We start from the raw sequence: 144,179 nt of genomic DNA, 5'->3' as shown, positions 1-144,179 counted from the left end.
CCCAGGGGTACACCGAAAGTCCATCGATTTTCAACCAGATACTGAAAAAGTGCCTTGAAACCCTAGTATTGCCAAGAGAGTCTGTTTTGGTGCAGTACATAGATGACCTGTTGGTGGCATCCAAAACCCAGACTGACTGTGTCACTGACACAATTGCCTTGCTGAATCACCTAGGAAAGGGAGGACATAAAGTGTCACCTGACAAGTTACAATTTTGTAAAAACTCAGTGAAGTATCTGGGGCACCAGATAGAAAAGGGAATCAGGAAAGTTACTACCGAAAGAATCAAAATAATTAAAGCAATGGAACTGCCCAGAACTCAGAAAGAGGTGAGAATGTTCTTGGGAGTTGTGGGTTACTGCAGACAATGGATTGTAGGATTTGCAGCTCTAGCCAGACCCTTAATAAAAATGACAAAGAAAGGAGTAGAAGACCCCGTCAGGTGGGACAGTGAAAGCATGAACGCTTGGGTAACTTTGAGAAACTGTCTATGTTCTGCTCCTGCATTGGGTATGCCTGACTACACCAAGCCCTTTGAACTGTTCTGTGACACAAGAGAGAATTGTGCTCTTTCAGTCCTGACCCAGGAGCACGGACTAATTAGAAGACCAGTGGCCTATTTTTCGGCCACCCTAGATCCGGTGGCTGCTGGATTACCTGGATGCTTGAAAGCAGTTGCTGCTACTTGCGTCAGTCTGGAACAGAGTGAGAACATTGTCATGGGACATCACGTCACTGTATATGTTCCTCATTCTGTTGTCATCCTACTGACTAGAACTAAGACCCAGTACCTCACACCTAGGGCCCGATGTAGGTAAATCCCATTTACCGATTTTGAAATACCGAATTTTACCGATTCGGTATTTCAAAATCGGTAAATGGGATGTAGGTCCCAACATCTGGATTCTTTTCCGAATCCTTAAAATTCGGTATTTACCGATTCGGTAAATACCGAATCGGTATTTGCTATTGAATCCTATGGGCCTTTGAAGCCCATAGGATTCAATTCAAATACCGAATCGGTATTCAACGATTCGGTAAATACCGATTTTGTCAAGGGTGCAGGGGGTGTCACTTTGACACCCTCTAGCACCCCCAAAACGGGCATGTGTGCAATGTGGCACACAGACATGCCCTAAGGGCACGTCTGTCTGTCACATGGCACATGTGTACATGCACAGATGTGCATGTACACAGGAATCGGTATTTTACCATGGATTTGTATTCCATGGTAAAATACCGATTCTGTAAGCCATTTGCCAATGTAAAATTGGCTACCCACATAGCATAATCGGTAATTTTACCGAATCGGTAAATATTACCGAATCGGTAATAATTATACCGATTCGTTAAATATTACCGAATCGGTAAATTTACCGATTCGGTAATATTAACGATTCGGTAAAATTACCGAATATGTGCACCTACATCTCCCTAGCCCTTTACCGATCGGAAACGGCCGAAAATCGGTATTTTCGGCCGTTTCCGATCGGTAAAGGGCTACCTTCATCTGGCCCCTAGTCGGCTGACTAAGTATGAGAGAATTTTGATTGGTGCTGAAAATTTAACTATTTCCCGGTGCAACGTCCTAAACCCTGCGACACTGTTACCTATCCCTCTGGATGTAGAAGTTGAAGAGGAAGGGGAACATAATTGCATCGATCTAACTGAGTTCAGTACTAAGCCCCGTCCTGACATCCGCGAAATAGCGTTGCTTGATGGGGATAGGACAATGTTCGTGGATGGCTCGTGTTTGAGACATGAAAGTGGGAGTCTGAGTGCTGCCTATGCTGTGGTTACGTTGACAGAAACCATAGAAGCATCTTACCTGAGCAAGGTGAAATCTGCACAAGTGGCAGAGCTCATCGCGTTAACCAGAGCATGTAAGAGGGGTAAGAACAAGAGAATAACTGTTTACACAGACAGCCAGTACTGTTTTGGGGTCGTTCATGACTTCGGCCAGTTGTGGCTGCAAAGAGAATTCATGACTTCCTCAGGCACACCTATCAGAAATGGAAAGGTGGTGCATAACTTACTGGAAGCTATCCAATTGCCCAAAGAATTGGCTGTGGTCAAGTGTGCGGCTCACAAATATGGAAATGATGATGTGACTGCCGGTAATAGGTACGCTGACCAAATTGCACAGTTTTGTGCCCGATACCATATGTCACTCCAAATTGCGTTGTGGGATGGAACCAGCTGCCAACTTATGTTGTTTGAGAATGTGTCAACGTGGGAAGAATTAAAGGATTTGCAACAGGCAACAGACAGGCAAGAAAAAGGAAGGTGGGCAGCAAATGGATGCAAACTGAGAGATGATGGTGTGGTGGTAAACTCGACTGGGGTGCCTGTACTGCCTGATAGCTTGGTCGACCCCATGATCAGAATGATACATGAACCAACACATATGGGAAGAGACGCAATGTGTCGGGTGTTTGACAAGGTGTTCTGTAATTCAAAATTCAGGAACCAGGCGGAAAGGCTTTGCCAGAGGTGCCTAGTGTGTCAGCAATTCAATGCAGGGAAAAAGACTGTAGTAGAACAGAGTACGGTTGGAAAGGCAATAGGTCCCTTTGTCAGGATGCAGGCAGACTTTATAACAATGCCTAGGTGTCAGGGGTATAGATACATCTTAGTCATAGTTTGCCTATTCTCCCGGTGGGTGGAAGCATATCCCGCAAAGAAAAATGATGCCCTCACCACAGCCAAGTTATTGCTCAGGGAGTTGATACCTAGGTACGGAATTCCCGAGACAATCGAAACGGACCAAGGTGGGCATTTTGCCAACGATGTCCTAGAAGAACTCTGTAAAGCATTCAAAATGAAGCAAAGACTGCACTGTGCCTACCATCCAGAGGCTTCTGGGGTAGTGGAACAAATAAATGGCACCCTGAAATCCAGATTGGCCAAAATGTGTGATTCCACAAAGATGAACTGGATAGAGGCTTTACCCCTTGTGCTGATGAGTTTGAGAAGTATCCCGAACAGAAAAACTGGCCTAAGTCCCCATGAAGTGTTGATGGGAAGAGTGATGCGACAGGCGTGGGTACCCGGACACAAACTGCTAAGCATTTCTGATGATATGGTATTAGAATACTGCAAGCAGCTGGGTGACCAAGTGCGTTCTCTCTCTCAGCAGATTGGAGAGACTGAAGACGAGTGGCCAAAGACTCCAGCACATAAACTGCAACCAGGAGATTGGGTGGCGTTAAAGAAACACACCCGGAGCAGTTGCCTGAAACCAAGGTGGGGAAAGCCACGACAAGTGATCCTCGTCACTACAACTGCTGTAAAGTGTGCTGGTGTACCGAAGTGGATCCACGCCAGCCACACAAAGCGGGTAACTGGAGAAAACGCGACTGGAGCTGAAGGCAGCTCAGCTGAAGAGGCTTCCGAGGAGGAAAGTCCGGAGCTAGCTGACATCGAACTGCCGAGCACAAGTCGAGACGTTGAATGGTTCCCCGCCGACGACCAGGTTCATGATCCAATACGAACCAGGAAATATTCCTACTTAGACAGTGAGTGGGATAGTCCAGGTGAGTTAGAAATAGAGGAAGAAGGTCAGGTCAACGAAAATCACAACACACCTGATCAGGAAGTAGGCCAAGTAGGGTCAGATCAAGACATCGAAACTCCTCCTGAAACTCCAGAAATTGGTGAGGGACAGTTAGAAATTAGAGCTGACGTTCATGCAGAAGAAAACGAAGAGATCGAAGAGCATGAACAGGAACAGATAGAATTAGATCAAAGTGCTCAGACAACGGAAACAACAGTAACCAGAAATAAAAAGCAAGTACGATTTGAACCTGAGCAGGGACAGATTAGGGACCAGGCAGAAGAAATAGATGAAAGACCTGGAACAAGTCAGACAGGCAGGGAAACAGAAGTGCCACATCAAAAAGTAAAAAGAGTGCACGAAGAAGGCCAAGTTTCATCTACTACTGGGAGGCACGGAGGCAGAAGTGCACCCCGATACGTCAAGAGACTAAGGCTCAGACTAAAGACAGTCGAAGAAAAACTGAAAGACAGAAAAAGGGCTGAAAGTGAAAGAAAGGCAGCCCAAGGCAAATCGCTAAGAAAGAGCGACAGATTAAAGAAACAGAACCGACTGTATCGGAGCCCTGAGTGGACTTACTTTGTGTTGGAGGAAATAGACGAACCACGCAACAGTGGCAACAGTGACAAAGAGTCCATCGCTGATCGGAGTTCTGACGAAGACCCTCCTTGAGAGAGCCCCGAAGTGAGCCTTTTGTGCAAAGAAACAAAGAGGGGTAGCCAAAGCCACCTGTAAGCTAAAAAAATGTCTGATCCGAATGTCTCTGGGAGATCCCGGTGTGGGTGTCTTAAAACCTGTTGTAAAATATGCTTGTGTAGTATAGCAATGCTAATAGTAATGTGGATAGGACTAACAGTTTTTCTACCTTTTATGATAAGTAAAGATCCCAACTTGTCCCCTACTGAACCCGAAGCAGTAGACGTAGGGGTTGTACAGACTGCAGAGACACCACGAAGCTTAGAAAGACGCGACAAACAAGTGAGACTGACACACACACGACCTAATTTAGAAGCATCAGATGAGGATGGACTACACTTTCACAAAATGAGAAATAAGACGCATCTAAATGTTTTTGATAACTTGTTAGTGCATTACGTAGAAGCAATGGAAATAGAGGACTGTTATGTCTGCATGAAGCTACCAACCTCAGTGGCTGAAGGCGTGACATACCACCATCTACCTTTAACCTATGGAATCTCCTGTAGTATATTAGCTAGCTTGTTTTATAGAAGCACTTTACAGTACTATTATTCAAATGCTGACGTAGTATTTTCTGAACTTCCTATTAGAGGACACTTGAACCTTGTACATACAAAAAGTGACGTGACCCGTTATATGGGAGAATACTTTCTGACTATAGGCAACATAGATTTAGATGAAGCAAGACAAGCTAATCTGACCTGTTCTCTGCATGAGCAGGAAAAGATGTTCATAAAGATGGCAGACAGAAGGAGAGATAAGTTTCAGAAGAAAGCAAATGACGAAAAGGATAGAGTCCCTAGGTGGGCTGAGCACATGGATAACACCTCGCAAGGCGAAGCTAATCCTGCCTTGTTGTTGGATTTTGAACGAAAGGGGAAACTTTGTCTCCATAGGGAAAAGACAGAGTACTATAACAATGTATTCATCGGTTCCAGCGAGTGTGAACATAATTACAAGGTAATTGGAGGTTGGGGTTTCAAAAATGGGTCAGAACCTGTGTTTCCCGGAATATATTATATATGTGGGAACAAGGCTTATTTCAAATTGCCGGATCACTGGTATGGAAGCTGCTACTTTGGCATTGTTTTCCCGAAAATATACCATGTGAACAATGCAGCTGGAAGCGATGAAGAAACTAATGGCTTAGTGCGTAGTAGACGTGAAAGTGTAGGTGAAATTATAGGTGATATTTTTAGTGCACTGATACCTGGAATGGGGGTAGTTCTGAACACCCATAGAATCTGCAAATTGTCTACAGTAGTGGACCGGTTATCAACGGACACTGCTGCTGGATTCCTGATGGTCAATACTGAAAGGGTTGCGATCAGATCAATGGTTTTGCAAAACCGTCTTGCCCTTGACACCCTATTAGCGAAAGAGGGCGGAGTCTGTAGAATGCTGAAAGCGCAACATTGTTGCACTTACATTCCTGATAAAAGTATCGAACTAAAACAATATGTGAAAAACATAACTAATTTGGAAAAAGAACTCAAACCATTGGAGGTTGACAGTGCCTGGACGAGACTGACTGGAGGTCTCTCCTCTATAGGTAGTTGGTTTACTAACCTAGGTAGAAATCTTTTGTGGAAAATACTGATGCCAATAGTTATAATAGGTGTAGTTGTATTGATCATTTTTATCTGCTGCAAATGCCAGAAGTGCAAAAAGAAATATGCTGTAAATAAGAGGGGGGGTGAAAAGAAATATTGATGATTTAGAATTAGAGGAGTTAAAGAGTGAAATTTACAAAAAGGTGAAAAATCACCACTCTCATAGAGAAGCTGCAAGAAAACTCAACGATAAATTTGTTGAAATTCAAATGAGTGATGTGGATGAATGAGAAAAGTTGGCATCTGTTTCCTTCTATGTAGTGATGATAGTAAATATCATCAAAGAGGGGATTGATGGAGCTGGGATTCGCATGTAAGCGCCCTGCTCTCATACAAAACCCTTGCCTAAACCGTATAATCATATTAACACCATTGTTCGTCAGTTATTAAGTGTTTTCCCAAACACGCGGGTGTCCCCAGGATGCTTGCTTGTATGTCTTCTCTCATACTAACGAAGCTTGCACTAAACACGGCTGCTTCGCTGAAATTCAGTCTGCGCATGCGTCGGTCATACCCATGTGATGTGACGCACTCGTATTCTGGAGGGAATTTGTGCTCATGCGCACTGTTGCAAACATGGCCGCTTGTCTCTCACCACGCTTTCTGCTTGCTACTGCTGCTTCAGCCTATCTGTCTTTTCGCACTAAACAATAATGCTATAGTCATTATGAAGTAAGGGTTGGTTAGAATTTCATCATGGTATACAGTGTGATCAATTTTTTTGTGATTTTAATTTGTTCTCGCTTACTTTTCATGTACCGCGTCTCTGGGGCTGGGAAATCGGGAGCGGAGCCATACTTGAAGCTCTGCTGGGCACCGTCACATGACCGGAGAGAAAACTCCATTGCGCAGAAGCTGAAACAAGTCAGCTGGCTCCTGAAGCACAATGCGCCTGAGAATTCCTCTGGGAAAGCAAAATCTTACCTTGGACGATGCAACTCTGTTGCTACCTATTGTGAACTTTATTACGCTGTTGTATTCTATGCATGGGAACGTGAACCCAAGGGGCGGGTAGGAAATTTTAATATTTGGGATGAGAAAGTTGAATTCTAGGAGGTGGTAATGACCGCACCACCTCTCCTGACCAATCATAATGTGGGAAACTGTCACTTGCAACATTAGAGGGTGGTCTAAGGGCCCCCAAAACAGTATAATTGCCCTAGTTTAGCTTAGGAAAATTGTCCGACTTGTCCGAGTAGCAGACCTGTCACTGACCCTACGAACTCTATAGGTGCTCAATCTGAAGTGCTGCGGAGCACTCTGTCCATACTTTCCACAAACTCCTAAGGGGTGGAAATAATCCTAAGTGCTGGCGAAGCACTTTGCTGGGAAATTCGAAAAACCCAATCGGGGTTACTGGCGGATTATTTGCAGTGAGGGGTAACGCTGGCGTTGCTTCTGAAGCTGTGGGTGTTGGTCGTACCTTGGTGAACCCAGTCCTGATCCCAAATCCTGAGGGGTATCCTGTCCTTACTGTCCGTGAGCTGTACCTGCTCGCATTCTGGCATTCCTTCCTGAGGGTCCTTGTCCCCGTCCTTCCAACTGACCCGTGGCCAGGGTTAGTCTTCTTTCAGAACTAGGTAAATATCAACCTGTGGGTTTGCGTCTCTCTCTCTCTCTCTCTCTCTCTCTCTTTTTCGTTTTCTCTCTCTATTTCTTAATAAAGCACTCTTGCCTGTGATATTGCTCTATCACCTTGAAAGCAAGTTATATGCAATTGTTTTTAGAATTGTTCCACTTCTCTCCCCTCCCTTAGAAAATTGCCAAACTGTTATATTTTATTAGTATGTTCCAATTTTTCCCTTTCCTTTAGTATGGTTGCGGTGAACTTAGTAAAATAGTTTAAAGCACTTAGGTTAAGTACATGTTCTAGGTCCCATCCACATCCTATGTCCTAGTATAAAGTTGCAGTGACTAGCTCTGTTCTAAAAGTCCTACATTTAGTCTTCCCATATACTCAATGGTCTTAGCTCTAATCTATAGCTACTTTATGGTTTTGATTTTAATGATTGACGTATTGCTCTGCCTATCACTTATTGCCTTGTCATACTCTCTTTGAACCTTATATAAACGTTTAAACATCCTCAGGTGTCTGTGGTCATTTTACAGAAATTGTGGATAATTATTGTACGAATTATAATGAGCATTTGATCTTAGGCCTGTCTACTGTTTCCCTAATAGCTCCAGATCTGTCATAAGAATTGTGCCTGTGGTAAGTCAGGTGCATGGTAAGCAGAGGTGAAACCAAACCTTAATTACTCATAGCAGCGTGCAGGAGGAGAGACCAAGAAAATCCTCACCCGGTTCACCCAAATTGGTAGTGTGGTATTGAAAATTTGCATGCCAGGGCCCAGTGCGTGTAAAGAAGTGGTAACCTCGGTGACCCGGGTGAACTGCGCGCTCTATCCCCTCATAAAAAAACCAGGGGCAGACTCCAGCAACCCTGCTAACTACCGCCCTATTTCCCTTCTCCCCTTTCTGGCAAAAAGCTTGGAGGCCCACGTAGCCAGCTGCGTATTTAACTTCATCGAATGCTCGGACTACTTAGAGCCAAACCAAGCCGGTTTCCGTCCGGCGCATTCTACTGAGACTGTGATCTTGGCAGTTCTGGACACTCTCAGAGCTAACACAGACAGGGCGGACCATCACGCTCTTGTGCTCCTGGATTTGTCTGCTGCATTCGACACGGTCGACCATACCATCTTACTGAACTGTGTCGAGCAAGCAGGCCTGCGAGGCCCCGCACTGGAATGGATCAAATCCTTCCTCGCCGACCGCACTCAGGCTGTCAGGCTTGGAAACTTTACTGCCCCCAAACTCACCTCCACCTGTGGGGTCCCACAGGGCTCCTCTTTGTCCCCGTTGCTCTTCAATCTCTACATGAGACCACTGATTCGCTTACTAAAAAATAGAAACATCGCTGTCTTCAATTATGCTGATGATCTTTAGATCATTTTCCCTCTCGGCTCCTCCAACGCCGTGAGTGAGTTTCAATCCACCATGCTTCACATCCAGTGTTGGATGGACGTGAACCATCTGAAACTCAACCCAGGCAAGACAGAGCTGGACCTGCCTGGGAACAGAAAGAATAGCTGGGGCACGCAATTCTGGCCGCCAGAACTTGGGCCCCCTCCCACCCCCTCTCCCTCCGTGAAAAGCCTAGTGGTCACCATCAACGCCGACCTCTTGCTTCGCAGGCCGGTGGGAGCCGTGATCTCTTCTAGTGTCCACCAACTACGGAAAACCAGGAAAATCGCACACTTGCTGACTCATTCTGCTTTACTTCAGGTGGTGATAGCACTAATATTCTCACGGCTCGATTTCTCAAATTCTATCTATCTCGGCCTACCTGTCAGTCTGCAAAAAAGGCTTCAAATGGTCCAGAATCAAGCAGCCAGACTGATTCATAAACAACCTAAGTGGTTGTCAGCCAGACCTTGCTTAGCACAACTTCACTGGCTCCTGATAGCTCATCGAGTATCCTTCAAGACTGGCTGCTTAGCCTTTGAGGCTCTACACGGCAAAAGCCCCAGATTCATCAGCTGCATGATCACCAAATATACCCCGCGGCGCAGTCTCCGTTCAGCCCACCACTTCCTGCTCACCACCTCGTCTTTTAGACGGAAACGTCAGGGAGGCTGCCGCTTCTCCCACCTGGCCCCCAGATTCTGGAACTCGCTCCCTCTGGCACTCAGAAGCTGTGACATCCTCCTCATCTTCAGAAGGTCTCTGAAGACAGGGCTATTCGAGCAAGCCTATGCCTAGTAACTCGGCTGCAATAGCCTTCAGTATTCAGCGCCATGAAACCTAAGGGTGTACGCGCGCTTTAGAAGTGCTTACTAACATAACATAACATAACAAGGCTTGGCTTTTTCATTCTTCATAATGGGTCTCATTTACCTTCCCGTCTACCTGCTGCAATGGGGCTAGCGCCAAGACACCCTGTGGGTATTCAAGCGCTCATTAAAACAATGTAACAGCTGCTATGGTGCCCTCGATCCCTCTTGTGGTGTCAGATGTACTTGTGGTCGTGAATGCACCAGTGTGGTTTCCTGCCAGCACACACCGTCCTCGCTCCAGCTGCAGTGACAAGGTCTGAGCAAGGGACCGAAGCCAGAGGCTCCAGGGCTGTCTGTCCCTCCCCTCAGAGATTCAAGAACCGAGCGCCGAGCTCCTCAGATGGCCCTACGGGAAACCTGACTTGTGCAACACCTCTCCCATGTGTGACCTCTGCCCCCTGATCCCATAACTGCATTCACACAACATTCTCACCCCTCAGCCGGACTCAAAGTCTTGTCTCTCACTTTTATCACTACCTGAAAACACTACACGTGATCCCTACCACAGTTCCTGCACTGGTGCCCTGCTGCTGACCCCTCTCTCCCCCCCCTTTCATCCCTAGCTCAAACGGAAATCCAGGATTCCATGCATGGGGTAGGCTATTCAGTATGCCACGTGCCTCGCTGTAATGACGGATCCCCCTTAATATCATGGTGACATCATCAACTCCCAGGGCAGACATTGCGCCATCCCTGGTCCAGGAATCTGCCGCCCGCCTTCGCCTCTCTTCCTCCTAATGCTTTTGGTGGGAGAGCGTACATAGCCCAATCTCTGACAGCCCTGTCTGTCCGGGGCCCCCACCTGAACCCCAAACCCTCATAGTGCTGACCAGATGCACTGGCAGACTGCGGGGTGCGCTCTCCTCTCAGATAAACCTGATTCCCTGAGTTGGCGCTTTATTTAGTTTTACCGCAAACCGAATCTTTCGATGGTTGATATGAAAACGGCCTCAGTCTCGAGAAGATTGTTCCCCTGTTCCTCAGTCATCATTCCAACCAACCCTATAAAACAAGGAATATTGCCCTGTGCGCTGCAATCTGATCGGGTTATGCACCTGTCTGCTGCAAATCTGAGCCGTGACCTGGGATGCGGCCCTGGGTAAGTACCAGCGGCGGAGGTTCATTCAAGCATTTCACCATCACTGCTCGGTATGCCCCGTTGTAAAAAAGGCCTCTAGGGTGAGAAAACTCTGCCACCCGCCATGATGAGCAATCTTGCGCCACTTTTGCGTCATTTTTAACAAGGAAAAATGACGCAAAAGTGGCTTGTAAATTTGCCCCGTAGCGCCTTAACAGAAGGTGTACATCCACCGATGCGCTGTGTTTGAAAATCCTCCGACAGAAAAAACAAATCCCCCCAAATCCGGCTGTGCGTGGCCCGGACCGACCGTGATTTGTGTGCTCGGTCTCAGCCGCAGCCCTCGGCCGGGCCGGTTCCAGGCGCCGGGCCCAGGCGCCCTGCCAGGGGTGCTATGGAGATGCTGTGTTTGCCTCCCAGGCCTGGGGCCGAGGTGTCCATTGTCCGCCTGACAAACACCCCGTGGACGCACAGAAACTGAAGACGGCTCAATAGACAGGGCGTTTTCCTGCCTCTGTCTCTGCACAATGGCCGCATTCTGTGCACCGTCAAAGGAGGGCACTGTGGCAGGGGGCGGGGGCGTCTTACCTGGGCAGCAGCACCGGGGCGCGGAGGCCTGAGGCTCGGGGGCCAGGGCGCAGCCGTGGACGTCAGGGCACCCCTCAGTCAGAAGCCTCACTGCACCCCAGAGGTGGGACTTCACCTGTGACAGCGTCGTGGCACGAATTTCATCATTGCCACCACCAGGAGCCATGGAGCGGGTGTGACAGCGGAGCACAAGGCGCGGATGACTGCAGGTTTGATGACAGAATTTCAACCTCTTAAACCTGTTCTTTTCACCGTGTGCAGCTTGACGCGCTAATAATGCTTTGCGTCTAGGGCCTTAACTCATAAATGCCTCTAAGGTCAAATGTCGTGAAGTCTTGTATTTTAATGAGTTAATATAGCCTTATTTTTAATCTTGTTCAGCGGCTTGACCCTGTCGTTTAGTCATTCTTAGCGCTGTAAAGGAAATGTGTTTTAGCTCGTCTTAAATCCTCACCTTTTCAAACTTAGCAGTAGGAGAAAATGCTGAGACAGCCCACAAAGATTCCTATCGGTGACCTCACCTGCCCGCTAACTCACAGATCTTTGCAAACAGCGTGTTAACCCACTCAGCTATCCTACAAACTGACAAACAGGAAGTGTTTCAAATAATTATTATTACAGTCAAGAGTATACCATTGTGGCGGTGTACCGCGCATCAAAGGGCACCGTGTGCATTTATCAGATGTTTCCAATGGCCTGTGACTATATTTAGTTATACACGCAGGGGTTTGCTCTGCACGTGTCTTGTAACTACCACAGCGAGCTGGTCCATAGGCTCGAAAGTTGGTACTTTGTACAGAGTTGTACCAGGTGCCAACTTTATGGCTCTACATTTCTGCTTCAGTTCACCTGGGAATCTTTCTGACTGTACAAAAAGCCATTCAGGCAGGACTCGGTTCGGGGTACCCCGCGGGTGGACGGCATCCGCCCACTTATTTTACCGGTAGGACGCCGTCCCCTCACCAAACAGCTGGACTTTACTCTTTGGCCTCTCTGGGACGAGATCGGAGCCACCTTTCGTGACGTCACTTCCGGTGACTGCATCCTTCCACTTCTTTTTTTAGGACGTGTGCCCTGCATTCAGGCATTTAATATTTTACTCCATTTAGGAGACTGCAAGGCAGATTAAAACGCACTGATTGCACTTTCCTAGTGAAAAATAGTACAACTAACGAATTTATCCCCCCATCATTACCAGAAATAAAAGACCTCATTAAAACTACTATGTCAGGATCCCCTCTTGATCCATGTCCACCAACCATTATCAAACTAACATCTGATGTAGTAGCACCAATCCTGGAGAACATCTGCAGTACCATCTGTGAAACAGGAAAATATCCCCAAAATTGGAAAACTGCTATAATAAAGCCACTTTTAAAGAAACCAACCCTTAACACCTTGGAATTAAAAAATTACCGCCCTATAGCAGCCCTTCTTTATCCATCAAAAATTCTTGAAAAAGCCATAAACAAACAGCTGGCCAACTACATTGATCAAAACAACCTGTTAGACAACACCCAGTTCGGGTTCAGAAGAGGACATGGAACGGAGACAGCGCTCATCAAAGCCTCTGAAGAGATCAGACAGATCATGGACCAGGGCGGTTCGGCTGTTCTGATCCTGCTAGATCTATCGGCGGCCTTTGACACGGTCGATCATAACATCCTGATCAACCGTGTCAAAGCCATGGGCATAAAAGGCAGGGCTGCGGAACTTCTGACCTCTTTCCTAGCCAATAGAGAACAGTCAGTGAAGATGGGGAACTTCTACTCACCAACGTTCGTACTGCCATGCGGAGTCCCCCAGGGATCCTCGCTGAGTCCGACACTTTTTAACATCTATATGTCGGACTTGGCGAGGGTCATTAAAACCTATGGAATGGGAGTGACTTCGTACGCCGACGATACCCAGTTGGTGTTGGCAGTACATAAGAACGGGATCGAAGTGGCAACCAACTTTCAGACTGGCATGAGAGCCATCAGTCGTTGGATGGACAATAATTGTCTAAAACTAAACACCGATAAGACCGAGGTAATGGTGTTTGGAGACCTAAAACCATCTTGGTCTCCGATCTGGTGGCCACCGGAAATGGGCAATCCACCTATCCCAGTCTCAAAGGTTAGAAACCTAGGAGTGTTGTTCGACAACAAACTAGGTTTCACTAATCACGCTAACGCAGTAGTCTCCTCTTCCTTCTTCACGCTACGGAAAGTGAAAAAGCTACTACCCTACCTTCCACTGTCTGCAGGGAAAACCCTGATGTCCTCCTTGGTGTTATCCAAGGTGGACTACTGTAATGGGCTTCTGCTGAATGCTCAGGAGCAGGTCTTCAAAAAGCTACAAATGGTTCAGAACGCCGCAGCGCGAATCCTGACCAGAACTCCCAAGTTTGCACCGATCTCATCAGTCGTTTACCAACTACACTGGCTCCCAGTAAAAAAGAGAACAACATTCAAGGCTCTGTGTATTATATACAGGGCACTGAACAACCAAGGACCCGACTTTTTTAGGGAATCACTGCAGCTGTACGTTCCCAAAAGAGCGCTAAGATCAGCCTCATCCGCATCACTAAGCATTCAACGAGTGAGAACAGTCACCTGGGGAGACAGACGCTTCTTGGTGGCCGCCTCGAGGCTCTGGAACTCCTTGCCCCATCACATAAAAACCAGCGCCTCACTGTTGCTCTTCAGAAGACAAGTGAAGACTTGGTTATTCACTCAATAATGCACAGGATGTGCCTCTCTGTCTGCCCAGCGCCGAGACACCACTTGTGGTATTTGTTCGCGCTTTAGAAATTTAGAAAATAAATAAAATAAAATAAATAAACACAAGCCCCACCCACTTGTGTGCAACCAAATCTCCGGCGTCAGAGACTTGCTCAGTTTTTAAGGCCCTAAAGGTGGTTAAAAGTGAACACACCCATCTCTGTGTGTGAAAACGGCTCAGAAGACGCATCACGTTCAAATGTAATCTTCTGTTGGTGACACACCGTTCAAGTGCACCAGGTTTTGTTTCTACGTGTGTAGAAAAAACACAACTTTCTCACACACTAACATATCATTGTGTATTCACAATTTACACCAGACACAATCAACATGTCGGCTCACAACTTATGAAAAAGGGTCCAGTGACACTGTCTGTCTGAGGTTACGGCGCCCTTGAAAACAGGCCGGTGAGAGGTGTCACTCACCGCGGACCCAGCACACGAAGAAACGGAGCACTTTTAAATCACTACAAGACACACCAGGGTTTTGTCACTCGAAACGTGGCTTGTCAAGCTTTTGGCGCCAACAGCCCTGTGCGGGGCGCCTACTGGATTCAACGTCTGCCAGACGCTTTATCGATGGGTGCGGCACCCACATTCTTAGCTCAGAGTTTGGACAGCGCAGCTGTCGAACTGACCCATTGCAGGGACACTAGAATTATGCGGCTGTGCGGCCGCAGCGTTTTTCGCATAATTATAGATTTGTCACACTTGCCACACAATTCACAAACTACTGCATAAGCTACAGATTTTAATAAAGAGAATTGTTTGTAGCTCAAACGGTTCAAAAGTTACCAAAAGCACAGAAACAGGTGATGCCGGGCAGTGAAAGCCCTTGTGCAAAGCTTGAGTGGTCACCTTTCTGTTACTTGTTGTTATATCCGAGTGTTAGACTGGAAGTAATAAGGTGCAACAAATGCCCAGACAGTGTTAACAAGTGTGAAACAGGGAAAAATCACGACGTAACAACACTATCATAAAATGTGGCACAATACCCCGCATAATTCACACTTTCTTGCCACATAATTTTTCACAACCCTGCCACATAATTTGGCCCTCCCCAGTTCTATAATTCCTATTGCTAATAGTGACCATTGAGAGGGATTTGGGGCAGTAATCCCCAACCTTTGGCTTTTTGACCAGCTGTTTTCAGGCATTGGCTTGAGACCTTGTCAATCATGTCTTGGCTCAGCCCAGTGGAGTATTTCCGTCTCCTCTGCTGCTATATGTTCGCCTCCACTGCTTTGGTGTGAGCACTGCTTTATAGCTAGATGCATACTCAGCTGCTCCTGCTGCCCCCCTCCCTGTGTCTCACTCTGTGCTTCCTCGCCGCCCCCACAGCCCGCCCCTCCCTCTTGACCCTCCCTTCTGACCCTCCCTCCTTTCTCATCCTTGCTGTTCGTTCACCCTTTTGGGCACATTTATTTCTCCCATCAATTTGTGCTCATGAGGAAGCAGGCTTAAACGGTAGAAGCTCAAATAGGGCCTTTTTTCATTAAATATGGGCGTCTCCCACATACACCAGGAGTGTTGGCAACCTGGTGCTGGCAAACTGTGCACTGAATGGTAGGAAAGAGGAGTTTACAAGATGCCCAAGGGTCTGAAGGCCAGTACAAGCGCCCCCTGCTGCTTGCAGGGAGGGTGTGCATCACCCTCCATCACACTAGATTGTTTATAATGAGGGGTAAAGAAGGGGTTACCTCTGAGTGGGCCCCTCCCACAGCATTGTGATGGACTGCGGGCACCTACTTGGAAAAGCATAGGGCCGACTGGAGAAGTAACACGAGCAGAATGATAGAATTTACTTAAGTGTGAGGCTGACTATTCTTGAATCGTGTTCCTGGGATGAAAGGAACACGAGATCCATTTAATTGGAGGACTGTGGGGTAGATATACAAACATGGGGGCCATCTGTAATTAACGGGGAAGCCTATTAAGATGGTGTCAAATAGATACCTGTCATTATTGGTGCTCCCTATCTGTTGTGCCTCCTTAGAGCTGACTTTGTTGGTGCTCCCTGTCATTCATGGCTCCTTGGAGCTGTCGTCATCAGTACTTCCTGTCTATCATGGCTCCTTGGAGCTGTCATCATTGGTGCTTCCTGTCTATCATGGCTCCTTGGTGCTGTCATCATTAGTGCTTCCTGTCTAACATGGCTCCTTGGTGCTGTCGTCATTGGTGCTTCCTGTCTATCATGGCTCCTTGGAGTTGTCGTCATCGGTGCTTCCTGTCTATCATGGCTCCTTGGTGCTGTCGTCATTGGTGCTTCCTGTCTATCATGGCTCTTTGGAGCTGTCATCATTGGTGCTTCCTGTCTATCATGGCTCCTTGGAGCTGTCATCATTAGTGCTTCCTGTCTATCATGGCTCATCGGAGCTGTCATCATTAGTGCTTCCTGTCTATCCTGGCTCTGTGGAGCTGTCGTCATTGGTGCTTCCTGTCTATCATGGCTCCTTGGAGCTGTCATCATTAGTGCTTCCTGTCTATCATGGTTCCTTGGAGCTGTCGTCATTGGTGCTTCCTGTCTATCATGGCTCCTTGGTGCTGTCGTCATCTGTCGTTCCTCTCTATCATGGCTCCTTGGAGCTGTCATCATCGGTAATTCCTGTCTATCATGGCTCCTTGGAGCTGTCGTCATTAGTGCTTCCTGTCTATCATGGCTCATTGGAGCTGTCATCATTGGTGCTTCCTGTCTATCATGGCTCCTTGGAGCTGTCATCATCGGTCCTTCCTGTCTATCATGGCACCTTGGAGTTGTCGTCATCGGTGCTTCCTGTCTATCATGGCTCCTTGGAGCTGTTGTCATTGGTACTTCCTGTCTATCATGGCGCCTTGGAGCTGTTGTCATTGGTGCTTCCTGTCTATCATGGCTCCTTGGAGCTATCGTCATTGGTGCTTCCTGTCTATCATGGCTCCTTGGAGCTGTCATCATCGGTCCTTCCTGTCTATCATGGCTCCTTGGAGCTGTCATCATTGGTGCTTCCTGTCTATCATGGCTCCTTGGAGCTGTCATCATCGGTAATTCCTGTCTATCATGGCTCCTTGGAGCTGTCATCATCGGTAATTCCTGTCTATCATGGCTCCTTGGAGTTGTCGTCATCGGTGCTTCCTGTCTATCATGGCTCCTTGGTGCTGTCGTCATTGGTGCTTCCTGTCTATCATGGCTCATTGGAGCTGTCATCATTAGTGCTTCCTGTCTATCATGGCTCATTGGAGCTGTCATCATTAGTGCTTCCTGTCTATCATGGCGCCTTGGAGCTGTTGTCATTGGTGCTTCCTGTCTATCATGGCTCCTTGGAGCTATCGTCATTGGTGCTTCCTGTCTATCATGGCTCCTTGGAGCTGTCATCATCGGTCCTTCCTGTCTATCATGGCTCCTTGGAGCTGTCATCATTGGTGCTTCCTGTCTATCATGGCTCCTTGGAGCTGTCATCATCGGTCCTTCCTGTCTATCAAGGCACCTTGGAGTTGTCGTCATCGGTGCTTCCTGTCTATCATGGCTCTGTGGAGCTGTCATCATCGGTCCTTCCTGTCTATCATGGCTCCTTGGAGCTGTCATCATTAGTGCTTCCTGTCTATCATGGCTCTGTGGAGCTGTCGTCATTGGTGCTTCCTGTCTATCATGGTTCCTTGGAGCTGTCGTCATTGGTGCTTCCTGTCTATCATGGCTCCTTGGTGCTGTCGTCATCTGTCGTTCCTCTCTATCATGGCTCCTTGGAGCTGTCATCATCGGTAATTCCTGTCTATCATGGCTCCTTGGAGCTGCCGTCATTGGTGCTTCCTGTCTATCATGGCTCCTTGGAGCTGTCATCATCGGTAATTCCTGTCTATCATGGCTCCTTGGAGCTGTCGTCATTAGTGCTTCCTGTCTATCATGGCTCCTTGGAGCTGCCATCATTAGTGCTTCCTGTCTATCATGGCTCATTGGAGCTGTCATCATTAGTGCTTCCTGTCTATCATGGCGCCTTGGAGCTGTTGTCATTGGTGCTTCCTGTCTATCATGGCTCCTTGGAGCTATCGTCATTGGTGCTTCCTGTCTATCATGGCTCCTTGGAGCTGTCATCATCGGTCCTTCCTGTCTATCATGGCTCCTTGGAGCTGTCATCATTGGTGCTTCCTGTCTATCATGGCTCCTTGGAGCTGTCATCATCGGTCCTTCCTGTCTATCATGGCACCTTGGAGTTGTCGTCATCGGTGCTTCCTGTCTATCATGGCTCCTTGGTGCTGTCGTCATTGGTGCTTCCTGTCTATCGTGGCTCCTTGGAGCTCTTGTCATCGGTGCTTCCTGTCTATCATGGCTCATTGGAGCTGTCATCATTAGTGCTTCCTGTCTATCCTGGCTCTGTGGAGCTGTCGTCATTGGTGCTTCCTGTCTATCATGGTTCCTTGGAGCTGTCGTCATTGGTGCTTCCTGTCTATCATGGCTCCTTGGTGCTGTCGTCATCTGTCGTTCCTCTCTATCATGGCTCCTTGGAGCTGCCGTCATTGGTGCTTCCTGTCTATCATGGCTCCTTGGAGCTGTCATCATCGGTAATTCCTGTCTATCATGGCTCCTTGGAGCTGTCGTCATTAGTGCTTCCTGTCTATCATGGCTCCTTGGAGCTGTCATCATTGGTGCTTCCTGTCTATCATGAATATGTGATCCCATTCCGCAAACAAAAATCCGGCATACCATCACTCCGCATTTTTTAGGACGCAAATACCATCACTCCGCAAGCCATAATTCCTCAAATTTTGATACCGCATATAACTTCACTCCGCATGCAATTACTTCACAAATGCATGTGTGGTGAAGTCATAGCTTTGTAAAGTACTTTTATTTTTAAAAATATATATATAAATATTTATATATATATATATATATATATATATATATATATATATATATATATATATATATATATATATATATATATATATATATACAAATATGCACATATATATATTTTTAATTAAAATGAAACATTATTTCTTTTAAATTACATTATATTTAGAACTATTTTAATATTACAAATATATATATACATATATATATATATATAAATATATACATATATATATATATATATATATATATATATATATATATAAATATAGATATATTTAATTTTTTAAAATTAATAATTACCCTATACACCCTAAACACTAATCCCACCCTAGTTCCTTTAAATACCCCTGCACCCTTAAACACTAACCCATCCTGACCCTAAAAATAACCCTGTACCTCAAAACCCAAACCTACCCCGGAACTCTAAAAATACCCCTGTACCCCAAAACCCAAACCTACCCCTGAACCCTAAAAATACCCCTGTACCCCAAAACGCAAACCTACCCCTGAACCCTAAAAATACCCCTGTACCCCAAAACCCAAAACAACCCATGAACACTAAAAATACCCCTGTACCCCAAAACCCAAACCTACCCCTGAACCCTAAAAATACCCCTGTACCCCAAAACAACCCCTGGACCCTAAAAAAAAACCCTGTACCCCAAAACCCAAACCTACCCCTGAACCCTAAAAATACCCCTGTACCCTAAAACCCAAACCTACCCCTGAACCCAAAAAATACCCCTGTACCCCAAAACCCAAACATACCCCTGAACCCTAAAAATACCCCTGTACCCCAAAACCCAAACCTAGCCCTGAACCCTAAAAATACCCCTGTACCCCAAAACCCAAACCTATCCCTGAACCCTAAAAATACCCCTGTACCCCATAACCCAAACCTAGCCCTGAACCCTAAAAATACCCCTGTACCCCAAAACCCAAACCTAGCTCTGAACCCTAAAAATACCCCAGTACCCCATAACCCAAACTAGCCCTGAACCCTAAAAATACCCCTGTACACTAAAACCCAAACCTAGCCCTGAACCCTAAAAATACCCCTGTACCCCAAAACGGAAACCTACCCCTGAACCCTAAAAATACCCCTGTACCCCAAAACGCAAACCTACCCCTGTACCCCAAAACGCAAACCTACCCCTGAACCCTAAAAATACCCCTGTACCCCTTAACCCTTAAATACCCCTGCACCCCATAACTTAAACCCATATACTTACCTTACAACTTACCTTAAAACATATACTTTTACCAATCATGCTTTTAAAATGATTTTCGTCATAAAAGCATGCAAGATAAAAGCATATAATATATGAAGGCATGCGGAATGAAAAAATGCGGAGTAAAGGTACCTGCGGACTAATGGTATGAGGAGTGAAAGTATGCAGAGTAAAAAACTGCGGAGTGATGGTATTTTACCGTCTATCATGGCTCCTTGGAGCTGTCATCATCGGTCCTTCCTGTCTATCATGGCACCTTGGAGTTGTCGTCATCGGTGCTTCCTGTCTATCATGGCTCCTTGGAGCTGTTGTCATTGGTGCTTCCTGTCTATCATGGCTCCTTGGAGCTGTCATCATTGGTGCTTCCTGTCTATCATGGCTCCTTGGAGCTGTCATCATTAGTGCTTCCTGTCTATCATGGCTCATTGGAGCTGTCATCATTAGTGCTTCCTGTCTATCCTGGCTCTGTGGAGCTGTCGTCATTGGTGCTTCCTGTCTTTCATGGCTCCTTGGAGCTGTCATCATTAGTGCTTCCTGTCTATCATGGTTCCTTGGAGCTGTCGTCATTGGTGCTTCCTGTCTATCATGGCTCCTTGGTGCTGTCGTCATCTGTCGTTCCTCTCTATCATGGCTCCTTGGAGCTGTCATCATCGGTAATTCCTGTCTATCATGGCTCCTTGGAGCTGCCGTCATTGGTGCTTCCTGTCTATCATGGCTCCTTGGAGCTGTCATCATCGGTAATTCCTGTCTATCATGGCTCCTTGGGGCTGTCGTCATTGGTGCTTCCTGTCTATCATGGCTCCTTGGAGCTGTCATCATCGGTCCTTCCTGTCTATCATGGCTCCTTGGAGCTATCATCATTGGTGCTTCCTGTCTATCATGGCTCCTTGGAGCTGTCGTCATTGGTGCTTCCTGTCTATCATGGCTCCTTGGAGCTGTCGTCATTGGTGCTTCCTGTCTATCATGGCTCCTTGGAGCTGTCGTCATTGGTGCTTCCTGTCTATCATGGCTCCTTGGAGCTGTCATCATCAGTACTTCCTGTCTATCATGGCTCCCTGGAGCTGTCATCATCAGTACTTCCTGTCTATTATGGCTCCGTGGAGCTGCTGTCATTGGTGCTCCTTGTCTGGAGTGGCTCCTTGGAGCTGTCGTCATCAGTGCTTCCTGGCTATCATGGCTCCAAGAGCTGTCATCATCAGTACTTCCTGTCTATCATGGCTCTGTGGAGCTGTCATCATCGGTGCTTCCTGTCTATCATGGCTCCTTGGAGCTGTCGTCATCGGTGCTTCCTGCTATCATGGCTCCTTTGAGGTGTCGTCATTGGTGCTTCCTGTCTATCATGGCTCCTTGGAGCTATCGTCATTGGTGCTTACTGTCCATCATGGCTCCTTGGAGCTGTCGTCATTGGTGCTTCCTGTCTGTCATGGCTCCTTGGAGCTGTCGTCATTGGTGCTTCCTGTCTATCATGGCTCCTTGGAGCTGTCATCATTAGTGCTTCCTGTCTATCATAGCTCATTGGAGCTGTCATCATTAGGTCTTCCTGTCTATCATGGCTCCTTGAAGCTGTTGTCATTGGTGCTTCCTGTCTATCATGGCTCCTTGGAGCTGTTGTCTATCATGGCTCCTTGGTGCTGTCGTCATCGGTGCTTCCTGTCTATCATGGCTCCTTGGAGCTGTCATCAACGGTACTTCCTGTCTATCATGGCTCGGTACTTCCTGTCTATCATGGCTCCTTGGAGCTGTCATCATCAGTACTTCCTGTCTATCATGGCTCCTTGGAGCTGTCATCATCAGTACTTCCTGTCTATTATGGCTCCTTGGAGCTATCGTCATTGGTGCTTCCTGTCTATCATGCCTCCTTAAAGCTGTTGTCATTGGTACTTTCTGTCTATCATGGCGCCTTGAAGCTGTTGTCATTGTTGCTTCTGGTCTATCATGGCTCCTTGGAGCTGTCGTCATTGGTGCTTCCTGTCTATCATGGCTCCTTGGAGCTATCGTCATTGGTGCTTCCTGTCTATCATGGCTCCTTGGAGCTGTCATTATTGGTGCTTCCTGTCTATCATGGCTCCTTGGAGCTGTCATCATTAGTGCTACCTGTCTATCATGGCTCCTTGAAGCTCTCATCATTAGTGCTTCCTGTCTATCATGGCTCCTTGGAGCTGTCGTCATTGGTACTTCCTGCTATCATGGCTCCATGGAGCTGTCGTCATTGGTGCTTCCTGTCTATCATGGCTCCTTGGAGCTATCGTCATTGGTGCTTCCTGTCTATCATGGCTCCTTGGAGCTATCGTCATTGGTGCTTCCTGTCTATAATGGCTCCTTGGAGCTGTCGTCATTGGTGCTTCCTGTCTATCATGGCTCCTTGGAGCTGTCATCATTAGTGCTTCCTGTCTATCACAGCTCCTTGGAGCTGTCATCATTAGTGCTTCCTGTCTATCATGGCTCCTTGAAGCTGTTGTCATTGGTACTTCCTTTCTATCATGGCATCTTTGGACCTGTTGTCATTGGTTCTTCCTGCTATCATGGATCCTTGGAGCTGTCGTCATTGGTGCTTCCTGTCTATCATGGCTCCTTGGAGCTGTCGTCATCGGTACTTCCTGTTTATTATGGCTCCTTGGAGCTGTCATCATTAGTGCTTCCTGTCTATCATGGCTCATTGGAGCTGGTGTAATTGGTGCTTCCTGTCTATCATGGCTCCTTGGAGCTGTCATCATTGGTGCTTCCTGTCTATCATGGCTCCTTGGAGCTGTTGTCATTGGTACTTCCTGCTATCATGGCTCCTTGGAGCTGTCATCATCAGTACTTCCTGTCTATCATGGCTCCTTGGAGCTGTCATCATTATTGCTTCCTGTCTATCATGTCTCCTTGAAGCTGTTGTCATTGGTACTTCCTGTCTATCATGACTCATTGGAGCTGTCGTAATTTGTGCTTCCTGTCTATCATGACTCCTTGGAGCTGTCGTCATTGGTGCTTCCTGTCTTTCATGGCTCCTTGGAGCTGTCATCATTAGTGCTTCCTGTCTATCATGGTTCCTTGGAGCTGCCGTCATTGGTGCTTCCTGTCTATCATGGCTCCTTGGTGCTGTCGTCATCTGTCGTTCCTCTCTATCATGGCTCCTTGGAGCTGTCATCATCGGTAATTCCTGTCTATCATGGCTCCTTGGAGCTGCCGTCATTGGTGCTTCCTGTCTATCATGGCTCCTTGGAGCTGTCATCATCGGTAATTCCTGTCTATCATGGCTCCTTGGGGCTGTCGTCATTGGTGCTTCCTGTCTATCATGGCTCCTTGGAGCTGTCATCATCGGTCCTTCCTGTCTATCATGGCTCCTTGGAGCTATCATCATTGGTGCTTCCTGTCTATCATGGCTCCTTGGAGCTGTCGTCATTGGTGCTTCCTGTCTATCATGGCTCCTTGGAGCTGTCGTCATTGGTGCTTCCTGTCTATCATGGCTCCTTGGAGCTGTCGTCATTGGTGCTTCCTGTCTATCATGGCTCCTTGGAGCTGTCATCATCAGTACTTCCTGTCTATCATGGCTCCCTGGAGCTGTCATCATCAGTACTTCCTATCTATTATGGCTCCGTGGAGCTGCTGTCATTGGTGCTCCTTGTCTGGAGTGGCTCCTTGGAGCTGTCGTCATCAGTGCTTCCTGGCTATCATGGCTCCAAGAGCTGTCATCATCAGTACTTCCTGTCTATCATGGCTCTGTGGAGCTGTCATCATCGGTGCTTCCTGTCTATCATGGCTCCTTGGAGCTGTCGTCATCGGTGCTTCCTGCTATCATGGCTCCTTTGAGGTGTCGTCATTGGTGCTTCCTGTCTATCATGGCTCCTTGGAGCTATCGTCATTGGTGCTTACTGTCCATCATGGCTCCTTGGAGCTGTCGTCATTGGTGCTTCCTGTCTGTCATGGCTCCTTGGAGCTGTCGTCATTGGTGCTTCCTGTCTATCATGGCTCCTTGGAGCTGTCATCATTAGTGCTTCCTGTCTATCATAGCTCATTGGAGCTGTCATCATTAGGTCTTCCTGTCTATCATGGCTCCTTGAAGCTGTTGTCATTGGTGCTTCCTGTCTATCATGGCTCCTTGGAGCTGTTGTCTATCATGGCTCCTTGGTGCTGTCGTCATCGGTGCTTCCTGTCTATCATGGCTCCTTGGAGCTGTCATCAACGGTACTTCCTGTCTATCATGGCTCGGTACTTCCTGTCTATCATGGCTCCTTGGAGCTGTCATCATCAGTACTTCCTGTCTATCATGGCTCCTTGGAGCTGTCATCATCAGTACTTCCTGTCTATTATGGCTCCTTGGAGCTATCGTCATTGGTGCTTCCTGTCTATCATGCCTCCTTAAAGCTGTTGTCATTGGTACTTTCTGTCTATCATGGCGCCTTGAAGCTGTTGTCATTGTTGCTTCCGGTCTATCATGGCTCCTTGGAGCTGTCGTCATTGGTGCTTCCTGTCTATCATGGCTCCTTGGAGCTATCGTCATTGGTGCTTCCTGTCTATCATGGCTCCTTGGAGCTGTCATTATTGGTGCTTCCTGTCTATCATGGCTCCTTGGAGCTGTCATCATTAGTGCTACCTGTCTATCATGGCTCCTTGAAGCTCTCATCATTAGTGCTTCCTGTCTATCATGGCTCCTTGGAGCTGTCGTCATTGGTACTTCCTGCTATCATGGCTCCATGGAGCTGTCGTCATTGGTGCTTCCTGTCTATCATGGCTCCTTGGAGCTATCGTCATTGGTGCTTCCTGTCTATCATGGCTCCTTGGAGCTATCGTCATTGGTGCTTCCTGTCTATCATGGCTCCTTGGAGCTGTCGTCATTGGTGCTTCCTGTCTATCATGGCTCCTTGGAGCTGTCATCATTAGTGCTTCCTGTCTATCACAGCTCCTTGGAGCTGTCATCATTAGTGCTTCCTGTCTATCATGGCTCCTTGAAGCTGTTGTCATTGGTACTTCCTTTCTATCATGGCATCTTTGGACCTGTTGTCATTGGTTCTTCCTGCTATCATGGCTCCTTGGAGCTGTCGTCATTGGTGCTTCCTGTCTATCATGGCTCCTTGGAGCTGTCGTCATCGGTACTTCCTGTTTATTATGGCTCCTTGGAGCTGTCATCATTAGTGCTTCCTGTCTATCATGGCTCATTGGAGCTGGTGTAATTGGTGCTTCCTGTCTATCATGGCTCCTTGGAGCTGTCATCATTGGTGCTTCCTGTCTATCATGGCTCCTTGGAGCTGTCATCATTAGTGCTTCCTGTCTATCACAGCTCCTTGGAGCTGTCATCATTAGTGCTTCCTGTCTATCATGGCTCCTTGGAGCTGTCATCATTAGTGCTTCCTGTCTATCACAGCTCCTTGGAGCTGTCATCATTAGTGCTTCCTGTCTATCATGGCTCCTTGAAGCTGTTGTCATTGGTACTTCCTTTCTATCATGGCATCTTTGGACCTGTTGTCATTGGTTCTTCCTGCTATCATGGCTCCTTGGAGCTGTCGTCATTGGTGCTTCCTGTCTATCATGGCTCCTTGGAGCTGTCGTCATCGGTACTTCCTGTTTATTATGGCTCCTTGGAGCTGTCATCATTAGTGCTTCCTGTCTATCATGGCTCATTGGAGCTGGTGTAATTGGTGCTTCCTGTCTATCATGGCTCCTTGGAGCTGTCATCATTGGTGCTTCCTGTCTATCATGGCTCCTTGGAGCTGTTGTCATTGGTACTTCCTGCTATCATGGCTCCTTGGAGCTGTCATCATCAGTACTTCCTGTCTATCATGGCTCCTTGGAGCTGTCATCATTATTGCTTCCTGTCTATCATGTCTCCTTGAAGCTGTTGTCATTGGTACTTCCTGTCTATCATGACTCATTGGAGCTGTCGTAATTTGTGCTTCCTGTCTATCATGACTCCTTGGAGCTGTCGTCATTCAATCAATCAATCACAGAACTTGTAAAGCGCACTACATACCTGTAAGGGTCTCAAGGCCCTGGGGGGCGAGGCTGCTGCTACTGCTCGAAGAGCCAGGTCTTGAGGAGCTTCCTGAAGGTGAGCAGGTCCTGGGTCTGCCGCAGGTGGGTGGGGAGGTTGTTCCAGGTCTTGGCAGCGAGGAAGGAGAAGGATCTGCCTCCGGAGGTGGTACACTGTATTCGTGGGACGGCAGAGAGGGCGAGGTTGGCGGAGCGGAGCTGGCGGGCGGGGGTGTAGAAGTTGGGTCTGTTGTTCAGGTAGGCTGGTCCGGAGTTGTGAAGTGCTTTGTGTACCTGGGTGAGGAGCTTGAAGGTGATCCTCTTGTTGATAGGGAGCCAGTGAAGGTCTCTGAGGTGGGGGGTGATGTGGCTGCGTCGGGGGAGGTTGAGGATCAGGTGGGTCTAGGCGTTCTGAATGCGTTGTAGTCGCTGTAGGTGTTTGATCAGGATTCCTGCGTAGAGTGCGTTGCCGTAGTCCAGCCGGCTGCTGACGAGGGCTTGGGTCACCGTTCTTCTGGTTTAGATCAGGATCCACTTGTAGATCCGGGAAAGCATGCAGAGGGTGTTGCAGCAGGAGGAGGAGACAGCGCTGACCTGCTTGGACATGGAGAGGGAGGAGTCGAGGATGAATCCCAAGTTGCGCGCGTGGTCCGCGGACGTTGGTGCTGTTCCTAGTGTTGTCGGCCACCAGGAGTCATCCCAGGCGGACGGGGTAGGGCCGAGGATGAGGACTTCTGTCTTGTCCGAGTTCAGGTTCAGGCGGCTGCTCCTCATCCACTCGGCGACGGCCTTCATACCCTCATGGAGGTTGGTTTTGGCAGTATGGGGGTCCTTGGTAAGGAGGATGAGCTGGGTGTCGGCGTAGGAGATGATGTTCAGGTCATGTTGGCAGGCCACTTGTGCGAGGGGGGCCATGTAGATGTTGGGCTGAGGGATGAGCCCTGTAGTACGCCACAGATGAGGTTGGTTGCTTCGGATCAGTAGGGTGGGAGGCAGACTCTCTGGGTTCTGCCAGAGAGGAAGGAAGTGGTCCAGTTCAGGGCTTTCTCCCGAATTCCAGCTTCTTGGAGGCATGTTCATAGTGTGTGGTGGCAGACCGTGTCGAAGGCGGCTGACAGGTCCAGGAGGATGAGGGCTGAAGTTTCGCCGTTGTCTAGTTGGCATCGGATGTTGTCTGTGGCGGCCATGAGGGCTGTCTCGGTGCTCTGGTTCCGTCTGAATCCGGATTGCGACGGGTCTAGGATGTTGTTGTCCTCGAGGTGGGGGGTCAGCTGTATGTTGGCAATTTTCTCAATGACCTTCGCCTGGAAGGAGAGCTGGGAGATGGGGGGGGGAAGTTCTTGAGGTCCTTGGGGTCCGCCTTAAGCTTCTTGAGGAGGGCGTTGATTTCGGCGTGCTTCCAGCTTTCCGGGAATGTCGCAGAGTCGAAGGAGATGTTGGTGACCTTTCGTAGTTGGGGTGCAGTGGTGGCGTTTGCTTTGTTGTACATGTGGTGTGGGCAGGGGTCTGCTGGCGACCCTAAGTGGATGGAGTTCATGATCTTTCGTGTCTCGTCGTCCTTGACGTGGGCCCAGGAGGTCAGCTGGTTGGTGCAGGAGGCGTTTGGTGCTTCCTGTCTATCATGGCTCCTTGGAGCTGTTATCATCAGTACTTCCTGTCTATCATGGCTACTTGGATCTGCTGTTATTGGTCCTTCCCGTCTATCATGGTGAAGAACCGGGTTTTAGAACCCAGCGGCGCCAGGGGAAACGCCTGTCTTATAATACAGAGACACGGGATACTTCTCAGTGACGTCAAAGACCAAGTTTATTGGCTGCAACCAGGAACAGAGGTCTACGAAGCACAACACTGGTGGTTCGCTAGAGACTGCACAAATTCATAGAGCGGAGCATCGTCTTTTATGGTAAAATTCACATTCCTGGCTAGCATCGATTACATACAAACTGACCAATCGGAGGATGACATTTCAAACATATTGCATGACGACAATCCCACTTTCCGTTGTCCAGCCCACCAGAAATGACAAGGCAAAATCCAACATTCTTGCTCGAACAGGCCGGATGGACCCATCATAAAAGACCTCAACCCATATCAGTAATTAAGCCATAAAGGAAGGAACAGAAGCAGATGAGAAGAAAGATAGAAGGGTGTGTGCATGTACCATAAACTCAGCAATGTCCTGCACTTTGATCTCTATCTGACCAGCTGCTTTACAAGGAACTGGCTCAACGAGGTCAGCCTCGGGCAAGGGAGTCAGTTCGTTCAGGTCACACAAAAGTCAGCTAAAGGTGTACGTGTCCCAAGGACTCGTTCGGCCGTAGTCATCGGCCGTAGTCATCGGCTTATGTGAGGGCAACCACACAAAATGGCTGCCGTACACAAAATGGAACCCGAGGGTTCGAACGAAATCCCTGAATACGTAGTGTTCCCATAGATCGATTATAACGAAAACACTCATACACACCGCACTTGTCATTTGCGGTCCGCTGATACCAAAATCGTCTTTATCCGACGACCTTTATTGAACGGGCTCAGAATCACGGAACCACAGAACCACAGACCCTCCTTTTGCCCTTACATAGGCAACAAACCCAAACCCATGTCAGTCTGAATCCAGGTCTATATTCATCAGATCATCAAGATGTTGCTGTAGTATCATCCTAGTACTTAGCAACTCTCTCTGGACAGGTCTCCTTGCACACGAAGTAGCACAAAGGCCACATATAGCAGGAGCACACTGTACGCAAAGACAGAACAGGAAAAGGATAGCTAAGATCATCCCAATGACCATCAGAATCTTCCACCCCCACGTGGATAACAATCCCCAAAACCATCCCATCAAAGACCAATCCCCTTCGACTATATGTACAGACTCGGAGATCTTATGTAGTCTGGAAATGGCCTAAAAAACTGTCGGAGCGTTGTCTGGAATGAAAACGCAGCAGTTCCATTGAATCAATTTACACACCCCACCTCTATCTGCAAGTATGACATCTAGCGCAACTCTCTTCTGAAGAGTCATAAGGCGATCCGACTGGAGCTCAGCAGTCAAGTTACTAAGGGCACCAGCAGTTTCGACTATGATGGACTCAACCACTCTCGTCAACTGTCGAGTGTTCCTGCTATTAGCCATAGGTCCCCAGAACGGCAGAAAACCCTTAAAGAAATCTCCCAATTCTTGTCCTGCGGTATCTTCCTTACTGAAGACACCTCTAGCAACTCTCGTCTTATGGTAATCTGCCGCAGCTGTAAATGTGGGAGGCAACAGGAACGAAACAAAACATGTGCCCGAAAAGTCAGGGGGCAACCATGTATATGCTTTATCATAACAGATGAAATAGGTACCCTTAGCTGCTAGGAACGCTGGGGAAGTCTGAGACGCAAATACATAAGTCTCAGGGCAAACACTCTTCCCTAACTGAGCTCTCGGATTCTTGCCATTACCTTGCAGACAATACTGTCGACTATCCCTTGACTAGAGCACTAGTCTTCGGACTATCTTTCACGGAACGTTGGGGATAGACTCCATGAGCATAAATGAACATTGTTCTGTATGCCCAAATAGAACCATTATAGCTAAAAGGGAGAACCAAGTAAGGAATACCTTTATCAGTAGTATGGGGCATGAGGCCACACACCCAACAATTAGTCGTGTTCATTACTAACTGATGTTGATGCAGGAGCTGAACAAAGGAATTGTTAGCAAATTCCAGTCTTCTAACAGTTTCATGTTCGGGCAGGGGGTGAAAATAATGTGAAGAAACAGTAGGAGGAGGCATAGGTTGCATAGTGGGCATGAACGTCATTTGAAAAGAGAATGTCACATATCCAATTAAAAACATCATTAAGCTAAGCAACATAAACAAACACAATATTAAAAAACTTTTTCTGCTCATTAATTTACAGATTTTGCTCTTGAAGCTTATTCTTTCAACAGGTCTCTCCATCTCAAAAAACGCCATCCTCTCTAATTGCTGCTAGCGGCGGTAGGGTGTTCTATGCTAAGGAATGCGTCTGTCAGTCCAGGGAAACTCCCTCAGACCAACCAGAACCGTCGACCTAACGTCTTCGGCTTGCACTCCAAAGACTTGACACCTCGACCCTACAGCTGAACCCGGATGGTGGTTCGAAAAACAAAAATCAAAATAGTTCCTCGGAGGAGAGCTAACCTAAAAAATCAGTAAAGAAAGAACTTAATCTTTTTATTAGTCGAGCGACTCCCGGTCGCAATTTATAACGCTCTTTGCCAGGCAATGTCTGTTCACGGAATAGGAGCTCAGGTTCAACAGTGTTCAAACGATTCAACGGAGGCACAGCTTCTAGCAGAAGATCGTCGCTTTCTTGCTCAGTGTTCGTTCCAATCAAACGGGCATCGCTAAAAGGCAGAAAACGAGGCACTGTCTCAGTTTCAGAATCAGGAAGTCCTTTCTGGACCCACCGGTCGTACGGCAGAGGCAAAGGGGCTCTCTTACAATGTACGCCGTGGATCCAGTTCTTTTTACCGTACACTCGTACTGCAGAATGGGTGCCCAAAAGGACTAAGTAGGGGCCGTTCCAGCGGGGCTGCTCGTTCTTGGTCCGCTGGAAATTCTTCACCAACACCCAGGTGCCAGGTTCAATGGCGTGTCCTAGATCTTCAGAAGCTTGTGGCAGTGTATCATGAACCTGTTGATGCAAAACACGCAATTTAGCCGTCAATTCATACAGGTAGTCAAGCAATACAGGGTGTTCTATCTCACTAAATTTCGTCGGCCGCGGCACTCCCCAAATATTTGCCGGGCGACCAAACACTACCTCATACGGACTAAGGCCCATTCGTGAATGCACAGTCATTATAGTGGACAAAAGGGCTAATGGCAAGGCATCTGGCCATTGTAAACCAGAGCTCGCTTGAATCTTGGCTGGTTTCAGCTTAAGGGTGCCATTATAGCACTCCACTAAAGCAGCTGATTGGGGATGATTTGCAGCGTGGAACTTCTGCCGAATACCTAATCCCTCACATACTCTCTTCATCACTTGACCAACAAATTCACTCCCGATCATTCTCGGCAAACCAAACCTAGGGAAAAATTCCTTAATGAGGGCTTTCACTGTGGACAAGGCAGTGTTATCTTTCAAAGGGTAGGCTTCCACCCATCTCGAAAAAGAGCAAACAACCACTAATACATATTTCAGGTTGTTGCACCTCTCCATGTGGATGAAATCTAGCTGCAAGGCCTCAAACGGATACGTTGGAGGAGCAAAATGACCAGGTCCAGCTGGAGTTGGAGTTCCCTTACCAGGATTGTACATCAAACACACCATACAATTCTTAATCAGATTCTCTGCACACTTAGAAATACCAGCATTCTGCCATATTGGAGCTAACAACTTGCAAATCCCTTTCACGCTGATATGAGCCAATCCATGGGCCATCGTAACCACTGGAAGTACATACGCATCGGGTAACAAACATCTCTGATGCTCTGACAACTCAATCCAACAACCATTCGAATCCAATTTACCCTTACTTTCTCTCCATTCATTCAACTCTTTCTCTGTAGCTTCAGCTTGGATGGATTTCACACTCTCAATCGTATCTTCACACATACTTCTATCCGGTACCCATCTCGCCGGACCCGCAACATACATTTGACTCATCACATCTCTCGCAGTTTCTTTCGCAGCTTCATCTGCAAACGCATTACCACGCCCAACATCATCCGTAACTTTCTTTTGCGCACTGCATTTCACAATCGCAACTTGCAACAGCAAAGTCAGTGATTGAGGAGGTGGGCGCCCTCAGTCCATACCAGGCAGGCTTTAGGAAAGGGGTATCGACTGTGGACCAGGTCTTTAGACTGAATTTGATCTACTGGAGGACAGTGAGGTTCGAGGGCGGTAGTTTGTACACGATTTTCGTGGACCTAAGAGCCGCCTTCGACCTCGTGCCCAGGGGAAAACTCTGGGTCATCTTGGCAGGGATGGGCGTTCCACCAGATATTCTATTGACCCTGCAGAGGCTGCACCATAATAATTATGCCCAGGTGAGGTGTGGGAGGTCGGGGGAGCTGACTGATAGATTCCCCGTGGGCAGAGGGGTAAGACAGGGTTGTGTGCTGGCGCCGACCCTGTTTTGCCTCTTCGTCAACGGGGTAATCGCTCATCTAAACGCCACCGACTATACAGATGCCCCCAAATTGAATGGCAACAGTGTGCCCGCAATAATGTTTGCGGACGACACACTGTTGGTATCCAAAACACCCATGGGCATCCAAAGGATACTTGATGCCTTTGTGGCCTTCTGTCAGGATAGAGGGCTGGAAATCAATGCCACAAAAACCAAATATATGGTATTGAACCCAAGCCCCAAACAGCGCCCGAATCCCCTACTGGGAGCAGCGCGACTGGAAAGAGTAGCCACGTTTGAATATCTCGGCGTGACACTCAACGAAAACATGACCTGGGAGACCCATCAAACCAGGGCTAACCTTAAACTAGTACAAATTACCGGGGGTATTTCCCGGATGATGACTGGTTCGACTTATCGCCCATTGGGGGCCCTAATTCAGATATATAAGGCACAGGCAAGGGGGGCGATCTTGTACGGGGCTGAATTGTGGGGCCACATTCCATGTCGGAACTTGTCTTGCACAGAAAATAGGTTCTTAAGACAAATTACCGCACTTCCCCCTAGCACTCCGCTTCTCCCTCTGAGGCTTGATTTAGGGCTACGGCCACTGGCCGACGAGATAAGTCTAAGACCCATTGCCTTCTGGCGCAGGCTATGGAGCGGCGACGATCTCGCCGATTATAAGGCGGAACTGGTCGAACTACTAAAACATCCTAAGGCGCTCAGTATTCCCTGGGTCCAAAATATCCAGTCAGTTTGCACAGAATTGGGGCTCCCTGAATTGTGGACCGAACCAGCAAATACAGCACCAAGAATCTCTAAGAGAGCTTTGGCGAATCTGTACCACGAACACAAAAGGGTAAGGGCTTTAGCTACCCAGACAGAGGGGTTGCTTTCCTCCATATTCCTGCAAACTAAGGATCTCTATACATTTGAGAAAGCTCTTGATCCCGTATATCCCATATTCACTAGAAAGTTATTTCTCCAGTGGAGATACGGCACATTGCCTTTACGGTCCTTTTCTAGCACCTGGTCACAAGTCCCTTCTACCAAGTTCTGTCCTCTTTGCGTTGACAAAGAGGAAAATGATTTGCATGTGATCTTTTTCTGCCCAGCATACAAGGCAGCCAGAAAGTACTGGCTGCTGCCCTTGATTAAGAATTTGGGTGGCAGGGAATATGCACCGATGTACAGGATTTTAAAATGCGATGTTTCCGGCCCAACTGTTTTTGCACTTTCCAAATTCTTTACGAATGTCTGGCACACGCGTAGTCGTCTTTTAAAAAATGCTGGGTAGACTGTAGAATCGCTTACTTTTTAATAATTACTTGTATTGTCTGGTTTTGATCTTAAAATCATGCACTGATGTTTTATTGACTGTGACAGAATTTATGTGATTTTATTGTATGTGTATCTTTTATGACCAAATGGTCGAAATAAAGATTGAAAAATGAAATGATTCAAGAAGTTCATTCACCAACTGACCATGCTGAATCTTAGTTCCATGCGAAGTCATGAACCCACGCTCTTTCCACAAACGTCCAAAACTATGGGCCACACCAAACGCATACTGGCTATCGGTATACACAGTCACTCGTTTTCCTTTCGACAACACACACGCTCTCGTCAATGCAATCAACTCTGCTGCTTGCGCTGAATTATGTGGGATACGTGCAGCTTCAACAATCGTATGCAAAGTATTAACAGCATATGCCGCAGTCGTATCACCATTCGGAAGCTTGAAGCACGATAAGGTACCATCACATTCTGGAAGAGGAGTATCCCTAAGGTCTATCCTACCTTTCGTTTCTTCCTCTGTCCTAAGGAAGCAATCATGCTGTTCAGTAACATCTGTCTCAACTGAAATTGGCAACAACGTAGCTGGATTCAACGTGTTGCATCTTTTTATATGCACATGACTCGCTAACAGTGTCAATTCGTAACCCTACAACCGAGCACTAGTTAAGTGCTGTGTCTTGGTACAATTCAACAAGGTATCCACTGCATGTGGGACCATCACAATCAGTGTATTGTCCATCACCAAACCAGCAGACTGTTGAATCGAAACAGCCGCTGCTGCTGTAGCTCTCAAACAACTCGGCAAAGCTCTAGCTACCGGATCCAAAGTCGACGAAAAATAAGCACATGGACGTTGCTTATCACCAAACTGTTGAGTCAAAACTGAAAATGCACATCCCTCTCCCTCGTGGACATACAGTGTGAAAGGCTTACTGTAGTCGGGGGTACCCAACACAGGAGGCGAACACAACGCATCGCGTAATTCTGAAAAGCTCTTCTGACATTCGTCAGTCCAAGGAATAGGATTTGGAGTATCCTTAACAGTATGGGCTATCAAAGGTTTCGCGAGCAATGAAAAATTAGGGATCCACTGTCTACAGTACGACGTAATACCCAGAAAAGCACGTACTTCTCTGTGTCGTAGGCACACTCATTTTCGCAATAGCTTGAATTCTTTCTGGGGTAAGTTTCCTTCCCTCCTTCGATAAGAGGTGACCTAAGTAGGTAACTTCTTGTCGGCAATATTGCAACTTCGAAAGAGACACCTTATGATGGAAATCAGACAAGTGACGTAACAACGACAAAGTAGCCTCTCTACAAATCTCTTCATTGTCGGCAGCAACTAACAGATCGTCAACATACTGAATAAGAGCAGCACCATCAGGTAAAACAAAAAAAAACAAGTTGTGTTTTCAAAGCCTGACTATAGATCGATGGACTCTCACAGTAGCCTTGAGGAGCGCTTAAACTAAGCCAAAAATATCTCTACTCTCCACGGCAATTGGGATGCTGAAGAAAGCATTCTTCAAGTCAATCACCGAAAACCACGTGGCTGTAGCCGGAATCAAAGTCAGTAAAGCGGTGATATCAGGCACAACAGGAAATTGCGGAACAACAATCTTATTCACCTCACGAAGATCGATCACAAACCTATATACAGGAGGCTGTGAAGATTCAGTTTTTTTCAGAACAGGCAAAACCGGACTATTGCACACATTACCTCTCGTTTCCTCAATTACACCTTTCTCAATTAGATCATAGATGATCGCCAAAAGCGCTCGCTCACCATCGCTGGAAATCCGATATTGGGGAATATGAGGCAATCTAGCATTCGCTTTCAACGTCACAACATATGGCGGAATCTCCAAGAGACCCACATCGTTCGGACCAGTAGCCCAAAGAGAATCAGGGAGAGAAGACAATTCAGCTGGAAGTCGATCTTTAGACAAATACATCGGAGAGATCACTCTCTCACCTAATGTAAGCTTTACTCCTGAAGGAGAACAATATAGCGTTGCATACAATCTTTTCAACAAGTCCAATCCCAACAAGTTCTCACCACAACCTGTCATCAGAATAAGGGGTGCTTCAAATTTTCAAGGTCCAACTGAAATAGACAACGGACTAGAAATCGGATTCGTAACCGGGGCGCCAGAAAAACCTACTGAAACATTCATTAAGCCAGACAAAGGTGCGTCAGGGAGTTTAGAGTGCATAATAGAACTCTTCGCAGCACCAGTATCCAACAGGAAAGGCTCTGACACACCTGATGCAATCACTTCAACATAAGGTCCACTCTGATCTACTGGAACTGAAACAACTCCCTTTCTTTGCCTATGGCTGTCCAAGCAATCATTACCATCCACATCCAAACCTTCGACATAGTAATCGTCCGTATAGTACTGAGCCGTCCTACCAGACGCACCATTCTGCTGATCAAAGCTATTCATAGAATTCTGTGGAGGCAAAGGACGCCCAGTTTGACCACGACCTCTACCTCTAGGAGCTTGCTGAACACCTCGACCTCTCACACCGGAAGCACCATTCGTGCGCTGTAACAGAACCGGACAACTGCTCTTGAAATGACCCTCTTCTTTGCAATACGCACACTGATTAGGGCCTACAGGAAAACACTATTGAGAAGACTCGAACCTTTGCGAGTTTCTCTGATATTGCTGAGGTTGCTGATAATCGCGCTGATTATTACGAGGTGGATAAGCTTGCTGAAAAAGAACCTTAGTCTTAAGCTCTTTAGTCTTCTTATCAGCTCTATCTTTCTCGTCCTTATCTCTATTTTCGTAGTACTGGGCAGTAGCCAAAATCTGCGCTGATGACGAAACAGCCCAAGAACTCTCAGAATCCTTCACCTTATTGCACAATTCTGGAAGCAAATTATGCACAAACTTGTCAACGAACAACCGTTGACCCCCTTCCGTACTCATATCCTGACCACTGTGGTCGATAAACGTCTCTTCGAACCTAGTGAAAAAGTCAGAGACATTTTCGTCTTTCTTCTGCTTACACGCAGACAACTTGTCCCAATTAACATGCATAGCAGGCATCATAGTCTTTATATAATCAATAATCCTACCAGGGAGATCAGCAATCACATCCTCTGGTTTAGCACCGCCAACTTGTCTAAAATCAGCAGCTCTAAGATTATTCCATGTATCACCCAATTCCTGAGCATGATCAGTATGACGAATCAATCCCCATAAAGGCTGTGGAACAACATTTCCAAACAACATGTCTATATCAGCCAAATTCATAATACATGAATCTGCAGTCTGAGATAATTCCTTATAGTACCCTGCAGGATTTTTACATGGATCAGGCAAAGTCTGCTTAAGGGCTAAAACTTCAGCACACTTCCATGGAACATGAACCCAAACACACTGAAAGTGAGGCGGAATAGCTGGATTAGCTTGCGCGTCACCAGGTCTCCAAACTGGGGGAACCTCTCGCATCGGATATTGTCGCGCCTTTCTCCTAACTGAAGAATCAGGCTCAAACAGTCGCTGAGAAGGAGATTCACTCCTAAACGACAACAACGTCGCAACTGCTTTCTCAACCTCAATACCCACTAGAGTTCCCTTTTCAAACTCAGACTGTATACGGAACAACTCAGGCGGAGCTTGTCCTAAATCACCATCTTCCCATTCTTCACGAAGGAAAGAACACATCATATCAAAAACATATCTCTGTTTCAGTGCTTCCCATTGACGGAAAACATCCATAACACACTCGAGACTATAGTGCAAAGGGTACGTAACCCATTTACGCGCTAAGTGATCCAACACTGTCCGTTCATCAGGACCAGGCAATTGGCTACGCAATTGCTTACGCTCTGGAACAGGAGACATACTCAATAATCCATGAAGCGAAGAAAAGAGACCAGCAACAGTTTCGGTCATTCTCTGTCGAACAGAAGGAGAAGTTGACAAAAGAACAGGAGTCAAAGCAGAATGAGAGGAAACCAAAGTCGGAACAGTAACAGGAGGAGTAAACAGTACAGGTGTAGGAGTAGCAGACGAAGGAGGTAGCAAAGTTGGCGGCCCTTGAGAAGGCTGCGCTAAAGGAATAGGAGCCAACTGAAGAGGAGCTGGCTGTTGAGGAACAACAGGTGGCAAAGCAACCGGAGGGTGCGCAACTATAGCTTGTGGAGGTGCGGTAGCACTTTGCACATAAGGGGGTGGCGAACTCAATAAATGCGACATTAAAGGATCTTTCTCAAGATCTTTCTTCTCTTCTTGCTGTTGAGGCGGCAAAGCTGGATAGCACTTGTCTATCGCCATTTTACGTTGCCTAAGCAACCGTTCGCTTTCTTGTTCTTCTTCATTATCCCTAAACTGTATAGCAGCTTGCACCATTGACATACCTCATTCTCTCTTATTTCGCTTCGCTAACTTAATTTCTTTCTGATTGGCTTCCTTTCGCCATAAGCGGAAACAGTCAAACATTGCCGGCCGGACCTTCTTCTTGAACAGTTTAACTTCGAGATTGTCTAAAATCTCTGTTTCAAAGCTACCATAACGGGGCCACTGTAGGACACCGTCTTTCCTGGTATATTTAATCCATACTTCATTATACGCGATGGGGCCACTCCATGTTTTACGTAGAGCTCATAGGTCGGAGTTCCAATCGGAGGAACCGGACACGAATCCTCCAATCGGGAATCCCTATTACAACCACAACAAAATATCTTTCCAAGTCTGCTAAGACCAGGCATCTTCGCTCACTAGTCTAGCTTCAAACTTTAAGGGAATATCAAAAATGATAGTTTCGCGAATACACGAGTCCCTCGGCTTTGCGGCCTGCAGGTACCAAATCAAAGAATCCCAAGGGGATACCAAAACAAAACTAAGGACTGGGAGACGCTCCACTCATACTTAACTGAAATGTCGATGACGTCGCCAGAATACCCGTCTATCGTCTCACTCTACAAATCGTCTAATGGCTCCAAGACGGGGCGTCAGTCAGGGCAGCAGTCCTTCGTAGCCGTCGGAAAGCAGGGAACCTCGCAGCAAAGACTTTCGGACCACAACGACATACATGGGTTGATGAAGTGGCAGGCCTTCCTCCAGAATTTTCACACAAAGCTCCTCACGATCTTCAGGCTTGGAGCGGTACCACTGAAGTCGCCCCACATTGGGCGCCAACTGAAGAACCAGGTTTTAGAACCCAGCGGCGCCAGGGGAATTGCCCGATGTCTTCTGGTTCACCTGTCTTAGAATACAGAGACACGGGATACTTCTCGGTGACGTTAAAGACCAAGTTTATTGGCTGCAACCAGGAACAGAGGTCTACGAAGCACAACACTGGTGGTTCGCTAGAGACTGCACAAATTCATAGAGCGGAGCATCGTCTTTTATGCTAAAATTCACATTCCTGGCTAGCATCGATTACATACAAACTGACCAATCGGAGGATGACATTTCAAACATATTGCATGACGACAATCCCACTTTCCGTTGTCCAGCCCACCAGAAATGACAAGGCAAAATCCAACATTCTTGCTCGAACAGGCCGGATGGACCCATCATAAAAGACCTCAACCCATATCAGTAATTAAGCCATAAAGGAAGGAACAGAAGCATATGAGAAGAAAGATAGAAGGGTGTGTGCATGTACCATAAACTCAGCAATGTCCTGCACTTTGATCTCTATCTGACCAGCTGCTTTACAAGGAACTGGCTCAACGAGGTCAGCCTCGGGCAAGGGAGTCAGTTCGTTCAGGTCCCACAGAAGTCAGCTAAAGGTGTACGTGTCCCAAGGACTCGTTCGGCCGTAGTCATCGGCCTATGTGAGGGCAACCACACAAAATGGCTGCCGTACACAAAATGGAACTCGAGGGTACGAACGAAATCCCTGAATACGTAGTGTTCCCATAGATCGATTATAACGAAAACACTCGTACACACCGCACTCGTCATTTGCGGTCTGCTGATACCAAAATCGTCTTTATCCGACGACCTTTATTGAATGGGTTCAGAATCACGGAACTACAGAACCAAAATGGCTCCTTGGAGGTGTCATCATCAGTACTTCCAGTCTATCATGGCTCCTTGGAGCTATCGTCATTGGTACTTCCTGTCTATCATGGCTCCTTGGAGCTGTCATCATTGGTGCTTCCTGTCTATCATGGCTCCTTGGAGCTGTCGTCATCGGTGCTTCCTGTCTATCATGGCTCCTTGGAGCTGTCGTCATCGGTGCTTCCTGTCTATCATGGTTCCTGGGAGCTGTCATCATTGGTACTTCCTGTCTATCATGGCTCCTTGGAGCTGTCATCATTGGTGCTTCCTGTCTATCATGGCTCCTTGGAGCTGTTGTTATTGGTACTTCCTGTCTATCATGGCTCCTTGGAGCTGTTGTCATTGGTACTTCCTGTCTATCATGGCTCCTTGGAGCTGTCATCATCTGTAATTCCTGTCTATCATGGCTCCTTGGAGCTGTCGTCATTGGTGCTTCCTGTCTATCATGACTCCTTGGAGCTGTCATCATCGGTAATTCCTGTCTATCATGGCTCCTTGGAGCTGTCGTCATTGGTGCTTCCTGTCTATCATGGCTCCTTGGAGCTGTCGTCATCGGTACTTCCTGTCTATCATGGCTCCTTGGAGCTGTCATCATCGGTAATTCCTGTCTATCATGGCTCCTTGGAGCTGTCGTCATTGGTGCTTCCTGTCTATCATGGCTCCTTGGAGCTGTCGTCATCGGTACTTCCTGTCTATCATGGCTCCTTGGAGCTGTCATCATCGGTAATTCCTGTCTATCATGGCTCCTTGGAGCTGTCATCATCGGTAATCCCTGTCTATCATGGCTCCTTGGAGCTGTCATCATCGGTAATTCCTGTCTATCATGGCTCCTTGGAGCTGCTCTCATTGGTGCTCCTTGTCTGGAGTGGCTCTGTGTAGCTGTCTTCACTGACGCACTCTGCCTGTCTTGGCTCCTTGGACCTGTCGTCATTGGTGCTTTCTGCCTGTAGTGAGCCCCGGGGCCCTGATCACTCATGAAGCTCAAGTTTCTTGAGGAATTGTTCCTTTTACTCATACCTGTGAACCGGTTTTACAAGAGTCAAAATGCCTGTTTGAAAAACACAGCGTCTCAAAGGATCACTTGTGAAATTAAAGAAATCACTTCGACCCGGATACCAATCACGAACAAACTTACTAACCAACCAAGTGTCCAGATGCCTCAATAGGACAAACAGAAAATTGACTACCCCCTTCTGTCTTTTTGTCCACTCTTCTCTCAACAAGCCCACTCTAATCCCAAACTACCTTCTTATAACAGATTTTGCATGGATCTCAGAGCTACTAGAAAAAATAGGGCCCGATTCACAGAACTAACTTAAGACAAAATCCTAAACTTACTACTTTTGGTAGTCACAGAAATTAGGATTTTGTCTTAAGTTTGTCTTAAGACAGACTTAAGGCAGACTTAAGTTAAGGATTTTGTCTTAAATCTGTCTTAAGTTTGTCCTAAGACAAAATTAAGACACAATCCTAACTTCTGTGAATACCAAAAGTAGTAAGTTTAGGATTCTGTCTTAAGTTAGGTCTGTGAATAGGGCCCATAGCCACTAGCCAAAACCAAGGATATAATGTGCCTCTGGAAATCCTAGACACGCAGAAATCCGGGTTCAGACAGCACGGAGACGGCACTGGGGAATGCTTGGGGCGATCTGCTTAAACCTCTGGATCAATCAATCAGCATTTGTATAGCACAGCCCTGTCACCCCTAGGGTATCTGGACTCTGGGATGTCAGACTAAAGGTCAGAAATGAGCAGAAAGAGGCAAAATACAGGTTAGAAACTGATCGAAAGCAGCAGAATGCAGGTCAGAAACGAGCGGAAAGGGCAGAATAAAGGACAGAAACGAGTAGAAAAAAGCAAAATAAAGGTGAGAAATGAGCTGCATGAATCCACGTTTACTAATAGCTGTGAGTCGAAGGGTTAACAGATATCAGACGATCAGTAAACTCATAGCCGGTAAACATCGTTTACCACGAAGTTTTCACAACGCAGTACCTTTAGCATCCATCCCTTACAACGCAAGTCGTTACAACGACTTGCGCTGGAGGGCGCTAAAGGTTTAAAAATAGTTAATTTACTATCCCAACACCTTCCCTAGGGTCCACGGGGACTGGTGTTAGAATAGTAAATTATACTATTCGAAATCCGCACCCCCAACGCAAGTCGTGGTAATGACTTGCGTTGTAAGGGATGCGTGCTAAAGGGACGCGTTGTGACGGTACGCGTTGTACCGTCATACATCCCTCGTAGCCTGTGTCTTTGATGCAAGGTAGGTCAACAGATAACCAAGAATTTATTCCAGGTGCTGACATCACTAAAGCTGTCGCCTGTGAGAATGTTGGAGCGCCTAGAAGAAGGGGTACAGTGCCCGGGGAGACAAATTCTCAAAGATATTGGTAAAACTCATAACATATGCAGGTGTGTGAATTGAAAGGATTCCTTTATTAAGCAAGCATTTGCAATGCAATAGGTCTCGGATTAGGAACGTTTGAGCTATTGGTATTGTAAATGACAAATTTGTTATTAATGTGTTGGTTTTGAAAATAGCGAAATTAATAGCTTTGTCATTTACATTGCCAATAGTTTTAACTTATGCAAATGTGACACCTATAGCATTTGTAATGCAATGTGTGTTGTACTTACGTGACTTAGATGTATTGATATTACAAATAACAATGGCTTTTAATTTTTTTAAATAATTAATACTTAAATAAACGTTATTGTAATTTATAATGGCAAAAGCTTAAACTTTTGTAAATAACTTTTGTGAAGATTGTGTTCAGTGTATTTTATTGTGATGAAAATCCAGGAACAGAAGTGAAATATTAACATCTTTTTGTGACATTTGTAATAAAGCTTGAAACATTGAGAGAACATATTTGAACTAGTTGTTGTTGAATGGTTGCACAGATTGATGCTGCGGTGACTACAAATGATGCTATGGTGGCGACGAGTGATACTGTGGCGTTCAGTGATGCTGAGGTAGCGCATAGTGATGTTGTGGTGCCCCTGAGTGATGCTGTGGGGATGCGATAGATAGAGTGAGGGAGGGCAATAGAGTGAGGGCGATAGATAGATAGAGTGAGGGCGACAGGTAGATAGAGTGAGGTTGATAGATATATAGATAGATAGATAGATAGATAGATAGATAGATAGATAGATAGATAGATAGATAGAGATAGATAGATAGATAGATAGATAGATAGATAGATAGATAGATAGATAGATAGATAGATAGATAGAGTAAGGAGAGATCAGATAGTAAAAAAGCAAGACTTCTGGTGACCAAACAGGAGCTTGAATGTCATATTTCTGGCTGTAGCACTAAAATTAAAATGCAGTTCATTCAACTAAGATGACCCCTTGCTAGAAGGTGAGTGCCCTGCTGTGGCGTTTTACTGGGTTCCAAATATAATGTAAGCATGTAAAAACATTGAAGAGCCCTTCAGCGCGGCAAATACTAATTACAAAGCTTGTGGTACTCCTTCAAAAACCATATGATTAATGTGGGTTTAGGTGGCCAAAGTTCATCTTGTAAATTACTCTTCTTTTAGAATAGAGCCGTCTCTTTGGCACCAGAAGCCTTGCAGACATCCCTTTGGGGAACTGAACTATAATGTAAGAGAAGCTTAAAGTATTTCATGCATCACTGAGTGCGATCTCCTGTGTCCCTTCCACAACGTCTTGAGGTGTGCTGGAAGCGAACTCTGTGAATCCAACATGACAGTCAACGGGCGCAATGGCTTTACAATAACCAGGTTTGGTAACTCCCTGCACCCATGTGTGTCCACCTTATAGAAAAAGCAGTCTTAATTAACACCAAAGATATGTAATAACGTCAGTCAACAAAATGTTTATGTTGATTATTTATATAGCTTAACAATAAAAACCAAGATAGTGCTGTTATTTGGATGTATGACGTTAAAACGCATACTTTTACATCGCATACCATTACAATGCGATTTTTACAACGCAGGATCCTTTACAACGAATGCCTTTACAATGCATGTCATTACATAGCAGATGCTATTACAACGCATGCCATTACAATGTAAGTATAGGTAAGTATATCATTTTTAAAAAAAATTGTAAGTAATAAATATTTAATTATTTAATTTATTTAAAGTAGTTTTTTTTTAAAACTGAACCCTTAAAATACCCCTGTACCCCAAAACCCAAACCTAGCCCTGAACCCTAAAAATACCCCTGTACCCCAAAACCCAAACCTATCCCTGAACCCTAAAAATACCCCTGTACCCCATAACCCAAACCTAGCCCTGAACCCTAAAAATACCCCTGTACCCCAAAACCCAAACCTAGCTCTGAACCCTAAAAATACCCCAGTACCCCATAACCCAAACTAGCCCTGAACCCTAAAAATACCCCTGTACACCAAAACCCAAACCTAGCCCTGAACCCTAAAAATACCCCTGTACCCCAAAACCCAAACCTAGCCCTGAACCCTAAAAATACCCCTGTACCCCATAACCCAAACCTAGCCCTGAACCCTAAAAACACCCCTGTACCCCAAAACCCAAACCTAGCCCTAAACCCTAAAAATACCCCTGTACCCCAAAACCCAAACCTAGCCCTGAACCCTAAAAATACCCCTGTACCCCAAAACCCAAATTAAATAAATGTTTTAAAAAAGATAAACTTACCTATACTTACGTTGTAATGGCATGCGTTGTAATAGCATCTGCTATGTAATGTCATGCATTGTAAAGGCATTCGTTGCAAAGGATCCTGTGTTGTAGAAGTTGCGTTGTAAAAGTAGTCCGTTGTAATAGTTGCGTTGTAACTGTTGTTTCCCCTGTTATTTGATTTCTTTAATGTTATGTAGGTACCCCTGTGACACACCGAGCTATTAAGTGCTATAGTACCCCACCGGTACTCATGTATTGACGGAGTATGTCACCCTTGATAAGATGAGAGCCTCTCAACTGAGGGAACTATGCCGGCTGGTGGTGCGATCCTCTTCGAGAACCTTTGTTCGGGACACAAAGCAGTATTATTTTTGCCTTTGGACAGGGCCGGTCTGGGAACCACAACCAGCCCTGGCACAGTGCTCAGCCGGCCCCCCTTCTCCACTCGGGGGGATTTGGGGTGCCGCCGAGCTCTTTGCGGGACCGGTTTTCGTCCGATTTTGGTACAGGGCCGATTTTGTAGCTATGCTGCAAAATCGGCCCTGTAACGGAAACGACCCCCAGAGGCCCAAAAGTGGCCCCCTCCCGTGCGGTGCACCGGGGGATTGCCCGGTGCCCGCTATGGCCAGTCCTGCCCTGCCTATGGAAACCTTAAGATCAGCGGCACAAACTTGTCACCCGGTTTGGAGCTTTTATCACTCCGACGTGGGAGCAGACTGTACCACATATCTCTAGAGCTCAGCTTGTCCTGGTGAGATTCTGCAAGCTATAATTCAAGACATACCTCGCTTTCTCTGAGATGATGGGCATGCTTTCTGCCAGTGTGGAGAGCCGTAGCTCACAACATTGATTTTGAGTGGCAGAACTCGTCATAAGCTCAAATTATTGCTCATTCACACAGTCATTCATTATATGTTGGTGGACGGACGTAAGTTTTGTTCTTTTTATATTCTCAGTATTAGAATAGCTGGCGATGTTGTAAGCCTCAGGGTATATCCCTTCTTTCCTCCCCTCATCTTCCTAGTCTTCCCTCCCCTAGTTGGGACAAGGGGACACTACAATGGCTATAGAAGAAGAGAGGAGAGCTACATATCAAGAAAAACCTAAACATTTAACAAGAGCATGTTTATAAATTCCAAGACCCTAATGCACAAATGTCAGCCCTGTCTTGCCTCAGGTAGTAGATTTCTTGTCTTCAGTTCAGTGATAATGTTTAATTAAACCAGAAAGCAAGGTATTGATAGGAATATTAGGTTCAGTGAAAAAAGAAAGTTAGCATCAGTGTAGGAGTGATAAGCATAGATAAAAGTATGTATTGCTTCGCTGAACTTCCAGGACCTGAGGTGTAAAACCATAGGCCACAGAAGCGTAACTGCGATTTACGTGCACTGCAGACTGGCAATACATGCTCCACAAAATAAGAAGTGAGTCACTTGATCTTTCCACGCCAATTCAAGGATTACTTGGTTATGTGTTTTCTGTAGTTTGAACGTGAGCTCATTTCGCGGGTGCCTACGGCAACATGGGAATGACAGATTGCTGGTCAGGTATTGTTATGACATTTATCTCAAGGGACTTAGTCAAGCTGGAACATTTTATGACCCACACTGACTGCATGGGAAGGAGGGTGTAGGTATGGCAAACATGCAAGGCACACCATCCATGCATTTCAAAGGCATTACCTCAAGCACAACTCGAATGAGTGCCTATAACTCTAAATAGTTTTAATAATCCCACGAGACAGAATCCACTTGCTCCCCTCCCTGCAGCAGGCAGCGCTGTAAATAAAGGCGACCCGGGGAGTGATGAGCAGCGCGGGGAGGACGGGAAGGACCTGCAGCCACCACGGGGTGCAGTGAGCAGGCAGGGGTGGATGCAACCACCATGAGGGGTGCAATTAGCGGGCACAGGAAATGCAGCAAACTCAGTGGGGACAGCGACCAGGCGCCCGGAGGTGAAGTAGCAGCCTCAGGATCCTAGAGGCGCCAGGCCAAATTCTAAGCAGGAAAATAAGCCGCTGTTCTTTACCAAACAATACTTGAAAAATATATCTACAGGCTCGACTGTCCGGAAGAGGATTCTGAACATAGCCATGCCTTCTTCGAGGAACTGGGTGCTCGAAAGTGTTCTGTTGTGACGAGTGCGAGGAAGAGGAGAGAGATAGAGAGAGGGAGAGGTGTGGCGCCACAGCCAGGGTGACTGACTCCGGAATCTGGGGATCACGGTTCGATCCTCGGGGCCGGTGGCAGATTAGCCCAGTACCATGTGACTCTGGGCAATAGCTTGCTTAATCTTCCTGACGGCCCTCAGCGCCTAGCGACCCTAACGGGTGATGAATCGCGCTTTACAAATGTGGATTATTAATATTATTATAGGGAGAGGGAGGGGGGGGCGGGGCGGGATGTCGCGGCCCTAAAAGTGACTCGTGAAAGCGAAGGGAAAACAAGCATTGGCGAAATGAAATAATTAAAACAAGATGTGAAGTGCCTTTAAAGTCATAAATATGCTGTATACAGATTGGGCGGTTGCCGAGAAGGTAAACAAGCGATACTCGCTCTGCGCTGGGGGAGGGCCATACCAAGCTCTCGGCATTGCGTGGTGGGGGCGGGGGAGTGGCATTGGGTGGCGGGGGCAGGGGAGCGGCTTCCTTTGAAGTCTGATGCCGAGGCTCAGACAAATGGTGTGCGATGTGGCTGGCGATGTGCACCTGCCTGGCTCACATGAACTGCACCTAATCCGCAGTTTGGGTAGACTTCAGAAAGCCTTACTATAATCTTGCCAAACAAGCATTGCTAAAGCAATGCTTTCAGCGTAACCTAAAAACCGTTCCATTGGCACGTAATCTGTGTATGTGTAATTTACATTTGAGTAAGCACCCAAGGACATTTTGGTAATTCACAGTGAAAGGTAAATACAGGGTAAGATAAGTCGAACACATTCTCATTGGCACGTTATCTCTACATGCAGTAAGGAATACTTTGGTAGTCAGTAAGAAAGTTAATATACCATTATTTTTTTAATCTTACAACTTACATATGACATACATAACACGTTTCCCCCTTCTTTTTTCCATGAAGAAGTATTTCCTATATTAGCCAGCCTTTCCCATAAATACCCATTGATGCTTTAATTGGTCGGAACACTTGTCCCTCTTTGTTTATGTCAGTTATTAGTAAGGTGCCCCCAAATCCTTGTAAGTATTCCCTTTGCCCGTGTCTCCGAAGTCTAATATTAAGTAGGCATTCTTTTGACTGTAGCCTATCATCTGACACTCCTCTTTTTCATGTGCACCACTTCACACTTAGGGGCCGATTCTGATGTCGGACGGACTGGAGTCCATCCTACATTGGTCAGGAACTGGAACCGTACGACCTCTTGTCGTCGGTTCCAGACCTGCAAGTAGGATGCAATCGAGCCCTGTTCAGTCGCCATCCTATACTTAACAATGGAAGCATGCATTCTGCACGGAATCCATGCGTGCATCGTTAAGTGCAGAGGTGCAGTTCATCCCCGCATCCCAAGGTGCCTGCCACTGGGTGCACTGATCAACAGGGGGGCACTATCGGTACCCCATAGGCTTTTCCCACTGCCTTTCTGTGTCAGAAAGGCCGGCACAGAAAGGCAGTGGGAAACTGCCATCGTATTCCCTCGGCCGGAAATAGCCAGCCAGGGGAGTACTGAAGGGTTTTCAGATGGCAGACGGGCTCTCCAGTCCATCCGAAAAACTGAGTCGGGTTCCTTTCCGACCAAGCCCATCAGAATGGCTCAGTTGTTAAGGAATCCGAACAGCAGTGCACAATGTGGGAAGGAAGACTCCGACCAAGGGTTGGAGCCCTTCCTGCCTGCATCGGAATTTGGCCCTTAGTCATTGACCTGATTCAGCAACTGCATTTTGTAGCACATAAATCATAAATCAGTTCTACAGGAGTACTACTTACATAGTACAAAATGCAATTTACAACTCGGTGAGTTTAAATCTCCACCTCCATCTATCCAATCCTTTCTAAGGGAAGTTTACTACTGAGGGGCATATTCCGATGTCGGACGGACCTAAGTCCGTCCGACATCAGGCAGGAGCTGTAACCAACCGACCTGCTGTCGTCTGTTACCGCCCTGGTAGTACGATGCGACCGAACAGGGTTCGGTCGCATTCCTATACCTTACAATGCAAGCATGCTTTCCAACTGGAAAGCATGCTTGCATTGCTGGAAGTGGGGGTGCAGTTCATCCCTGCACCCTGTGGGCGGCACGCCAAGGTGTCTGCCACTGGGTGCAGGGAACAATGGAGGGGCACCATGGGTGCCCCCAGGCCGCCATCCGGCGGCCTCACACCCATGGGGGCCCTGCTGGGGGCCCCAGAGACAGCTTCCAACTGCCTTTTCATGCCGGACAGACCAGCACGAAAAGGCAATGAAAAGCTGCCATCCTACTCCCTCGGTCGCACAGAGGCGACCGGGGGAGTACTGGAGGATTTCCGGACTGCGGACAGGCTCTCCGAGCCTGTCGTCTGTAATCCGGAAATCCGAGTCGGATTCCTTCCCGACCGAGCCCATCGGAATGGCTTGGACGGGAAGGAATCCGACCGGGACTGACCGATTCGGTCGGAAGGGCTCCAAACATGGTTCGGAGCCCTTCCGGCGAAATCGGAATCAGCCCCTTAGTAGCAAATATATACGAACTCAGAACTGGAGTAAGTTCAGCACCATATCTTGACAACCACTGGTACTGCAATACTGCTCCATGGAAAATAATAACGAAAAGGGACCTAAAATAAACTCCTCTGGGAAATAATGTTAAACTAAACAATTTAAACAGGTTAAAAATATAAATAAATGAAATTTAATGTAAAAAAAATCTAAAAATAAAATGTTTATTATTTTAGAATAAAATATTTAAATTTACAATTTTGAATGTACACGTTAATGTAATATTATTCAAACTAAAATATAATTAAATTACTTTGAATTCAATCTATAAATCTCTACTAACATTTTTAATCCATAATAAAAAAAACATATTTCTTTACTATATGTGGAATTTTTTATTTAGAAAACAGAAAAATAATGGTACTTTAATCTAATATATTCAAAATAATTACATTTCAAATTGCAATTATGTTACTAGTGCTGTAGTATTTTTAATTGTAGTTCTACATTCTAAATAAATATACAGAATTAATTTACATTAACATTTAATAGATTAAAAAAAAAAGTTTACCAGAGTTCTTTTTTACTTTTCCCTATACTTTACCTTAAGGAAATCTGTGGCCCGGTGGAATTCAATTTTAAGTAAATTTAAATTTGTTAAATCAACAGTCTTTTTTAAGACTTTTTTCAAACTGTCAAAAGTAAAACGTCTGTGTCGATGTATTTTGTATTAAAGTGTACTAGAAGTTACAGAATTAATTTAAAATAATTGAATTACTGAAGAAAAATGTGTTTAAAAGGGTTATTCAAATATTTTTCCATTAAAATCATATTGAGTTCTTTGATTATGTTTACGTTTTTAATACAACAATTATTCTAAGTACATATTCAAAAAGTCAAAATAAATTAATTACATTTAACATTAATCATAATGGGGTTCTATTTTACGTTCCTGCCTCAATTATTTTCTATATGAGTTTGTTGCCGTACTAATAGTTGTCTATGTGTAGTGCTGGGCTTAATTAGTAAGTCCAGCACTCATATAGACAGCTCCTTTTTGGCAACAGTAACTTACACATGTAAATTTGGCTTCACCACGTTTTTCAGGGGTTATATAGAGACATTAAAGTCCACAGTTGTGAGTAACTTTACACTTACAAATGGTGACTAGCCAAAGTAGTAAAGTTACTCAAAGTTAAACTTACATTTGTATCTTACATGTGTAAGCTACCTTTGTGAAGAGCCCCAGGTGAATATATCTCTTTACATTGCGGATTTTTCTCCGAGATACAAACACAACGCGGTCGTTTCAGCGACCGCGTTGTCACAATGCGCTACCATTACAATGTAAGTCGTTACAATGACTTGGGCTTGATGTTGCGCTGGATTTAGGAATAGTATGATATACTATTCCAACTGCAACACTAGGAAAAGTGTTGGAATAGTAAATCATACTATTCCTTATCCTAGAGCGCAATCTTGCACAAGTTGTTGAATGACTTTCTTAGTAATGGTAGTGCGTTGTAAGAAGGTGGGGGCATATTACCAACAAGTAGCGATATTTATCGTTAAATATGCTTAGCGACGATTTTTTTATCGCTGCCCATCGCTGGATATGTTATCCGAGAAAACATGCTATTAGCAACGTTTTTCTCCATTGTGCTAAAATATCCAGCGATAGCGGCGAAATGCGTGAATATCGCTGAGAATACAGCGATATTCACGCATTAGCAACTAAATGCTCTTAGCCATGTTATCCACCGCCCATTGGATAACATGGCTAAGAACTGGTCTGGGCAGGTGTTAGTATTTGGAGATATTCGCGCTTAGTGCGAATATTTCCATCGCTACGCCTGCCTTGCTAATAGGCGTTAGCGACGTTAACAACTGCTTTCAGTCGCTAACTGGTTGGGTACACCCACTTTGCATGTCATTAGCGATAAACATTGCTGACATGCAAAACGGGCCCCAAACCGCTCGCTATCGCCTAAAAGCTGTCCCTAACATCAGTTAGCGACAGCTTGCTAATAGGGCGATAGAATTATCGCCGCTTAGCGGCCGCAAACAGTCGCTAAATTGGCGATAATTGCCTATCGTCCCCCTTGGTAATATGCCCCGTGGTTGTTGTAACAACTGCGTTATGTTTGCACACGGTGTAAAACCTGCGTTGTAAACGTTGTTTCCCGCCCAGGTATGTATACTTAACTTTACAGTTTTTATGCCGGTATCCTGGCCATGATGGTGTCATGCCAAAAGAATGTTCTGTCACTTGATAGTGTCTCATACGCCACCCAGATTATTTCACAGTGGCATTATTGTATTCTTTTATGGGGAGATAGGTTTCTTAGCCTTGACATAGGGCCAACAGGTGAACACCCAACATCCCTGTGTGTGGATTCAGCATATGCTCCAGCTCGACTTGCCCCCAACGCTTCCCTAGTAGCCACAGAAAAAGAATCTCACATAAAGGCTTGGGCAGGGTGAACGGTCCTACAGAAAAAGGTGTTTATGAAGCAGCTAGTGTCATTTCCAGACTTCTGGTTAGGTTTCCACAGGTCGACTAACTTGTCAGGAACTTTATGCCTCCTGATTGCCAATGTGTCCGTGACAGTAGCCAGGGCCAGTGGTGAAACCCCCAGGTATTGCCAATAACTGCTGATGGGGGGCCCCATTGGAGAGAGTTCTCCAAGTGGATCCTGAAGTTGCTGCGCTGCACAGCGCCAAAAAGTGGCAAATCTACCCCTCACTCTGGGTGGGAATCCTCACAGGTGCCTGGGTTCCGCTAGCGCTGCGAGGCCATACCCGTCTCACAAAGCGCGCTAGTCAAACTGACTCAAACATAAAACAGCATTAAAGTCATCAAGAGGGCTGGGTCGGATGCCCTTTGAAGGCAGGAGACACGATTTCCCCTAATGATAAAGAAACAGACCCTGCTTCTTGCCCATCCACAGCCTGCTCAGGTGAAGCCCTCCTGGGCAGAGCGGCTCACCTTACAGCGCAGGACAGATCCCAGCAGTGACGTGGGAGCTCGCCTCGTGTCGCAGCCCTGTGAGCCTCGCCAGGTCGTTCCCACAGAAACGAGCGACGCCTGGGTGGGTCATGCGCCGGTGCATTAAGTTACCTACCTTGGATTGCAATCTGCAAACAAGCAAGTTCCTTGTTGAGCTTTCTCCACACTAGAATCACCTGAGCCGTCACCAAGCTCCCTCTGCACTTCGTCCACCCTGGCCTTTCCTGAGCTCCCTCTGCACTGCAGTCACCTGAGCTCCCTCTGCAGTGCAGTCACCCCAGCTCCCTCTGCACTGCAGTCACCTGAGCATCCTCTGCACTGCAGTCACCTGAGCTCCCTCTGCACTGCAGTCACTTGAGCTCCATCTGCACTGCAGTCACTTGATCTCCCTCTGCACTGCAGTCACTTGAGCTCCCTCTGCACTGCAGTCACCTGAGCATCCTCTGCACTGCAGTCACCTGAGCTCCCTCTGCACTGCAGTTACCTGAGCTCCCTCTGCACTGCAGTCACTTGAGCTCCCTTCGCACTGCAGTCACCTGAGCTCCCTCTGCACTGCAGTCACTTGAGCTCCCTCTGCACTGCAGTCACCTGAGCTCCCTCTGCACTGCAGTCACTTGAGCTCCCTCTGCACTGTAGTCACCTGAGCTCCCTCTGCACTGCAGTCACTTGAGCTCCCTCTGCACTGCAGTCACCTGAGCTCCCTCTGCAGTGCAGTCACCCCAGCTCCCTTGCACTGCAGTCACCTGAGCATCCTCTGCACTGCAGTCACTTGATCTCCCTCTGCACTGCAGTCACCACAGCTCCCTCTGCACTGCAGTCACCCGAGCATCCTCTGCACTGCAGTCACTTGAGCTCCCTCTGCACTGCAGTCACCTGAGCATCCTCTGCACTGCAGTCACCTGAGCTCCCTCTGCACTGCAGTTTCCTGAGCTCCCTCTGCACTGCAGTCACTTGAGCTCCCTCTGCACTACAGTCACCTGAGCTCCCTCTGCACTGCAGTCACCTGAGCTCCCTCTGCACTGCAGTCACTTGAGCACCCTCTGCACTGCAGTCACCCGAGCTCCCTCTGCACTGCAGTCACCTGAGCTCCCTCTGTACTGCAGTCACCGGAGCTCCCTCTGCACTGCAGTCACTTGAGCTCCCTCTGCACTGCAGTCACCTGAGCATCCTCTGCACTGCAGTCACCCGAGCTCCCTCTGCACTGCAGTCACCTGAGCATCCCCTGCACTGCAGTCACCCGAGCTCCCTATGCACTGCAGTCTCTTGAGCTCCTTCTGCACTGCAGTCACATGAGAATCCTCTGCACTGCAGTCACCTGAGCTCCCTCTGCACTGCAGTCACTTGAGCTCCCTCTGCACTGCAGTCACATGAGCTCCATCTGTACTGCAGTCACCTAAGCTCCCTCTGCACTGCAGTCACCTGAGCATCATCTGCACTGCAGTCACCCGAGCTCCCTCTGCACTGCAGTCACTTGAACTCCCTCTGCACTGCAGTCATCTGAGCATCCTCTGCACTGCAGTCACCTGAGCATCCTCTACACTGCAGTCACTTGAGCTCCCTCTGCACTGCAGCCACCTGAGCTCCCTCTGCACTGCAGTCACCCGAGCATCATCTGCACTACAGTCACTTGAGCTCCCTCTGCACTGCAGTCACCTGAGTTCCCTCTGCACTGCAGTCACTTGAGCTACCTCTGCACTGCAGTCACCTGAGCTCCCTCTGCACTGCTGTCACCTGAGCTTCCTCTGCACTGCAGTCACTTGAGCTCCCTCTGCACTGCAGTCACCTGAGCTCCCTCTGCACTGCAGTCACCTGAGCATCCTCTGCACTGCAGTCACTTGAGCTCCCTCTGTACTGCAGTCACCTGAGCTCCCTCTGCATTGCAGTCACTTGAGTCCCCTCTTCACTGTATTCACCTGAGCTCACTGTTCATTGCATTCACCTGAGCCCCCTCCGCACAGCAGTCACTTGAGCTCCCTCTGCACTGCAGTCACTTGAGCTCCCTCTGCACTGCAGTCACTTGAGCTCCCTCTGCACTGCAGTCACCTGAGCATCCTCTACACTGCAGTCACCCGAGCTCCCTCTGCACTGCAGTCACCTCAGCTCCCTCTGCACTGCAGTCACCTGAGTTCCCTCTGCACTGCAGTCACTTGAGCTCCCTCTGCACTTCAGTCACCTGAGCATCCTCTGCACTGCAGTCCCCTGAGCTCCCTCTGCACTGCAGTCACTTGAGCTCCCTCTGCACTGCAGTCACTTGAGCTCCCTCTGCACTGCAGTCACCTGAGCTCCCTCTGCACTGCAGTCACCTGAGCATCCTCTGCACTGTAGTCACCTAAGCTCCCTCTGCACAGCAGTCACTTGAGCTCCCTGTTCATTGCATTCACCTGAGCCCCCTCTGCACAGCAGTCACGTGAGCTACCTTTTCACAGCAGTTACTTGAACTCCCTCTGCACTGCAGTCACTTGAGCTCCCTCTGCACTGCAGTCACTTGAGCTCCCTCTGCACTGCAGTCACCTGAGCACCCTCTGCACTGCAGTCACTTTAGCTCCCTCTGCACTGCAGTCATTTGAGCTCCCTCTGCAGTGCATTCATCTGAGCTCCCTGTGCAGTGCATTCACCAAACCTCCCTGTATGCTGCATGAAGTTAATCTCCCTGTGCTTTGCATTCATCTGAGCTCTGTATGTGCTGCAGTTACCTGAGCCCACTGTTTGCTGCATTGCGTTTAGCTCCCTTTGCTGTGCATGTATCTGAGCTGCCTGCTTGCTGCATTTACCTGCTTTGCGCTGAATAGAGTTGAGTTCCTTGATACCGCATTCACCTGAGCTCCCTGTGCGCTGCATGCATCTGACCTCAATGTATGCTGCATTCACCAGAGCTCCCTCTGTGAAACAGTGAGTTGAGCTCCCTGTGTGATGCATTCATTTGATCTCCTTGGAGCTGCATTCACCTGAGCTCCCTGTGCGATGCCTTCACCGGAGCTCCCTGTATGTTGCATGGATTTGAGCTCCCTGTGTAGTGCATGCATCTGACCTCAATCTATGCTGCATTCACCGGAGCTTCCTATATACTGAATACAGTTTAGCTTTCTGTGCGGTGCATGCATCTGAGCTCCCTGCATTCACCTGAGCTCCCTGTGTGCTGCACTGAGTTGAGCTCCCTGTGTGGTGCTATCACCGGAGCTCCCTGTATGCTTCATTGAGTTGAAATCCATGTGTGGTGCAGTCACTTGAGCTCCCTCTGTGCTGCATTCACCTGAGCTCCCTCTGTGATGTATTGAGTTGAGCTCCCTCTATGGAGCTCCGTATGTGCTACAGTCACCTGTGCCCACTTCGTGCTGCTTTGAGTTGAGCTCCCTGTGCGCTGCATGCTTTTGAGCTGCCTGCTTGCTGCATTTACCTGCATTGCATTTTGCTGAATAGAGTTGAGCTCCTTGCTCCTGCATTCACATGAACTCCCTCTACGGTGCATGCATCTGAGCTCCCTCTGTGCTGCATTCACCTGAGCTTCCTGTGTGGTGCATGTATCTGAGCTCTCTCTGTGCTGCATTCACCTGAGCTCCTTCTGTGATACATTGAGTGCGCTCCCTGTATGGTGCATTCACCTGAGCTCCATTTGAGTTGAGCTCCCTGTGCGGTGCATGCATCTGAGCTCCCTCTGTGCTGAATTCACCTGAGCTTCCTGTGTGGTGCATGCATCTGAGCTCTCTCTGTGATAGATTGAGTGCGCTCCCTGTATGGTGCATTCACCTGAGCTCCATTTGAGTTGAGCTCCCTGTGCGGTGCAGGCATCTGAGCTCCCTCTGTGCTGCATTCACCTGAGCTTCCTGTATGGTGCATTCACCTGAGCTCCCTTTGAGTTGAGCTCCCTGTACAGTGCATGCATCTGAGGCCTCTCTGTGCTGCACTCATCTGAGCTCCCTCTGTGCTGCACTCACCTGAGCTCCCTTTTAGTTGAGCTCCCTGTACAGTGCATGCATCTGAGGTCTCTCTGTGCTGCACTCACCTGAGCTCCCTCTGTGCTGCACTCACCCGAGCTCCCTCTGTGCTGCACTCACCCGAGCTCCATCTGTGCTGCACTCACCTGAGCTCCCTCTGTGCTGCACTCACCTGAGCTCCCTCTGTGCTGCATTCACGTGAGCTCCCTCTGTGCTGCACTCATCTGAGCTCTCTCTGTTCTGCACTCACCTGAGCTCCCTCTGTGCTGCACTCACCTGAGCTCCTTCTGTGCTGCCCTCACCGCAGCTTCCTGTGCGTCGTGTCCTCCCATCCCGCACGCCTCACCTGTCCGTCATCAGCCTCCCGAGCAGCAGGAACGCCTTGTTTGCACAGTGCTTGTGCACGGCAGCAGGAAATGGAGTTATTTGCATGCGGAGGACACAGATCACTGGAGTGCCCGCGAGCTCTGAATCCAGGCGGACACATCTCTCCCCCTTGGACTACTATCGATCACTCCCTTTGCCCTCTGATTGGAAGTGGGGGTCCCCTGCCCTAGAGTGCCCTGAACCGTGTGACCCTCGGCACAATCACTAGTTGGCTCACACTGGTCCTGGACCTCTAACGTGAGCTGGAGTCTGCTCCTGGCAGCGATGAGGGGATCGGTGAGCACCAGATCACTTTTCTGCTGAGGAGCACAGCGGCGTCTGCAAGGTATTGTGACTTCAGTTCGTTTGGCTAAAATGGTTCTCATGTCTTCGGACTGGCAGCTCTGGAGAGAGAGACCTTTAGACACAGTTGATAATGTTATGATTCTCAGTTCATAAGACGCGTGTGTTATTTGAATATCACAGAAGGACCATTGAAGCCTTTTTTAAAGGCACGATGAGAGATGGCAGCCCCCCCCCTTTCGCCAGAGCACCCCAGTCTGGCGGAGAGGGTCTACCTGGAGGCCCAAGCTCTTGACCACGACCAGTGTTTGTTGCTCATGCTGATGTCAACCTTGGCTGGACATTGCATTCTCCAACCTCGCCAGAGTCCAGGGCTAAATTCGTATAAATATAAGTGCAGAGGGTCCGTAGTGTTCCGTAGGGGCTCCCCCTCCCCCCGCCGATGCCACTGAATGCCAGGGCTGCGGAACACTGAGGCCTCCTGGCCTTCATTCAGCCTCATCCCTGATCCACTTCCCAACTCTTCCTGTCTCTTTATGCCGCGAATACCAAGGCGATTCCACTTCATACCTCCTTCTTCCACCACCCTACACTTCCTGTCTCTTCATCTCATGAATAACAAGGCTGCCTGGTCTTGATTCCACCTCATGCCACCTTCTTTCTCCACCATACACTTTGTCTCTTTATCTCACGGATGCCCAGACTGCCTAAAATTGATTCCACCCCAGGCCTCATACTTCCAACCCTTCCTGCCTCTTTATCTCATGAATGCCAAGGCTGCTTGGTCTTGATTCCACCTCATGCCTCTTTCTTTCACCACCCTACACCTCCTGTCTCTTTAAGGCAGATACACAAGAAACTAACGCTGTGCGGTGCCGGAAGTCTATTTGCTGAGCTGCGCCGTGCTGCGTTAGTTTTGAGGCACAGGGATGTGACATATTTACAACAATATGTCGCATCTCTGTGCTACTCCCTGTGCTGGCGCACAAACTGCTGTCATGCGCCGGCACAGGCACCCTCGCACCATGGTGAAAGGATGCCTGTGTTGTAGGGAGAGAAGGAACTCCTGCGCAAAAACACTCAATGAAGGGGATTTCCTCTTCCAATGCGTGCTACAGAATGCAGCATAGATTGAAGGAGGAAAAAAACGAGGGGAAATGAATTTTTTTTCCTCATTGCACCTCCCTACGCCTCCCTTTCCGATGCATTTCCAGATTTACGATTCGTACATCTGCACATGCATCAGTGAACATGAGTGTTGCATTGGAACACCGACAGAAACACCCATGTCACGCCCCAACACGCAAAGTGTTGCGTTAAAAGGGGTGATATTTACAAACACAGGTACAGCCATGCAGGGTGGCTTTACGTGTGCTTGTAAATATCACGCAGCAGGTTGCGCCGCCAGTGCATCACGTAACGTGACACACCGGCGGCGTAAGGGGCTTGTAAATCTGCCCCTTTATCTCGTGAATACCAAGACTGCCCACTGTTGATCCGGTGTGGGCAATTGGAGCGTCTTTGCAAGAGAGACAGAGCAGGACTCTTTAACCTGAAGGAAATACGTCTCATTCCATTCCCCAGTGGAACTGGAATAAGCCCCCCCCCCGTTGTCTGACCCCAGAACGTTTAGGCTCGCACGCTGCTGGACCGACAGCACGTGGCAGGGCGCCCAGCAGGAAAAAAGGCAGGAGACCGACAGAGGTACTGAGCCAGGTACTGGCACATCCGGAGGGTTGGTGGCTGTAGTGGTGATTTGCATGTCTGACCCACTTACTGTTCTCCTTCCTGTGGTCGTTGGTGCCATGGTTCCAGTCCCCAGGGATGTCTGGGAGGAGCCCCCTCGCGGAGGGTTCACCCACTGGGGGCTCAGCGTTCACCTGGCGCCCATCTGTCCTACAGTTGAGACCCACCTCAGGTTTCACCTCACCACAGGTGTGCCCACCTGACCTTCTCTTGGGGCCCATCCCTGGTCTCGTCTCACCACAGGTGTGCTCATCACAGTTCTTGTGTCTCCACAGCTGTGCTCATCACAGTTCTTGTGTCTCCACAGCTGTGCTCATCACAGTTCTTGTGTCTCCACAGCTGTGCTCGTCACAGTTCTTGTGTCTCCACAGGTGTGCTCATCACAGTTCTTGTGTCTCCACAGGTGTGCTCATCACACTTCTTGTGTCTCCACAGGTGTGCCCATCTGACCTTCTCTTGGGGCCCATCCCTGGTCTCGTCTCACCACAGGTGTGCTCATCACAGTTCTTGTGTCTCCACACCTGTGCTCATCACAGTTCTTGTGTCTCCACAGGTGTGCTCATCACAGTTCTTGTGTCTCCACAGGTGTGCTCATCACAGTTCTTGTGTCTCACCACAGCTGTGCTCATCACAGTTCTTGTGTCTCCACAGCTGTGCTCGTCACAGTTCTTGTGTCTCCACAGGTGTGCTCATCACAGTTCTTGTGTCTCCACAGGTGTGCTCATCACACTTCTTGTGTCTCCACAGGTGAGCCCATCTGACCTTCTCTTGGGGCCCATCCCTGGTCTCGTCTCACCACAGGTGTGCTCATCACAGTTCTTGTGTCTCCACAGCTGTGCTCATCACAGTTCTTGTGTCTCCACAGGTGTGCTCATCACAGTTCTTGTGTCTCCACAGCTGTGCTCATCACACTTCTTGTGTCTCCACAGTGTGCTCATCACAGTTCTTGTGTCTCACCACAGCTGTGCTCATCACAGTTCTTGTGTCTCCACAGGTGTGCTCATCACAGTTCTTGAGTCTCCACAGGTGTGCTCATCACAGTTCTTGTGTCTCCACAGGTGTGCTCATCACAGTTCTTGTGTCTCCACAGGTGTGCTCATCACAGTTCTTGTGTCTCCACAGGTGTGCTCATCACAGTTCTTGTGTCTCCACAGGTGTGCCCATCTGTTCTTCTCTTGGGGTCCATCCTTGTTCTCGCCTCACCACAAGTGTGCCCATGGCAGGTCTTGTCTCACCACAAGTGTGCTTTTCTGTCCGCCCCATGGGAGCCCACCACATGTCTCGTCTCATCTCAGGTGTGCCCACCTCAGGTCTCATGTCTCCACAGGCATGCTCATCTGACATCCTCTTGGGGTCCATCCCTGGGCTCCCATGGGGCGGACAGAAAGGCACACTTGTGGTGAGACAAGACCTGCCATGGGCACACTTGTGGTGAGGGGAGAACAAGGATGGACCCTAAGAGAAGAACAGATGGGCACACCTGTGGAGACACAAGAACTGTGACGAGCACACCTGTGGAGACACAAGAACTGTGACGAGCACACCTGTGGAGACACAAGAACTGTGATGAGCACACCTGTGGAGACACAAGAACTGTGATGAGCACACCTGTAGAGACACAAGAACAGTGATGAGCACACCTGTGGAGACTCAAGAACTGTGATGAGCACACCTGTGGAGACACAAGAACTGTGATGAGCACACCTGTGGAGACACAAGAACTGTGATGAGCACAAGAACTGTGATGAGCACAGCTGTGGAGACACAAGAACTGTGATGAGCACACCTGTAGAGACACAAGAACTGAGATGAGCACACCTGTGGAGACACAAGAACTGTGACGAGCACACCTGTGGAGACACAAGAACTGTGATGAGCACACCTGTGGAGACACAAGAACTGTGATGAGCACACCTGTAGAGACACAAGAACAGTGATGAGCACACCTGTGGAGACTCAAGAACTGTGATGAGCACACCTGTGGAGACACAAGAACTGTGATGAGCACACCTGTGGAGACACAAGAACTGTGATGAGCACAAGAACTGTGATGAGCACAGCTGTGGAGACACAAGAACTGTGATGAGCACACCTGTAGAGACACAAGAACTGAGATGAGCACACCTGTGGAGACACAAGAACTGTGATGAGCACAGCTGTGGTGAGACACAAGAACTGTTATGAGCACACCTGTGGAGACACAAGAACTGTGATTAGCACAGCTGTGGAGACACAAGAACTGTGATGAGCACACCTGTGGAGACACAAGAACTGTGATGAGCACAGCTGTGGTGAGACACAAGAACTTTGATGAGCACACCTGTGGAGACACAAGAACTGTGACGAGCACACCTGTGGAGACACAAGAACTGTGATGAGCACACCTGTGGAGACACAAGAACTGTGATGAGCACACCTGTAGAGACACAAGAACTGGGATGAGCACACCTGTGGAGACTCAAGAACTGTGATGAGCACACCTGTGGAGACACAAGAACTGTGATGAGCACACCTGTGGAGACACAAGAACTGTGATGAGCACAAGAACTGTGATGAGCACACCTGTGGAGACACAAGAACTGTGATGAGCACACCTGTAGAGACACAAGAACTGTGATGAGCACACCTGTGGAGACACAAGAACTGTGATGAGCACAGCTGTGGTGAGACACAAGAACTGTTATGAGCACACCTGTGGAGACACAAGAACTGTGATGAGCACAGCTGTGGTGAGACGAGACCAGGGATAGGCCCCGAGAGAAGGTCAGATGGGCACACCTGTGGAGACACAAGAACTGTGATGAGCACAGCTGTGGAGACACAAGAACTGTGATGAGCACACCTGTGGAGACACAAGAACTGTGACGAGCACACCTGTGGAGACACAAGAACTGTGATGAGCACACCTGTGGAGACACAAGAACTGTGATAAGCACACCTGTGGAGACACAAGAACTGTGATGAGCACACCTGTAGAGACACAAGAACTGTGATGAGCACACCTGTGGAGACACAAGAACTGTGATGAGCACAGCTGTGGAGACACAAGAACTGTGATGAGCACAGCTGTGGTGAGACGAGACCAGGGATAGGCCCGAGAGAAGGTCAGATGGGCACACCTGTGGAGACACAAGAACTGTGATGAGCACAGCTGTGGAGACACAAGAACTGTGATGAGCACACCTGTGGAGACACAAGAACTGTGATGAGCACACCTGTGGAGACTCAAGAACTGTGATGAGCACACCTGTGGAGACACAAGAACTGTGATGAGCACAGCTGTGGTGAGACACAAGAACTGTTATGAGCACACCTGTGGAGACACAAGAACTGTGATGAGCACAGCTGTGGTGAGACGAGACCAGGGATAGGCCCCGAGAGAAGGTCAGATGGGCACACCTGTGGAGACACAAGAACTGTGATGAGCACAGCTGTGGAGACACAAGAACTGTGATGAGCACACCTGTGGAGACACAAGAACTGTGATGAGCACACCTGTGGAGACTCAAGAACTGTGATGAGCACACCTGTGGAGACACAAGAACTGTGATGAGCACAGCTATGGTGAGACACAAGAACTGTTATGAGCACACCTGTGGAGACACAAGAACTGTGATGAGCACACCTGTGGAGACACAAGAACTGTGATGAGCACACCTGTGGAGACTCAAGAACTGTGATGAGCACATCTGTGGAGACACAAGAACTGTGATGAGCACAGCTGTGGTGAGACACAAGAACTGTGACGAGCACATCTGTGGAGACACAAGAACTGTGATGAGCACAGCTGTGGTGAGACACAAGAACTGTGATGAGCACACCTGTGGAGACACAAGAACTGTGGTGAGCACACCTGTGGAGACACAAGAACTGTGATGAGCACACCTGTGGAGACTCAAGAACTGTGATGAGCACAGCTGTGGTGAGACACAAGAACTGTGATGAGCACACCTGTGGAGACACAAGAACTGTGATGAGCACACCTGTGGAGACACAAGAACTGTGATGAGCACACCTGTAGAGACACAAGAACTGTGATGAGCACACCTGTGGAGACTCAAGAACTGTGATGAGCACACCTGTGGAGACACACGAACTGTGATGAGCACAGCTGTGGTGAGACAAGACCAGGGATAGGCCCCGAGAGAAGGTCAGATGGGCACACCTGTGGAGACACAAGAACTGTGATGAGCACAGCTGTGGAGACACAAGAACTGTGATGAGCACACCTGTGGAGACTCAAGAACTGTGATGAGCACACCTGTGGAGACACAAGAACTGTGATGAGCACAGCTGTGGTGAGACACAAGAACTGTTATGAGCACACCTGTGGAGACACAAGAACTGTGATGAGCACACCTGTGAAGACACAAGAACTGTGATGAGCACACCTGTGGAGACACAAGAACTGTGATGAGCACACCTGTGGAGACACAAGAACTGTGATGAGCACACCTGTGGAGACTCAAGAACTGTGATGAGCACACCTGTGGAGACACAAGAACTGTGATGAGCACACCTGTGGAGACTCAAGAACTGTGATGAGCACACCTGTGGAGACACAAGAACTGTGATGAGCACACCTGTGGAGACTCAAGAACTGTGATGAGCACACCTGTGGAGACTCAAGAACTGTGATGAGCACACCTGTGGAGACACAAGAACTGTGATGAGCACAGCTGTGGTGAGACGAGACCAGGGATGGGCCCCGAGAGAAGGTCAGATGGGCACACCTGTGGAGACACAAGAACTGTGATGAGCACAGCTGTGGAGACACAAGAACTGTGATGAGCACACCTGTTGAGACACAAGAACTGTGATGAGCACACCTGTGGAGACTCAAGAACTGTGATGAGCACACCTGTGGAGACACAAGAACTGTGATGAGCACAGCTGTGGTGAGACGAGACCAAGGATGGGCCCCGAGAGAAGGTCAGATGGGCACACCTGTGATGACACAAGAACTGTGATGAGCACAGCTGTGGAGACACAAGAACTGTGACGAGCACACCTGTGGAGACACAAGAACTGTGATGAGCACACCTGTGGAGACACAAGAACTGTGATGAGCACAGCTGTGGTGAGACGAGACCAGGGATGGGCCCGAGAGAAGGTCAGATGGACAAAGGTCTAGCTTCCTGCCAAATTTGCTGTAATTCCTATTCACCAGTTTTTGCGGTAGCACTGTCTAAAAAAGCCTACGAAAAATGCACAGGGGATTTGCATTTGGCACCCCCCATCTGCTCTTGGGCCCTGCTTGAAGGATTACCCCATAACTTTTCATGCACAAACTAGGCAAATAAGATATATATACAGCAGCGGTTTCTTTACTGGGGGGTTGTTAGACGGACCGGGAGGGTCGGCCGAGGACAAGGGGAGAGGTCTCCAGGGAGAGCCGTCTCCAGTGATCGTACAGACGAGTAACTTCCCCCCCACAGATGTACACCACACAAAGATAAGGTTTAACGTTCTTTATAAGCAATCTTGAAGTACGGTAGAATTGTACAAGGAGGTCTGGACTCAGGGGTCCCCTCAATTCTAGTCTCTTGGATGGGAAAGGGGTAGCGGGACAGTCTTATTACCAATCTGGTAGATGCGAGGGTATGATGGATAGCTCACAATCCTCGAGCTCGGCGTTCTAGATGGACGGGCCGCGGCAGTGCCAGCAGGTCCCGAGATGATCGTAGGTAGCGACGGTCCGCGGCGGCGCCAGCAGGTCCCGGTGAAGGTGGTCGTTACAACGGTCCGCGGCAGCGCCAGCAGGTCCCGACGAGGTTGAAGGTTGCAGAAGGTTGCGGCAGCGCCAGCAGGCAGGACGATAGTTCGCAAGGCAGGGCTACGGCAGCGCCAGTAGTCCGTCAAGGATGAGTTCTTCACGGTGTCTCTCGACTCCAGGATACAACTGCCTTCCTGCTCTGGAGCTGCCCCAGTTATAGGTCTGGCGCCCTTTGATGTCCGGACCCTCGCACTTGGAGGTCGGGAGGTCCGGGATGAGGGAGTCCAGACACCCAGCAGGGGGGTGGAGCCAGCGCCCGGGGGAGTTGGAGGCGATCGGCACCTGGCGGGGGAGAGCCATCGACACTTCTTTCTCCCATTGACCTGCAAAGTGGTCCGCTCACCTCCTGGGTGGATGGTGGTGCCGGGATGTCGGGGCCTGGCCAGGCCCAGGGTTAGGGTCGATCTGAGGCCACGCGGCCTCGTGGTGCAGTGTCCAAGATGGCGGCCGGGCCGGGCGAGGGCCGGTAGTGGTTCGGCCCCAGGATACAGAGATGTCCGGGGGTAGGAGTCCCGTAGGACACGGGGGTGCGCGTTGCTTCTGTGGGTAACACCCGGAGGGCCGGGGCTCGGGCCCTGTCATGCGGGGAGGGAGCAAGCCCTTCATGTGGCCTGTCCAACAGGGGTGGAGACCTCGCCCCTGTTTGTTTTTTTGCCCTTTACTATAAATTGGTTTAGATCCTTTTTTTAGCCTCAGCACACCGTGTGCGCCATGGCCCAGGCAAAGTTTGTCTTTTCTACATGAGAGTGACTGAGGCAGACGTGGGTGGGGGCTTGGATAACTGACATGTCAGCTGCCGGGCCTCCTTGGGGTGAAATGCGCATGTCAGGTTGGACGGGTGCCGTGCTCTGACCAGCCCGACATGCCCACTTTTTCACCCTTGCTTACCTGCGCAATGCTTGAGGCCGGGATTGCTACCATAGCACCCAAGTCTACCAGAGCGTTGGCAGTGCCTGACCAAGCCAATCATCGGGCTGCTCTCATGCTATTTGCTAACATAAACAGCAGTAGAGCAGTGCAAGGATTGTCTCAGGAGTCAAGGGTGGGGTTGAGAGCGGAGCTGATGGACAAAGTCACGAAGAGTGTTCTTCGAAATGGACTGGAAAGTGAGTCACTAGTCGTGGAAGATGAGGTGTGCCGCATTGAAAAACATTGGCACATAACAACATAGATATATTGGCTCGCAGAGCCAGAAAACGGAGTGGTATGTACAGATTTAATAAAAAACTATTCATCCTGAAGGTTCTGAGCACAATATGAGGCCTTCAGCCCATCCTAGTCCAGAACAGTGGCATAACATTAGGCCACGGCTGCCACCGCTGTGCAGTGGGGGCAAGCACCATGGGCCCCCTCAGCCTAGTATTCTGACCTGAGAGCTCCTAATTAAGATCAAAGGGGGGGTCCTCCATGTGCCTTGCAGAGGGGCCCCCTCAAGTTTCACTATGGCACTGGTCCAGTACCCCTGTCCCTGGTACCTGTTGGACTCAGCCTAGGCGCAATGCCTGCCACTGGGAGGCACACCAGGCTTCTAGCCGCATGTACAAAGCACATTGCACAGCCTTTGCCTGTTCCAGCCTGTGTGTTGGGTGGCGTTTAAACCTTTGGCAGGATCTTAACAGGTGGTTCTACAGCTACCCCTGTAATGATGTAAACAATATCTACATATCGGCGTAGAGACCAGTCAGCGGGTTGGGTGAGCTCTTAATGGATCCAGAACTTTATTTTTGATGGGTAACTGGAGGAGTGTCCCCCTCCAGCACTGGCAGGTCCCTGGCCTGAGGGCTCAGGAGTGGGTCGGGAGTGTCGGGGACCCCTGCATGTACTTTGAGGGAGGCTCCCTCAAGTTTTGTTAGGCCGCTGGGCGTCAGACCTATGGGTCCAATGACCGAAAGGTTTCTGAACCGGCACACAGTCTGCCCATTGCACTCAGTATGCCACGACCAGCGGAGACAGTGCATGCAGAGGACCGGGTTCAGCGCTTTATAAGCTGCCATTTGCCTTTGTGAGGTACACGGGTCAATTTAAGCTGCAGCTGTAGGTGTGTGCATGCACGTAACTACACAACGTGTTATGCATGTATATGCAATTATATTATATGTATCTTTATGCATAAAGATCAGCATAGATCTATGCAAAAATTATGCATATCCACGTGGGTATTCATATAAAGTGCTTTGAGGCAACACAGCACTATATAAATCTGGTTATGGTTACTTGGCCTACTAGAACACCCACCATATCTGGGGGGTCAGGGTATTCCAACCCTGCCCCCTTTTCTTTATTGTTGACTTTTTTTAGATGGCGGCCAACACTTCCTGGTTGGCGTTTTGGCAGCCAATCAAATTTTGCAGGATCCGTGGGTCCACTGCAAGGACTCACGTCCCCAGATAGCTATATTTTTCAAACTTTAATTTCTCTGAAACTACTGAACAGATTTACACCAAATCCCAAAAAGCACGTTTTCTGCACCAACATCTAGCTTTCTGCCAAATTTGGTGTCTTTCCATTCAGTATTTCGGGTTATGTTGTGTTGAAAAAATGAAATATCCCCATAGACATAACAAGGGGAAAGCGTGTTTTGGGCCCCCCCCCCCCCCCACCCTCTTTTCTTGGCTTCTGCTTGACAGAACACCCTGAAAATTTCAACACAGCAGCTGAACCAAAAATTGTTCATGAAACTACTTTTATGTAAAAGTTTCTGGCAATCATTGGGTGTTGCCCGTGGCGTGAAAAATGACTAAAATATAAAATTAATAAATAATGTTCCGATTTTCCGCCAACCTGTGAACGGAGGGAGCCCAGAGCACTCTCTCCCTGCAGTATAAACCTGCAGTGTTGACTGTAGGACATGATAACACTTTTGATGGTGGTTCTTTCAGAAATGGATCCCCATTGTCCAGGCAACAGGGTGACCCATTTAGGAAGGAACAGTGCGTTCCTGTGTTCATGGCTTACTAGCAACAGTAATGTGTTTTATATATTAAGTGCCAGCTCTGTCCTCATTGCTTTGTGCAAATAAAGGTTTCTGTCCAAGAGGTTTCTCTTATTTCTTTTCATTGTGTTGACCAATTACTGCAGAGTACTGGGTGGATTTGCACAAGGGCACTCTGAGGGCTGTGGGTAGAGCTAATTAAAGAACACCGGGTTAGAGGGGAAAACATTCTAATTCCCAACTCTGTGCCCTAACTTGTGTAATGCATCTTTTTATCCAGTGTTTAATTTGAGCCAGTGTTTGCAGGGGACGGGCACACGCACTTATTTTTGGGACTCTGGACTTATTTTTTATCGTCAGACGCGGGCCCAGAGCAAGAGACGGTAAAGAATGAAAGGGAGGAAAATAAAGATAGAAAAACAGTGGCAAACACATAAAGCATGGATGAAAAGATACTACAAAGAGTTCGAAAAAGAGTAGGGTGGTGGGAGAAAAATGCCTGAAGGGGAATCAAGACTAGACATCCCCGGTATTCATGAGATAAAGAGACAAGAAGTGTAGGGCAGTTGAAAAAAGAGGCTTGAGGTGGAATCAAGACTAGGGTAAACAACATTTCGCGCAAATCTTTCTCCCCAAAGGGAATCACAACGCGGTCGTTACAACGATTGCGTTGTGATTCCGCATACCATTACTCCGCAAGTCGGAACAACGACTTGCGGAGGGGGGGAGGTGTTAGATTTAAAATCCAATACCTTCCCTATTGTCCGTACTGACTGGAGTTGGAATAGTAAATTATAATATTTCAACATCCAGCGCCCCCCCTCCGCAAGTCGTTGTTCCAACTTGCGGAGTAATGGTTTGCGGAATCACAACGCAGTTGTTGTAACGACCGCGTTGTGATTCCCTGCGGGGAGAAATACAGCGGGATGGCATCACATATTCCAAGACTAGACAGTCATGGTATAAATAAGGTAAAGATACAGGAAGAGAAAGGAGGTGGAAGAAAAAGAGGTGAGGTGGAATTAAGACCAGGCTCTTAGTATTTGGCAACACCTGTATTCGGAAGCATGGGTGGGGGCACTTGAGATACACTGTAAACCTCTTGTGATCTTGGTTACATTAGAATGATGTTTCTTTCCTACAGTCTGTTGTTCCTTTTCAGATGTTTACCAGTAAAGTGTAACAGTTCTTTGGGAGTCTGGCTCACCTTACACAATAAAAGTGTGGGCAGATACATTTGTAGGCGTTCTCTGTCAGAAGTTGCAACATATCCAGTGTAGCAGTAATGAATAGTTATGTGTTAACTTTAAAATAGAAAACCCTTAGGGAAATTGCATGTGGCCGTGGAGAGTAAATCTCTCCGTCCTAGGGTACTTTGGACATTATACAAGATCACAACAGAACGGATCAGGTGCTGGTGGTGATGAAAAGTGGGAGCTTGAAGGAATTTGTAGCAGTGTTTTACTGCAAGATTGGTGCCCTCAAGGGGCTTTTGCACACTCATATATTCAAAAAGGGAGTGATCCTCACTGTGCATAAATCACAGAATCTGTCCTCGATTGCCGTCTAAGAAGTGAACCAGGAAATCGATAAGCTTCCACATTCTGGCATGATTGAACCAATGATGTCATCACGATGGTTAGCCCCTTTGGTCGTGGACAGACAGGTTTAAAAAAAAATGTGTGTGTTGACCTCAGGGACCTAAATAGTAATGTAGTTAAAACGTTTCCATTGTCAAAGATAAAGGAGATGCTGGCCAGGGCTACTGACTCCTCATCAGTTTATCGTCAAATAAAGTTTACAAGCACAGAGTAAGCAGTCAACTGCGTTTATGACACCAATAGGATATTTCCATTATGTTTGCACGCCCTTTCGTTTGGCATCAGCGGCTGTGGTATTGCAATGCCTCATGGACCAAGTGTTTAGCAATCTTAATGGAGTAAGGTTTTTCCAAAAATATATCTTGGTTATGGGTGAAGATAGAGGCCAACATGACAAACATTTATGCCTGATCCTGAACATCTTAGAAACGTGTGGACTCACAGCAGAACATAAGACATGTAAGTTTGCTGTCAGAGTATCTAGGCCTTGTGGTAAGTTGTGACAGGATCAAGCTAAAGAGACGTTGTTACTTGCCCTAATATGAAATAAAGTCCTTCCTGGTACAAAAAGGAATAAAATGCTAAATTTGTTCAAACTTTTCTGAAAAGCCTTATGTCATGAGATAGCTCCTCAGGAACAAAGCGAAGCATCGCAAGTTGCTAAATTGTCAGGAGAGTTCTTTGGTAAAACAGAGGATATGTGCACCTGGAACCCTCCATGGATTCGTTCCAAAAACCAAGTGCATCAAACAACTGATGCAAGGGTGTTGTACCCAAAGAGACAAGAACGAATGAGAAAGAGCTGTGGTTGATTCTCATGTTTCAACCCCAGCAGATATACAACTTTCTAGTGCACAAAGAGAGATCTTGGTTGGATTATGGGGATTAGAACACTTCTGCGGGATCATTTGGGGATCTGAGTTCCTTATTAGATGTGACTGTAAACTAAGCCTGGGCAGTGAACTCCGCTCGCGGAGTTTCGCGGAGTGTTCAGCACTCCGCGTTACATGGAGCTCGCGGAGTTCCGAAAAGTATTTTTCCTCATTGGTGATCGTCAACGTCAAGTTGGTGAGCACGAGCGAGGAAAATCCACCTCCCTGCAAGATTTTTCAGCGCAGTGGGCAGGGTTCTCATTGCAAGTGGTCGAGTGTGCTCACGACCGCTCACGTTGAGAAACTGCCCATTCGCGTTGAGAAAGCTGGCGCTCGGATAAAAATCTACTCGAGCTGCAGAAAGGAAACCAGCGCCTGCTTGCGCTGTGCATGGTGCCATTCACGATGATTGCGCAGTGCGGACAAGCATCCGGCACTGAAAATCACCGCAAACTACATTTTTCTATCACACTCTGCCACTTTCGGAGCTCCGCGTAACGCGGCAGAGTTTTTTTTCCACTTTGCGGAGTTTTGCATAGCGCAACTCCGCGAACTCCGCCCATAGTATGTGTTAGACCTGGCACCATTGGTGTGGGTCTCCCTTCCATTTTTTCTGTTGCCTCATGTATTTTTGCTGGTGTTAGATGCTTTGGGCACTGTGCCACTGCTATTCAGTTCCACAGTGCAAGGGCTCCCTATTATAAATTGATGTATGGATTAGTGATTCCATGTTTGGCTATTTTGGTTTACTTGTCAGACCCTAGTACAGTGCACTGAGTATGCCAGGGCGTGTAATCCAAATGCTGCTGGTGGGCCTGCAGCACTGGTTGTGCCACCCACAGAAGCAGCCTTGTAAAATGCATCTAAGGTCTGCCATTGCAGAGCCTGCGTGCAGTCTGGTACTGTATGCTGACTGGGCGAGTGCACCCACTTCCCAGTCCCTAAACCTTCCCTTTTCTTCATATCAGTCACCTCTATCGTAGGCCCAAGGGCAGGGTGCATTGTAAGTATAAGGTAGGACAAGCCTTGGTGTGTGTGGCATGTCCTAATAGTGAATTACAGCCATTTTCGTTTTTCACTATTGCAAGGCTACCTGTTCTCCATAGGCCAGAATGGGCTGTTAGAGTTATTACATTTTATGATCCTAACTGTCTCAGAGAACATGGTAGAAATTCGAGTTTAGTATGCCTGAACCTCAGAATAATAAAATACATCTGTGTTTGCAAATACTACTTTTAGAAAGTAGGTATTTGCTTGTCTAACCATTCAAACCTGCCTCTGCTAGTTTGTGTATTCCTATGTCTGGTTTTGAGAGTGACAGGGCTGGGGAATTCCAGGAGACAGGCTGGGTCACCCAGTGGTGAATAGAGAGATCTGCATCTAGATGGGAGGGAATAGGGCTGTGCCTACCTTCCACAATGCTGGCTCCACCCCCTGGGGAGCGGCTGATGTCTCTGCCCTGCACACTGAAAGAAGACAAGGAGTCCTGTCAACAAAGTGCTCCAGAACTGTACTTGCCTTCCACAATGCTGGCTCCACCTCCTGTCGGGCGTCTGATGTGCATGCCCTGCACTGTGAAAGGAAAGGAGAAGTCTGGTAAACAGAGTGCTTCAGAACTGGTTTGGACTGGGCACAGGCCCCTCTCCCCTCAGAGAACAAATGATTTCTGGGTATAAGTATTGGGACCCTGCTCCCATGAAATTAGATCACTTTTGGACTACAAGAAGAAACCTTTACTGAGGAGAGGAACCTGAAGAAACCGAGGACAGACTATTCCCAAGCTGAAGTGCTGCTTGGGGGGTTGGCCTGCAGTGGTTGCCTTACTGCCAAAGGAAGGAGAAAGGAACTTTGTGTACTTTGCTTTAAACATGTGAAGGATCTCCAAGGGCTTGGAAAAGAGCTTGCCTCCTGCTGAAGTCTCAGAGACAACAGACTTCACCCCCCAGCTCCCTAGAGTTCTTTGGGAAGTGTCTACTGCTGTTTTGGGCCTTCTGAGGAACTGCGTGTCGCAAGGAGCTGGAAGCGCGACTCAACGATAAGAAGCATGTCGCCATCGCAACTCCGGAGGAAGGAGGGTGTCGCCGCAGGAACTGTCGCACTGCACCGCATCGGAGGGAAACATGCCGCAACGAAGAGGAAGCGTGTCGCCGTCGCTGCTGCTGCCATCGCAACTCCGAAGAAGGAGGGTGTCGCCGCTGTGGTTGTCGCACTGCACCGCATCAGGAGAAGAATCTTGCAACGAGATCAGAGCGTGTCGCAGTCGCTGTGCCTGCCATCGCAACTCCGAAGGACCTGTCGCATTGCACCGCATTGACCAAGAGCACCTTGCATCCCCCGAGAAGCGCGTCACCATCGGAGCTGCTGCCGTCGCATCTTGGATGTTGCAGATGTAGTTGTCGCATCGTGCGGAAGCTTCACGCATCGTGGGAGAAGAGCGTCGCCGCTGGAGCTGCTGCCGTCACATCTTGGATGTCGCCGCTGTCGTCCACGCATCAGACCGAGAACTTCTCACATCCCCGAGAAGCATGCCGCATCTGGAAGATCTTTACATCTTTATTTCTTCGCACCTGAACTTTGCCATATTTCCCATCGCTGCGACATTGCTTGTCGTGGAAGCGCAACGCAACTTAAGGTACATTGACGCAGAGTGTTGCCTCTAAGACTGAACTGAACTAAGCTTAAATCTATCATCTTAAAGTAATCATAGTGTGTATTTTTGTCGTTTATGGTCTTGTGGTAACTCTATATACAGTATACTTATTTTTGATATAAAACCTGTGTGGTGTCCATTTGTAGTGTTGTCACTGGGTTACTGTATGTGGTCACAACTGCTTAACTTACAACGCCTCTGAAATAAGCCCTGACTGCTCGTGCCACACAACCTAGAGGGTGAGCAGGGGTTATTTTAGGTGTGTAATCCCCTTTCTCTGACTAGAGGAGAGGGTCCCTATTTGTCACAAGTACCTACCTGTGCCAACCAGAGACCCCCAAATCTAACAGTATGGTACTTGCAGCCGCCGTGGTGGCGGCCACATCATAATACCACCTGTGGGACCTCCACCTTGTAGGCAGGTGGTCCCACTCCCCGAGACCATGCGGACGGACTTCAGTCCGTCCGCCATCGTAATCAGCCCCTATGTAACTGCCTAAGAATATTCCTCTCATTGTTCTAATAGTCTGAATTTAGAGAATGGTACTTTGTCCATAAGGGTGGCAGGGGACATTATGCCAAATTTGGTGATCGCTATGAGCCCAGCAGTGTTCTCTGTTCCTTGGTAGGGACCTCCATCATCGCGGTTTCTGTCCAGGGTCAAAAAGATGCAAAAGGTATAAAAGTTTGTTGGATGTGGAAGGCTGCCATCTCTTGTGATGGCCATTCATCCAACCTCTAACAAACTTTTTGTTTTTCATGAACATACTCTTAAAGTGGGAGGTTGGTGTGAGAAAACAAAAAAAACTAAAGACCCCCACATCAAAGAGGATTTTTTAATAGATGCAGGCTGAGCTATGATTTGTGTTTTTGGTCTCTCACCGGCTGCTTTACCTGATGGTGAGGGACAGAAAAATCAGGACATCACATAGTCTACCCTAAATAGGGTGGCTAGTGTAATGCCCTTCCCCGACAGAAACTTACAACAGATCCTTACTTCATCGAGCCATCCGGCAACAGATTTGGTTGACTGAGCCAATGAAGGTTCCATCTGTGGAAAGCTGGTAGTCCTTCCCAGCCCAAGTAGGGCAGAGGGACCGTCAGTTTGGAAGATAGGGTACTCCTTCACATTTGGGGCGGAGTACCATGGCCACCAAACAATTAATCTGTCCTGTTGTTCTATTTATTTATTTACTTTGTTTTATGAGGGGGAAGATGTGTGATGTTGGAGAACATTAACACTTGATGAGGTATGCATGGTATATTTATATTTCATGTTACAACATGATATTCCTTTTGGTATGCTTACTATCAAAGTGTCAACAAATATTTTGGTACTTGAAAGTAACACGAAACCTGGATTTTCCTATATTACTATTAATATTATTATAAGCAAGTATTCCTATTAATATTTTATTTTTTTACAAATTATCATTTGCTTAGGCCTATCAGAGAGAGTATCCTAGCTGCACGCATTGTAACTTTCCTATCAAGGAATGAGTAAACAAGTTATACACTAAGGGGCACATGCATCAAAGGTTTTTGCGAACGCAAACGGTGCAATTCGCAAAAATTGGACGTTTGCGATCGCAAAATGGCCTTTTGCGATGCATCAAAGTGTTGGGGATGCGCAATTTAGGTAATCGCAATTTTTTGCGATTTGCGATTCCTTAAATGCAATGCAAGAACCACTTTTAAATAGTGATTTTGCAATTTGGGGCCGGAAATTACAGAGCAATTAAACTGGTCGGTAATTTGCAAAAACTTTGAAAAATGCACTAAAGTAAATTTATCAAAGTTTCATGTTGCATACACACATGGCCTTGGGGAATGTGTGTGCAACATGTGTGCACATCACAATTTCAGGGGTGCAACAGGGTGTCCTTTTGACACCCTTGAAATTGCATGCGCAATTTACGAGTGCCTATTGGTACTCGCAAATTGCGCATGCAATTTCCCATTCATTACTATCGGCCTGTAGGCCCATAAAAATTAATGGGGAGCCATTCCTTAATTGCGACTCGCAATTTGCAAGTCATAATTAAGGAATGTTTAGGAATAGCTATTTTTATAGCAATTCTACATGCATAGGCTTTTGCGAGTCCTTAATTGCGATTCCTTAATAATCGCATTTAAGGACTCACAAAATCCTACCTTGATCCATGTACCTGTAATATACCAACCAGCAGAGAAGTGAAGTGTTTGATAGTTCTATATGTCGTTGCATTGGAGACTGCAACCTCACTCCCCTCATAACCAGTAATGGTTGTGGCTTCCATCTCACAGGCAGATTTCATGAGACGGAGGTGGATTGGATGCCATAAAGGGACACCATGGATGGAGAAGCAAACAAGGACATCATGGAGAACCTGCCGTGCGACGGCTCATCCACCGAGGCAGAACTGGAGGTAGCGTACCCTATGTTCACCTATCATCAGAGGTATCAGTGTCGGACAGTAAATGTACCTGAAAACATGGGAGGTGTAAGTGAATTCCGCCCCTTTATGAACAGATGTTTCTTGGACTTAGTAGTGGTTTTGAAGGAAGTTTAGCCCCTACTCTCTTTTCTAGTATTTTACTGCAGAAAGAATTCATGCAACTAATGAGTTCCCATGTTTTCAGGAACATTTACTTTTCAATATGTACAAGCTTTTCATTTGTTTTCATCTGTGTGCATGTCTAGTTATACAAATACTACTGGGTATTATTTGGACATATCTGTGACCGGTATACCATGATCTCTTTCTAAATTCTTCCCGAGGATGTATTTGTCAATTTACTCCACATAGTTGATATTTTTAGGCCTCAATCAGACTTTCAGATTCACCATAAAGGATTGTGACTCAAAGTAGACACATAAAGGTGAGCTCTCTTTCCTACTTTATAGTTTATTCATTTTCTCTATAAGCATCCCTAAATTAATTATGAACCTTTAGATTAGATCATTGTGTCTCATTTTATGTTGCTACCAATCTGTCCTGAAGAAGGGCACCTCTGCATTTTTTTGTGGGTTGAAACATCAACAACTTTTTCTTTGGTCTTGCACTAATTGTGGAAAGCATACACCTATACCAGTAGCATATCTTGGATCCAATTTATTTGCCATTGTATAGGGTTTGGAATGTTAGCTCAAAAACTAGCACAGCCCTGTTGGATTTTCAGAATGATTAACACGTATGCAAACAATCTCCACTGAAATCCATCATTTGCACACTTGTCTCAAATACAAGCTGTATGGAAACACTAACCACTGAAGTGGTTTTTAGAGTTCAGTGGGTTGACAGACCCAGCGCCCTTCAAAAAAAGTACTTCAGTATGAGGTTGCTTTTAGCAAAGACCTTTTATGTTATATCCACGTCTTCTTTGCGCTGCAGCAGATGCTACAGTAGATACACCTTAAGGCTCACTGTCCAATATGCAAGGTGAGTTAAAAGGGGCGGAGTCTCTGATGGTTGTCGGATGGATTTGCAAAGACAAAACGCCATGTTGGCATTCAAGGGATACTATGACGTCCTCGTATCGCACATTGAGAATCTGAGACCTATTGAAGATTCAAGTCTACTTAATGTAAGGTGTGATGTAGGAGAAGCCAGCCAATCATCTCTTCTGGATAGAAGACAGAAGACCTCCTACTTAGAGATTTGGTTGTCACATAGTAGAATACATTTTTGTTAATATAAAAGTTGCTTTCATTTTCCATAGTGGCAGCATGACAGTGCAACATTAGTGTGAGGGTCCCAAAAAAAGGAAGATTTCATATTGATTATTATGATAAATGTAGTTCTGATCTGCAGAGGAGGCTTCATATTCTGGCTAGTTGTGTGGCCAGGATCTCTCTGCTGTGACGGGCGATACCACTGAAGTAAATGTAAATGTAGGTGTACTTATATAGCGCAACCTGTCACCCAAATGGCATCCTGGCGCTTGCTTAGGGAACCCGTCCTGGTATTCCCCTGTGAGAGGCCCCGGCAGGGTGTCCACAAGGTGAAAGCCAGGCATCCCGCCGCGAGAGGCCGTTGTGGAGATTAAGCAAGCTATTGCCCAGAGTTGCAAAGTGAGACCCCGTGAGTCAAGTAGGCACCGGAGCGAGAATTGTCGAGGCCGTGGAATTTTTGAGCCCAAGACCCACCGAGGCGGGGAATCGAACCCTGGTCCACGGTCGATCCCAGCATCCGGGTCTGCCGCCACTAACCACTGAGCCACACTTCTCCACGAGAACAGATCCAACAAGAAAGCAGATCCACTTATTTTTCATTGATATTCCATTGGAAGTGCAGACTAAAATATGTTCCCAGTCCTGAGCTACAGGTTTGCAGAGTGGTGTCATCTTTAAAGTGCCCCATTGGAATTTTGTTTTGCTTAGAGAAAGCAAACTCTGAAAGCAGGCGATTTTCTGCATCTCAGCCGCACTACATTTTCGCTGTCCATGTCCTAGGCAGTGACCAGGGGCGGCTCCTCCTCTATGGCGGAGGAGCGTCGCCCCACTGCTTTTCAGTAGTGAGAAACATAAAATGAGAGTACCTTAGAGTTATTGTAATGTTATGTTTCCTGTCCTGCTGCTTTGCGGCAGGTGGGTTGGCGGGGCTGCTCTGCTCTCCGAGCAGGGCAGGGGAGGAGTGGTTTGCCCACTCCTGAGTGCCCAGTGACTGTTTGGTCCGCCCTCTCGGGCTACCCAAACCAGTCATGTGCACTCTCCTGTTCTCCATGCCCTCTGCCTTACAACCTGCATAGAGAACATGCCCACCCCTCCAGCCCCTGGATGAGCGCTGTGTCGTGTTTTTTCTGAAAGGACTTTTTTTTAAGGGACACAGGCTGCATGAAACAAAAATTTTAATAAAAAGCAATCACAGATGTGGTGGCCTGCTGAACCCAGGAGGCCAAAATCCTGTGCTGGCTGCCAAACTGAGAGAGTAGTTCTTTCCGACCTACCTCAAGAGCAGTAATGCAAAACGTTGGATTGCGACCCACTTCGAACGCAATTTTTACGAACTGACCTTTAGCACACAGGCACAGCTGGACTGGGAACCGAAACCGGCCCTGGCAAACAGCTCAGTCAGCCCTCTGTGCGGGGGGGGGGGGGGGGGGGGGGTGAGCGGATGGGGGGATGCTAGTTGCAAGCACCACTCCTATCTCACCTGTGCAGCTTTTGTTACGGGGGCGGGATTGCCAGCCCCAGTAAAAAAACTGCCCCCCACAGGGGTCCAAAACTGGCCCCCAACCTGGTGGCCCACTGGAGAAACGCCCGGTGCCTGCTATTTGGCCGGCCCTGTACACAGGTCAATTTGCAAAAAAATTCTCCATTAGTAAAAGGTTGTTGGTAATTTGTGCCCAGTTTTTGCGAGTGTAATTTGTGTCCCTCTGTCCTGCTACTCTTCCTTCCGTTCCTCCAGGTGCCACGCGTGGCCAGGTTGGACCACTGGATGCTGCCTAAACTCTGAAGCATACAGCAGGGTTTAGCAACAAATATTCACTGACACAAACCTGCACTCTGGGGATCTATATTGTGAATAAACATGGGATGGAAATGAGGAATTTCCTGCTTCAAAGAGGAAGGCTTCTATTTGTGTTGAATGACTTTGCAGCTGTGGAAATAATCGTTTTTGGCAGGGGAGGCGAGGAAGTGAGGCAGTAATTACCTTTTATTTACACTGATTGTGGTGCAATGGCTTGGAGCACAGTTAGGCATTGTGTGTGCACCGTGTGCTATCTGCTGCCAATAATAGCACAGCAGATCACGTGTAATGTGATCTACTGGAGATCTGCCAGGCAAGCCCCGAGCACCGCCTTATCAACGCCCTGCAGTGTTATTCTGCAAACTTTCAAGGTGACCTATTCTGTAGGTCAGTTAATGATTGTTTCCTGTCTCTTGTAGACATTTCCTTCTTCTGTGGGTGTCTAATGCAGGTTTACCGAGGACCTCTTTGCACAACCATGTGTGAACCCCCTGGAAGCTGCAGCTGTCTCCTGTGATGTACCTATGACATGACACACACTGCCCTCTCTGGGATAAAATCCATAGATATTCAGATTCAGGGTACTTTCACTTGTCACTTTCGCATTAGGTCATCCCTGGGTAACGATTCTGGCCAAAAAGGATTTGCAGACAAAAATTCCTCCTTTCAGTTAGTTTCACAATTTTTTTGTGTGAATCTTTTTTCGAGCTGTTTTTAACAATGGCCAGCGATAATTATCGCTGGCCGTGCTTAGCGATAATTATATTATCGCAGGCTATCTCTGGAATTCATCGCCCTGGTAGCGCGTTATTAACAACGTGTTACTCCAGGGCGATAAAAAATTCCAGAGATAGCCAGGTTATCGCCGTTTTGCAGGGAACATTGCTGGTTTTCTGATACGACCCACATGGTCGTACCCACATAATCCACCCCAATGTAGGGGATAGATAAGTCTGCATTTTAGCAGACGTTAGTTTTTGGAGAAAACAGCGGTTTTCTCCAAAAACTAACGTGTGCTAAAAGGCTGGGGCAGCCTTGTAAATATCATGATGTGAACATCAGCGATATTTACACAGTAGGCCATCCGGGGCACGCCCAGTGATGCCCACTTTGCGTCTCATTAGAGATGCAAAGGGAGGCGTTGGGAAAAGGGTGCTAACATGCGATTATGCATGTTAGCACCCTCTTGTAAATAGGGTGTACGTTTTATCTCTGTTTTTTTTGCTTTTTTTGATCACACACGAGAAACTCTCTCTCATGGGAGGGGATATACCGAGCTCGGGTTTTATAAAAAACACTTTTCGAAATTAGGCTGTTTCCAACAGCTGCATTCAGCAGCAAGGAGTTTAAGGGTCATCGTTTCTCAGTTTTACCGATTAGCCTTAGAGTTCAAAATTTGCAAACATTCGTTACAAGAATTTTCAATTCTATTAAGGACAAGGAGGCGAGGATTATGCTTGGTCTCATTTCTTTATTGAAATGCCCAGCAGCCAAGTAAAACTACATTACCCAGAAACACTTGGGTAAGAACCATCGAGTGCATATGTATAAATAACCGTGAGGACTGTCTCTCTTCCTCTTTCTTTGGTGAAAAGTCAATGTAAGAGTATCATAAAGTTCCAATGGAAAGTCAATATGAAGAAAATATCCAAACCCCGCTCCAGGGTAACACAGGAAAACTCAGCACTGCAACGGCAGACGGAAAACCGGATGCTCAATCTTCAAAGGAGAAGGCAGGAAAGTCCATGCCGCACCACAGAGTTGTCACTTGGGATCAGATCCTGAAAAGACAACATAGAGCCGTAATACACATTCATTGTACATATGAACATGTTAAAGAAGGGTGGGTAGAAAAAACAAGTCAATGAATACAATTCAAAATGCGTGAATTCATAAGCATGTCCAGTAACAATAAAGTACAAACAATGGGTGGGATAATCCTCGCCTCCTTGTCCTTAATAGAATTGAAAATTCTTGTCACGAATGTTTGCAAATTTTGAATTCTATTGCAGGACAGGAGGCTCTGATTATGCTTGTTTAAAGCTGATCCACCACTACAGAAGCAACATTATCAATAGGCTTAAAATAAAAAGTTTTGAAGACAGAATCAGAGGACCAGTCAGCGGCCTTCATAATATCACACAATGTAACTCCTAAGGAGAAGGCCTTAGAGGCCATGGCACCACGTGCAGAATGAGCCCCAAATACAGACACATCAATGTCAGCTTCCGCCATGAGCCACCGTACCCATCTAGCTAATGTAGCCGGGGTAACGGGACGAAAGGGCTTCTGCAACGCAATCAAAAGTTGACCTTGCATATCAGAACGAAAAGAAGAAGTACTTACCTCATAATCCTTGAGGCATTGAACAACACAAAGATTAGGACATGCAGGGAAAGAAGGATAGGAAATAACCGTGGTATTAGTCTTGGTGCGTCTGGAGAGACGAAATGTGACGCCCTCAGGGGTGAAACTTCGCCCGGCTAGATCTAAAGCCCGGACATCTGACATGCGTTTGCAAGAAACCAGACACAGCAACATGGTAAGCTTGGCCGACAGTTGTTTTCTGGACAATAAAGAAATTGTGCGGCCAAGCTTCCAAAAAACGTAAAACAATAGACACGTCCCATAAGGAAACGTATTTGGGACGTGGAGGGTTTGCAAGACGAATACCTTTGAGTACTTTAGCAACCAAAGGATGCTCTCCGGCCGGTTTACCATCCACCGGAAGGTGACCTGCAGAAATAGCGGACCGGAAATTATTCACTGTGCGATACGCCAAACCAGAAGAAGACAAGGATGCCAAAACATTGACTATTACAGAGACATCAGCCGATGTTGGATCAACTTGCCGCTGAACACACCAGTCACTCCAACGCTTCCACGATCCTCTGTATCGTTTGTGAGTACCAGGGGCCCAGGCATTGCTGATGAATTTGGCAGCGTCCGCAGAAAGGCCTGGGACCGACCAACGTTCCCCGAAATCCGCCACGCTAGAAGAAGGAGAGAGCCTGACCGAATCAGGAGATGCGGATTCTAAAGCGGATCTAGCAGGAGATTCCACTTCTGAGGAAGAAGGAACGGCACTGCGCAAGCCATTTCCAGGAGAACTGGGAACCACGGCTGAGCCCTCCACAGAGGAGCAATCAGAATCAACTCCGTCTAGTAGCGCTTCGTGTAAGCTAGAACTCTGGGGATCATCATGAATGGGGAAAACGCATAACACAGGGCTTCTGGCCAGGCTTGGAGAAAAGCATCCGTGGCAAGAGCCTCCGGATCCGGTCTCCAACTGAAAAACTGTGGGAGTTGGGTGTTGAGGCGAGACGCAAAGAGGTCGATCCGACAAGGGCCCCAAACCCGAAGGAGTTGGTGGAACACACAAGGGTGGAGCCTCCAGTCGCTGAAGTCCTTTAGATACCTCGAGTTCCAATCTGCCACAAGATTGTTGCATCCAGGAAGGTACTCGGCAATAACCGTGATCTTGTGTTGCAGACAATAATGCCAAAACTCCCTGGCAATCTCCGCCAGCAATCTCGACTGAGTTCCCCCCAGCTTGTTGATGTACCGGACTGCTGATACATTGCCCATCCGGAGAAGTAAGCAGCAGTTGGACCGGAGAGGTAAAAGGCACCGAATCGCGAAGGAACCCGCCAGCAACTCCAAACAGTTGATGTGGAGAGAGAGTTCCTGGGGAGACCATCGTCCTCCCGTCGAGACTGGGCCTCCGATCTTGCTTCCTCTGAGAGAGGCATTTGGTCCGAATACCGGAGACCGTTCTGAAGATGACGAATCTTCAGGCGTTGCACTGCTCTGTATGAAGAGGAGCTGGGAAGATCGCCTGCAGAGAGGAAGCTAAGAGACCGACAACTCGTGCTAACGATCTCAACGACACAGTCTGTTTCGAGATAACGGAAGTCAATTCTCTTTTGATGTACCGAATCTTCTGATTGGGCAAAAGAAGTTGACAGGTCAGGGAATTGACTCTGAACCCTAAGAAATTGATCACCTGAGTGGGTTGTAGCACTAACTTGGGAGAATTCACAATGAAACCGAGGGACTGAAGAAGATCGATGGGACACTCCAGATGAGACATCAGTTTGACTGGACAATCCGCCAGAAGGAGGATGTCGTCCAAGTAAATGATTAAACAAACCCCTCGACTGTGAAGCGACTCCACCACTGGCCTCAACAGTTTCGTGAAGCACCAAGGTGCTGACGATAGGCCGAAGGGAAGAACCTGATACTGGTACCAAGTCCCCTGCCATTGAAACTGTAGGAGGCGACGATGCTGGCGGAATATCGGGACAGACAGATAAGCATCTTTGAGGTCCAGACGAACCATCCAATCCCGTTCCCGAAGAAGATCCCTCAACAGGTGGATTCCCTCCATTTTGAAGTGGCGATACACCACTCCCCCGTCAAACTCTTTCAGGTTGAGTACTAACCTCGATCCTCCTCCCTTCTTGTCTACAAGGAAAATCGTGCTGACGTACCCCTGTGGATGACGCACTGTTGGCACAATCGCCCCCTTCAACACAAGAGACCTGAGTTCCTCTGTGATGAACTCTTGTTCTCGTTCTGAAAAAACAAAGTGAAAAAAGAGGATGGGTTTAACTTTGGGGTTGATAAAACTCGATTTTGTATCCCTGAACTGTCTCCAGCACCCAAGCATCGCTGGAGATTAAGCGCCAATTGTCTAGGAAATGGCGTATCCTGCCCCCCCAGAACAACACTGCATGCAGGAATTAATCTCACCTGAAGTGGCGGAATCCAGGTATCTGCCGGAGTTGCCGCCAGAGCGTCCCTTTTTTATACTGGCCACGGCCTTTTCTTGATGGGTAGAAATTGGAGCGCTGGGTGCAGCCAGAATCCTGGTGTCCTTCTCTATGGGACTGATAACCCTTCTGGGCGGGAGGTTGTTGACCACGGCCGGTCGACCGGCCCTGTTGAAAACCGGGCGCATGGCACGTGTCAGTGAGGCTTGGGCTTTATCAATACTACTAAAAGTATTTACAAATTGTGTCAGTTCTTTCAAAAAAGGCTGACCGAAGAGTAGGCCCTGCGCAGCCGCCCCCGCCTCAGAAGCAGAAAGTTCAGCCAGCTTAGGATCGAGCCTAAGGAGGATAGATCTTCGCCTCTCACTGGAGAGAGCGCAATTTGCGTTACCTAATTGGCAAATCGCCCGCTGTGCCCATTCAATTAAATCGTCAGGATCTACCATGGCTGAGGACTCTTTGGCAATGAAGCCAAGAGCTAGAATCTTGGTTAGTGGTCCCAGGAGATCCAAGGCCTTGTCCTGGCAAGCACGCCATGACCGATCCAAGCCCTTCTTGGGGTCTTTAGTAAATTTACGTAAATACGTCATCATGGTGGGATCCACCTCAGGTGTATCAGCCAGGATATCTGCTAAGTCTGGCCTCGGGCACTCAGAGCGCAGTCGCGCTCGAACTTCCTTTTCGAAGGGCTGTTGAATGTGCTGTTGTACATATTCGGCACAGCAGGAGAAGGGAGCCACGCAGAGGAGTGGGGATGAAAAATGTCGGGTGGCTCGAAAGTCAAGACAGGTGGATGTGAAGGGACATCAACAAAATGTTCTTTGCACTTCCTCTTCGTAGGGGGAGGTGGTGCACCCTCAGAGGATGAAGATGAGTCATTATCAACAGTATCGGCGTCAGCCGCAAGGCCCTTAGATGTAGAGGAGGATAAAGTCTGTGCAAGCCTGCGAAAATCCGAAGAATGAGGATTGCCAGGAGAAGATATGGACTTTTTGGAGGCAGGCACCCAGCCTTGCTGTTGTGCATATTTTGTTAAATGGTGCTTAAGCGGCGTTATTGTGCGCACAAGAGCCTTGTTCATGGACTGTTGCACTCCTTTATCTAGGGCTTCAACCAAGTCCTGGGCCAGGTACTCTGCTCCTCCTCCACATAGTCACCCTCGTCTTCATAGTAATAGTCAGACATGACACTTAAAGTGTATAATTACGCCCACTGGGTGACCAAAATATTAGTTTGCCAGAGGCAAAATTCTGGGGGAGTGAAAAAACCCCTGCAGCAAGCAACACACAGCAGACTAGCTGCTCCAAAACAAATAATTAATTAAAGGGTGGAGGGAGGGCTTGCCACAACAAAAAAGACCTCACTCTAGGCAGTGCCTATGATTATTTTACAACCGGGGTCGTTGTCTCAACCTCCGGCGTCAGTAGGGGAATTCTGTGGAGCCTGTGGGCCTCAGCGTCACAAAGACGAACAACTTTCAAAGCCGGTATGTGTGGAATGTCACTAGACGTCACACAAAGGCACCGCGCATGCGCGGGCACCGGCACGCTCCCAGAAGAAGGAAAGCAGGTCGCGCTAGACGCGCGCGACAAACTTAACCCCTAAACTCCCTCCACATGCATGGGACCCGGGGCAGCAGGCGCCCCGTTCCAGGGAGGTGACACACACTCCCTACCGCAAGTTCGCCGAACGCGTGAAACGAAGTACCGCAGAGGAAGCGCGACACAAGCGGAGAAGCGTGCAAACATACAGTAAGTCAAAACACTGCAAATACTGCCAATAGTAAAGTAAACACACTTAACTCGGCTGCGGAGCAACAAAGAAAGAGGAAGAAAGACAGTCCTCACGGTTATTTATACATATGCACTCTATGGTTCTTACCCAAGTGTTTCTGGGTAATGTAGTTTTACTTGTCTGCTGGGCATTTCAATAAAGAAATGAGACCAAGCATACTCGGAGCCTCCTGTCCTGCAATAGAATTACGATTCTTTTCTCAGTCTCCTCATATATGTTTAACATTTGACCTACCTTTGATTTTAAAGGGTGCACTATGCTCCTCTATCCTTGCTAGAGTTATGCACAGTCTGTCCTCTATGCCTATCGGTGCAGGAGACGAGGTCATTTGTACGCATCTTTCGTGCATCCTCGACTTTTCCAGGAGACCCGGTTATTCACTTGCAGTGGATACTGATGGCCCTAAAATTATCTTTTCAGTTATAAAGAGTCTTACAGTGTTAACGTGACCCAGTTCTCCCCTCACACCATGGGCAGAGTTGGACTAATGAAGAGGGTTCTTAGAGAGTATAGAGAATGAGCCAATGCGACCTGCTTTGTGAAGAGAATCACTTTGTAAACTGAAAATGATTTACTTTCAGCCCCATCTCTCCTCCTGTGAGGAGACTCAGCAGGAAGCATGCTCGTTCCTTCTCTACCTTATGTTTACCGTAAAGACTACGGGGCTTATTTACAAGGCTCTTGAGCCACTTTTGTGTCATTTTTCCTATGTTAAAAATGACACAAAAGTGGAGCAAGGGGCTTAAATAAGCCCCTACATGTGGGAGTAACTTGCGTAATTTTCGCTACATATTTACAACAAAATTACTAGTAATTTAGGGTGAGCCAAATTTTAAAGCCAAAAACCGGGACATTTCACAAAAACAGAAGAAGGACTACAATTTTACTTTAAGTGATGACAGCGCTCCTCAGCAGAGAATTACAGAACAGGCAGTAAGAACATACATAAAATGCAATTTGTAAGCCCAGTAGCTTGCCTGTTAATTAAATTGCTTTCTTGAAACAACTGCTAACTATCCCTGCTTTGTAAAACATAAAAAACACCTCCCACCGTTTTCAGTCGACCCTCTCTAAAAAGGGGGACATGACCTCAATTTCTTGAAATTTCCTGGGACAGCTGGTTAAAAACAGGGACCGTCCTGGTAAAACGGGGACGCCTGGTCACCCTATAGTAATTGTGCATAATTATGTGAGTAGCGTAATCCAGCATTCAGAGGAATTCCATCAGTGCAAAATTCTCTCTTGTTGCCAAAATGGACTCAAGGATGCTAAAGAATTAGGTCGCAATTTACGACCCACTAGGATTCATTGCTATCACTGGGATAGTGGCTTGCTGGGGTCAGAAAACCATTGTGTACGTGATCGCTTTTAAATAGAGCAATCTTTTCATAAATTCAGCCTGTTTGCCGTAGAGGAAAATGGAATGCGTTTAAACAAGAAAAAAATTTAACATTTTAGTTTCATTAGGTTGAAGCTTGCTCAAGTCATCTTGGGGGCATTCAAAAGCTGACCTAGGAATGCATTCCGCCCGTTGCTTACCATTGGCTTTGTGGTTTGTAACTCACATTTTCTGCCTTTCTATCTGCTGGCTTTATTTGCTTTAAACTGTACAGCTTGAGTTCATCCCGACCGGTGCCCAAACCTTGTTAACTGTATTCTTCCATGAACTCGTTTTCTGTTAACAGGCCTTTAAATATTGTTCTTATCTCGTCACATTTACAGTGCATTCAAAGACAGAGGTCAAATGTCAAGCTTTCTCTTCCAAGGGAGCTTGGTGTTTACTTTTCATTCTCGGACTTCAAAGTGAGAGAATTTATGTGACAATCCTGCTGAGTATCCATAGAAGAGGAGGGAGTATAGGATGTTTATTTTTTGTCGCACACAGCAAAAAATTGAACCGTGCATATGTTTCAGAATATATCAGAGTTAATACAAATGTAGCAATTTTTTTTGTAATTGTGAAGTTTGGTGGAGACAAATATTTGAATACGATCAAAACACATCAACACACTAGGTGATGACATTTGCACACATTATTGTTTGTGTGTATAAAACTGTATTTCAGTGCAATTGTAATGGTCATTTCATTTGAAAATGTGTTGTCTGTAATTGCAGTGCACTACCACACCATGCATGCTCCATACTATGCCCCTCCACTCCACTCTATGCCCTTCCACTCTATGCCACACCACTCCATTCTACAACACTCTACTCCGCTCTACAACATGCTACTTTACTCTACGCCCCTCCACTCTAAGACACTCAAGACCAAGCCACTCGCCTCCACACCACTCCAAGCTACACCACTCACTCCACAACAAAAACACTACTCCACTCTACGACTCTCCACTCCACATTACTTAGCCCAATCCAATCTACTCCACTCCAGTCTACCTAACTGCAGTCCAATCTGTCCCAGTTCACTCAACCCCAATGTACCCCAATCCACCTCACCCCACTCCATTTTGCTACAATCTCCCCAATCTACTCCACTCCAATCTATCCCACTGCACGCCACCCAATCTACCTCACTCCACTCTACCCAATCTACCCCATCCTACCAAAATCCACCCTATCTACCCCTCTCCACTCTACCCCACACCACCATAATCTATGTTCACTTCACTCCAATCCACCTCACTCCACTCCAATCTACTCCATTCCAAACTACCCCACTCCACTCCAGTCTACCCCGCTCTATCCCAATCTACCCAACTCCACTCCAATCTACCCCAATATATCCCACTCCAATCTAATCCACTCCATCGCAATCTACTCCACTTCACCCAATCTACCCCAATTCAATCTACCCCACTCCAATCTACCTCAATCTACCCCAATATAATCTACTCCCCTCCAATTTACCCCACTGTACCCCAATCTATCCCACAGTTACCTACTCCAATCTACCCCATCACAATCTATCCTACACCACTCCAATCTAGCTCACTCCACTCCACTCTAGCCCACTCTACTCTAATCCAATCTATCCCACTCCAAACTACCCCAATCTACCCAAATGCACTCTGCCTCAATCTACCCCACTCTAAACTACTTCAATCTACCAACACTCCATTCCATTTTACCCTACTATAATCCACCCAATCTACTCTACTACAATCTACCCCACTCCACCCCAGTCTGCCCCACCCCACCCCAATCCAAACCTACTCTACTCTTCCCCAATCTACCCCACTCCACTGTTATGTTATGTTATGTTAATTTGGTATTTATAAAGCGCGCCGCTACTCCCAGGAGTGTCCCGGCACTTAGCAAAAAAGACCATGTAACAGAAACAGAAAAACTCCCAAGGCAGAGACAGCGAAAGAGCCATGTTTTCAATTTTTTTCCTAAAGGTGAGAAGGTCCTGGACCTGTCTAAGAGACAGGGGAATGCCATTCCACAGGCGGGAGGCCAGCACTTGAAAAGATCCAATCTACTCCAACATATCCCCCTTCACTCATCCTCTGATTCACCCCACTCTGATCTACCCACTCCAATCCACGCCTATCTTCATCACTCCACCCCAATCTACCCCACTCCAATCTACCCCACTCCAATCTACCGCGCTAATTTACCCAACTCCCTCACTTCAATTTACCCGAGTCCAATCTACCCCACTCCACCTCAGTCCAATCTACCCCAATCCATACCACTCCATTCTACCCCATTCCCTTTTACCACAATCTACCCCATCCCACCCCACTCCATTCCACTCCACTAAAATGTAGTTTGCTGATCAGCAGTGACACTGTTGTACATAAAACACATTGCCAAAGCCAATAGCTCTCTCATAGGCTAAACCTATTGGATTTGTCATTGCCATTGCTTGTTTTTTAAGAATGGCCAGTGGTCCGTGGGACCACTGCCTGCTCTTAAAAAATATTTTTACAACGTTATCAAAGAAGAAGGGGCGCCAAAGGGAACCCTTCTTATTTGCAAATGAGTTACCACCACTTTTAAAATGGTGGTAAAGTATTACTGTATAGCAAAACAGTAATGCGTACTATACCGATTAGGTATTTTGAAGAGACGCCCATAACACACCTGTTCCAAATACAAAATCACATATACAAATTGCGATTCAGCAACAAGCTACTGAATCGCATTTTGTATTTTGTACATCAGGAAAAACTATTTATTTATTTATTTATTTATTATAGAGTTTTGTATAGCGCGAACAAGACCCGTGGGTATCAGAGCGCTTAACATCGAGGTAAGTTACACATTGACAGTAAAATATCAATTCTAAAAACAAACAGATATAAGGTAAAAGAAACTATGGCTATGAGGGGTGCCTAAATAAATATATTGCAAACATATGTGCAATTAGTATTAAAAGGTGAGAGAGGCCTAGTTTATAACACGATCCATATCAATAGATAAGGTGAGGTAGAGGTTATATAGTTTGGCTATGAAAAACAGCTATGGGTTCACATAGGACTGTGGTATCGATCAGGATACCGCCGAGGCTTGTGAGTGGAGTCAGTCTCTTGACAGTGTTAGTATTCATGAAGAGGGCCACCCTTCAGCTGATGTAATTGTTCATACCAGCGATCCGTTGGCTTCCCTATGCAGGGTATTTACTCATCATATGGCTTTTCAATTCCCGTTTGAATGTTACAATATTTCGAATCTTCCTAATGCTTGGGGGTAGTGAATTCCAGACTCTGGGGGCAGCCCCGGAGAATGCTCGATCATAGGTCTTTTTCTTTTGGAAGATGGCTGGCCTCAACAGCAGCTCCTTGGCGCTTCTAGTTGGTCTGTTTCCTCCTGATAGCTTAATTTTCTTGGCTAGGTATCCTGGCGTGTTATAGTGCACCGCTTTGTGAGTAATACATGCTATCTTCATTTGAATTCTGGCCTCATAAGGTAGCCAGTTTAGTGCTTTCAGGTGAGGAGATGTATGATCAAATTTCCTCGATCCAGTGATGAGTCTTGCCGCAGCGTTGAGACAGGCTTTTAGTGGTGCTGTGGATGTTTTAGGTAGGCCAGTTAATGTAGAGCAACCATATTCGATCCTGGATATGACTAGGGACTGTATAGCCAATTTTAGATCTGCCTCTGAGATGAATGGTTTTAATTTTCTTAAGTAGCTCAGATGGAAGCGGGCACTTTTCGCCATTGAATTAATGTGGGCTTTCATGTCAAGGTTCTCATCTAATATGATTCCTAGTGATTTAGCTGAGTTGACTAGGGTTGGTGTGCAGTTAAGCGCAGTCACCAATTTGGTCCATTCCTTTATTTCAGGGTGGCTCCTTGGAGGTGAAATTAGCAAGAATTCTGTTTTCTGGGCATTTAATTTCAGATGATTCAAAGTTAACCATTGCAAAGCCATCTTTAGTGTCTCATTCATTAGATCTATGTTATCAAGGGAGGCGATCTTTAAGTATATTTGCGTGTCGTCTGCATACATGTGGTAGGATATCTTTGATTTCCGAAGAATGTCTGTAAGAGGTTCGACATACAAGTTGAATAGGTCTGGGGATAGTGTTGAGCCTTGCGGGACCCCGATTGCATTTGTGCGTCTGGCCCTTAATGCTATAAAGTGTGAATGAAATGAATTCTTAGAATAAAATGATCTTTTAGTTAGTCAATCTTATTTAAAAAGACCAAAAATCCAATCAAAGAAGGATTATCGATTCTAATCATTAAATGTAGATAACTGATCATCATAATGCAGTCAAATGTAGGTGCTCCAAGTAATGGCACAGTGCAAGTGTAATTCAATGAGCCATACAAAATAACAGAAAGGGTGCAAAAACAATAAGTATTTGCATTGTACATTATTATTTTATGTTATGTTAAAAGGGTTTTGTAAAGCGCTCGTACACCGGTTGGGTTCATGGCACTATCTAGGAAGCCGAGCCGGGTGGTTCATTCATAGGCCTGGAAGAAAAGCCGAGTTTTAAGAGACCTTCTGAAACTTAGTAGGTCAGTGCTAGACCTGATTTCCAAGGGGATAGAGTTCCACAATTGTGGGGCTAGAGTGGCAAACCTGCATTCCCCTTGGCGCTTTAGTTTAAAAGTTGGAACAGTCAGGAGTTGAAGATGGGCCTATTGCAGGTTGTGTGAGGGAGTATAATGAGGCATGAGACAGTCTAAGAATTTAGGGCTCTGGCCATGTAGGGATTTGAACACCAGGCAGCTGACTTTGAAGGCGCAGCGTTGGGGGATAGGAAGCCAGTGCAGCTCCCTTAAGAAGGGTGAAGCGTGTTGTCACCTGGCCTGTTTGTATATCAGTCTAGCCGCTCGATTTTTACCATCTGAAGCTTTTTAGAGAGGTAGAGTGGTATGCCGAGGTAGATAGCGTTAGCAAAGTCAAGGCGTGATAAGACCATAGCTATCACCACCTGTGTCAAAGTTGCTTGGGTGAGTAGTCTACTTATTTTACTGATTTTTCGTAACTGAAAAAAACAAGAGGAGACCACAGAACCTACATGAAGTTTTTAGGGAGAGTTCATTGTTTATGTTGGCTCCCAAGCTTTTTTGCTGAGGGGGTGGGAGTCGGGGCGGGGGGTGCCTAGTTCGTTAGGCCAGTAGTGTGGACCCCACAGACTTAGACCGCCACCAGTCAAGACTAGTTCGGTCTAGCCTGGGTTTAGTTTTACATGGTTGTGATCCATCCAATAGCAGATAAATTGCACGGTGGACTGGAAATCTGATATTGACCGAGTGATATTGTCAATGGTGAACAATAGTTGCAGGTCATCAGCGTAGTTAGAGGTGACCACTTTTCTTTCTTTCAGGGATCTAATCAGCAGGAGCAGATAAAGGTTAAAGAGGTGCGGAGAAAGCGAAGATCCCTGTGGAACCCCGCACGTGGTTTCCAGTTTAGGGGCCGTGAATTGACCAATGCAGACTGCCTGGAAGTGATCTTTCAAAAAAGAGTTGATCCAGCTCAGGGCTGGACCCCGAAAGCCTGCCTCCCTGACACGGTCCACCAATAAACCATGGTGGACCGTGTCGATGGCGGCCAAGAGGTCCAGCAGCACCAGGGCCTGGGGAATGGCTCTGTCAGCTTTTTCCCGCAGGGAGTGCAGTACCGCAAGTATTACCGTTTCCATAGAGTATGTAGGCTGAAAGCCAGCTTTGCGAGGGTCAAGGAAGTTAGAATTTTCAAAAAAGGTGGATAAACATTTTGCCACATAGGCCTCTAACTCCTTGGCTAGGTACGGGAGCAGGGAAACAGGGCAGTAGTTAGACAATCACTTAATCAAAGGAGAGAGGGAGGACTAGGTAAGCTAGTCTGGATCCCCAATATTATATATTCAAAATCAAAAGAGACTAGCTAGGTTTAAACAAAAAGGACTCAAAGGAGTACGTATGTCAATGGAAACCAGTAGGTTTTATTTGAAAGCCCTCACCCACCAACCTAGTTGGTGGCATGCTTCATCATCGGGCCCCACCGCAGTGGCACCTAGCGTGCCCCGGGTGTGCTTCGACGCCAGGTTACTGCGGAGCTGGTATGATTGCTGAGTGTGCAATGTGTTGAGTATGAAGGTGAAAAATTAATTAAAAAGCCATACAGAAGTCCCAGCACCCGAGGGTAAAACTATTTTAATAAAACTGGGTATCTGTTGGCACATTAAAAAGGCAGACGGACACAGTGGAGTATGGATTATGACCTCCAGTGTCCTGTGTGGTCTACATGTTTCAGCCTGGCCTTTCTTAATTTGAAACAGGCTTTCCTCAGGACCAAGTGAGTATGTGTGGGGGTATTAAAAATAAATTACAGTGAGTGTGTTAGAGGTTCTATGTGTAGCACACACTAAGGTGCTATATGGGTGAGAAGGGGGTTCCCTCTCGCTTTGACAGTGTTTCGCTGATCAAAGCCTCCTTGGGTCGCCTGGCAGAGAAAGAGACCGAAACTGTCGGTCTAGTTCCTCCCTGGACCTGTAATCCTTCTGCGGCGCCCCCTTCTCACCCATATAGCACCTTAGTGTGTGCTACACATAGAACCTCTAACACACTCACTGTAATTTATTTTTAATACCCCCACACATACTCACTTGGTCCTGAGGAAAGCCTGTTTCAAATTAAGAAAGGCCAGGCTGAAACATGTAGACCACACAGGACACTGGAGGTCATAATCCATACTCCACTGTGTCCGTCTGCCTTTTTAATGTGCCAACAGATACCCAGTTTTATTAAAATAGTTTTACCCTCGGGTGCTGGGACTTCTGTATGGCTTTTTAATTAATTTTTCACCTTCATACTCACCACATTGCACACTCAGCAATCATACCAGCTCCGCAGTAACCTGGCGTCGAAGCACACCCGGGGCACGCTAGGTGCCACTGCGGTGGGGCCCGATGATGAAGCATGCCACCAACTAGGTTGGTGGGTGAGGGCTTTCAAATAAAACCTACTGGTTTCCATTGACATACGTACTCCTTTGAGTCCTTTTTGTTTAAACCTAGCTAGTCTCTTTTGATTTTGAATAGTAGTTAGACAATGCCAGTGGGTCTGCTCCAGCTTTCTTTAGGAGGGGGACCACTATTGCTCCTTGAAGGCAGTGGGGACCTTACCCTGGGATAAGGAGTTGTTCAGGAGATCCAGAACAGGGTCCGGAAAGGCAGTGAAAGCCGTTTTTAGAACATGTGGAGGGCAGTGGTCCTTTGGGGATCCAGATCTGATTTTAGAGAGCAGATCATAGAAGGTCTGGGTATCCAGAGGTGTAAAGGATTCGAGGAAGTAGGGGTTTAAAGCCGTTTGAGGGGAGTTTACTAGAGAGGTGTGGGTGGCGATACTGGCTTTGATAGATGCAATTTTGTCAATAAAAAAGCTATTAAGGGAGTCTCAGAGGGCCTGAGACGGTGTGGGCTTACTAAGGGCTGTGTCTGGGTTTGACAGTTCATCCACAATGGCAAAAATGTTCTTAGCCTGGTTGGGCTATTGGCCCAAAACCCATAGGATACATGAATGAGTCAATCACAAACCCAATGATATGGAAATGTGAGGTTGGAGGTCCGTCAATTAAAGATATGGTTAGGCCCATAAAGTGTTGATGTTTCGATCCCTTTCAAGACCAGTCATCTGGGGTCTACATCAGGACAAACCTTCAGAGTGAAGTACACAGATAATTCAATATGATACTATGTAGGAACACGTCGAAGACAAAATTGTCGTACCTAACCAGATCAATCTGGATCACAAAGTCTCAAAGATAATGAATGTCACTCTCTAAATAGAGGGTAATGCTACAGAACACGAACAGCAGTAGACAGCAGCCGCTTGCTCTCTCTTGGGGGCATAGGTACAGAAGCTTGTTTGCGGTCGGTAACATTGATTCTTTAAAATGGGCTGTTTTAACCAGCAAAAATGCTTTTTGATTTGTACAAAACACAAATCGCGATTCAGTAGTCAGTCAAAAGTGCTTTATTCGAGTAATTACTCATAAAAGCAGACAAACAAACACATAATAAAAATACAATTAAATTACAAGGTCAGCATGACCTTGAGCACAAACACATTAAAAAGGAAATATTTCCTGGTTTAAAAAAACAGATTTCATCAAGTTGTAAACATCAAGGTGCAAAGTTCATATTGTAAAAACGTACATGATTAAAAATTAATTTAAATAAGTTTTCGTCAGAAAGACTCCAGGCATGGGAACAGAGAATAGATAAACTAGCAGTCCCTGAACAACTAGGCAGAGAGTAGTCACTCTACTAGCAGTCTCTGCCTAATTACCCATGCCCACCCCAAATACTTTGCAGTTGCTATGACAATCCAATTTAAAGGCGTAGTTTTAATGATTCGTAAGGCTACCATAGAGCTTTTAGTGCCCAAATTCCTGCACATGGGAGCCAGCCAGACACGTCTCGGAACTGAGTACGCTTGACAGACAAACAAGAAATGCCCCAGAGTCTCATTCCCATCCCCACATGCTAAACAAGTTGCTGGGCCTCTATTTCTCCATTTAGATGTTAAATTACCAAGAGGTAGTGAGCCAGCCCTCAGTTGGAAAAACAGTTTCCTATCCAGGGATTTAGATATAATATCCCAGTACATCTCAAACATTGGAAACAATTTAGCTTCGAGGAAGGCAGTCGTCATAGACCCGTTACTATTACTAAGAAGGCTCTTGTTTGCAACATGTTCCCAGTAGAGATTTTTTATAAACAACTTTGGTGGAAAGGAGGACCCGGTAGGATCCGACCACAGTTCACTCAGCCCTAGTTCAATTAATGCAGTTCTCAGAGATCTAAACCATTTAATTTCATGAAATCGATCTGCCTTGATAACATCAGCAAATCCTTCTGCATATTGTGACAATTCAGGGGTGGTCCAGATTCTACGCCAATATAATATTGGTCGAAGTTTACACATTGCAGAAATTTCCTTTCTACCAAGTTCATATCTGAGTGGCAAGAGGGGTGTACTCTGTGGGGTACCAGTTAGTTTACGGAGGAAGCTATTCTCTGACCTCTGTAACTCATGGAGGTTTTCTTGCCCCCACAGTTCTGCCCCGTATAGTGCAGACCCTATTGCTTTAGCCTCATAAATGATCAGTGGCGGTTTGATTGGCTTAGTTAGGGATTTCGCGTGCTCCTTAATGATGGTACCAGCAAGCTGTTTATGCCTTAATATGGCTAAATCTAAGTGGTGGTTCCATCTATTGTTGTTTGAGATATGTATCCCCAAATAAGTAAAGGAGTTCACGACTTCAAGGCAGCGCCCACTCAAGGTAATTTTGGGTTTAAATTTCCTACTGGGATTAAAAACCATGAGCTTTGTCTTAGCTGCATTTACCTCCAAGCCATGATCACAACAAAATGTATCAAAGATTATCAATGCCTTTTGCAGACCACTTGGGGATTTTGATAAAATTAGGGTGTCGTCTGCGAACATTAAAATTGGAACTTTTGCACCAGCAAGAGAGGGAGCATCTACAGGCTCAGCTTGCATAAGAGGAACGATTCCATTTATAAAAAGAGTAAACAGTGTTGGAGCCATTGAACAACCCTGCCGAACCCCCCGCTCGACAGGGAAGTCAATAGTGTCATTGCCATAGCCTCCCCATTGAATCTTTGCATAAGTGCCCTCATGGAGTCTCATAATCAAAGTTAGGATAATCATCGGGACCCCTAGGGCAGCCAGCACCTCCCACAATTTTGCCCTCAGCACCAGGTCGAATGCAGACCGCAAGTCAACAAAAGCTGCATACAGGCTGCATCCGCCCAGTACCACTGTCCGCCATTGTATTAGTTGAAAGCGAAAGACCTGATCTACAGTACTTGTTGCTTTGCGAAAGCCAGCCTGAAAAGGGGATAAAATGTTCTGCTCCTCAGCCCAGTCAAGCAGATTGTTGATAATAACACGTCCTACCACCTTTTGGACTGTGTCTATTAGGCTGATTGGGCGATAGTTGCAGGGTTGCGCACGATCCCCCTTTTTGTATACTGGTATAATGACGGCACCCCTCCAAGAAACCGGGATTTCAGCGCCTCTTGCTAAGAGGTTTAATAAAAGGCAGATGTACTTACTCCACCGGTCGGTGTCATCTAAGAAGACATCTGCCGGGACACCATCATTACCCGGTGCTCTCCCCCTATGGACGGATTTCAAAGCAGACAGGATTTCGCCTAACATGAAAACATCTTCCTCTGCGAACACATAAGTGGGGTTATTATTGCTAGCAGGCTGACCCCTAGAAGAATACTGCTCTTTGAAAAACGTAACCCAGGCGTCATGAGGGACATTATTATTAGGAGGCTCTGGAGGTCTATCAGGTCCCCATTTGACGATGTGCCAGAATTGTCTAGAATTTTTACTTTCACTAGCACATCTCAATTTCTGCCAATGGTCTTCGTCCCAATCTTTTTTTGCCCTGGCGATACAATTTTTATAGTGTTTTCTAGCAGACCGAGTCTCAGACAGATTGTTATTTTTAATTGCAGCTCCTAGTTTCAATCTTGCTTTCCTGCAATCTTGGTTATACCACTTTGCTGTTTTAAATGGACAAGCCTTGATATTTCTTGCGGGCTTTAAAAAGATTTTTTTAACTTCATCAAAAAGAGATGTATGAACATTTTTAGCCTCATCCTGTCCATTTTCTAAATCAGTGATATTTTCCAGTGCCCGAATGGCCTTGTCTGCAGCTGTACCTATCTTTTCCAGGGCCTGCTGGTCCGTCTTAACACCAGACCATCTTAACCTACGCATATTATTGGATTGCGTGATCATTGGCGGCACAAGTAAATGACAATTAGTTGAAAGGTTTACATTAGATGTCCACCAAGTATGTGAGACGCATAGCGGGTCATGGTCACTTTCTATTCTGGCAGTGACTACCATATCAATAAGGGATGGCCATAGCGATGTACTACAAATAACGTAGTCAATACGACTTTTGCTTCGACCATTATTAAATGTCATGGCAGGTACACGGTCTGATTGGGTTCGGCCGTTCAGGGCGCGTAACCCATGCTCCAAGCACATGGCATTTAGACCTAAGATGTCAGCTGTCCATCTGGTTATCGGGGGGGACTCAAGTGTGGGAATGTCCCAAAGTTTGTCTTCCTCTGATCCCAGGGGAGAATCACCAGTGATTAAAGGTTCAAATGTCCTATTCAAATCACCTGCAATTAAGATATTTTTTCCTGCAGATTCAATCTCAAGAATATTAGAAAGGCTCATAAGAACCTCAGATCTACCTTTACTACCACCCCTGGCATAGATATTATATACATCCATGGAGAGGGGTAGGTCACTGGACAGTCGTATAAGCTGAATATCTTTTTGGTCAAGTTCCACACTCTGTACAGCAATCTTTAAGGACTGCCTAATCCATATGGTAAGGCCCCCCATAGGTCGCCCTTTGGGACCCTTGGTGGCCGGAACATAAAAGTTTAGATACCCCAAAGCAAAAGTAGGCTCACATGCCCAAGTCTCTTGGAAAATACAGAGGTCATACCTATTTATGAATTCAAACCATTCTGCACTTTCCATTTTAGAAGATATACCTGCTACGTTCCATGACAGGATATTCCCTGAAATTGGAGTCGTAGGTATATCATTAGTTGTAGAATGCATGTTTGACACGTTACCCCCTGTGCCCTGATCTACAATCGTAAAATTCGGTGCCCTGGTTTGATCAGCAATCAGAGGCCCCAACGGGCTAGTTACTATAGGGTAATGAGCTATACATGATAAACTTATGGCATCAGCAGGTGCAGACACAGCATTACAAATAAGTGGATGTCAATCACAGTCACTTAAATTGGATAATGAAGAAAATCGATTTTCTAGCCCCAGACCCCAATCAACTGAGGCAACATCCTTCCTCCCTCTCTTAGTCACAATGTTCCATTTAGTTCTTAGAATACTTGAATTTGGTCCGCTTCCCTTTCTTGGGTAAAAGAAGTCCAAAGTCAAAGGAACAATTGAAGTTGTTCGTCTTTGTGGTGGCAAGATATTTGGTAGGATGTTGGGCAAGACCCCAGGGTCAGAGAAGTGAAGAACAACACACTCCCCTTTAAACTTTTTTACCCTATCCCCTATCCACTGAACCCTTCGTGCTTTGACAAGCTCTTCAGAAAGTTGCTGCTTTCCCCAAGGAGTAATTACCATGTTGGTGGTTAACCATGATAAAGATTTATTTCGTAGAGAGGATGCTGTTTCCCTCTCACCTTGAGCCAGAGCTGGAACATTGGCAAGGACAAGTACCAATGGAGAAGCTTCAACCACAAGTTCAAAAGTCCCGTGTTCAGTAAACGTGTCTTCAACAGCAGGAGCAGGGATGGGGGCAGTATGAGAATCACATGGGACAGTGTTATTGCTTGCCATTAGGGTGTTCGTTACCGGGGCAGTGACAGTGTTAAGACCACCAACGGCTGCAATTACAGATTTATTAACAGATTCCTCTATCTTTGCAAGAATACTTCCTGGTGCTTTCCCAGTGTCATCTATTGTTTTTTGTAGTAGACCTTCCAAACGGTTGACCTCAGAAGTTAGCTTGTCTATTTTGCTAACTAAGGGCTTCAACGCGCCTTTGATTTTTGAGTCCATTAGGGTTATCAGTTTATTAAATTGAGCGTTCGAAAGTGTAATATACGCTTCACTTGTCAAATCATGCTCCTCTTCCTCAGAGTATTTCCTCGGGGGGTTTGCTACTCGATTCTTGGCTGACCTAAGGCATTCCCGTTTACCCAGGACCGGTGCTGGAGGAGAGATAGTTTGATCCTGGCTAATAGTAATATCAGCCAGTACCTCGTTGGCACTCAAATCTTCAGCTCCAGCAACAGTACCACTTGGCTGTATAGTAATAGTATCTGGGAACAAATCAGGAGTGGCACTATTGGTGCTGTTATTTATTAAAAGGCCAAAAGGGTCATCAGCCTCGATATCGATAAATGGAGATTGAGCAGATGAGTCTATTCCCAAAGAGGCTCTTCTATCAAGGTTGATTTTTTCTACTACTTGCACCAGATAATTTTCCATAGTGTTAGTAGACGTGGTTAGCTTTTTAGGGGGCATGATAAACTATATGAGCAACCAGAGTCAATGTAACTTACGTATCAGGCTGGTCGGCAGTATTCACAGCTCAGCAACAGCAGTTCCAGGGCAGCGAGCCAAGAGTCCAGGCCCAACCCAACCTTGGACAACCTCGGACGGCCTCAGACGGCCCGCCCTTTGCCCGGGCTTCGCCCCGGGCGTCCCGCTCGCGTCCCGCGACGCGGGGGCTCTCCTTCCTTTCTAGGGCTCTGGCGCCCTCTGATGCGCGACGTCCCGCGTCACTGCACACGCGCCGCCGCGAGGCCTGCCGGGATTTGTGGTCTCCCGGAGCGGCGGCGCGGAGTCCGGTGCCCTGGGACTCTTGGCGGTGGCGGCGTCGGTGTTTTGCGCTCCTTCGCGCTTGCTGCACTCTGCTCCTGTGACTCAAGGCGGTGGCGGCAACGACCAGGTAAGTGATAGGCTCCCCCCGCTTGCCGGGGCTCTCCTTCCTTTCTAGGGCTCTGGCGCCCTCTGATGCGCGACGTCCCGCGTCACTGCACACGCGCCGCCGCGAGGCCTGCCGGGATTTGTGGTCTCCCGGAGCGGCGGCGCGGAGTCCGGTGCCCTGGGACTCTTGGCGGTGGCGGCGTCGGTGTTTTGCGCTCCTTCGCGCTTGCTGCACTCTGCTCCTGTGACTCAAGGCGGTGGCGGCAACGACCAGGTAAGTGATAGGCTTCAGTAGCATATTATCGAATCGCAATTTGTGTTTAGTGATCCAGTATTTGGAAGGGGCATGTTTAGGGCATCCCTTCTAAATACCGAATCGCAGTGATTTTAATAACCACATGCGCGCTAGCGCAATTCCCCTCCTACGCGATGATTTACTAAATCGCATGTTACGTGACGAGCTGGGCTCGGCATCAGCGTGCGAGGAGGCTACGCCATGACGAGCCCAGCTCGTCATCAGCCCCGAAGGGGTTAATGTTTTGGACTGAATTTCAGTTTAAAAACATTTCGTTTTGACCAACACTTCAAGCGTAGTGGTAACCATTCGCAAAAGGAAAGGAGATCCCATTTTCATTTTTTAAATGCATCTTCTTTTCCTTTACAGAAAATGGGCTCCATTCTTTAATTTTTTTTGATTTATTGAAAGGTATTGACAGATATGGTGATGGTAGCAATTTTTTTTAATGGGCTGCAAATTGCGTTCTACCTCATTATTATTCATGAGGTAGGTCAGCTATGACCTCATTAGTAAATGCAAATGAAACACAATGGGGTTCATGCATGAGGAATTACAATTTCCTAATTGCGATTAGCAAAGAATCGCAATTAAAAAAATCGCGAACCCTGAAATATGTATATATGGCCTTGGTTCGTTGTTCCTGTGCTCCTGCTGTGGGATGTTTGCCCCAGTTTACTCCTAATTGCTCAAAGTGGTGTAATCGCGTAGTTTCGCATCACAAGAATAATGAATAATTATTGAAATGATCCTGATTACACCGGCATAATTAAAACTTTGCCTAGACCTAGTAAAGAGTAAAGACATGGAGTTTGCTTACCATCATGGACAAACCAGAGGCCCCTATAGGAGGGGAGCTGCCTACCCTTGAGAGGTCCCATATCCAGTCGAAGGCCAATGTATATCTGTGAGATGCGGGCCCCCTTATTTTGCTTTACGCCACTGGGACGAATGGCATGAGACAAACACGTAAATAATAATGCAACATATATGCACATTATGTGACCACCCTGTGCTGCTATCAGAAGGCATACAATTGTTACCTCCTCCTTCAAGTACACACATGTCCTCTACATTGGAATAAATTGTGTCAAATTCACACCTGATAATCTCATTTTTATATTCGGTTCTAATTTTTTTCATATAAAACAAGCTAAGTGTGAAAAGTAGGAGCAGTGAGACTCACGCCTCTTTTTGCTATCATCCCCCACCAATTGCGACTGTCAGGAGGACTTCTTGCGCTGGCTGACAGAGGCTGAGCGAGAGTGCCTGGAGTACCTGCTGGAGACCATCAAAACTCTGGAAGAAGATCTGGGTGAGGAGACACCAGTGGAGGGGGCCAGGTCTGAGATCATCAGCCATGACTGTCCAGGTGAGAAGACCATGTCCCTGCCCAGGGCAGTCAGTACATTGAAAGCGCCCTTTTAAAATCAATGAGTGGGGTTATTTATTTATTAAACTATACATTTGTTGGGTATATTTATAAAGCGCAAATCCGACCTTCCAAGGGCATCAGACAACTTTACAGAGCAACAATTTACCTATGCAACATGTGGGAGACATGCACGTGTGTTTTCAACAAAAAGACCAAAGCAGAAAATGCAGAAGAAAACTTAAACTTCAGAGAGGAGAAACAAGGAGGGGAAAACTGAGGTTGGCAAAGAGAGTGTGAAACAGTGAATTTTGAAATCTTGCCTGAATTGCTCCAGTGACCGGGAACACGTTTAAAAAGAGTAGTATTGCCATGTTAATTTCCACAGGAAAGTTTGCTCTCCAATACAGAAAAAAATGGCTGACCGGAATTACACCAACTGTGGCAAAATGTTAGAACTTTACCCAGAAGGCCACATTAAATGGGACTAGTCAATTGTTATTTATTGGCCACAACATGAACACTATGTTGTGGCGGCCATTACAGGATTAACTGGCAGTCCCTGTGTTCTGAAAATGAATTTTTTAAATCTACAGTGCGGCAGGGTGAGCAAACCCTGACCCCCAGGGACCTGTGCTCTAGGGTCCCAAATGCCCCTGCCCCCTTTGTTTGGCTGGCCACAACATGAACCCCATACTGTGGCAGTTATTACAGGACTCGGGTACAAGGTCTCCATTAAAATGCATTGTAGTGAATACCAGGTTTTTAAAGTCATATAAAGGGCCATATATCAAGTGTGATAACAGATTTTAGCCACAATACATGTCATTTGTTGGTGGTGGTGTTCTCAGTTTAGAAATCATGGCAGTTCTAAATTGATTATCTCATTTAAAAAAGCTGACTCTGAGCTAAGATTTAAAGAACCATGTTTGAGAGAAAACTGTCCTGTTATAACTTTCTAATCAAGCCTTATAACCCGCTGTAGCGGGCTATACCGGCTATTAAAGGCCCGCTGCAACGTTAAAGGCCCGAGCCGAAGGCGAGGTATTTTAACAAGGCAGCGGGACTTTAATCGCCGGTATAGCCCAGCTACGAAGGGCTATAAGGCTATTAGAACATTCTGCCACTAGAGGGCAGAATGTTCTAACAAATTAAACAAAGGCTTTAGGGAACGCGAGGGGATTGAAATCCCCTCAGGCTCCCTGAAGCCTTTGTTCACAGCCAGAGCTATGAACAAAGAAGCATTGGAATGCTTTAGCTCCCGGCTTATACCAGCCATTATAGGCCCGGAGCACTCCATTGTTTTCAATGGAGCTTCCAAAATTCTAATGTTCTAATAGAGGTTATGGAAGGTGCTTCAGAAGCTAAAATGACAGCACATTTTCTGTAAGCTCACACTATCTTCCTCGGCCTTGTGAGAATAAAGTCTGATATCCTAAAACAAATTTACTTTCAGCAGCAGCAGCAACCTGTCAGTTAATTTCCCAGTGTTTCTACGGCAGCTCCTCACTGTGTTTTAATGAACAATTAGAGCGCTAACATTTTGTATTTATGACAAACTGTGACACACCTGAAGCCATCTTGATGGAATCAAAGTTAAAGCATTTCCCTTAGAAATGGACAAGATGAGGGGGTTTTTGTCATTAAAATTCTGGTAAGTGCTCTAGAAAGCTAAAATGAGGTCACATTTTCACTTAGGTCTCAAATATCTTCCTCATCTATTTCAGTAAAGTATTCTGAGTGAAACATGAACTTTTACCACCAGCAGCAGACTGTCAGGTCAATGCCAGTAACCACCTCCTGAATGCTTTTTTGTTGGAATAGGAGCTGGTGTTGAATTTAAAATGTTTTCTAAATAGCAGCCTGATTTAAAGTAGATGTTAATGCAGGTATGAATCCAAAGGGTTAAAAGTGTGAGCGGAAGTGTGGTGTGGGCTTTTAGTTATTCAAGGTGTAATATATTTTAAAAGGGGCTAAAAGTAGTTAAAGAGAGAAACGCCTGCATAAGTACAGCATCCTTCTCATGTATTATATGTGTGCGCGTCTGCGCATGCCTGTGTGTGTGTGTGTGTGTGTGTGCGTCTAGAACAGGGGTTTCCAAACCGGTCCTGGAGGGCCGGATCCATGCCAGATTTTTAAAATTACTACATGTATCTCAATGGGGATATTCAAGAAATCTGGCATGGATCCGGCCCTCCAGGACCGGTTTGGAGATCCCTGGTGTAGAAGAAAATATGGTGCAGCTACAGAGTACAGATAAGATTTAGCATAGGGTAACGTGTTGCGCATACCGGTAGGACACACATTTTAATATATTAGGAATCATAATCCATGCAGTACATCACAATAATCTGGTCGCAGAAGTGAAAATGAAAATTCTATGTCATTTGAATAGAAAATTGGAGGAAGTGGGAAAACACAGCAGACAACAGGGTGGAGGGAGCTCTGTCAGGAAGCAGAAAGAGAGAAGCAATGGGGGGCCTCGTTTATGAAAAGTGACGCATCGCTGCGTGAAAACAGCGAAGCGTCACTTTTCATTGCGCCCCTTCTTGCGACATGCTGGATGCTTCATATTTACAGTATGACGCATCATGTTGCAAGTAGATAAAGATACGTCAGTATTTCTGACGTATCTGTAGCCGCAAAAATGACGCATTGCTGGAGTGTATCACGAAAGTGACGCAACTCCAGCAATGTGTCCTTTCAAATGGGCAAGTCCCATTTCAAATGTGCCTGTGTCAGTCTTACGCATTGACGCAATTGCGTCACAGAAGTGACGTCGTGAAATCGCATAGATTTCACTTCGTCACTACTACGAGGATTACTTGCGTCAGAACGCCCATCCTGCATACATTATACCTGACGCAGGTATAATGTGAGACATCTACCTAGATGCCTCACTTGGTAAATATGACGCAACATGGTGCATTTTTTACCCTTCTGGTGCGTCACAAAAAGTGACGCACCGGCGGCACAAAAGTGGCGCAGGGCCTCATAAATAAGCCGCAGGGTCTTTAACCTACAGACCTCTTGTCCGAGGCTACCACATGGCTCCTAGTCCAGGCGCGTCTGATCTTTCTGTGTTCCACAGCCACACCTGCTCTTCTGGTTTGTAAACTGTGTATTGCAAAGCAGCAGCATGTACACAAGGAAGGTCAACAACTCAGCAAAGCCAAGGCAGGAAGTGAAAGGGACTATTTGAACAGTGGCTGTTAGCTCTGCTTATCTGCTGCCCACCCCTCTTTCCACTCAATATTTACGGATCTCACGAGACCTACCTTTCATTCTGCCGACTTACACGTCCTGCCATGGTAACACGTGTGCACAACACACAGAAAACAATCACACTGCTTGGCAGGTTGCCACCGGACACACAGAGAAACAGTGAGAAAATCAAGAAAGTAAGAGGTGAAAAGCTTGAAGTCATCTTTTTTGTTTCAAAAATTTTCATTGAGAAAAATTTGAAATGAATACAGAAATGTGAATACATATGATTATCATTTAACATTTTAAGCACATCGAATATTATTATCACAGAAAACAGAGATAGTAAGGGGCATATTATCAAGGGATTTATCTCCGCTTTTTTGGCTTTAAAAGCCAAGAAAGCTGAGATAAAATTATCTCCCTATCAGCAACAGGGTGCTAACACGTAAATTCGCATGTTAGCACCCTTTTTCTCTAAGCTTCCCCTTGCATCTTTAATAAGATGCAAAGGGGGCGTTCCAGAGAAAAATAATAGGAGAAACGTTGTTAAGCGACATTTCTCCTATTATCAAGGATATCGCTAACCCTGTTAGTGATAAAAAAAAGCAGCGCTAACCGCGGTTAGCACTGCTTTTTTTACACCTGGTATTTTCCTGAATTAGCCATGATATCCTATGGAAGGTGGATATCATGGCTAAGTTTGTGAGCCCCTATTATCAAGCTAACGCCAAACTTCGAGAGATTATCGTTGGTTTTCCAGAGATAATCTCTCAATTGGCAGTTAGCGCGAGGATTTTTATCACTACTGAGATAAACCTTGCTAATAGCAAGTTATCTCTGCGATAATTTCCGGCGATGCTTAGCGTTAACAAATTCATTGCTAAGCATTGTTAGTGGTAAATATCGCTAAACGTTGGTAATATGCCCCGTAAAACTTTACATAAGGGATCTTTTATGATGTGAAGAAGGTTCTATGAAAAAGAACAAGTTATAACAAGTTGATAAATATACAAGGGGCAAGGCAAGCCCGACAGCAGAGGCCACAGACCGCGCCGTGAGGGAAACGGCCAAGACACCGACACCAGCTCTCCCAGCAGCGCCGTGAGGGCAACGGCCAGGGACTTCACTTCCCAGGTGCCCCGGAGTTTCACCGGCGCACCGGTGACACCACAGCCTGCGCCCGGGGGCGCTACTAAACAGCGGAGCGCCGAGCGCTCAGTGGGGGGCAAGGCAAGCCCGACAGCAGAGGCCACAGACCGCGCCGTGAGGGAAACGGCCAAGACACCGACACCAGCTCTCCCAGCAGCGCCGTGAGGGCAACGGCCAGGGACTTCACTTCCCAGGTGCCCCGGAGTTTCACCGGCGCACCGGTGACACCACAGCCTGCGCCCGGGGGCGCTACTAAACAGCGGAGCGCCGAGCGCTCAGTGGGGGGCAAGGCAAGCCCGACAGCAGAGGCCACAGACCGCGCCGTGAGGGAAACGGCCAAGACACCGACACCAGCTCTCCCAGCAGCGCCGTGAGGGCAACGGCCAGGGACTTCACTTCCCAGGTGCCCCGGAGTTTCACCGGCGCACCGGTGACACCACAGCCTGCGCCCGGGGGCGCTACTAAACAGCGGAGCGCCGAGCGCTCAGTGGGGGGCAAGGCAAGCCCGACAGCAGAGGCCACAGACCGCGCCGTGAGGGAAACGGCCAAGACACCGACACCAGCTCTCCCAGCAGCGCCGTGAGGGCAACGGCCAGGGACTTCACTTCCCAGGTGCCCCGGAGTTTCACCGGCGCACCGGTGACACCACAGCCTGCGCCAGGGGGCGCTACTAAACAGCGGAACGCCTCTCGTCCCGCGAGGACGCGCGCGGGACGCGCCGGGCTAAGCCCGGGCAAAGGGCGGGCCCTCTGTGGCCCTCAGAGGCACAAGGAGGACGGGACGGGCCACCACTCCTGGCTCCAGCTTTGGTCAAGGTACAGTCAAGCTCCTTTTCCTCCATCCCTATTGTCTTGAACTGCTTATAGCTGTCATCAGGATAACTGTACACAGTCACTCTTCTTCAATGTCCATCTGGGAAGAGCTGAATGCCCTCTGTGGCACACACTATATCCCGGATGCTCTATCCCCCCCCACAGTGTCTCGAGACACTGCCCAAACTACCTGGTCTCCCCAGGCTTCCCCCGTTACAACCCTCCCTCCATCCTATACATGCAGCCCCTCAGTACCCGGACCCTGTACAGCCTCATCACCTGTGGACAAGGCTGAGTCTCGATCTTCACTTCAATCGTCTCTTCTGGCCCAAATTGAGCGACTACTTGATACTGCGCTCTCCCCACTGGTTGCTAAAATAAATGATTTGGGAGATAGACTGTGCAGGATTGAAAAAACGGTATCACAGTCATATCCACCGACTAGAAACACTGTTACTCCCATACGCTCTTCCCCCACTAATACCCACAAAAGGCCTACGGACAATGCTCCCAGGATTTTACAAACATGTGATTCCCCTGTTACACCATCGTCTCAAAGTGATCACAATATCACCCGTATTCATGAGCATGCCCCACAAAGAGCTCCTGTGATCGCACCAGATAGAAGGCATTGCATCGATTTACCCCCCGTAGCAGCCCCTTATGTCACCATTCTCTCTGGGGTCCCTGCTCTCAGACCAGGAAAACGTGAACTGCATCGGGACCTTCTTAACAAAGCCATTTTTTGGCTCAAAAACAATAGACCATTACCTTCCCTGCTAGACGGTGGGATACAGAGCGTCAGAAGGGTGGGGTGGCTTGGTCATCTGCCCAAAAATGTTCCGGGGGACTTGATTCTGGTTAGGTTTAAGGACAGGAACACTGCCCCCTACTTGCGATCTATCCAGCCAAAACTTGGTGATGGCTCCATTCGTATTTGGGACCTTCATGACTTTTACCCTGGTCCTCGAGCACCGAATTACAATAACAGCGGGTGAAAAAGGGGGATTCTGTGTATTGGGGTTTTTATTTATAACTGCTTACATGCTAAACTATTTTTAGTTATTTAGTTATTTTTAGTTGGGTCTTATCTCTTTTTTCTTTTAACCAGGCAATGTTATGCTGAGTTATTTTTTACCTGTATGTATTTTATTATGTTGCTTTTATGGCCAAACGCCGAATAAAGCTTATTTGAACTCGAACTCGATAAATATACACATTTCAATATATAGATGCTAGTAAAAAAGTTATAAATATAAAGAAATACAATTGATCCATGAAATAGAAGATGCATAAAGTGAGGGAAAAGTTGAAAGTCATGAGGGAAATTGTTAGAGAATGAAATGTAAATACATGGACGAATAAGTGAATAAAGGAGTGTATATGTGTATATATATATATATATTCCAGTACTCTATCTTAGGAATCCACTCCACAACAGGACTCAGATAGACAAGCGCGGACCCAGTATTTCGTGCTTTCTTCAAGTTTTATTCAAAGAAAAAGTTTCGCCTGCATCAGTATGCTGCCATGACGCGTTTCGGTCCGACCTGGACCTTGATCACATGACGTTATAAATATAAAGAAATACAATTGATCCATGAAATAGAAGATGCATAAAGTGAGAGAAAAGTTGAAAGTCATGAGGGAAATTGTTAGAGAATGAAATGTAAATACATGGACGAATAAGTGAATAAAGGAGTGTATATGTGTATATATATATATATATATATATATATATATATATATATATATATATATATATATATATTAGACTTGGCTGTCTCTAGTTGGCAGAGGTATACACTTCTGACAAATAGGGACTCACCTCCTCTAGTTAGGGCAAGGGGATCACACACTTAGATAACCCCTGCTCAGCCCCTTGGTAGCTTGGCAAAGCAGACAGGCTTATCTCAGAGGCAGTGCGTTAAGCATTTATGACCACATACAGTAATAAAGTGAATACACCACAAATGGACATGACACAGTAATATTATAAAAATAAGGATTTTTATATAAGGCTTAGCACAAGACCAAATAACGGCAAAAATATACCACAATCTTAATAAATACTCTTGGAAGGAAAAATAATAGTTCAAGTGCAGTTTCTTCTTAGCACAAAGTCTTTAGTAACAAAAACAACTCTTCTTCTTTAAATCACAGTTCTTGGCAACAATGTAACCCACACTGGAGTCACACGACGTCGAGGCAAAGTTAATCCAAAGGGTTCGGCGTCGACCGCGAGGCGCGCTACGTTGAGCCCGGAGTCGCACAGACCCCCACAACACAGTACCTTGGAAAAGCAAAGCACACAATGATCAGCGGCGTCGAGGTGTCCGGCGTTGCGTCTTCGGCGTCGATTGAGCCTCGGAGTCGGGGCGATCTGCAGCGGCGTCGACAGATGTCAGGCAGGAGCAGCGCTCACGAGGCGAAGCAGGATACGTCGTCGTCGTCGTTGTCGATGATGATGTTGAAAGAGTGAGCAGCGCTCACGGCATCGAGAGGGCTCGAAGTCGATGCGATCAGCAGCGGTGCAGACACAGGGTCACTTGGAGCTGGAACCGAACTCGTTACTCACTGGCGTTGCTGCTGGCTTCGATCGGGCCCGGCGGCGAGAAAGCGGGACACTGGAGCTGTTACTCACGATGTCGAGCTGGATTCGGCGGCGTCCGTCGGCGTCGAGATTGCTGGATTCTTTCAGAGGTGCTGGATTTTCAGGTTCCAGCAACAAGCACTTTTAGCAGATGAAGTCCTTTGGCCCTGTGACTTCAAAAAGGGGGCTAGCACTCTTGCAGCCCTTGGAGATTTTCTTTAGCAAAGTCTGAGAGTACACACACAGTTCCTCTCTCCTGGTTCCTTGGCAAAAATAAAGAATCAACTGCAGGATCCCCCCAACAAACAGCACTCTGGCAGAAGGGGTAGGCAAGTCCTTGGATCAGCAGGCTTCTTGTCCTTGGTTCAGTGTTCCTTGTCAGAAGTGATCTAAATTCTTGGTTCAGGGGTCCTTCTCTTATACCCCTTTTTGGCTTTGATCCCTTTGCCCATGCAGGGGAATTTCCCAACATCCTGGGTCTGTTGTGGGTGGAGCCAGGCAGAGGCACCTGGCCTATTCACTGTGCAGGGCTGGGTCCTCAGACGCCCAGCAGGAGGTGGAGCCAGCATTGTCACTGGCAGGAGCAGAGCTATCGGCCTCCTGGTAGGAGGTGGGGCCAGGATCGTCCCTGGCAGGCACAGAGTCATCAGTCGCCTGGCAGGAGGTGGAGCCAGCATTGTATCAGGCAGGGCAGGCTATCAGGAACTACTCTCCCCCTACTCTCAATACAAATGCACCACTCACCCCACACTGACTCATTCAGACCTCTGGAGCCACCCAGCTCCTGTCACACACACACCAAACCAGCAGAAACCAGAAATAGTTTAGACAAGAAAATAGCCACTTTCTAAAAGTGCTATTTTCAAACCCAGAGTCCAAAAACCATCCACACAAACGGATGCGTGATTAAACCCCGAGTTCAGGGATACCAAACTCGACATTGCACCATGCTCCCCGAGCCAGCTAGGATTATAGCATTAATAACCCCGGCAGCCCATTCTAACTAATGGAGAGCAGGTAACCTCACAATAGTGAAAAACGAATATGGCTGTAATTCACTATTAGGACATGCCAACTTGGTCAGGCTTGTCCTACCTTATGCTTACAATGCACCCTGCCCGTGGGCCTACCATAGGGGTGACTAACATGAAGTTAAGGGAAAGTTTTAGGGACTGGCAAGTAGGTGTACTTGCGCAATCAGCGTGACAGTACCAGACTGCAGGTAGGTCTAGCAATGGCAGACCTTCAGACATATTTTTACTAGGCCGCTCTTGTGGGTGGCACAACATGTGCTGCAAGCCCACGAGCAGCATTTGTATTTACAAGCCCTGGCACTCCTGGTGCACTAGACTAGGGACTGACAGTAAACCAAATAAGCCAAACATGGAATTCAATCAATACAGTAATTTTACATAGGGAGCACTTGCATTGTGGCACTGATCAGCAGTGGCACAGTGCCCAAAGTGATATACCAGCAAAAACATTGTAAACAGAGGAGGCAAACAGAAAAGAAATGGAGGAGAGACTCAAGCCAATGATGTCAGGTATACCAATATATATATATATATATATATATATATATATATATATATATATATATATATATATATATATATATATATATATATATATATATATATATATATATATATATATATATATATATATATATATATATATATATAACCTACTGGCGGTCGCCAGTAGGTAGTTATAGTTAGGATTTTTTTCAATGCAAAATCTCAAATTTCTATTGTGAATAACTTTGTCGCCGGTTGACGTATCTGCCTGAAAATTTCCTCAAATTTGCCTCACGAAGCTCCGGTCCTTCCTTGAAAGTTTGGGGGGGGGATTCGTCAAGCGGGGGCCGAGATAAAAGGGGGGTCCCAAAATGTGTTTTCCCCATGTTAATTTCCATAGGGCGGTCGACCTCACTTTTAGCCCGAACGGCTGAATGGGTTTCCACCAAACTTGGCAAAATTGTAGGGACTGGTAGCCCGATGTTCCTTTGTTTTGTCTCAAGAAATGTGCTCCAGTGGTTTTTGAGTAATTTAGGTTAAAAAAATATATATATCTATGGCCGCGCCCCGGTACGCACACCGGGGCGCGCTCCGGGCGCACCACGCGAGGTGCACACGGAAAGCTGATTGGCTCTCGGGTGTCTGTAAACTTTCGAAACAGTTTGGAGCGGCCGCCATCTTGTGTCTCGGTAGGATCGAGACACAAGAGGTGGCAAAAACAAAGGGGGAAATGACCATAAGGGGGCAGAGTAGACCCCCCTGACCCCCTAGGTTTGATGTGGGGGCTATAAAAGGGCCCCGCGGGGCAAAAACCCCATTTTTTTTTATTTGCGCAGGGGGAGCGCCCGGTACGCGCACCGCGGAGCGTACCGGGGAGCGTTCCATGGAGAAAAAAGAATGATAGAGTTTTAAAAAAATTTAGCCTTTTTTTATAATTTGGAGGTAGTTCTAAAAAGAACTGTTTTTTTTCTTCTTTTTGTTGTTTTATATTTTTTTATGTTTTTTGAACATTTTGTACTTTTTTTTGGCTTTTATGAACTATTTTGTATTTTTTTTGTTATTTTTATGGGGAGAAACAAAAAACAGGGAATTGAAAATGGTTCAACTGGAGTAAAAAAAAATTAGGAAAAAATCGGGTTTTTTGGGGCAATTGTGGTTGTCACCAGCAAGGAGGATGAGCTTTAGGCTCTGCTCACCATAGGAGATGGTCTTACCACAAAAAATACATGTGACCCTAAATTCTCCAAACCGTGGTTGTATGCAAGGGATTGTCTCCCTTGTCTCTGGTCCCGATGGAGTGGGTTGTTTTCGTTTGGAGGTGCTGGGTGTAGATTGGGGAGGGTTGCTGGCCAGTTCTCTCATCTCTGCGGCAGCATAGTTGTTCGGATGCTTGCGCTGCATGTGCCTAATCATGGTATTATTCCCAAATGAATATTTTGTATTTGCGTTACCCCTTGAAAGTTCCATGTCACAGATAAGGCAAGTCACTTTTGCCGCATTCACTTTCTTTTTTCCCGCAGGGATGGAAAAAAACTCCCATACAATGTGTGGCTTGGGTTGGTAAGGGGTATTGTGTTCTTCCAGCCCCCTCCTCCTCCTCCCCTCCTCCTCTTCCTCCTCCTCCTCTTCTTCTTGACCACCAATGTGATAGTGTGGTGGTCCTCTTGGTCGTGGTGGTGGTGGTGGTGGTACAGATGCTCCAGCTGATGCTGCTACTGTAGCCATTTCAAAGTTTAAAATATACCTCAAAGATTTCAAAACAGGTCTTCCGCAGTCAAAGCACAAAGTCAGAATAAGGAAAAAAGGTGGGGGCTTTCTTCATTTGGAAAAAAAAATGTCCTGAACCAATGAGAAGTGTTATTTTCAGGTCACAAGACCAGGGGTTTCATCATTATGAAACGAAAACTGTTCTGCACCAATTAAAAGTGTTATTTTCAGGTCACATGACCCGACGCGCTTACGCGACGCGCCCGGGGGCGCGTCGCGTAAGCGCGTCGGATGCTTACGTTGCGCGATCGTATGCGCTCGAGTGCTTCCGGGTGCGTTTACACTGTGCGTATCACGTGGACGCGGCTACGTGGTATGTCACAATGATGTTTTCGGCCGCGGCTTTGGCGCTAACGGGACGCTCCCCAGTGCGCGACCCGGGCGCTTTAAAAAACTACGCTTTCCGGGGCGCTCACCGGGGTGCGCCCCGGGAGCGCTCTAGGGCAAAAAAAAAAGAAAAAAAATATATATATATACATTAAAAACATTGTTTTAAATACAAATATAATATAGGATTCATTCATTTTCGAAAATATTACATTTCATAGCTATAGACATTTGCTATTAACAAAACTTTGAAATTCACTGAAAAAAACATAGGTTTCGGGCCTTATATATAGTTAGAAATTAGCATTTAAAAAACCTATGATATTCACTGAAAAAAACATAGGTTTCACACCAGTTATAGTTAGGAATTAGCATTTTAAAAACCTATGAAATTCACTGAAAAAGCCATAGGTTTCACACCCGTTATAGTTAGGAATTAGCATTTAAAAAACCTATTAAATCCACTGAAAAAAACATAGGTTTCACACCAGTTATAGTTAGCTGGAAATTTTACTGACATAAAACCATTGAAATTCCCACGTTATAGTTAGTTGGACTCACTATAACTTGCGCGCCTGCACTGCACTGCTGATGACGTCACATATTACATCACTCATGACATGGTCAGTGACATCCAGCTAACTATAACTGGTGTGAAACCTAGGGTTTTTTCAGTGAATATATATATATATATATATACACACACTCAAATAGGGAAAGGAAAAGTAAGGGTAAAAATAAATAAGTAAATACATAAGTATAACAAAGTGAAAGAATACATAGATAGATATCAATATAAATATAACTATACAAGTAATTAGAATTGAAGTCATCTTAACAATCACTAGTCACGCCAGCTACATTCCATGCCATTGTTTTTTGCCCAGTGTGCCTCTCCATGCAGAGACCAGCCTCTGCCCTGCTCCAATAGAAAGCTTCCTAACAGCCAAGTCCTAGCAAGGTAGTCACACCTTTCTAATACAGTTAAATAGAGTTTCTCTTGTTCTCATTAGTCTGTCAAAAACCTAAAACTGAGAAAATCTCAGATCATGGTCCCTTCTAATTTATGTTTTTGCAATAAACTACTAACTAGCTGAAAAATGCTGGAATGGAATGGCTCCCAGATTGCCAGTGGCTGAGATTAAATCAAACATTTCACCAATCCCTCTTTACCCTTTTTATTTTGAAACTTCATGTATTCAAGTGCCTCTTGTATAGGCCAAAGTTGTAGTTCTGGCCCTGCACTGTAAAACAGCAGAAGTTTCTAGAGAACACTCCTGGAACAGGAGCTCACTTTATGAGCCTTAGAAGTAATATCCAAAAATATTCTACGGCTCCAGCTGGCGGTGATGCTTGGTGCAACTGATAAAAAACTGAGGAATCTGATTCCTGCCTTCCAGGACCCCACTCCCTCCTTTAGCAGCCTCCAGACAAAAAACATCTTTGGCAACCAGTTCTTATTTTTATATATATATATATATATATATATATATTGAATACTGCTGTTACCTCTCCCATCGACTGTTGTCTTTTTCCCATCTTTATTTATGCAGTTTTCATACAACATCATGCTTTCTCACTGCATCCATCAGTGGGTGCGGACTATCTCTTTTAGTTTTTAAGACATAGGTCACAAATTATCTCCTCCACTCAGCCGCATCAATCCTAAATTTCACACATTTTTGGCATTATTTTTGTTTGTTCAGATATTTATTTATTATTCATTTATCTGAAAGATTCTTGGAGTGATCCATCACTTGGGAGCATGTGGGCGTTGGACCCCTAGAAGAACAGATTACATGTAAGAGTGGTAGTGATGATAAACGTAATTGCACTGTTAACACAAGTATCCGGGAGGGGGAATCCACCATCTGAGAGTGAAAAGATATATCTGATCTCCCGCCAGGATATTTGCCTTATGTTATGTTATGTTAATTACATTTAATATAGCGCACGACTCACCCTAGGGCATCTCAGCGCTGCCTAAGTCTGATTCTGTATATCTTATTGCAATGGGAAAAAATATTAAAGAAGATAGTGTCTGGAAAAATACTAAGAAAACAGTCCTCATCTGAAGGACTCCTGCTCATCAGGAAAGTATGTTCTGAAAAGATGAGTTTTAATTGTCCACAGAAAGACATAAGGCCTAGGTTACTCTTAAATTGTTGGGGGATGAGTTCCAGGAGCGTCAGCTGCACCTGAGAAGGGATAGCTTTGAGCATGTTGTGTTCTGGATGGAGGGCACTACAAGAGTGCCTTCTACGTGAATCTCATTTACCACCGGACACCTTGCACAGGTCAGGGAGGTAGGATGTAGGGTTGAGAGGTAGTGGCTTGTGCATGAAGCATCCCGTCTTCCGCTAAGAGCCAAGCTTGATGGAGGTGCCTGAGATCATAATCAGTTCTTGTGGGTGAAAAGAAACTGTCTTCGAATGATGCCTTCAAGCGGTGAAGGGATCACTGGAGCTGACTGGCCAGGACAAGTCCAGATACAATTAAGAGTCCAACTATCTTTAGGATGTTAAAAAAGTCAACAAATATTGTTCTGGCAAGGGTCTTCTCTAAAGAAACATTTAAGCTATAAATGCAAATAGATGAAATAGTAACACAGTCACTAATGCTTTTTCTTGTCTGCGGTCCTGGTGCACATTAGCTGCTGGGGTCAGCCGGCTACGCGATGTGATTGGCTGGGGTGTTTTTTAAAAGCAGACAACCCCTGGTAGACTGTTTTGCATGTTTACTCCATCCTTTGCCATCCTCTTTCCAAGAATGCTTTCCCCATCCTTCCCACGATAGGGAGAAAGAATCAGGAAATTATAGCTATTGTCAAATGGTGCCTTCTCCTCTCCAATTTGAGTCACTCTTGGTCTTACAAGAAAGGGGCTGGTGCAAGTGGACAGGTGGGACGGGGTGAAAACTGAGTATGGAAGCCAGAATATCGAAACCTGAATATCGAAGCCAGAATATCGAAACCTGAATAGTGAAGCCAGAATATTGAAGCCAGAATATCTAAGCCAGAATATCCGGAGAGGCTAATATTAAGCAAAAAATATTCAATTCAAAATAGTATAGATTTTCTATACCTGACTTCACATATATGTACCTAGAAAATATATAAATCTTCAAGCTACATAGACGTGGAGTTAAGAAATGTAAATCTACACATCCTCTATATGTACTTACCTTTTGATATTTTGGTCTTTGACATTTTGTCTACGATACTCTTGCACCACAATATTCATGGTCTCAGATATTCACTAGAGCAGTTGTATCAGATGTATTTACACTAGAGTACAACCTTAACCACAATCTCTGAAAGACACTGAAGATAAATCTTTGTCAAATCTATTGGATGTGTAAATGATTGCTTCCTCTCTGTTTCTCAAACCTGAGGATAGTGTTAATATATTCTGAACTCTATTGTTTCTGCAGATGTGAAACAGGAAGTTGACAGCTCCAATGACGTCAGCAGACAGACAAAGCAGGGAAAAAGACAGATGACATCAGGGAAGAGTGATGTGGCGGTAGATAATACAACAACGAAGGTGCCAAATGAATCCAAAACGAACCCGCCTAAGTCTCACTCAGAGGGTTCTTTTGTGGAACCACCCACTGCAGCTCAAGAGGGCTTGAACAAATTAGTCAATTTACACCCAAGTTATCTGCGAAAATTTGACACCATTATGAGGTCTGGAGTCAATGTACAGGAGCTAAGAGCCAGGTTCGTCACTCAGCACGGCACCGCCTCATCACTGGACGAAGAAGCCAAAACTAGTGAGCCCATATCTCCTTCTAAGCAGGTTCTTGTCTTCCCTGGAGTGCACACATCACCCAGAGAAAAAGCCCTGCAGAAGCTAGGCCTTCTGAAAAAGAACCAGACCAATCTCATCCCAACCTTCTCTGCTGAGGTCCTTGCTAGCCAGGCCGAGGTGGACCAACCATCAGCACCGACCACTCAACACCTCCACCGTGCCTGCCAAGATACTACATCCTCCTCCACTGCGGATTCCGGCAGCTCCTCTTTGCCTACAGATGACATCCATCACCAAGAAACGTTTGAAAAACTGAGACTCCTTCAGCTTTAATTTGTGTGTCTCAAAGTTATCAGAGACGGCAGCTGATTCACGAAGATCTTCCTTAAGTCATCGACAAGTGTATGTCTTTCTAAAGTCATTGTTGCCCTGGGTGGTACGCTGTAATGGGACATCTGATTTTAAAAAAAAGGCGGACATCCTGTCTGCCCCAGCTCTGAAATTCTCTCTCATTGTCAGGGAGAGGGAAGGCCACCTTTCCAGTGGCATGCTGGCAAGGGAACAACTGCCACACAACTTTACGCCTGCGGTTCCTATCGACAAAGAACAGATAGTGGATGATTTGGAGAAGGAAGCTGATAACTTAGCAGCAAATGCAAAATTGTGTGAACAGCCCACAGCATGGGTGACAGAGATGTTTCCTCTGCCATACCAGTGGTTTAGTCGGCCATCTGCCCACCCTAAACCTGCTGCATTGTCTCCCCTTATATTTATGTCTCTCAGCGTGTAGGGTCTTTGTGCCAAAAATCTTATAGTTTCTCCCTAACTGATCAGGGTGTCTCCTTGTAAAGAGAGGTCTCTCTTGCAAGTCTGGATACTGCTGATTCATTTTCCTTCTAGGTGTAAGTTATACTTGTGGTTGGACAAAGATGAAACTTACACTTGGGTAAGCTGTGCAAGATTATCAAAGGTGTAAGTATGCAGAATTTGATCAAGTAATTTCCTCACATGTGCTAAACGTTGACACAAGTACTATTCAACCTATTTTATACATGTTGCATTTCATAGGCATTATCAGTGGAGTCATCAATTAATTCCTATGCAAATGAGATGAACACCCATCCAGGTGTACCCAGCTGTCTGCTCATAAACAAGTGCAAACATAATAGCCACCCTTTTCAACACATGTAATCAGCACCTGAAGGATACAGGTCTAAGTGGTGCCCAATGTGTGAGAAGGTACACACACATTTTCACTACAGAAGTGTAAGAAAGAGATGGGTGTCGTGTTAAATACTTTGAACTAACCCATTTTTTGTTTTACAAAAGTCATCAATAAAATAAATGTCCTAATCATGTGCATTCATGAAAAAACACATATGGGCTAGAAAACCACGTGCAAATGTGTTTCATGTTACCAGATACTCAAGCCTGTTTCATTAAACTGGAATAAATCATCCCTGTTTGAGTAGAAACATTTTGTCAATGATGTTGTAATTACACACAGGCTAGATCTGGCTTCGGCTACGAGTATTTAACTCCCCTCTGTGCAGCCCAGCCTAGGAAAGTAGAATGTGTTGCTTGGTTTAGTTAAGATATGGATACACAATTTGAAAATGCATGTATTTTCTGAACTCATAAGCTGATATTTGTAGAAATACTTACATTTCCCAAAAAGATTTGATGCTGATATTTCAATGATAAATTATGTTGCATTGGAAGGATTTATCGCTAAAACTATTACGTTGGTAATATGGATATTGCAGCTATGGCTGTTACGTTTTATCCATGATGAGGCATTTGTTTGGGGAACTAAGGTCCTTCCTACTGGTAATCTCGCAAAAGGTGTCCATTAATGATTTCTGTTCTGATGTGGTCACTATTACAACTAGAATATGTGTTAGTAGCTCAGGACTACTTTTATTGGGCCTGATTCACAGAACTAACTTAAGACAAAATCCTCAACTTACTACTTTTGGTATTTACAGAAGTTAGGATTTTGTATTAAGTTTGTCTTAAGACAGACTTAAGACAGACTTAAGACAAAATCCTAACTTAAGTCTGTCTTAAGTCTGTCTTAAGACAAACTTAAGACAAAATCCTAACTTCTTTGATTACAAAAAGTAGTAAGTTGAGGATTTTGTCTTAAGTTAGTTCTGTGAATTGGGCCCATTGAACATAAGTAGCTCTTGTTACAGAAAAGGTTGGAGACCTCTGGGCTAGGTTGTAACTTACATATTGTCATAGTTAAAATAGTTCACGTGGGCCCATAATGGCATCTGCTGTATATACTCAGAAATATCTCTGTTGGTTTTACCCTTTCACACTGACCATCACAGCCTCCGCTGCAGTTCTCCGATGACTGCAAAGCATTTGCCATTCAAGATCCATCACGGAATTCTAGTCCCTCAGTCTGTTCTTGTCAAGCTTTGTCCTGGGTCCAGATTTATGTTGAAGCCCACACTCTAAACATGGGTAGGATTCTCAACACCTCTGCATAAAGGTTTCCAGTTGGCAGCTGTCCAGAAAGTGATGCAAATGTCTCTAGTGAATGTCACTGGTACCTTCGCGTCCAGATCGTGCCATACAAACTAAAGCAAGAGACCGCTTTTGTGCTCCTGACGTGTGTTTAAAACAACAGTGTAGTTCCACAACCTTGGCCTTAATAAGCAAGACGGCTATAAGGAAATGCCTCATTTTCTTTGGTCACACCCACGTTGTTTGACTGATGCTGTTGGTTTTCTGACTCGGAGAGTGCCCAGAGTTAAAAAGTTCCCACAGCCTGCCACTGCAGACTGGTAGAAGAGCCGTGCACTCCTAGCCCAACTGTGTCTTTGAAAGCAATGGCAAAGCCACCACATCCCCTATACATCTGTGCAAGCCACCTACCTGGCAGGCTTACCGAGTCCTAGAGGCATGGTGCTACATATGACACAGGCAGGACATATACTTTACATATCTGGACAGTAAAACCCATGAAACAACTGTTTTCACTGTGGAAAGACTTAGTCGTCCAAATGGCAGGTACAGAGTTACACGCTGAACCCCTCATCTAAGCTAAATCCTGAACAGTGAGACCAAAGTGGGTCCTCCAAGGTATCAAACAACTAGCTACATTACACCCGACTTGTATCTCAAATCGAAATTAATTTAACTTTTTGCAGTGTGCAGGTTTAGCATAGCTGCCACTTTGTTGCATTTAAACGCCTGTGCCTTCAGAGGCACTCATGGAGCCTGCTTCACAAGACTGCTTTCTGCCCTCCTGGAGAGACATGCCAATGACTCTCAGGAAGGAGAACAATGAGGGGTTCCAGGCCAAAGAGGTGTTATCTCCCTCCTGCAGGAAGCCAGATGGGTGTTGGCCCCAAACATCAGGCTTCAAAGGTAAAGCCACCTTTGAAGGGCAGATGTGTAGCACCAGGGGGGAGGACTTCCCTATGGTTAAGGTAGACAAAATGGCTTTAGAGAAACAGATGGGAAACCAGTTGCAAACTGGTTGTCCCAGGAGCATGTAGCCCTGAGGTAGCCACTATCCAGGAAAGGGCTATAAAGGTCTGTACACTAGGAGAGGGGTCTCGCCATTTTGGAAGTGGGCAATATAGTTCATCCTGGGATAGCCAGATGCCACACTCCACAGGATGTGGTCACCAGGTGTGAAGGAACTGCATCCTGCCCTTAGGTCCAAGCGTAAAAGGGGCACCCCTGGCACTCAGACCTCAGGTCTCGATGAACTTGGAAAAAGAACCAAAGAAGAACTGCCCTGCCGCACTGAAGGACCAGCAAAGAAAGGCTGGACTGATGAAGGCGGCACCTGCTCCACCTGTTGACTATTCAAGAGAGGGACTGTGCCTGCCATGTCCTGATCAAGGCCAGAGCCCATTCAAGCCAAGAGAACTCCAAGGGCCAGCTGAACGGCCTCTTGTTTGCAGCTCAGGGACACAATAGCTGAAGTAACGTGCTGGGGCCAGTTGGGAGTGCAAATTGTTCAAGCCGCTTTCACCACCGCCGTGCAGCACCGAGGACCAAGACTGATGCACAGAGTTGCACCTGGGTTCGCAGAGCCCAGGAGTTCTGTCCAAGAGTTGCTTAAACACACAGAAGGAAAGTTAACAACCAATGAAAGCTTGGCCTGTGACCGTGACAATGGCCGACTTGTAATTCAGTGGCGACTGGACTTCGGTCAAACCGGAGAGGACTTTGTAGGACGTCGACCCTGTAGCCATGACCACTTCACTATCTTTGTGGACCAAGGAGTACCTGCCCGAAGACCCCCCTCAACTGTGTGGCATCCACATCATGCTTAGAGCACCCTCAGCATCCTTCATCCCTTGCAAGTAACTGGAACTGTTGACTGCTTCTCCTGTGAATGTTTTTTAGGGACCCTGATGGTCCCCTTAACTAGTTCCCTGCAGGACTTGGCCGACTCAAGGACTTCTAACCGTCTGTATTGCCACTTACCTACGTTTTATTCGCGAAAGTTATTGTGTCCAATTTCTTGACTTTGTCAAGGCTTGTTTGTGATGGAGTGAAATTGCATTGATTTATTATCGCTCTTAAAATATTTATCCCCGGAACCCTTGGCTGGATCTTTTTAATTCTAGTGTCTAAAATCTTATAAAATACAGTCTATTTTTATAAATTGGTGTTGGATTTCTTGACTGTCCAGTCGATTGCTCCTTTAATTGGTTTGGTGTTGTTTAAATGCTTAACACGTGTTACTCTGTGTAAGCCTTGCTGCTCAGTGCCATAGCTACCCAAGGATGAGCTGAGGGTTTTGCAGACAAAACCTACTCAAACTATATAGGCTGGCAAGTGCATTGCATGGTGAGGTTGCATACCCACATCAAATAATACACCCCATTTCCTCCCAAGGTCCCATTGTCCCAGTCTGTACAGGGCTCAGCCTCATTAGGATAACGTATTATATTGTAAGCAAAATGAGTTCTGTCCTGACTTTTTGGATTGCTAGTACAAAAACTCTGCATCCGCTTGATCACTATCAACTGATAGAGGAGAGGCCTACCTTATCGAATTACAGGCCTGGGAAAAATCACAAAACTACTACCTGGATTTACTTACACTGAACATGTCAACCCAATAAATATCATATCAGTAAATGTCTCTCCCAATCTAAACTCAGGGCCTCATTAGGATGTTGGACGGCCCACCACCGATGTCTGACATCTAGTGTATTGGTCAGTTTTAGATACCCGCAGTTGGAGCAATTTGGGTGGACACACGGTGCATGGATGTTTAAAAATATCCCTTTTTCCAAAGATCTGGGGACGGTGTAACAAAAGCATGATTTGCCGTCCTGTCAATGACAATTGCGATTCTCATATTAACATGACTAGAGAATCTAAATTTCATTAAAGACTCGGAGGCTGACATTATGCATTAACTTTTAATGCAGACCCAAGCAGCCGCCTCACAATACAAACGTTCCAAGTAGAACACAGGCAACAGCTAAATGCCATGAGACAACAACAGACAGCCTCTTTTAAATGCGGCTCCCACGGAGATAAGTTCAACTTTATCCTTTCCTTTATCTTTCTGTTTTAGCATGTATTTACTACCTATCTGGTTAATTTTGGTAACTGTACATAGGGTGTATGCTTATGGTGTGGTTGTTCCTCCCCTGTAAACCCTCACACCCCCTCCCACTACCAGTCTCCAATTTATGGAGATTTCCCCGCTTACTTTCCCTGGTATGTATGCCTCTTGGTAATGTTTCAGCTTTCGCAGTCATATTATTGTGAGAACTATGCCAGGCGGTGCCCTTCGCTCTTTTTCGTACGCTCCGCGATGGGTTGACTTTTGTCTCACGTTTGTGCTAGGATCTGTCTGGCTGACCGTACGTACGAAAATTCGGCGATAACCATTGTTTTTATAGCTTATTAAACATTCGTTCATACCTTTCGAGGCGCCTTCCTCTCGCGCTCTCGACTGGGGAACACATTAGAGGAATGCCCCTGGGCAACGGCGACGCCGTGCGCCGTTGTGATGCGGCTGCTTGGGTCTGCATTAAAAGTTAATGCATAATGTAGCCTCCGGTCTTGTAATGAAATTCCCCTCCTGGGAAACACTAGGGGAGGGGTCATGCAGGATTTCCTATGTGTATACATGTTATAAGAAATAAGAGTGGTGGGGGTGAAGCGCATAATATTGTATACATAATAGACGTCCGTTCCGATGTATGCCAGACATGTAAAGTATGAACAAGTGCTGAATGCAATGTTGGTTAATGTATTTGGTTTGCCACCAATAACCAATATTTCAATAAAAAGAGTAATGAAAGATATATATATATATATATATATATATATATATATATATATATATATATATATATATATATATATATATATATATATATATATATATATACCACGTGACTCCTCCTCGAATCTCTCGGAGTCTCAGACCCAGCACAGCCTCGCACGCCAGCAAACAAAGGGAGACGGACAACGATGATTCAGCATCAGCAAGTTTTTATTTGATGCACAGAGAGCATCTACGCGTTTCTGGCAAATTATGCCCTTGATCACGCTGCAACATGCATAGAGGACAGAATGCTACTTTTAAATGCAGTGTTAGAAGGGAACACCCCCTCACAGTGACGTAATGTGTCATGTGACAAATGAAAAGTGAAAACATACTGCCACTAGTAGTTCCTTAACAACAAATAAGCACAAATTACTTTTACCAGATAAATCCAGGATTACTGTGTGTATACTGTAATAAGTAAATAAGTAAACTAACCACATATATACGTCAAACAGTGGAACAAAATCTAACTGTATAAATACAGAGTTCTCATAGGACGTACTATATATGATATATATATCAATCACAACAGGTAGCCCCAAAAGTGAGAAGCCGCAGACAGGTAGGTAGTGAATTCTCGATTTAATTCGTCAGCTTGCAAACAGGCTCAGGACACAACTGGAAACCAGCAATGAATCACACTTTCGCCAGACGCGTTTCAGGACAACTTTTCCATTCTTCAGTGGTGGTGTAGCAACGGTTCACAGGGCACTATTCTAGACGTCCTTATGTTTCCTTTTCCAAAGGTACCTGCCTATGCAGGCGTGGCCATCACCATGGCCCTCTGGCGCCGCTGAGCACAAAACAAGAGTGGAAAACACAAAAAAGGGGCAGGGTAGAGACCCCCTGACCCCCTTCTTTTTTTTATAAAATCACGGGGTGCACGACCTGTACGCGTACCGTGCAAACACCCAGTGATTTTTTCGTTTTTTTTTTTTTGCCCTTGGGGTTCCTTCTGGGACCCCCTGAGAAGGGCTAGAGGGTTGGGGGGTCTCTACCCTGCCCCCTTTTCGTGTTTTCCATTCTTGTTTTGGGCTCTCTTGTGCCTCAGTTCTCCTGAGAAACAAGATGGTGGCCAACTTTTCCTGGTTTGGACAGTTTGGAATGTTGACGGTCGACTGCCAGCCAATCAGGATCGCGGTTGCGCATGTAAGGGTACGCGCACGTACGTGTACGGTACGCGTACGGTGCGTGGACCCGTAAGCTCATATAGATATATATGTGTTTTTGAAGCTAATTTTCATAAAAACCACTGGAGCAATTTTCACCAAACATAGCAAAGGCACATCTGCGTACCAGTCCCTACAATTTTGCCAAGTTTTGCGTAATTCCGTACAGCGGTTCGGGCTGTAGACTTGTCAGACCGTCCTATGGAAATTAACATGGGGAAAACATGTTTTGGGACCCCCCTTTTTTCTCAGCCCCCACTTCACGAATCCCCCCGAAACTTTCAGGAAAGGAGCGGAGCGCAGCGAGACCATTTTAATGAAAATCACAAGCAGATCCCTCAATCGGCGCCAAAGTTATTCCCAATAGAATGTTCGGAATTTCCTATGGTAGCCAATCCTAACTATATATACCTACTGACTATCGCCAGTAGGTAATATATATATATATATATCTATATATCTATATATCTATATATATATATATATATATATATATATATATATATATATATATATATATATATATATATATATCCATCTAAGCAGGAATCCATTCGATATATGGCCACAGGAAGATCAAATATTCCCATCAAATTTAATGGCAGCAAAATAAAACATAGTTCTATCCCAAGTGCTCCGGTCGTGAAGCGGAAAAATGCGGATCCTGACAAGCGCCGATGTGACGATTGAACAACAGGAAGGGAGAAGGGCTGACGCCAGTGCAAGGCGGTGCCAGCACTACCACCATGACAGCACCAAAGAGGTGCAGGCGATAACGGATGCCCGCACCGACCCACTTGGGATAGAACTATGTTTTATTTTGGGAATGATTAAGAGCGCCCACTGTGGAGGACATTTGGCACACTTCAACATCCAGGAGGCCTTGTTTTCGGCCAAACCCATTGGGGCAGGTGTTGATACTAAATAGCGCGCCATGCAACAGCACTTTTCATTTCTTCACGAACAATATGCCGTTGAAGAAGGGAGTGTTTGATTCCCGAAACGCGTCTGGCGTTTAAGCTTGTTTGATGTGGGTCCAGTTTTAATCACCTGCTTGCATGCTGCCATTAAATTTGATGGGAATATTTTATCTTCCTGGGGCCTTATTTCGAATGGATTCCTGCTTAGTTGGATTTGTAACGGCTGCTCTGGTCGTGAAGCAAGGCCCGCCGTGGTAAAATGCGGATCCTGACAAGCGCCGATGTAACGTTTGAACAAAAGGAAGGGCCTGCTTAGGTGGATATATATATATATATATATATATATATATATATATATATATATATATATATATATATATATATATATATATATATATATATATATATATACATATCCCTTTTTTTATTGCAGCTTGTGCTGCGGCCCTTTGAAAAGGGGATGTTTCCAACCAACAGGTCGCATCAAAATCTGGCAGGTGGGACCACCGATTACTTTTCAGGGGCAGTCCCTATCCCTAAACCAGTGGTTCCCAAACTGTGCGCCGCGGCGCCCTGGTGCGCCGTTATCAGTAGCCAGGGGCGCCGCTCCTTTGGGAATAAATCTGTCATGTGTCAGCCCATCTGCAGGGGCGCAGTCTTCTCCTTCCTTTTCTGAGAGGATTAAAAGGACAAAAGAGGAGGCTGAGGTGCGGGCCACGTGCAAGAGAAAGATGCTTCGTTTCTGCTGCATGAAGAGAATTCATCTGCCCTAATAACTGTAGTGCAACCTCCGGGCCTTAGCACAGGGGACGGGCCCTGAGCCTTTGGTCTCCACCTTTCTCTTTTTTTCTCTCCCCTTATCTTTTCTTTCTCGCTTCACTTCCCCCTCCCACGAAAATAAAGTTCAAAATATGTGTTTATCACAGCAAATCAGTTTAACTCACATAAATCATTCTGGATTATATTTCAGTAAAAATAGATCTCAGTTCATGCACTGTTCCATGTTCAATTGTTTTTTTTTTAATTGACAGATATGTACTCTTAAAATGGGATTTCAAATGGTTACTACTTCACTATCTGAATGAGGGGACCAATGACAAATCTTAAATAAACTTTTTTTAAAAACTTAAACACAGCCTCATTTCTTTTATACAAAACATGCTGCATTTGGGGGGAAAAGTATATTTTTTTCAAAAGCTAACACCTACTAAGTAACCTGCTGACCCAGCAGGCCACCATCCCTGTTATTGTGATTAGGGCCAATCAGATTGAGTCACACTTTCTGATATACCTAATGAGTATTAATTAGGGAGGTTGGATTGCAAGCCAATCCAATTCTGCTTTCTTCGAACTGACAATGGTACATCGATCGATTTGTAAAAATGTTTACTGGTTGCAAACATATTGTTTGCAAATTGCACCCAGTATTTGGCAAGTGTAAATTTTAGATGTGGTTCTTGATCTCCCAGTTCATCCCATATGTACATCAACCACACTGTGCCCTCCAAATTCACCATTGCGTGTACATCAGCCATACTGTGCACCCTCCAAATTCACCATCGCGTGTACATTAACCATACTGTGCGCCCTCCAAATTCACCATTGCGTGTACATCAACCATACTGTGCGCCCTCCAAATTCCCCATCGGTGTACATCAACCATACTGTCCGCCCTCCAAATTCACCATTGCGTGTACATCAACCATACTGTGCGCCCTCCAAATTCACCATCGGGTGTACATCAACCATACTGTCCGCCCTCCAAATTCACCATTGCGTGTACATCAACCATACTGTGCGCCCTCCAAATTCACCATTGCGTGTACATCAACCATACTGTGCGCCCTCCAAATTCACCATCGGGTGTACATCAACCATACTGTCCGCCCTCCAAATTCACCATTGAGTGTACATCAACCATACTGTCCACCCTCCAAATTCACCATTGCGTGTACATCAACCATACTGTGCGCCCTCCAAATTCACCATCGGGTGTACATCAACCATACTGTCCGCCCTCCAAATTCACATTGCGTGTACATCAACCATACTGTCCGCCCTCCAAATTCACCATTGCGTGTACATCAACCACACTGTGCGCCCTCCAAATTCACCAGGTGAATGTCATAAGCCCAAATCACTTTTTCAAAACATAACAGTCAGTAGCAGGACAATCTGTAAAGAAAAGAACTCAACACTCCATTCTGATAAATGTGTTATTTACATCTTCCTTCTTCAGGACATGTAAAATGTGTTTATCTTCTTGTTAAGCAAGCAAAGTGCATGTACAAGGTGGAACCCAAATGCTCAAAAAACCACCGCACACTAAAGTCACTCTAGTTCCTCTTTCTACCCTACTACTCCTTAGAGGGCAACTGGTCAATATTTCTCTGAAACTTAAATTTTATTTTAATAAAAGGCCCTTCCGTCATGACTATGTGCTAGACTATGGAATCCATCTAGTGCTTAATTTGAGTCCGTGGTTGCACCAGCAATCGTTTTTGGGGAACAACACTCATTTTGTCTCATCAGCCTTTAAGCCAGAGGTCACAAAGTATAAAACACAAGGTCACCAGGTATGATAGTTAAGGATTCGATTGTGTAAACATTGTTTGGGTTTGGAATTTGTATTTAATGTTGTTGAATTTTTAATTTTTGTTGCATATGTCATAGGTGTTAGTTGGTATGTGAAAATATCATTCAGTACTAATTTGGCTAATTTTGTGAATTGCAGCAATGTTTATAGACATAAACCCACATAGTATGTATGGAGCAAATATAAACCTATCATCGGCCTAATCTGCTGGGCTGGTTTTTACTGTTGATTTCCCTGATAATAAAACAAATATTGCCTGCAACATATACAAATGCATACAGTCTTCCATACCTTGCAAAGCACAGATGCAGTCTCTTTAAAAGTTCAACACTGCCTCGGACTCAAATTGTGGGCCATTTGTTTAGTTATCTGATTCGCTTTTCGGGTCCACTTTTATTTTTGTGTTAACCTATTTTATGCTGTCTGAACTCTTAATCACTTGTCTAACACTTAGATGCTTCATTTTTTTTAAACAAATGGTGCCATTTTCCTTAATTCAAAGACATTAACATGCTTCTCTTTATCTGAATTTTCTCGTCACTCCTGTCTTACTTTAAAAGAAATATGCCAGTTAGGCTAAGCACTTTCTTTTTTTTCACTGGTGTAGGTTTGAGACAATTAGAGTTGTTACCGTTTGCAAAGTTTCCCTTTTTAGGTCTCACCTAAGCAATCCCGTTAGGGATGCTGGCGAGATTATAGTAAGGCTTTCAAAAGTGTACCCAAACTGCGGATCGGGTACAGTGCAAGTGACACAACCACGCGCATTGTGAACATTTGCCATTTGCTACCAGACACTTCGTGCGCACGCGCCGCGCTCCACCTCTGCTGCCACTTCAGCTCACCAGGCTGCACACCCCCTCACCCCTCGCTCGCCAATGTCCCTCCCACCCTTCCTTTGATCTCTGCCGCAAGGTCTCACAGGGCACTCTCCGCCCCCTTCCTTAAATGGCCCTCCCCCAGCACCGAGCGCACATCGCTTGTTCGCTGATGTATTCTCGTCGTTGGCCTCTGACTCTTATTTATCTTCTCTCGTACTCTTACATCTTTCGCCTTTGTTTGGATGTTTACGCAGCACTGCTTGCACAGAGAATTTTAAATCACACATCCTCTATCCAGCGGATGGTCATCCACACCGCTTTTAAGGTATACTAGTGCTTTTAGATACACATCTCTGTTGAGCAGTCTGTTGCAATTAACAAAGTTGGGTCGGATGTTGTTTTAAAAAAAAAACATTTTCATTACTTGTTTTATTTTGACTTTCGCCATCCCTCGCCAATGCTTGTCATTTTCAGCGCACTTTCAGTTTTCTTTTTTAATTGTTTACAATTGCAGGTGTGGGCGCCACACACACCACTCACAAAACGCTGCCCTTGACTGTGCACCATGCGCAATTTCCCTTTTATTATTTTGTCACAAGGGTCTTCTCATGTTCATTTTCTTTCCCTTTTGTTTTTTTGTCACAATGGCGTTGGTGGCCGCCGCACACATCACTCACAGGAGGCTGATAAAATGGCCTTTGACGTCGGCACTGCAGTCGGCGTGCTAGCTGTGTGTCCGGGGCATACAACAGCTTGTTTCACACGTGGGGGACGAGCCATTTGATGGCGGTTTATGCCCTTCTGCGTGGCCGGGTGCCCTTCGTGTAATTACACTGCCAGCAGGCTCCTTTCTTCCTGTCATTAAAGGGGGGCAGGGCTCTGCGTGGACCCCTAGTTCTAAGTAAAGGTGACCTCTTCTAGGGCACATTCAACCAACTTAATGGCTTCTTTTCAGCATGCCTGCCTCATTGCGAGCCGCATTATTGAAAGTTCCAGTGTGATGCCTCAGAGATGCTGCCCCAGCTCTCCACCCATAGATATGGACTTTGTACTTAGGCCCCAGAGTTTCGCGCCAGCACAGCTGTGTGAGCCGTGGCATCAATGCATGCCAACTCTCTTATCTCGAGGGAACCTTCCATTTTTAACTCACAAAGGTTTTACTTCCAACTGTATTTTACGTTCTCTCACTTAAAAATATCAATGCTTCTAATTAAACTTAACCGGTAAAGGGTATTCCCCCCAATTTTTCTTTTTTTTAAAACTCTCCCTCGTTTGTGATTCCAAATGGTGAACACTAGGCAGTCCACCACAAACTGCAGTACAGTATCTTTTCAGAGCTCTTACTGGTGTACCCAAATACAAGTTCAGGTTAAAGACACATAGGTACGAAGATTATTTTTTAAGGAAAGACGTTCCATTTTAACACTTTACTAGGTACATATTGAGTCCTTTAAACAAATAAAAAATACTCTGTTTTAGTGGGACGACTTGCAGTAGAAAATGTTTACACTCACATACCACTGAGTGCCACACAAATACACGCCACATAATTACACTGCACTCAATGCAACATACACTCTAAATACCACTCAGTGCCACATTACACGCCACATAATTACACTGCACCCAATGTAACATACAGTCCAAATACCACTCAGTGCCACATAATTACACGCCACATAATTACACAGCACTCAATGCAACATACACTCCAAATACCACTCAGTGTCACATAATTACATGCCACATAATTACACTGCACTCAATGCAACATACACTCCAAATACCACTCAGTGCCATATGTTTAACATGCCACGTAATTACACTGCACTCAATGCAACATACACTCCAAATACCACTCAGTGCCACATAATTACACCCACATAATTACACAGCGCTCAATGCAACATACACTCCAAATACCACTCAGTGCCACATAATTTCACGCCACATAATTACACTGCACTCAATGCAACATACACTCCAAATACCACTCGGTGCCACATGTTTAACATGCCACATAATTACACACCACCCAATTACACGATACTGAATACAACATACACTCCACACAATACCACTCAGTGCCACATAATTATATGCTATATAATTACACTGCACTCAATGCAACATACACTCCAAACAATACCACTCAGAGCTACATAATTACAGGCCACAAAATTACACTCTACTGAATACAACATACACTCTCATAATACCACTCAGTGCCACAGAATTACACGCAATATACTTACACTCTACTCAATGCAACATACACTCCAAATACCACTCAGTGCCAAATAGTTGCACACCACATAATTACACTGCACTCAATGCAACATACACTACAAATACCACTCAGTGCCACATAATTACATGCCACATAATTACACTCTACTGAATGCAACACACACTCCACACAATACCACTCAGCGGCACATAATTATATGCTACATAATTACAATGCAACATACACTCCAAACAATACCACTCAGTGCCACATAATTACACGCCACACAATTACACTCTACTGAATACAACATACACTCATGGAAAGGGGCGACCACTCTGTCCCCCCGAACGTATGGTTGGGGGCCCAGATCCTCCCGGGAAACCATTTTGGGCGGGGGGCGTGTCCCAGCTGGTATGCCCAAAGCGGCGTAGCCGGGGCGCGCCTTTTCCCGCCCCGGATGGGTTGTCCTAGACACCTACACCGATGGCCATGCCCAGTAGGCGTACCAGCGGAGGGTTCACGCCCTCCCGACGAGGAATAAAGAGAGCGGGAATCCAAAGAAGCATCCTCTTGTTCCTGTGCTTGGAAGCTGCACCCACTCGTTGCACGTGAGCCCTCGACGGAACAAGGAGCAATTTTGAGAACTTGTAATTCTTGTGTTTCTCTTTCAGCGACTTCGAGGCTAAGGATCCAGGACCGTGTTGATCAACTTGGATCGAATATTCGATAACAATGCCTGGCAAGAGGGCAGGAAAGAAGTCCGAGACTGACCAGATGCTTCGCATGCTGGTAAGGGATATGGCGAGCATGAAAAAGCAGATGGCTGCGATGAACAATCCGGGTAAACCAAAGAAGGTAATAGGCCCGGCATTGCCGGGAGTTGCCCCGGAGGGAAGGGGGAAACGGGTCAGGAATAGGGCGGCAGGGGGGGTGGTTCCGATCCCCGAGGTACCCCCGGCGAGCCCTGCCATTAAAGTTGAGGCCCCGGTACCAATCCCGGACGCGGGTCAGCCGATTCCGGTTGTGATTACGCCCGCCAACGAGGAGGACATGCCTCCTGAATTGGCCGCCCAGTTGGCCGCATGGCTCGGCAGAAAAACAGGGGGTGCTACGGCACCTGGAGACACGGCCGAAGAGGCCAGGTTACTAATGCAGCAGTTGCGGCAGTCGCGAGATGCCGCAAAGGCGAATCTCCCTCTTGTCCCCCCACAGGTGACCCCGGAAGGATTGGCAGCTGGCGTTGGAAAAACAGCGGGAACGACAACCGAGCAGGGTAAGCAGACATTGCCAATTGCGGGGGAGGGCGCTTTGCCTTCAAGACGGGAGAGAGTGGTTCAACATATCCCGTTGGCCACGAAAGAATTGATATGGGCTGACAAGTATGTAAATATGTTTTCTCTGCTGACTGACCATCGCGAGATGGAGTATGCTAAGACGCAGAAAGATTTGTGGCACCCGAGTGTCTGGCGAGCCAAGATGGCAGGATTCAGGGTGGATGAGACAATCACAAATTGGGCCAAGGCTTTTGCAATGTTTACTGCAATTATTGGGGAACGTAAGCCCGAGGTTTTGCCTGAATTGTCTTGCTATCAGACACGAATAATGGATTTCTATGAAACGTATGAGGGGAATGAATGGATGGGTTACGATATGAAATTCCGTAAGGCCAAAGAGTACGATTCATCTCTGACGTGGGATTGTCTCGACTCGATTTCTTGGCAGAAGCAGCTCCTGCCGGGCGCGACGAAGACGTCCTCGCCAGGTGGGAACGGGTCGGGGTTTTCCCGCCAACAGCCCGCGGTGCCCTTTCGAGCGGGCGCCGGTGGCGATCACCAACCAAGGTCCGGTGGGAATGGGGGAAAGCGGGGGGTCTGTTGGAGGTTTAATAGAGGCAACTGCTCCAGACCGCAAGGGGCATGTAAGTTCAGGCATGCGTGTGCGGGTTGTGGGAATTCTTCACACCCTGAAAGTTCGTGCAGATCCAAAAATGGCGGATCGGGAGGTAAGGGAGGGTCCAAACAAGACTGAGGAGGGTCACCGTGTACCGTTACCTACCCCCGTTGATATCATGGCAATAACCCCCTGGCTAAACAAATACCCTGATCATGTCTCCGCTGGGGTGCTGAGGAACGGATTCTTATATGGTTTCCGCATCCCGGCGGGGGATTTTCGTGGGGAATCACTTTGTAGAAACCAATTATCGGCTCGGCATAATCCAGCGGTGGTAGAGAAGAAGATTGAAAAAGAGGTTTTACTAGGCCGGGTGGCGGGCCCATATCAACACCCTCCAGTGGCAAATTTCGTCTGTTCCCCGTTGGGAGTAGTCCCCAAAAAAGACCCAGGGGAGTTTAGGATGATCCATAACTTGTCAGCACCGAAGGGTCTCTCGGTGAACGAGGCGATTGACCCAGGAGTTTGTTCGGTGCGATACGCATCCTTCGATGATGCCGTCACCATGTTGAATCGCCTGGGGCCCGGAGCGCTGATGGCGAAGTCAGATATCGAGTCAGCATTCCGGTTGCTCCCGGTACACCCACAGGACCAGCGTCTGTTAGGCTTTGTGTTCCAAGGACGTTACTACATGGATAGATGCATGCCAATGGGTTGCTCCATCTCTTGTGCCTATTTTGAGAAATTCAGCTGTTTTTTGGAGTGGGCGTTCACTAAGGCCACTGGGCATAGCCATGTTATGCATTACTTAGATGATTTTCTGTTCTTGGGGGCAGCCGGCGACACAACATGTGCGCAGGCGCTACAGGAGTTTTGTATCCTCATGAGGGAATTCGGGGTGCCATTGGCACCAGGTAAGACGGTGGGACCATCTACTTCACTCGAGTTTCTGGGAATTGAGCTCGATTCGGTGGAGGGATGTTTCCGTTTGCCGGTAGGGAAAATAGCGAAATTTAGGGCTTCCCTGGAACTGTGCCTTAGTAAGGAGAAAGTGACCCTGCATCAGTTACAACAGGCAGTGGGTCAGCTTAACTTTGCCCTGAGGGTGATACCAATGGCCCGCCCCTTTTCACGCTCTACTGCACAGGCTATGGTCGGTCTCAAAGAAGGACACCACCGCACGAGACTGTCTGCAGAGGTTCGCCAGGACATGCGTATTTGGTTAGCATTCCTGGCGGACTTCAACGGTCGAGTAGTGTGGAACAAGCCGCCAGCGTCTTCGGGCGAGCTAGGTTTGTGGACTGACTCGGCGGGGAGCGTGGGATTTGGCGCCATTTTCGGCAATCGATGGTCGGCGCAAACATGGCCGCCATGGTGGCACACCAGCGGTCTCACAAGTAACATTGGTTTCCTCGAGCTATTCCCTATATTGGTGGCTCTGAAGGCATGGCCGGACGAGTTCAGAGATCGCTCTGTGGTATTTTGGTCTGACAATATGACTGTTGTTGAATGTGTAAATAATCAGGCAGCACGTTGCAAGTGGATATTGAGATTGCTGAAAGAAATTGTACTAATTTGCATGAGACTAAATGTACAATTCAGGGCAAAGCATGTGCCGGGGGTACTGAATCATGCTGCTGATGCACTCTCTCGTTCACATATGCAGGCGTTCAGGGGTTATCTACCTACTGCGGACCTAGCGGCGGCACCATTCCCCGAAGTACTCTGGCTACTCGGTGCCCCGGATTACAAGACCTCGTGGCAGCAAGCCTTGCCCCCAGGACAAGGAAGGCATACGAAGGAGCGTTTCGTTCCTATTGTGCATTTTTGGGTCCGGCAGGGGATAAGACATGGGGTCAGGAGGATTGCTTCCTGAGGTTTCTGGTAGCATTACATAGGGAAGGCCGATCAGTGGCAACGGCCAATAGGCACCGGGCGGCCATTTCATTCATGGCGCAGGTGCATGGCGTCAAGGACCCGACATCTTCCTTTTTGGCAAAGAAAGCCCTTCGTGGCTGGCAGCGCCTTGAGGGTCGGAGAGTAGACGAGAGGCGCCCGATTGGGTTAGAGAGGTTGTCCCTGCTCATGGCGATACTACCCACGACATGTTCCTCCCAATTCGAGGCAGTTCTGTTCCGGGCCGCTTTCGCATTAGCATTCCATGGGGCTATGCGGGTGAGCGAACTGGTAGCAAAGAATAAGAACGATGTGGAGGGAGGTCTGTGTAGGAATCACATCCTGATTAGGGGTGATTCAATGGTGGTTACAATAGCTAAGTCCAAGACTGACCAGACAGCTATGGGAGACAGTGTTGTGGTCCAGCGCATGCAAGGGTCCCCCATTTGCCCGGTAAAGTGCATTGAGGAATATCTGGCGCTGAGGGCGGATACATGGGGTGGGAGTCTGCTGAGACACATCGATGCCACCCCACTGACGAGGTTTCAGTTTCAGAGGGTGCTAACATTGGCAATCGCAGCGGCGGGCTTGGACCCGGGCGATTTTGGGACCCACTCTTTCAGGATAGGGGCTGCTACTGAGGCTACAGCCAGGGGTCAGAGTGCCGAAGAGGTGAAACTGTTGGGACGATGGTCCTCGAATTGTTTCAAAAGGTATGTGCGGTTGCACATGTTGTGAAGTCAAGTTACATGCACTCACGCTTCTTGTCTTCTGTTTGATTTACAGTTTCGCGAGCATGTTATGCGGGGCGGAATTTGCAGTCGACCCGGCACCTGGGGACCAGCGGTCGGAGATCACCGGCTGAGGAGAGAGTGGTGTGGGTCGTGGGCCACTCATACGTGAGGCGGGCCGGGGACGTATTCAAAGCAGGTGACGCGACTCACGCAGCTGGGGAATACGGGTACAGAGTGACCTTCCATGGAAGGGGAGGGCTCTGTATTGACCAGTTCGAATCTTTTATCGAGGGACTCTTAGGGCGGCATGGGTCACCGCCATCTGTAATCATAGTACACCTGGGGGGCAATGACATGGTGACACTCGGTAGGCGAGTATTACTCGAGCGAGTTTTGTCCACCGTTAGCTGGCTGGCGAAAAGGATCCCGGGGTGCACGATTGCATGGTCCCATATGATTCCCAGGAAAGTATGGCGGGGGGGCCTTTCGGTGTCAGCACTGAATCATTCAGTAAAGAAGGTCAACAACAAAATTGGTAGGTTGTTTCGCTCAGCGCAGTTGCACAGTATTCCGCATGGGTGTATTCGGGGTGATCACATGTATCTCGAGGATGGGGTTCACTTGTCCCGGGAGGGGAATGTCTTACTCATAGGAGACTTCATAGCATGGCTAAGGGGTTTAAGAAAGCATGACCTTTAGGAGGAGTTTGTGGGGGGGCCGGATAGCCGGTCAACTATCCGGCCTGTGGCGGTAAGGTCATGATCGGTGAGCAGTAATTTCAAGGTCCCTAGAGGGGGAGGCCACCCAATATGGATGGGAGCGCCTGGGGGGAGGCGGCCATTGGCCCCTCCCACAGGGAGGCGGCACCCACTAAGTATGGGTCGCCTAGGGGAAGACGGCCATAGACCCCTTCCAGGGGAGGAGGCGGCTATATGCCCCTCCTACGAATTTCCCGGGGCCCGGATATCCGCGACGGCGGATGTGATAGACAGTGTGGGGTGGGAGGGGGAGTCCACGCTGCCTTCTTACAGACACCTCACACGGGTCCTCGGACGACCTTTAAGATGGCGTTGAGTTTAGATGGGGGGCCCCCAACAAGACAAGGGAAATTGGAGTTGGCACAGAGGGTACAATCCTCTGCGCATGCGCCACTCACACCGTGAGGGCGAGAGTTTTGGTAGTAGGGATCTGACACCGGTTGCGACCTTGTCGTTGGCCCGTAATGCTAGGATGTACAATTTTTATTTAGAAAGTAAGCATTTGCAGGATGTTAGACTCGGCTAGGAAAACCTTTGTATTAGAGATTTGTTAAGGTTAGCCAATGAACATGTCTTCATCGAAATGTAATAAATGAAAATTGTACATGATATGAAACGTTTATTTAATGTTTTAATTTTGTTTCATATTTTAATAAATACGGCCGGGAGGGTAACTCCCTCCCGCCTTCCAAAAGTTCAGAACGGCGTTCGTCTCCCATCATTGGGGATTGTGTTGGGAGGAGGTGACGGGCATCCCGGCCATATTATTATACCACTCAGTGCCACATAATTATATGCTACATAATTACACTGCGCTCAACGCAACATACACTCCAAATAGCACTCAGTGCCACATAATTACACGCCACATAATTACACTGCACTCAATGCAACATACACTCTAAATACCACTCAGTGCCACATAATTACATGCCACACAATTACACTCTACTGAATACAACATACACTCCACACAATACCACTCAGTGTCACATAATTATATGCTACATAATTACACTCAAAATACCACTCAGTACCACATAATTACACACCACATAATTACACTCTACTGAATGCAACACACACTCCACACAATACCACTCAGTGCCACATAATTATATGCTACATAATTACAATGCAACATACACCCCAAACAACACCACTCAGTGCCACATAATTACACGCCACACAATTACACTCTACTGACTACAACATACACTCCTCGTAATAACACTCAGTGCCACATAATTGTATGCTACATAATTACACTGCGCTCAACGGAACATACACTTCAAATAACACTCAGTGCCACATAATTACACGCCACATAATTACACTGCACTCAATGCAACATACACTCCAAATACCATTCAGTGCCACATAGTTACACGCCACATAATTACACTGCACTCAATGCAACATACACTCCAAATACCACTCAGTGTCACATAGTTACACGCCACATAAATACACTGCACTCAATGCAACATACACTCCAAATACCACTCAGTGCCACATAATTACATGCCACATAATTACACTGCACTCAATGCAACATACACTCCAAATACCACTCAGTGCCACATAATTACACGCCACATAATTACACTCTACTGAATGCAGCACACACTCCACACAATACCACTCAGTGCCACATAATTATATGCTACATATTTACATTGCACTCAATGCAACATACACTACAAACAATACCACTCAGTGCCACATAATTACACGGCACAATATTACACTCTACTGAATGCAACACACACTCCACACAATACCACTCAGTGCCACATAATTACACGCCACATAATTACACTGCACTCAATGCAACATACACTCCAAATACCACTCATTGCCACATAATTCACTCCACACAAAACACCTTACTCAATGCAATATACACTCCAAATACCATTCAGTGCCACGTAATTACACGCCACATAATTACACTGCACTCAATGCAACATACCCTCCAAATACCACTCAGTGCCACATAATTACATGCCACATAATTACACTGCACTCAATGCAACATACACTCCAAATACCACTCAGTGCCACATAAGTATATGCGACATACACTTCAAACAATACCACTGAGTGACACATAATAACACGCCACATAATTACACTCTACTGAGTACAACATACACTCCAGACAATACCACTCAGTGGCACATAATTACTCGCCACATAATTACACTGCACTCAATGCAACATACACTCCAAATACCACTCAGTGCCACATAATTACATGCCACATAATTACACTCTACTGAATGCAACACACACTCCACACAATACCACTCAGTGCCACATAATTATATGTTACATATTTACATTGCACTCAATGCAACATACACTACAAACAATACCACTCAGTGCCACATAATTACACGCCACATAATTACACTCTACTGAATGCAACACACACTCCACACAATACCACTCAGTGCCACATAATTACACGCCACATAATTACACTGCACTCAATGCAACATACACTCCAAATACCACTCAGTGCCACATAGTTACACACCACAAAATTACACTGCACTCAATGCAACATACACTCCAAATACCACTCAGTGCCACATAATCACATGCCACAGAATTACACTCTACTGAATGCAACACACACTCCACACAAATCCACTCAGTGCCACATATTTAGATGCCACATAATTACACTCTAATGAATGCAATACACACTCCGTTCAATACCACTCAGTGCCACATAATTATATGCTACATAATTACACTACATTCAATGCAACTTACACTCCAAACAATACCACTCAGTGCCACATAATTACACACCACACAATTACACTCTATTGAATACAACATACACTCCACACAATACCACTCAGTGCCACATAATTATATGCTTCATAATTACACTGCGCTCAACGCAACAGACACTCTAAATACCACTCTGTGCCACATAATTACACACCACATAATTACACTCTACTGAATGCAACACACACTCCACACAATACCACTCAGTGCCACGTAATTACATGCCACATAATTACATTGCACTCAATGCAGCATACACTCCAAATACCATTCAGTGCCACATAATTATATGCGACATATTTACACTGCGGGCAACGCAACATACACTCCAAATACCACTCAGTGCCACATAATTACATGCCACATAATTACTCTATCTATCTATCTATCTTTTTATCTATCTATCTATCTATCTATCTATCTATCTATCTATCTATCTATCTATCTATCTATCTATCTATCTATCTATCTATCTATCTATTGCCCTCCCTCAATCTATCTATCTATCGCCCCTCACTCTATCAATCTATCTATCTATCACACTCACTCTATCCGTCGCCCTCACACTATCTATCTCACTCAATCTATCTATCTATCAATCTATCTATCTATCTATCTATTTATCTATCTATCACCCTCACTCTATCTATCGCCCTCACTCTATCTATCTATCGCCCCTCACTCTATCAATCTATCTATCTATCGCCCTCACTCTATCTATCACCCTCACTCTATCTATCTATCTATCTATCGCCCCTCACTCTATCAATCTATCTATCACCCTCACTCTATCTATCGCCCTCACTCTATCTATCTATCGCCCCTCACTCTATCAATCTATCTATCTATCGCCCTCACTCTATCTATCGCCCTCACTCTATCTATCGCCCTCACTCTATCTATCTATCTGTCGCCCATCACTCTATCAATCTTTCTATCGCCCTCACTCTATCTATTTATTGCCCCTCACTCTATAAATCTATCTATCTATCGCCCTCTATCTATCTATCTATCTATCTATCTATCTATCTATCTATCTATCTATCTATTGCCCTCACTCTATCTATCGCCCTCACTCTATCTAGCTACCTATCTATCTATAGCCCTCACTCTATCTATCTATCGCCCCTTACTCTATCAATCTATCTATCTATCACTCTCACTCTATCCATCGCCCTCACTCTATCTATCTATCTATCTATCTATCTATCTATCTATCTATCTATCTATCTATCTATCTATCTATCTATCTATCTATCTATCTATCTATCTATCTATCTATCTATCTATCTATCTATCTATCTATCTATCTATCTATCTATCTGTCTATCTGTCCATCTATCTATCTATCTCCCTCACTCTATCTATCGCCCTCACTCTATCTATCACCCTCCCTCTATCTATCGCCCTCACTCTATCTATTGCCCTCACTCTATCTATCTATCGCCCTCACTCTATTGCCCGCACTCACTCTATCTATCTCATCTATCTATCTATCTATCTATCTATCTATCTATCTATCTATCTATCTATCTATCTATCTATCTATCTATCTATCTATCTATCTATCTATCTATCTATCTATCTATCTATCTATCTATCTATCTATCTATCTATCTATCCATCTATCTATCTATCTATCTATTGCCCTCACTCTATCTATTTATCTATCACCCTCACTCTATCTATCTATCGCCCCTCACTCTATCTATCGCCCTCCCTCTATCTATCTATCGCACTCACTGTATCTATCTCTCGCACTCTCTCTATTTATCTATCACATCACCACAGCATCACTCAGCACCACCACAGCATCACTCAGGGGCACCACAACATCACTATGCGCTACCACAGCATCACTGAACGCCGCAGATTTCCTCGTCGCCACCACAACATCACTCAGCGCCACGTTAGCATAAAACTGTGCAATCATTCAACAACAACTGGTTCAAATATGTTCTATCAATGTTTCAAGCTATATTACAATTGTCAAAAAAGATGTTAATATTTCACTTCTGTTCTTGGATTTTCGTCACAATAAAATACACTGAACATAATCTTCACAAAAGTTATTTACAACAATTTAAGCTATTGCCATTATAAATTACAATAACTTTTATTTAAGTATTAATTATTAAAAAAACATAAAAGCCATTGTTATTTGTAATATCAATACATCTAAGTCACGTAAATACAAAACATATTGCATTACAAATGCTATAGGTGTCACATTTGCGAAAGTTATAACTATTGGCATTGTAAATGACAAAGCTGTTAATTATGCTATTTTCAAAACCAACACACAAATAAGAAATGTGTTATTTACAATATTAATAGCTCAAACATTCCTAATGCGAGACCTATTGCATTTCAAATGCCTATTAACTTTGTCTGAACTCGTTTGTGATTAATCTCATTGGATTTTAAAATTAATTTCACTGTGCTTACAATGCTTAGAGGCTTTTTCTCTGCGAGTTTACCTTTTGAAGTGTTTTTCAATCACACAATTAAAAATCCAAGCAGATTATTTCTCCCGGTCAACAGGACTCTTGTACAAATGCAATAAAGTGTACGATTTGACAACGTCTTTGAGAAGGTTGCAAAAAAATAAAAAAAACAGGATTATGAATTAGCACACTCTACTATTAGCATAATTGATAAAGGTGAGCAGTGTTATGTAAAAGACTTTCTGGGGCAAAAGTTTGGATCTATCGTCAGCTTAATGTTCTAGATGCTAAAAGTTAATCTAATACTTAGGTGCACTCTACAACTATCAATGTATCAGATAAATCCTCCATTTGTTTTTTCATAGTTCGCTTATTTATCGAATTTGTTATATTTTATTTGATGTTCTATATCTTAAATCGACTATAGTGAATTTTAACATTGGAAAAGACGTCTAACTTCAAAATCCATTCAGGTCCTTTTACTGGCCAAATGGAGCAACAGAGAAAATGTGGTCCTATTCATTATGGGGGTGAATGGGGAACCTTTAACCGGTGGCTGATATGCATCTGGAATATCATATCCTCACCAAACCTCTTGCCAAACTTAGGGCCGGATTTAGATCTCGGCAGACAGGTTACTCCGTTACAACGGGGATGGATATCCCATCCACCGAAATACACATTCCATTACATCCTATTGGATTTATATTTTAGCGGCCACATGTTCAAGAAGCACTCTGCATCTTCTGAGCGCATTGCTGGACAGTCCACCTATGCCAGACATGACCCGGACAAGCTCCCCCGGCTGCCTCTGACTTTACAATGCTGCTTTGCTGCAATGCTGTCCTCAGATGAGCAGGCACATGCTGGAGTACCTGAACATCACAATGTGATTGTGTCAAAAAGCATTCCTCAGTAACGCCAGTTTAACTCTTCTTTGATATTTGTGTTACATGTTAAAAATGTGAAAATAAATCTGATTTTCTCTAGCACAAAACAAGGAATTATTGTGTACCACCGTTAGATCTGCAAATCACAATTCACTTATTTCGATTATTGGCCAATGCTTGTAAAAACGTAGGGCCCGATTCACAGAACTAACTTAAGACAAAATCCTAAACTTACTACTTTTGTTATGCACAGAAGTTAGGATTTTGTCTTAAGTTTGTCTTAAGTCAGACTTAAGTTAGGATTTTGTCTTATTTATTTATTTATTTAGGCGATTTATAGAGCGCTCATCTACCCGTGGGTGTCTTGGCGCTGAGTGAGAGAACTAGTTCATGAGGAGTTATTGGTTAAACAGCCAGGTCTTTATCTGTCTGCGGAAGGAGAGCAGAGATGTGGAGGTTTTGATGAAGGATGGAAGACTATTCCAAAGTTTAGTGGTGGTGACTATGAAGGATCTATCTCCCCAGGAGACTTTCTTAGTCCTAGGGACTTGCAGTAGTCCAGCAGTTGAGGATCGTAGGGATCTGGTAGGTTCGTAAGGACGAAAGGAGTCTTTTAAATACGTCGGTCCTTGATCGTGAATTGCCTTGAAGGCAATGCAGAGAGCCTTGAGAGTCTTAAGTCTGTCTTAAAACAAACTTAAGACAAAATCCTAACTTCCGTGAATACCAAAAGTAGTAAGTTTAGGATTTTGTCTTAAGTTAGTTCTGTGAATCGGGCCCGTAGGGCCTGATTTCTGAACCTGACTTTAGGACATTCCCTCCACCATAGCACTGGACTGCAGGCGATGGTCATCTCGGTGGCATGAAGGTACACGCCGTCCATGCAGTTCCCATCAATGTACTGAAAGTTTGGTGGATGGCTGCTGTCAGTTTTGATGTCCGTTTAGCAAACTTTTGTAAAGTTTTTCTTTTTCAAAAACAAACCCCCAAAGTGGGATTTTGTTTCTAAAACACAAATAACGACCCCCAGACCTTGGAAGTATTCTAATTTCATTATTTCATTATTTTTTTCTGTTTCTCATGGCTAGGTTTTCCATGAAAGTGAGGGACAGAAAAAATTGATGTTACAATGTCCACCATAAATAAGGCTGCCTATTTAATTTTCCTATGACACCCCCTAGTCCATCGGGCTGTTGGAGGAAGTTTTCTATCCGCAGAGCTTGTTGCCGAAAATCGTTAGGTCTGGCCATCTCTAAATGACGCTGTCAAGTCCAGGGGTTGGTAGTCAGGGCACTGCATAACCTTTGCAAAGGAGTACTCTCACCGCCAAACTCTAAATAAACCCTTAATCATTGTTTTCCAAACTCAGTCAATTTGTTTGGCAAAGACTACATTTGGTACCAAATTGATTGCTTTCTTGAAGAATAGATATGTTTATTAAAGAATTAATCTATTCTTGCTATCTGATTCACCTTTCCATCAAATAAATTTTTGTTTTCAAGAATCCATTTGTATCTTTCAAGAATAACCATTTTGTTATGAATGGATTTTGTTTTGAAGAAGTAATTTCTATTTTTCCCCAAAGTTTTTTTTTTTAACCCTGCAAGCATTTCTTTTATTACAAATTGACTTGCTATTTTCTGTTTATTCATATAGATAGCGAGAATGATTCCACGCTGAAAAAATAGACTAGATGGAGTTGAGAAGCAACAGTGTCTACTATTCATTGTGCCAACTTTTTGGGTGTTGAATTGAACACACGTATGCTTTGAACAAAGATATGAACACATTCCCTTTTGGGTAGATGCACTTTTCCCAGTCCTGTTCCTAAGACTTGGGTGATCCACACTCACTATAAATCCAGTGTAAATTCCTGACTTGATACTTTGCTTGTTTTTACCCCTACAGTCTGACATTGGGGGGTTGGCACATGTGCCAAGGCTGCAAGGTTGCCATGGGTTGATGTTGTGCATGCTTTTATTTTAGAGCATAAGAGCAAGAATACAAGCTTTAAAAATCATTAACTACCGCTGGTAACCTTCAACTTCAGATTTGCATATGCAAATTACATTTGCTTATACAAAATCCTAGGCATGCTGGCAGCCTCCCAGCAACCTAGGCTGCAAAAACAGAACCAGCAAAAGATGAGACTGGTTTACAATGATGTTTGGAGGAACTTTGGCAAAGAGAAGGGCTCAATCTAAGAGATCACAACTAAAGGTACACTCATATCTCATAAGACCTCTTGAGCACTGGAAATCCCTGAGTGCCCACAAGGATAGCAGATTGCAGAGCCTAGGAATGACAAGGCCCTTCCAGAATACCTAAAAACATGAATCCCATGAATCCCTAGTCATCAAAAACGTATTAAATCTGCACCCATAGACGTACGCCTACTTAAGGATGCACATTTACTACGTTTTGCTATTCAGAAACATTCCCAGTAGTGTGCCTGGAAGTCACATCAGGTGTAGGCTTCTCAGTGAACTAAAGGGACTGTCATGGAACAACCCTGAGCTTCCAATTCCCACTGTGAAATTTTACATTTTTTTCTCTATGTAACTCCTGTATGTACATCCCCTGAAAACCTGGGGGTGAACTGTCCCCCTTCCCATCCTCGAAGTACAGTTACTCCTACACTTGGTTGGAGTAAAGCGCCAAACATTTACAATTCCAGGGTGGGAACAGATTCCATCCGAGTTTAGGAATGTGTAAATATTTTATTGTTTGGGGACAAGTGCAAATTTACAAGGCAAACCATGTCTTAGGATGCTCAATTCCAACCTTCTGAGTGGGATTTACCACTGTGCATTTCTTTGCACTGCTGCTCGTGGTGGAAAGATCAACAATAGCACTACTGGTTGGGGGATGAAGTGCCCTTGGATGCTGAGGGTCCTTTGGGGTCAGGAACCCCTC

The 144,179-nt window shown here is 46.2% G+C and overlaps 1 protein-coding gene across 1 annotated transcript; it reads left to right on the top strand.

Annotated features, from left to right (window-relative positions):
• The first annotated feature begins 56,208 nt into the window (after positions 1-56,208).
• LOC147693107 (uncharacterized) lies at positions 56,209-117,249 on the top strand. Its single transcript, XM_086939361.1, has 4 exons — positions 56,209-56,535; positions 74,356-74,477; positions 100,503-100,647; positions 115,455-117,249. Exons 2-4 carry the CDS (start codon positions 74,403-74,405, stop codon positions 116,105-116,107), a joined length of 873 nt encoding a protein of 290 aa, XP_086795487.1. The 5' UTR covers positions 56,209-56,535; positions 74,356-74,402; the 3' UTR covers positions 116,108-117,249.
• The last annotated feature ends 26,930 nt before the right edge of the window (positions 117,250-144,179 follow it).

The sequence above is a fragment of the Lissotriton vulgaris genome, chromosome 9 (assembly GCF_964263255.1).
Source record: "Lissotriton vulgaris chromosome 9, aLisVul1.2, whole genome shotgun sequence".
NCBI classification, from domain to species: domain Eukaryota; kingdom Metazoa; phylum Chordata; class Amphibia; order Caudata; family Salamandridae; genus Lissotriton; species Lissotriton vulgaris.
This window is presented reverse-complemented; position numbering and strand designations above follow the sequence as displayed.

Bases quoted from the DNA above. Each gene is read 5' to 3' on its own strand.
- LOC147693107 (XM_086939361.1), top strand. From the start codon at position 74,403: ATGGATGGAGAAGCAAACAAGGACATCATGGAGAACCTGCCGTGCGAC. The intron at 74,478-100,502 runs GTAGCGTACCCT...TGCGACTGTCAG, and splicing joins CCACCGAGGCAGAACTGGAG to GAGGACTTCTTGCGCTGGCT. The intron at 100,648-115,454 runs GTGAGAAGACCA...TTGTTTCTGCAG, and splicing joins CATCAGCCATGACTGTCCAG to ATGTGAAACAGGAAGTTGAC.